We start from the raw sequence: 144179 nt of genomic DNA, 5'->3' as shown, positions 1-144179 counted from the left end.
TACATTTTTTTCAGCACCACACCACACCTATTCCAAAATTGACCACATAGTTGGAAGTAAAGCTCTCCTCAGCAAATGTAGAAGAACAGAAATTATAACAAACTTTCTCTCAGACCACAGTGCAATCAAACTAGAACTCAGGATTAAGAAACTCACTCAAAACCGCTCAACTACATGGAAACTGAACAAGCTGCTCCTGAATGACTACTGGGTACATAATGAAATGAAGGCAGAAATAAAGATGTTCTTTGAAACCAATGAGAACAAAGACACAACATACCAGAATCTCTGGGACACATTCAAAGCAGTGTGTAGAGGGAAATTGATAGCACTAAATGCCCACAAGAGAAAGCAGGAAAGATCCAAAATTGACACCCTAACATCACAAATAAAAGAACTAGAAAAGCAAGAGCAAACACATTCAAAAGCTAGCAGAAGGCTAGAAATGACTAAAATCAGAGCAGAACTGAAGGAAATAGAGACACAAAAAACCCTTCAAAAAATTAATGAATCCAGGACCTGGTTTTTTGAAAAGATCAACAAAATTGACAGACCGCTAGCAAGACTAATAAAGAAGAAAAGAGAGAAGAATCAAATAGATGCAATAAAGAATGAAAAGGGGTTATCACCACCAATCCCACAGAAATACAATCCACCATCAGAGAATACTATAAACACCTCTACGCAAATAAACTAGAAAATCTAGAACAAATGGATAAATTCCTTGACAAATACACCCTCCCAAGACTAAACCAGGAAGAAGTTGAATCTCTGAATAGACCAATAACAGGCTCTGAAATTGTGGCAATAATCAATAGCTTACCAACCAAAAAGAGTCCAGAACCTGATGGATTCACAGCCGAATTCTACCAGAGGTACAAGGAGGAACTGGTACCATTCCTTCTGAAACTATTCCAATTGATAGAAAAAGAGGGAATACTCCCTAACACATTTTATGAGGCCAGCATCGTCCTGATACCAAAGCCTGGCAGAGACATAACCAAAAAAGAGAATTTCAGACCAATATCCTTTATGAACATTGATGCAAAAATCCTCAATAAAATACTGGCAAACCGAAACCAGCAGTACATCAAAAAGCTTATACACCATGATCAAGTGGGCTTCATCCCTGGGATGCAAGGCTGGTTCAACATATGCAAATCAATAAATGTAATCCAACATATAAACAGAACCAAAGACAAAAACCATATGATTATCTCAATAGATGCAGAAAAGGCCTTTGACAAAATTCAACAACCCTTCATGCTAAAAATTCTCAGTAAATTAAGTATTGATGGGACGTATCTCGAAATAATAAGAGCTATCTATGACAAACCCACAGCCAATATCGTACTGAATGGGCAAAAACTGGAAGCCTTCCCTTTGAAAACTGGCACAAGACAGGGATGCCCTCTCTCACTACTCCTATTCAACATAGTGCTGGAAGTTCTGGCCAGGGCAATCAGGCAGGAGAAGGAAATAAAGGGTATTCAATTAGGAAAAGAGGAAGTCAAATTGTCCCTGTTTGCAGATGACATGATGGTATATCTAGAAAACCCCATTGTCTCAGCCCAAAATCTCCTTAAGCTGATAAGCAACTTCAGCAAAGTCTCAGGATACAAAATCAATGTACAAAAATCACAAGCATTCTTGTACACCAATCATAGACAAACAGAGAGCCAAATCATGAGTGAACTCCCATTCACAATTGCTTCAAAGAGAATAAAATACCCAGGAATCCAACTTACAAGGGATGTGAAGGACCTCTTCAAGGAGAACTACAAACCACTGTTCAATGAAATAAAGAGGATACAAACAAATGGAAGAACATTCCATGCTCATGGGTTGGAAGAATCAATATCGTGAAAATGGCCATACTGCCCAAGGTCATTTATAGATTCAATGCCATCCCCATCAAGCTACCAATGACTTTCATCACAGAATTGGAAAAAACTACTTTAAAGTTCATATGGAACCAAAAAAGAGCCCCCAATGCCAAGTCAATCCTAAGCCAAAAGAACAAAGCTGGAGGCATCACACTACCTGACTTCAAACTATACTACAAGGCTACAGTAACCAAAACAGCATGGTACTGATACCACAACAGAGACATAGATCAATGGAACAGAACAGAGCCCTGAGAAATGATGCCGCATATCTACAACTATCTGATCTTTGACAAACCTGACAAAAACAAGCAATGGGGAAAGGATTCCCTATTTAATAAATGGTGCTGGGAAAACTGGCTAGCCATATGTAGAAAGCTGAAACTGGATCCCTTCCTTACACCTTATACAAAAATTAATTCAAGATGGATTAAAGACTTACATGTTAGACCTAAAACCATAAAAACCCTAGAAGAAAGCCTAGGCAATACCATTCAGGACATAGGCGTGGGCAAGGACTTCATGTCTAAAACACCAAAAGCAATGGCAACAAAAGCCAAAATTGACAAATGGGATCTAATTAAACTAAAGATCTTCTGCACAGAAAAAGAAACTACCGTCAGAGTGAACAGGCAACCTACAGAATGGGAGAAAATTTTTGCAACCTACTCATCTGACAAAGGGCTAATATCCAGATTCTACAATGAACTCAAACAAATTTACAAGAAAAAAACAAACAACCCCATCAAAAAGTGGGCAAAGGACATGAACAGATACTTCTCAAAAGAAGACATTTATGCAGCCAAAAAACACATGAAAAAATGCTCATCATCACTGGCCATCAGAGAAATGCAAATCAAAACCACAATGAGATACCATCTCACACCAGTTAGAATGGCCATCATTAAAAAGTCAGGAAACAACAGGTGCTGGAGAGGATGTGGAGAAATAGGAACACTTTTACACTGTTGGTGGGACTGTAAACTAGTTCAACCATTGTGGAAGTCAATGTGGTGATTCCTCAGGGATCTGGAAGTAGAAATACCATTTGACCCAGCCATCCCATTACTGGGTATATACCCAAAGGACTATAAATCATGCTGCTATAAAGACACATGCACACGTATGTTTGTTGCGGCACTATTCACAATAGCAAAGACTTGGAACCAACCCAAATGTCCAACAATGATAGACTGGATTAAGAAAATGTGGCACATATACACCATGGAATACTATGCAGCCATAAAAAATGATGAGTTCATGTCCTTTGTAGGGACATGGATGAAATTGGAAAACATCATTCTCAGTAAACTATCGCAAGGACAAAAAACCAAACACCGCATGTTCTCACTCATAGGTGGGAATTGAACAATGAGAACTCATGGACACAGGAAGGGGAACATCACACTCCGGGGACTGTTGTGGGGTGGGGGGAGGGGGGAGGGACAGCATTAGGAGATATACCTAATGCTAAATGACGAGTTAATGGGTGCAGCAAACCAACACGGCACATGGATACATATGTAACAAACCTGCACATTGTGCACATGTACCCTAAAACCTAAAGCATAATAATAAAAATAAATAAATAAATAAAATAGCTTTTACTGGGAAGTTCTCTCTTTTTAGGTTGCAGGAAACAAAATATGTTTTTTTAAAAGAAATCAAGTCCAAGTCAATCACCTTTGCCATTTCGCCGTCCCTGGGATTGGCTCAGAAATAGGCACGTGTCTAAGTCAGGCCAATGAGACCTCAGGGGATATTTTGTTAGGGCTTCTGAGGAAGAAACTGTTTTGCTCCTAAGGAAGAGCTCCTGAAAGAGATGCTCTCTGGTCCCCTGGGGTTATTGTGTGTGGATTGAAGCAGTCATCTTTTTCCTAGCTGGACCCCAGAGGAGGACAAAGCCCAGTGAATTGCAAATAAATGACCCAAGATCACATTGGGTCTTGTGATATGACCTCTTCCCCCACTCAAGTTTCACTCACAGCTGTTTGGCATAGTATGCCTGGCACAGAGTCTGGCACTGTGAAAGTAACTCAGCCCAGGAACAAGAGGATGAGCAAATAGATGCCAGTTGAACCTGAAGATTTCTCAATGATTTTAGTTTGAACTGGTTTAACCTGGTGCAGGTAACATGCTTCCCAGACTAAAGTTAAGGGAAATATAAATCAAATTTTTGATGAAGAGACTTCGGTAGCATGTTGGAGAGAAGAGTGGCAAGAGAGAATGGAGGGAATGAGTGCAACAGGCCCTGGTTTGGTACAGTGCCCAGCCAGAATCACGTGTGTGAGGCTGTCCAGGCCACGGACACAGCGTTCTCCTCCAGGTTTACGTACACTGAGCCAGTGAGGCGCTTGCAGGGAGTCTGGAGGAAGCGTTAGACCTTTACTAGTTTAACTACTTTACCAGGGCCTAGATTGCATCCAAACCTGGAAGTTTTCAACAGCAAGCTTGCAGTGGCTTTCCAAAGGCTTGAGGCTTGCCTTTCCTTCAGTCAGAAGGCAAACTGTGCCAGGTACAGCTGAGGACCAGAAAACAACCATGTAGATTTTGAAACTTGCATTGGTTGAGAATTTTCATGCCTTTCTGCTATATAGACATTCAGCCGCACTGTAGAGATAGGTTCAATCCAACCTGCAGGAAGCCTGGCTCTATCTGAATTAGTGGCTGCCTTACCTTAAGGGAACTTCAAAGTCCAATTGAGAAATGCTGGTCTAGATTGAACTTGAGCACTAATTTAGCTTGGACTAAGTTGCTTGGCCTTTCTGGGCCTATAGCCCCCTCATCTACAAAGCGAAGGAAAGAAAAAAACCAACACTGAGATTCTTTGTGTTGAGAAATGTCATTACCTGAAATGAAAATCCCAGTAGCCTTTAGAGAACAAAGAGCATGGGATCCAGGGACAGCCTGGGGTCTGAGTCCCAGCTCTGCCACTCACTAAATGTATGACCACAGTTAACTCACTATCCAGCTCTGAATCTGTTTCATTATCTATAAAATAGAGATCATAAAACCTATGTTAAAATTTTGGAAGGATTAAAAAAGATGATATAGGCACAGGCACAAAGTAGTTCATCAATAATAATTCTATAAATATTTATTGAGCATATCCTATATGCCATGTACTATGCTAACCTCCAGAAAGGGAGTGATGAGTCAATGAGGCATCACCCCTAATGTCATGGGAGTAGACAGACAAAACCTTAGAGTCGCATTTATGAGTGTCTGTCATATGAGATAAGATCTACCATGGACAGTCATCAGATGCTTCAGTACAGGCATAACAAAGGCTAGTTCCTAACACAACTCCTCACTCAACAGTGTCACCAAAGTCACCACTCACCAAATGCCTCCCTCATTGTCCTTCTCATGACTCACAAGGGAGAATTCATTGATCCAAACTATAGTTCCCATTAGGTTAATTTTCTAACATCAGAAGTCTTCGGGAGATGAGCTGATTTCACTTGCAAACCATGCATAAAATAATTGAAGACTATTCCTGAGAGTGGGAGGTAAGTCTTTGAACTGATATTGCAACCTTGTGATTGCTCATCTCTGCTAAAGGTAAATTTGATTAATCAACACATCCTGCTACAGTCATCTTCCCCAAAGCTAACTGCAAAGAAGGAGGGCTTCCTGCCCAGTCTGACACCCACCTGGCGCCAGGTAGATGCGGGGGCCCCCAGAGAGTAAGCCAACTGGTGTTGAACGTGTGAAAGAGCCAAAGAACAGGGGAAATCTCACTCTACTAGCATGGGAGGTTAGCTTTGTCAGGAAGGTAATGTTTGGCAGCTGAGGGAAACTTGAACATGCCACCTCTAATGTTTGTGCACTTATTTTCTCATTCACAAATGGAAACAACCACAGCTTGATCTGTGCATGGTGCAGAGTTTTCATTCAGATCACATGATATAAACATCCTATCACTTCTTTCAGATCCATCACTTCATTTACACTTCTATAATCATAGTCCTAGTTCAAATCTTGTCATCCCATATTTGGATTATTGCAGTAACCTACTAATGAATCCCTCTTCTTTCAGTCTTATTTCCAAGTCCCTTCTATTTCAGTTATCATATTGCTTTCAAGTTTAAAATATCAGTGAGAGTCTATCACCTTCTGCTTAAAAATATTTGAGGACAGCCCACTGCTTTCAGGATGAAGCCTAAAATCTTTACCATGGCTTTTGTGGCACACACTGTGAGCTGCCCACATGTAAGTGATGCTTCTCCTCTTCCATATCAGTGGAATCCAATACGACCAAACCAAGAGGATAAACTGTGATTGTTTTAAGCCAACTACAATGATCTCTTTCCTCTTTGGACTAAGGGTGGGCCTGTGACACAGTTCTGGTCAATGAGATACAAGAGAAAGTCTACTGGGACTTCAGGGAAAGACTTTTTTCTTCTTGATAAGACAGAAGTGTTTGAAAAGAAGACCAGTTCTCTGTATGTTTGGGGCTATAGAAGCCCTCTTGTGATTTTAAGGGGAAGCATTAGGGTAACTAACTTTTCCCAGTTTGCCTGGGACTTCCCCACTTTTAGCACTAAATGGCCCACATCCTAGGGAACCTTCAGTCTCAGGACAACCAGGACAGTTGGTCATCCTAGGAGACATCACTGACATACTGAGCATGATAAAGCAAGATGGCATGAAAAATCTTCATGACCATCATTGAGCTGCTATATAAACTCTAAGGTTGCCTTTCTCAAGTTTTCTTGTGCAAGCTAACTAAATGCCTTCGTCATGTGCTTTGTAACCTACAGTTGATGGCATTCCTAATTAATATAGCATTCAAGGTTTTTCATCATACGTCCCAATATGTCTGACTTTCCAATCTGAGCTCCCACCATTCCTGCCCTTCTGCCATATACATTCAGTGTGGATTACTCCCTATTCTCTGGGTTTACTGTGAATCTGCACACCCCTGTGCTTTTGTTAATGCCATCTCCATTATCCAAAATTTCTTTTCTTCCTTTCATCACTGAAAACTTCCAATACATCCCTCAAGGCCAAATTTCCTCCATTCTTCAATGTGCCCATGGTTTTAGAAAGCAGAGAAGCTTCTAATATATATTTCTCTCTCCTTATACTTTGAGTACTGTGAGGGGAAGGGATTATATCTTAGCCATTATTTATCTAAAACCCTTACTCCAGTCCCTGCCACCTTTACCATACTCAATGAATGTTTATGGAATGAATAATAGCATTTATGGATGAATAATTATACAGAAAACGTCTATGTGTTTTGAAAAAGCAGAGACTCATGGAAAGCACAAGGCATAGTCCTTCTCTTTTTAAGTCTCTGTTCAAGAAACCTTCTTGGACTCTTTTATTCTTATTGAGATTTTCCTTCCCTTGAATTCACTCAACACCCATACTGTTACTGAGTTCACCCTAGATGCCACATGCTTCTCAAAGCATTGCTGGCAATTATAGATGACTTGTTCTTGTATGCCTCTTTTCTCCCTAATAAAACAGTAAGGAAAGAATGGATAATACCTACTATTTGATAGCACAACAGGGTGATTATAGTCAATAATAGCTTAATTGTACGTTTTAAAATAACTAAATGAGTATAATTGGATTGTTTGTAAACACAAAGGATAAATGCTTGAGGAGATGGATAACCCATTCTCCTTGATGTGATTATTTTACATTGCATGCCTGAATCAAAACATCTGATGGACCCCATAAATATATACACCTACTATATACCCACAAAAATCAAAAATTTAAAACAAAACAATAAGGAAAGTGGCTTCCACTTACTACAAAGGCCATCTGATTTCAAGTCCAGTATTCTGAATGAAGTTTGGGCACCAGAAATGTTGTCTGAGCATAGTCAACAAATGCTGTGTTCTGCTTTTAAATCAAGAATGCCTTTGGCTGCAAGTAATGGAAAAACTACTAAGAGTGACGATGGCAGAGGGAGCTAGCTAACCATTAGAGATTTGGGCTCCCCTTCCATGGTATGGAGTTGTTTAGGGCTTCCTAGGCAGGGATTTCACTTCTCAGCCTTCCTGCATTAACGGCGAGCTATACATCTAATTAGAAGCCACTGGAATATGAACTGAAATGAACTATCACTTCCCAACTAAGAAGATTAAGGGGGCTTTCCCCACACTCTTATCGTCTTCAGGGGTGACCTTGGAGGCCACAAATTGAAGATGGCAGCAATCCCAAGTTGGAAGAAGCATGAATCCCTGAGGAACCAGTTGGAGAACAGCCTCCTAGGAAAGCACTCGACTCAGAAAAGCCTCACTGGATTTTGTTTGAGCAAGAAATCAACAATTATTATGTTAAAGACTGAAATTTGGGTTTTTTTTCTTTGTCTTTCCTTTTTTTTTTTACAGCATTTAGTCTAAGTACAGTGGCCAAAACAAATAGGATATTATTTTCTCACACAGTAGAATACTTAAAGGTGGATAGTGGCTGGCATTGTTATTTACTGAAGACTTTTAAGTCTCAAACGCTTCTTATGCTTTCACTTGACCACCTTTAGTTCTTTGCTTTTCATCTTGTGGCTGTTGCCTCATGATCACAAGATGGCTACTGCTGCTCCAGGCTTTATATCATCACACCAGCAGGGGAAGGGTCAAAAGGCTAGACTTTATCATTTTAATTTGAGTGGGAACTCCTAGCCAAGTTCCCTTCCTGGAATATTTACCAGGGCTACGTCATGTTGTCAACCCTAACTGCAATAGATGTTGGTAAAGGGACTATTCATCTCTTGTGGATTCTCTAGATGAAGGCAATATCTTCTAGGGAAGATGGTGGTAGAGAAGGGCTTTTTGGACCAGACAACCAACACTGTCTGCCACGGATTTTATTCCAGTTTCCAACCATTTTATTTATAAAATGACCAACTCAGGTTAGAATTTCTCCTAACAAGATAGGTGACACTCAGGCTCCCATTTCCCTCTTGCTTTTTCCTGGTCTTCTTTCTCCAGAATTCTTCAGAATCGTTCTCAACACACCACTCCCAGGAATCCTTGTCTATCCATTTAAGTTGGCTCTCCATGTGAAATTGATTTGTCACCGTTGGGCTAATTAGATGATACCCAGTTTTCTTTCAGTTCTAATATTCTCTAATTTTCTCTCTCGCTCTCTTTTTTTTTTTAAATCAGTTGCTCTACTGATGTTGCTACAATGCTATAAATGACAAGCAAATCAGCAATATGTGCGTAGGTAGAGGTGCTCTCCTTACCAAAATATCCAGAATGAGTAATTTAAGGCTAATAAATGAACTAATCTTACAATCTGAATCTGATCTTTAGCAAGAGTCACTTTTCATAAAGGTAACAGTTATCTCTTGCAAATATGGACATAAGCAGTGACTCCTTTGCTTCTAATAGTCTAGTTTGAAGGGTCTTGGGCCGAGCAGATAGTGACCTGGATGGAAGTTCTGACAAAGATAGAAGTAAAAATTTGCTAATTATTTGTACCCTGTTGATGAAAATACCCAGAGAGGATGCAGAAATGTCCTCAAATCTCTGAAGGTTCTTCGTATACAGAAGGGCATGGAATGTTTCCATTTGCCTCTGAGAGTAGAACTAAGACTGAGGTTGGCAGCACTCTGACAGCAGAGATTGAAAATTGATGGTGTGGGGGCCACGTTCACCTCCCAGAGAATATTTAGAATGTTTTGTTTGGCCTGTACAGTCTTTAACACACGTTTAAGATAAAGCTAACATCAAAACTTTAAAATTGTACATAAAAATAAAGATTTCCATTGTCTCTTAAAAATTAAGCAGATTGGAAATCCCATCCTTTGGAAGAGCAACTGTGGCTGCCACCCTAGGTTCTGTACTTGGGATTGGAAAGAGGCACTCCATCAACGGAGGTGGTTGCACCTTACTCCTCTTTTCAGAATACCATTAAAATCCAGTTTTTAATTTTAGTATTTAACAATACCCCAAATAGCCTCCTTTCAAGTGTGATTCTTCTGTGTACTCCACACAAGTTAAACTACCCTAGGTCCAAGCAAAGCACTGGATCTGTTAACTCTGGGCCCATATTTTGCAGGGCAATAATCTATTGGTGTGAATAGCAGATGCCTGCTTTGGAAAGGCATCTCTTTAGAAGTTAACCACCCTCCTCCATGACGCCTTGTCTTTACCAGGCCTAGGTCATTCACTTATGTTACCTCTCTCTGTATGTGCCTCAGTTTTTGACCTCTGCTACAGGGAAATAGATTTGGGCTTCATATAAGGGAAAATGAATTGTTAACGATCTGAAATTTCAAACAATGCGAAAGCTTTAACATGAGATAGTGAGTTTTCCTAATACCAGAGGCATTCAAAGAGAAGTGGGATCACCACTCATAAAAGGAGAATCAATGTGGATTGGGTGCTGGCTTAGAAGATATTCTTTGGAGGCCCCGTTCCTTTCATGCCTAAATGGCACCATTCTATGAATAACTGGTAGCAAAAGCAAAGCAGGACTTGTTCAAGGAGGCGCATGCAGGAAGAGGTCTGAGAGCTCAAAGAAAGTAATTGGCATGTTATTCCAAGGTTGGATCCAAAGCAAGCTGGTAGCTTTATCCAAAGCAGGAAGAAAAATGTTAGTGCACACTAGACTTGAAAAATAATCAGCACTTATTCCAGGAAAAAATAGTTTCTTTCAGTTGCTCAGGGCTGTGTGGTTTGAAGTGCACTTTTACAACATTATCTTGGTCCATCTTCATAACTCTATGATTGAAGAGCCACACGGGTAACAGTAATCCAATTACATAGATTGGAAAACTGAGGTCCAGGGAAATCATCACTTATACTCAGTAGCCAGGGCCTCTATTTAGGTGTCATCTTTCTTTGGCGTTTCCTCTTCCAGCTTTATCTCAAATCACAAATCCTAGTCATAAAATCAAAGAAGAGCCTTTAGGGAATCATCTGCCACAAGCCCCCTTCCTAACGCTGTCACATCTGGGGGATCCACTGATAATCTGCCAAGAAGAGCAGCCAGTGCACACAGGTCATTCCATCTGTCTCACTTAGATCTTTCCTCAACAAAAGCCTGATTCTTCTTCCGTTTTTGAGAGGACAGACAGGTGGTCGCCATCTTCCCCAGGATGGCCCCTCATAGACCTGAAGCCTGTTACGAAGCTGGCTCTTCATCTTTTTCATCTCCAGACAAAATAATTGAATTAACCTTTCCCCCAAATGACAAACACCATCTTGAATATCAAACACCCTTTTCATATAAATGGAGAATTCCAGAGTGGCTCACTGAACAAATGCCTCTTCTTTAAAAGCTCCTGTTCCCCAAAGCAGGAAGGCTATTAGCAAGCTAGCTCTTCAAGTAGCCCATTAGTGGCCTGAAGGAATCTGCAAGAAATACAATTAGACCTCTGACCCCAGATCTGAGTGAGTGCTTTGAAGAGAAGAGAACCATCAAGCCTCAAAGCTGGTCAGTCTATGCCGCCCACTCTGGACCATGGGCGTGGGCCCCAGTTGCTCCCCTAGAAGAGTAAAGAGCCAGGGTCCCGGATTCCCTTGGGAACATCCTTCTGTTCTCTGGCCTCATCCCATTTCACATACCAAAGTCTTTTGCTGGCAGCACCCTGAGGACATTACATTTGCTTGACTATAATTCTCGTAGCACAAATACATTGCTTCTTTTTCTCCATGGGAAGGGCTTGAGCATTTAAACTACTGTGACCCAAACTATTTTTCAACTGGCCTATACTAGTTCAACAATTACGCTTCTGAGCTTCAATTTCCTTTAATATAAAAGAGAACAATCATTACTACATATTCAAATGGGTATTGTGAGACTCACAGGAAATGAAGTCTATGGAAAGCTTTTGTAAACTGTGATGTGTTGGTAAATATACAGGAATATTAACATTGCCATTTTAGCCACTCTTTTTGTTGTTGTTGTTCCAAGACGGAGTTTTGCTCATTTTGCCCAGGCTGGAGTGCAATGGCACGATCTTGGCTCACTGCAACCTCTGCCTCCTGGGTTCAAGCAATTCCCCTGCCTCAGCCTCCCAAGTAGCTGGGATTGCAGGCGTGCGTGACCACACCTGGCTAATTTTTGTATTTTCAGCAGAGATGGAGTTTCACCATGTTGGCCAGGCTGGTCTCAAACTCCAGACCTTAGGTGATCCACCCACCTTGGCATCCCAAAGTGCTGGGATTACAGGTGTGAGCCACCGCACCCACCCTAGCCACTCTTACTAAATGTCTCCTAGCCCAGCAGCTTCTCCAGGGGAAGAAAGAGACAACGTCTTGTTAAATTTGGCCCAATCTAGGCTGCTAGTGAAAAGGCCAGGCTGAGCAGCTCAGTCGGGAGCTTCTTGTATAGCTCTCTTTTGTTCTGGCACACCTGCTAGTCTGACATCTGACATCAGTGTAAATAAGCCTCCCATAGGAATTGCTTTTATCATTGCACCTGTCTGTTCCAACTTACTTGCTGTGATCACAGCCCCACAGCTCTTGATGGCTGTGCACAGTCAGAAGGCACAAAAGAAAGCCTTTCCCTGGGGCCCATTTATTTCTGCACTGTGCCCCAGTGGCTGCTTATCTATAAGTGGGCATTTTGACATTCTCAACCTGCCTATCCATCTCATGCCTCCTCCGAGTTACTCGGAGTCTGATGTCTGAACCAGAGGTTAATTTATTATTTTTTTCTTTCATTGCCTGGTCTGGAAGTGGGTGTTTCCCTCCATGAAATATTCAGGCAAGGTCCTATATCAATTTATAATAGACCTTTGTAATTAAAAAGATAATTTTTTTATTGATAAGTCAAGCCAGGCATAGATACATATCTCTTTCTAAATGCAAGTAAACAGAGAAAAATCTACTGGTGGCTGTGATAAACTGATAGATTCCCATTCTTCACCTTAATTCTTTAGACTTCCTTCATGTGGTTTTGGGGTTTCCGCTATAAAGGCAGGGCATACTTCCCTACCCCATGCAACTTGCTTTGGCCAAAACATTGAGGCAAAAGTGAGGGTATGTCTAGGCCTCAAGAGGCCTTGTGTGTTTACGTTGGACCTCTTTGGGCTTCTACCATTGCCAGGTAAAGGACAGTCTGGGCTAATTGGTGGGTTAGGAGGGGCATGAGAGATACCTAAAGCACAGCTGTTGTAGTCCAGCAGCCCCAAACAGACCCCGCTCTGCTGAGTCCACTAGTCACCTGCAGACATCTGAGAGCTTGCCAAGATCAGCGAATCTCCAGATAACCCACAGACACATAATAATAAGTGACTGTCATTTTAAGCTATTGGGTTTTGGGGTTATTTGTCACATGGCAATTGCTCATTGAAACACTGCCAATGACAGATACCTGGAGGAGTCAAAGGATTCATCTCTCTCTGGAATAAACTGGATGTTAAAAGAAGAAATTTTTAAAAATGACTTATACTTTGTTCTTATTACAGAAAATTAATTATTAATAGAACACTTAGAAAATATAAATAAGAAAAAAGAGAAGAAAATAAAAATCAGACAACATCTTTTTCCCAAGAAAATTGACATCCATGAATGTTTTGGTTTTTCATATTATCTTAAAAACAAATGGATTCATAACTTCCATGTTTAAAAATAATATCAATTAATCAAAAAGTAAAACATTAGTAAATTTGAGCAAACAAAAATATAATATGTCTGCATGTTTGAAGGAAATACTAGAAATCAAAAAGCAAGAAAAGTGCAGGCATATTTGTAACACATATGATAAAGTGTTACTGTCTTTGGAGCCTGAAGAGTTCCTATGCATTGATGAGAAGAATGTCTGATCCTAAAGCTAGATAGTGAAGGACCCATGCAAAACTGACTGAAAGAGAAATACAACCAAGAAACATCATGTGAGAAAATGTTCAGCCTTATCATCAAACAAGGAATGCAAATTAAAGTGACATTAAAATACTACTTCTGACATTACAAAACAACATTTAAATCATGCTTGGGGGAAAGGTGGTTGAGTACAATAAATATAAACACGATTGGTGAAATGGTACATATGCAACCCATTCAGGAAATAAATATGGCAATTTGGTTTTTACATTTAAGTAAAAAAAAGTACCACTAAATTATCCACATAAAGTAGCTTATGTACAGTAAAAATCTTGAAATAAATAACACCAAAATGCTTATAAAAGTTTGTTTAGTTTTGCATGATTGCAACTATGAACTGCTTTATATTTTGTTTTTGTCTTTTTCTTAAGCCCAAATTTTCTTAAGAAAAATGCTCAAGAAATATTATCTTTAAGCCATGAAACCTCTAAGCATATACTTCATATTGACCTTTTGAGCGTGGACCTGGGTAGCATGGCTCTTAATGCTATGGTCAGTAAAAGTCAAGGTTTGCTGGCAAACCCCTCCCTAGACAGTGCTTGCATCATGTCACACAATGGTACCTGGCAATTAAATTACTTTCCTAAAATGTATTCTCCCACTCTGCCCCCTGGATTTGGTCCTCAGCTGTTTGCTCCTTGTCCTGGCAAGGGTTCAGCAGAGCCTAAGACAGGGATTCTTGTGAAAAACATTTATTGAGGAACTGCTCTTGTGAGGAAGGGATGAGGGAAGCAAGGCAAGGCAGGGGAAGGAAGCTAAGGGAAGACGGGTCCTGACTGAAGATTGGCTTCAGGCTGGTCCGTTGGGAGCTTGGAAGCATGATCTCCAGCACTGCAACTCTGGGCCCAGCTTGCATTATTCTGGCAGTCCTTCAGTGGTAGGCATCCCCTATCTGACCAAGGTCCAGTCTCTGGAGAAGGAGATAGCTGAGGTGTGCTAGAGCCTCATGCACACCCACAGAAGGGAAGGGAAAGGGGACCTGGGGGAACACCAGCCTCAACACTGCAGCACCTCCCTCCAATATTCCCTGTGGCCTAGGCATCACTGACCTTGGCCTTCTTGGATCTGGGCCACATTCAGGGATGAACTTTTTTTCTTTCTTTCTTGGCTCTTCATCATCTTCTGCCACTTCCCTCTGACCCAATGTATGATAGTGAGGACATCTTACAAGAATGCAGGCATGGACAAAACCAGGACTACATGGTTCAGCAATTGAACACATGCAATTCGTCTGAAGATGTGGACTGTGTTCACCACAGAGAGGCCCAGACCAGAAGGATGTGGTGGGATGGGTCATGAGCCTTAACCCAGTCTGAGTGTCCTCACTAACACTTGAGCTCAGTGCAAGGATCTTCTAAAGGCTGCCATCCCCAAACCTGCCACCATCTCACCAGGAAAGTGACAGCAGCTACACTGGCTAAATAGAATAGGGAAATGTTATTTGCAAAAGCATGCAAAGACTAGAAAAGAGCTGGTGAGTCAGATAACTGAGTTCTCTAGCCATCTATCATCTCTCCCAAGAGCCACCATCTAATGATCTGAATATTTACTGAGGACAGAAAGAAGAGGGGAAAGGAGAATTGTCTAAGTCAATCAGTCGTGAATGAAGATGAAGCCATGGATGCACACTGTGTGTTCTACAAACTTTGCCTGGGGGCAAGGAGCATCCAGTCAACAGGAGATATCATTTTTGGAATCTCCTTAGAGTTTAGAATTTATCCTGCAGTTAACTGGGAACTTCTGATGATGTGGACAGGACCATGTGAGACACAGCACTAGAAGCCACAGTACAGGTATGTTCCTGGGGATGTGTTTGCCAAATTTAAAAAATTCAAACATTTTAAACTTATGCCTTAGCCTGTCAATAGAGGCCCTTCAGTATCTGATGCCAGATTACCTTTCTAGCTCCTTACCCATCATGTTCTGCTCCCTGACTCTCTAACTCCAGGTATACTGTTTCTTCTGCCCTGAAAGAGTTCCCTATTCATCATAAATTCCTTCTCATCTGAAGACCCTGATAAAAAGCACATCTACAAAAATCAAACGCCCCATTTCTTGATCCTTTAACTGCAGTAGTATAACTCATTTTACATTTTATTCGTTGATCTTGTTAGGAAAATATCTCCCCCATTAGATTGGAAGCTATGAGAGTTGTCTTATTTATCTTTGGGTTCTCAACTGGCGGTATATATTTATTAAATAAATGAATGAATACATGAAATGAAAAATTGTTTTCCTTCTATAACACTTCTTCCAGAAAATTCTTTCGTTCTGTTTTATACCTTGCCCTGCCACATGCACACGTCGTGTGCCCTTTCGCTGTTGTGTCTTCCTTTCTCTGTGTTCCAATGTGCTGAATCTACGTGATATTTTTAGTCTTGAGTTCTAAAAGTCTAGCTACTGCTTGACTTGCCAGGTGAGCCCAGTGGGAATGCTATTCACGAGGGTTTTTGCTGGGCTATAGGGCACTATACCTGCAGTTCTCCAGGCAGAGTTTCTGTAATCATGGCAATGATGCAATTACTGATATCATTAATAATATTCATAATGTTTGCTGAATCCTTTATCACTAGCATTGTGCTAGGTGCTCCACATGTATTTTCTCATTTAATAACTCTAGATAACACTCTAGAAGTAGTGTTATCATTATCCCTATTTTCCAGGTAGGTTTTGATAGGTTTGGTAACTTGCCCAAGGTCAAAAGCCTAGGCCAAAAAAAGCAGAAGCTAGTCGAATAATAGAGCAAAACTTTGAATCCAAATCCAAATGACAGTAGCACTCAAGTCTTTAACCACTTCCAGTCCCTATAACCATCACTGACATGTTCAAAAAGCTTCCCAGATATCACCATGATGATGGTGCTTAACATAAGTTATTGCATTTAACCCTTCGAGGAAGCACAATAGGAGAGAGAGGCTGAATTGTGGTGCAGGTGGCAGCCAAAGGGGGAAGCTGGAGAAATGGAGTTGAGTGTCAGGTACAGGGGGACACCTTGGACCGCCAGAGGATGGTATAACTGCAGGACCAGAGGCTAAGAAGCTTGGAACAGGCTGGGATGTGAGACATAGGATGAGTTGGGGTGAGTAGTTTGGGATTAGGATCAAGACAACTCCAAGAGTGTTGGAACCCACCTTCATGTATTATTGGGTGTGTGTGGAAGGAAGATGGATAAATTCAAAGAGCCAGGCTGCACCAGCACTACAGGAACATCTCTTGCCAAATCCACTTGTCATGTTCTTTCCTTTCCAGGCTTGATGCATACTACACACCCTCACTGTAAATTCTTCACTTACACAAGACCTGCATGGAAGGGGCGTGGGGGTAGAGCAGATCCAACACTGACGTGGGGTTCAGAAGGCCCTAAGTTCCTTTCCTGGCTCAGTGCCCTGCCAGCTGTGGCATCTTTGAAAATAAACTCTCTGAACCCTGATTCCTTCTGTTGTCAGTGGAGAAAATGATACCTACTGCATAGGCTGGTTAACGGACTGAATGAGGTACCTTATAGGAAGCATTTAGCAAAATCTGCACACAGTAGGCATTAATAAATGTTAACCCCCTTCTCCAACTATCCTTCTATAACTCCCTTCTTAATTTTATCATCCAGTTGTTTCATGTACTGGGTTTTATGTCTCCACCTAAGTAGTGAATTCCTTCAGGGCAAGGGTTATGTCTTTTACTGTCTTGGTTTCTTCATTCAGTCATTCAACATGTACAGTTGACTTGCAGTTGATATTATGGCTTTGAGCACTTGGGAGAAAAATGAATACAAATGGTTGTTTTTCTTTAAAAAAAAAGATCCTGCACAGGCAATCTATGTGTGAGGCTATGTCAAATTCAGTTTATACATCAGAAAAATGTTGCCTGGTAAAGGCCAATAAGCATGTGACATTGTCAGACGCTGGGTCAGCACACTGAATAGTTTAAAGTTGTTATTCCCAGAAGATTTCTCACTTCCTTCCCTCAGTTATTGAATACATTGCCTTAACCTCTACCCTTAGCATCAATCATCTTTGCTTTTTAAACATTTTAGAGTAATAAATAGTTCAATCAGTTTCATATATTGGCTTGTCATGTTTTAAAATTTTAAAAATGTTTTCCAGTTACAAAGGCAATTCATGTTCACTTATGAAAATATTTTAATAAAAAATGAGAAAAAAAGAAGATGTGTTGAAAATCATTTCTAATTTCACCATCTAGGGGTACCCATTGCTAATATTTTGATAGAAATCCTTCAGATTTTTGTAATATGTGTGGAGGTATATCACAAATGCTTAATAGAATTACTATATGTAATGTCAGTCTTTCATCATTCTAATTTCCACTTTGGATTTCATCCATCTCTATTTGTTTATTTGAAAACAAAGAGAAGAAGAATGTTTCTATTAAAGTGAAGCCCAGGATGGCAGTGTTTATGTGACTTGAGTTCTTGGCTAAAGCTGTGTTAGCAAGTGTACATCCTGTGTACAGACAGGAAGGTGTGTCAGGACTTTAAACCATTCCCCAGGTATGGTTCCGTGGCTTTTCCAGCCTAGCTCGTTCTTATTTCTTTCTCCCTCTTGTCATCACTCTTGGCAGTTTCTTCTCTTGTGGCCTGCTAAGAGTTACAAGTTCGTTAGCAGCATCAACTCAAAGAGAGATCAAATCTATGAAGACCCTTGCTCTTTGAGCACCTTGCCTGCAGCCCTTAAGCTGACATGCACTGCAGATGGCCCGAGCTGGGTGGAGGGCATACTGTACAGAAGGAGGATACAAACCAAGGACATTGTGTTCTGTCTCTAATCAAATCCCATTAAGTGGCAAATTCCTCAATTCAAAAGTTTGCATAGGATGGTACTTTCAAAAGAACTCCAGTTGGTTAAATTTAGGGCCTGAAATAAATCCAGTCTAATAATTCGATCTGGCTCTGGGCCTGCCACATCCTTTCGATGGAAGAACTCGATGCATTTTCATTCACTAGGGGCCTCCTCTCAATGTTGACTCAGAGGTAGGCCACAAAATTCTTTGCTTGTGTTGGCCTTGAGAGGACTGGGTCACTTAATGAAACAAGTAGCTTCCAGTGTGTCCCTGGCTGTTAATGCAACCTCCTCATGCTTGCTGGTGCATTTTCAGAGCTTGATTGTGCAAGAAATATTGCTATTTTTGTAAATGGTTTGGCCTCTGCAGTCACTAACCTGGCATTTCTCCCCCATGGAGAGAAACATCATGTGTCCATTGATTCCTTCTTTTGTTTATAAGCTGTTTGCAAAAGAAAGCCCTCAAAAAAAGACCTTTCTCCCTGCATCTTGTCATTAGTACCAACATGGAATTTCTTCTAGTTACGTTTATCAACTTACTAAGTAATATTTTTCAGAATATTTAGCAGTATTTTCCTACTTTCAAGTCTCTTGGCTGCCTGGAGTACATGGCTAGTCCTTGATCCTTTTATTGCTTAGTTCCATTCACAATTACAAGTCAGCAAATGTTTCAGAAATGCCTTCAGTGGGCAGAGACTCTGCCAGGTACCTGGGGTGAAGGGAGGTAGGAAGAAATTTCCAATTTCACAGATTAAAAAGTTGACCACACCAAGCCCTTCCTCCACCCCTCCGGGCTGAATCCTTGGCCCCCTCCTACGCTTGTACCTTGATTATGATCCTTAGTGATCTCCTTCTAGGAGCTGGGCGTGGCAGGCTTTCCATGTAGTAATCTCAAGCCTTCCAATTTAACAGCAAAATAGTACATTTTGATGCCATGATTACATACAGAGGGCCCAGACTCAAAATGCATAGGTTCAAATCCAAGCTCTACAACGTTTCCCAGTTACCTAAATTTGTTGTGCCGCAGTTAACCCCTTTGGAAACTATAATAGCACCTTCCTCATAGGGGCGTTGTGAGGATTAAATGACATAAGGAATGTCAGGCCTCAGTGCACTTGGGACACCTAGAAGACTCATCATCAATTTTACTATTTATTGTTGTTGTCGTTAATGATATGTTAAAACAGGAAAATTTAGTGAATGTTTGGGATTGCAGAGCAGGAAGGTGGCTGGCCACTCCCCCAGCCCCAGAAGGCCCTGGAAGCTGGCCGGGGATAGGATTAAGAACACAGCTGAAATTAAAACCAACAGTCCCTTTTCTGCCCTCATGTCCCCCGGCTTTCTCTCAGTTTCTTGTCATTTTCCTGAAATCTCATGGCCTGGATAATGAAAGCATGAAGGAGATCAGGGTGAGGAAGAGGGAGAGGCCACAAGGACCCCAAGTCGAAGGGAGAATGTTAATAGAAATGGTCTCTGCAGGTTGAGTCCGTCAAGCTGGGTGTGTTTGTATTAACTCCATGAATGCTTCTAAGTCAGCTTGCCATACAATTGCTAGCCTGCTCTGTTAGAAGGGGGCTTTCCTGATGTTGACTCGAATTCTCTAGGCCATAGAAGTCAGGAAAGCTAAAAATGGAAACTGGCCAATCATTCATCCCCCAGGGCTGGGCCCTCAGCGCTTTCTCATCGGCTCTTCCTCTTTCACAGGGAACCGCAAGGAGAAAAATCTAATCAGATTGCTGCATTCCAAAATTTGCTCAGGAGCGATAAAAATAAACTCCAAGCATCCACATATTTGATCAATTTACTTTTATCCTTTAATCGAATAAGCCTCAGCCCTGCAATCAGGAAGAAAAACATTTTGCTAAGCATTTCATTTCTCCAATGATTCATCTAGCAGTGGTCTCAAAGCTGACAGGATGAGAATAAGGTATTTAATGCTGAAATAATTTTTATGACCACATCACAAGAGGCTGGAATGGCTTTTAAGGTACATCATATTTTAATCACAAGCACACATACAGCATACATTGCTCAAAAACTTTGGAAAAGATTGAATTGGAATACCAGAATCATAATATCATTATCAAGAAAATGAGGGCTGGCTTTTTTTTTTTTTTTTTCAGTCCATAATTCCTTCTGTGTTTTTGGTTGGCCTGACAGACTTGGAAGAAAAGTGTTTTAGGAAGAAAGTAACAAAAAGTACATCCAAAAGGAAGTTTCATATCAGCAGATGCCCACACATGTTAAAATTGGCAATCTCGCTATTTTGTGTACTCATGAGCTGGAGGGAAGGCCTCCTTCGAACCGTCAGAAAAATACCCAGAAGGCAGAGACATCTGCAGAAGGCTGGGACATTTTAGGGACCAGACACATAGCCACTGTCTCCCGCTAGCCTGTTCCAAGCTCCGTACCCCTATTTTCAGTGGAAGGAGGGAAATAAAACTGTCACTGTGGCATCTACTGCTAGGGCTCAGGTCACTCTCTTTTTAAAAGCTGCCACTTAGGTCCAGGGACCCAGGAAGTACAAGGCAAAAAGAAGTGGGTAAGAGAAGAAGGAAAGGTAGCAAGAGTGGGAAGGCTAGTAAGAGTTGTTGGTAGTGGGTTTTTTTGTTTTTGTTTGTTTTGTTTTTTGAGACGGTCTTGCTCTGATCAGGCACCATGATCTGGGCTCACTGCAACCTCTGCCTTCTGGTTTCAAGCAATTGTCATGCCTCAGCCTCCTGAGTAGCTGGGACTACAGGCGCACGCCACCACACCCAGCTAATTTTTGTATTTTTAGTAGAGACAGAGTTTTACCATGTTCGCCAGGCGGATGGATTGCTTGAGGCTATTAAGAGTTTTGGAGACAGGATGATGTGGTGGTAAAACCAAATCACAAGAGCGAAAGAGAGAGAAGAGGGAGGTCCCAAGCTTTGGAGCTAGAGAAACTTGGGCCCAGATCCTAAATCTGCTATTTCTCTTGGTGTGATCTTGAATCAGTTATTTAACCTGTCTGAATTTCTGCTTCACAACTGAATAACAAGGGAATCATATCTAATGTACTGGCTTATCGTGAGCATTAGTGAAAGCTCTTAGGACAGTGCTTGAAATATAATAAGTACATAATAGTTTTCATATTGCCTCTTGCCCTTCAACCCCTTCAAAGGTAAGGAAATAGAATAAAGTAGAGTGTGTCACTCAATTAAAATATTGTCCCTCATCTCTGACCCCTCCGTGGTTCACCACTGTCTACAAAATGGAGCGCCAACTTCCTGGCAAAGCCTGCCAGCTGCGCAATCTGGCTCCAGGCTGGCATAATTAGATACCTCCCCTCCTGCACGCATCTGGGTACCTTACACCCCATCACCACCAGACCATTTTGTTCTCTCACTTCTTCGCTCTTACTTATGTTGGTTTCAGCGTGGGATTCCAATCTCTACTTATTTGCTCATGGAACTCCTACATTCTGTCTGCCTTCCCTTCTCCTTTATTGGGCAACCATAATATGCCAGCACTGTGCTGGGAGGCAGAAACGAAGAGAAACAACACTGGGCTTGATCTGAGATAGACTTTTCAAAGACTAGTTTTAATATGATCAAGGGAACAATGAAATCTGCTGGAAGAATGTGGAGGGTATGGAGAATGGCCACAGAAAGGAGGCAGCAATTGAGCTGGGCTATGAAGGTTTCACAGAAGTCTTTTCAGAAGGGAGAAGGCAGAGGGGCAGTGGTAGTAAAGACAATGAAAATGACAATTTTTTGAGGGAGTGAAATCCTAAATTATTCTCTGTAGCTGGAGGAAAATCGAGTAGGGAAGAACCAACAGGAGGGAATGGCTGGGAGGTGGTACGGGTGGTGTGTGTTAGACCATTTTTGCATTGCCTTAAAGGAATAGCTGAGGCTGGGTAATTTATAAAGAAAAGAGGCTTAATTGGCTCAGGGTTCTGCAGGCTTTTGAAAACGTGTGGTGCCAGCATCTGCTTGGCTTCTGGGGAGGCCTCAGTAAGGACATTTCCAATCATGGCAGAAGCCAAAGTGGGAGCAGGCAGGTCATATGGGGAGAGCTGGAGCAAGAGAGAAGGAGTAAGAGAGAGAAGGGGAAGGTTCCCAGACTCCTTTAAACAACCAGATCTTCCATGAACTAAAGGAGCAAGAACTAAATTGTGATCAGGGGAATGATGCTAGACCACTCATGAGGGATTTGCTTCCATGATCGAATCACCTACCCCCAGGCGCCACCTCCCAACATTGGGAAGCACATTCCAACAGGAAATTTGGAGGGGCCAAACATCCAAACCATATTGTGATGTACACAACCCCAAGCTGGTGACATGCGCTATCTTATGACATGCACCACGAGCTCTGCCCACCACTTCACAGCTGTTTATCCCTGGGCAGTTCCTTCGCCTCTTTATGCTTCAGTTTGTTCTTCTATAAAGTGTAGGTAAAACTAGCTCCTAGCCATGAGAACATGTGAGGATAAGATGAGGTGATCCCTGCAATATTCCTTCCCACAGAAACTGACAACACAGGAAGTGCTGAGCACGCGTTAGTGATTCAGTTTTTTAAAAGTCTAACTAAAATGCCAGCTCTTCTGTTCAACTTTCCCTGACATCTTGAGTTAATACTCACTCCTTTGTCCTTTGTGCTTTCGTGGCACTTTTGTAAACCTCTGGTTAGCACTTGTTTTACAGCCTTTTGCATCACAGCGTATTTGTTTTTCTACTTCTGTATCTGACAAATGAAACCCTGTGTCTTATTCATTCATCTGTGGCATCCCCTACGTTGAAAGCACAATACTTTCACTATGGTGGTTAATTACTCAACTATTGTTGAAGGAATGAATAAACCCCTTATTAAACAGTTTATGATGATTTAATTTTAAGAAATATTAGAGCTAACAAAATATCCTCCAATCCAGTATCTTTCAAACTGTTTTATCAACCCCCAGTAAGATATGCATTTTACATCAAGACCAGGTGTGTGTGTGTATATATATTTATGTAAATACATATATATATATATATATACACACACATAAATGTTTGTAGTTAAACCACTGCTCAGTGAAACAAAAGAGGATACAAACAAATAGAAGAACATTCCATGATCATGAGTAGGAAGAATCAATATCATGAAAATGGCCATACTGCCCAAGGTAATTTATAGATTCAATGCCATCCCCATCAAGCTACCAATGACTTTCTTCACAGAATTGGAAAAAACTACTTTAAAGTTCATATGGAACCAAAAAAGAGCCCGCATTGCCAGGTCAATCCTAAGCCAAAAGAACAAAGCTGGAGGCATCACGCTACCTGACTTCAAACTATACTACAAGGTTACAGTAACCAAAACAGCATGGTACTGGTACCAAAACAGAGATGTAGACCAATGGAACAGAACAGAGCCCTCAGAAATAATGCCACATATCTACAACTATCTGATTTTTGACAAACCTGACAAAAACAAGCAATGGGGAAAGGATTCCCTATTTAATAAATGGTGCTGGGAAAACTGGCTAGCCATATGTAGAAAGCTGAAGCTGGATCCCTTCCTTACACCTTATACAAAATTAATTCAAGATGGATTAAAGACTTACATGTTAGACCAAAAACCATAAAAACCCTAGAAGAAAACCTAGGCAATACCATTCAGAATATAGGCGTGGGCACAGACTTCATGTCTAAAACACCAAAAGCAATGGCAACAAAAGCCAAAATTGACAAATGGGATCTAATTAAACTAAAGAGCTTCTGCACAGCAAAAGAAACTACCATCAGAGTGAACAGGCAACCTACAGAATAGGAGAAAATTTTTGCAATCTACTCATCTGACAAAGGGCTAATATCCAGAATCTACAAAGAACTCAAACAAATTTACAAGAAAAAAACAAACAACCACATCAACAAGTGGGCAAAGGATATGAACAGACAATTCTCAAAAGAAAACATTTATGCAGCCAAAAGACATATGAAACGATGCTCATCATCACTGGCCATCAGAGAAATGCAAATCAAAACTACAATGAGATACCATCTCACACCAGTTAGAGTGACAATCATTAAAAAGTCAGGAAACAACAGGTACTGGAGAGGATGTGGAGAAATAGGAACACTTTTACACTGTTGGTGGGACGTAAACTAGTTCAACCATTGTGGAAGACAGTGTGGTGATTCCTCAGAGATCTAGAACTAGAAATACCATTTGACCCAGCCATCCCATTACTGGGTATATACCCAAAGGATTATAAATCATGCTGCTATAAAAACACATGCACACGTGGTGTGTTTATTGCGGCACTATTCACAATAGCAAAGACTTGGAACCAACCCAAATGTCCAACAATGATAGACTGGATTAAGAAAATGTGGCACATATACACCATGGAATACTATGCAGCCATAAAAAATGATGAGTTCATGTCCTTTGTAGGGACATTGACGAACCTGGAAACCATCATTCTCAGCAAACTATTGCAAGGACAAAAAACCAAACACCACATGTTCTCACTCATAGGTGGGAATTGAACAATGAGAACACATAGACACAGGAAGGGTAACATCACACACTGGGGCCTGTTGTGGGGTTGGGGGAGGAGGGAGGGATAGCATTAGGAGATATATCTAATGTTAAATGATGAGTTAATAGGTGCAGCACACCCACATGGCACTGTATATATATGTAACAAACCTGCACGTTTGTGCACATGTACCCTAAAACTTAAAGTATAATAATAACAAAAAAAAGAATCTAATTCGACCCCAAACTTTTGGCCAAGAGGTGTCCTGCCATAGCATCTTTAAGAGAAAGAAAGTTGGGGAAGAATTTCTCAATGAACAAGACACACCAAGGTCCTAGTTGCAGAGCTGAAATTAACTTAAATGCCTTTGAAATGCTCATCCTTGGGTTCGTGTCCTTTGCAGGGACATGGATGAAGCTGGAAACCATCATTCTCAGCAAACTATCACAAGGACAGAAAACGAAACAGCGCATGTTCTCACTCATAGGTGGGAACTGAACAATGAGATCACTTGGACACGGAGCAGGGAAAATCACAAACCAGGGCCTGTCAGGGAGTGGGGGGCTGGGGGAGGGATAGCATTAGGAGAAATACCTAATGTAAATGATGAGTTGATGGGTGCAGCAAACCAACATGGCACATGTATACCTATGTATCAAACCTGCACGTTGTACACATGTACCCTAGAACTTAAAGAATAATTTAAATAAATAAGTAAATAAATGTAGTTAAGTGAAACAAAACAAAAATTTCATGATATATTAAACTTACTACTACAATACATTCTGATATGTTCTAATCTAATCTTTTTAACAAACTTTTATTTTAGAAGAGTTTCACATTTAAAAATTACTATGAAGATACTACAGAAATTTGCTATATGCCTCATACCAGTTTTTGCTATTAACATCTTACATCAGTATATTTTTCGCAACTAATGAACCAATATGTCTACACTGCGAACTAATGGCCATACATCATTCAGATTTCCTCATTTTTTCCCCTAATGTACTATTTCAATACCAGGAAAACCTGATATTGAAATAACTCAGAACTACAAATTTACCCTCTTTGAGATTGCTCCAGTAACTTCTTTTAAAATAGTAGGCTATTAGAACTGAATGAGACTTTTGAGATAATTTCATCAAGTTTTTCATTTTATTTATTTTTTAATAAGTTATATAATTTATTATTATTTTAAATCATGTGAGTTTTTTCCCATATGGATAGATTTATTATTTTCAATAAGTATATGCATGCAATTTTAAAATCAACTATACCACTATCCATTTTATAAAAAAAAAAATAGATTGAGGAGGTTCAAGTGCAGTTTTGTACATGGATATAGTACATAGTGGTTAAATCTGGGCTTTTAGTATAACCATCGCCCAAACAGTATACATTGTGACCATTAGGTAATTTCTCATTCCTCACCCCTTTCCCACCCTCCCACCTTTCTGAGTTTCCAATACCTATTATTCCACTCTCTATGTCCATGTGTACATATTATTTAGCTCCCACTTACAAGTGAGAACATTCGATGTTTGACTTTCCATTTCTGAATTATTTTAGCTAAGCAGTGGTCTCCAGTTTCATCCTGTTGCTGCAAAATGACATGATTTCATTTCTTTTTATGGCTGAGTAATATTCCTTTATGGCTGAATAATAATAATAATATTATTATAAAATCTACTTATTAAAAATAAAATGTTTTGAGAGTTTAAGATAATGTATGCATTTATTTAAGATATAAGTATGGGAAAATGAATAATTTAGAAGACTAGGTTGAATGTCCTTGGATTTCCACACAATCAAAGACTACATGTTTTTTTCGGAAGATGTGATAGGATACAAAGAGCAAGAATGAGTTCTAAACCCTCTCTAAGAAAAATAATGTACATATATACATACCATGCCATAGAGAATAGCAAAGACTATGGCATGGTAGTATACCTATAAATATACTACATTTTCTTTCTTCATTCATCTGTTGATGGACACTTAGGTTGAGTCTATATACTAGCTATTGTGAGTAGTGCCGCATTCAGAATATGAGTGCACATATCTCTCATCTTAGACCTGGGGAAGATACATCTCAGCGAGGTTAGGCAACTGGTACCAGAGCTAGTGAGTTTTTGAGCCAAGAGTCAAACTCAGGAACTCCTGAGAAACTGTCCTCATCTATATTTAGTAAAAATACTAGTTAAGGAATTCCACTTCTGCTTAGAATGTTAGAAGCCTCAAGAGAACCTTGATTCCACCCTGAGAGAAAAAAAAAACAGATTATTTATAAAATCATCACTTTTCTTGAGACCATCAGACAGCTGAGATTGCCAAGCTACCCAATAAACAGCAATCCAGAGACAGGCAAGTCCCTCAGGAACAGCTGACTCACCTTTAGCAGAACATGGGAGAAAGAGGCGGCCACTGACCCAGTGGATAGGAAGAAATCAGCTCAGATGTTAACAATTCTGAAAGGCTGGTGGGGCTGGCATGTCAGCTTGGGATGGCTAGGAACCCAGGGGGCAAAGGTGCTCGTTCACAGGCTTCATTCCAGACACCTCCACTGTATGTCCACAGGAAAGATCAGAGGCAGGTAGGGGAATGGGGAGCCCCAGATGTGGCCCAGATGCGCAACAGGGGACAGACATGAGGCCTCACTGCTTCCCAGACCCTCCGCCTAGAAAGCGAACTCTTGGACTCTTTCCTGCTGAAGGGGAGCAGTGAATCCTCTGGATGAAATGGGGACAAGAAGACACTTCAGCAACTCCATATGCCCCTCTGTGACTCTCTACTTAGGGAGAATTTCTTTTTTCGACAGCAGTGCCAGCTTTGATGACTCCCTTCTTAGTTGCTCCTCAATCACACTTTATGAGTTGAGTAAAAACCAGGGATCAGTGGACCAATGGTAATTGGGGGAAAACATAGCCAAGCACATGGATTTTTTTTTCAGCATTTTTGATGTATCTCCAATTTACTCAAATCTCTTTAGACTTACAGTTTTAGACATTCGGCTTAATGGGAACCATTCAACACAGCCCTGCATGAAATACTGTTAATTTATTGAGATCGCTTTGAGAATCTCAAGTGCAGACACTGCTGAGATTGCCATGGCCTAAGGTCCTGCGAAAGCTTTTTGATGAATCCAGATTGCAAAGGGCCCATTAATCCAATGATGTTCGCTTCTCTGTTTTCTTTTTCTAGTGATTTTCCTAGAAAAGGCCTAAGGTGGATGGAGGCTTGCTGTTTGCAGCAAGGCTGTGCACATGCGCCTTCTGCCTTGTTCAGCAGGACTCTTCTCCTGCTCATTCCTAAGGAGATGAGGAGTCAAGCAGAAATTCTGCACTATTTTTGGATGGTTGACACATTTTGGTGCCTACCCTTACCTGGTTCCAAAGGATGCATGTCCCCTAACTTCTACCTCTCAAGAGGTTGTACAACAGTGTGGGTTCTCTTGTTAGACTGTGCCAGGTTCAAATCCCAGCCCTGTCACTTACTAACTTTGGATAAGTTACTTAAGCTCTCTATGCCTGATGGATTTATAGATAGACAGGCATAGAAGCAGATCACTTAGAACAGTGCTTGGTCCTCAATATGCCCTACGAACTATTAACTACTATTACCACCTAAACTTGAATCTCCTTCAAGACCTGTTTCTTTCCACCATGGCTCTCTGAATCAGTCTCATGATTGAGGTGCACTTTAACCCAGAAGCAGCATCCTTACTCTTTCCTCTGTGCCTCCCATAGTGCCCACGGAATACCCTGCTGTGTTGCTTCATCTGCCTCTTCCTCAAAACTGGGAGCTTCCTCAGGTCAGTGCAATGACTTGACTTTGATCAATTCACATGTCTGGCACCTCCTCAGCACAGGGTCTGACTCATATAGGGTACTCATAAATGTTCCAAAATAGGTGAAAAATAATCTCCCTAACGCATAGAGGTGGGGGAAGTGGGGAACCAACATTCACCAGATGCCTAACAAATACTAGGCATTTAGCTGATTTTATTTATTAGTCATGGAGTAATATTGTTAGTGCCTTACTTATTAATGGTTCACTTATTAGCAGGTCTTTATTAGTAGGTCAAATATAAGCAATTTTTTTCATTATTGTATATAACAAAACCCAATGAGAAAGCAGTGAAGAACATGGGCAGACTCTGCAGGCAGACTGTCTTGGTTCAAAGCCAAGCTCCACACGGGCTGTGTGACCTAGGGCAAGTTACTCTCTGTGCCTCTATTTTCTCATCTGTTTTATGGGGATGATAATAGGACAGTGAGGATTAAATTACATGTATAGTTAATACACATAAAACACTAACAACAGTGGCTGGTACATGGTAAAAGCTCCATAAATGTTAGCATTACTATTACATAGTGTTTAATATTTTAATGCAGTAATGTATGTATTACAATCAAATTTTAATAAATAAAATGTTGGCTGACTGTATTTTGTAGGCCAGGAAGAGTATGTACTGGAAATAGTCACCCTTCGAGGAGAGAAATAAGTAACAGAATAATCTGATGGTGCATAGAACATTGAAGTTAGAGTAAGAAAACCTCATTTCCAGTCGTCATCTTATCACCCACTGGCTATGCCACCCTGGCATGTTCTCAACCTCTCTAAGCCTCCATCCTCCCCTTGCCTAGGGATTGGAAATGATGAGGACACCCTCTCAGGAGACCAGGAAAATTAGCAGAGATCACATTGATGAAAGGACTTACCACAGCACCTGAGACATTGGGGCACCCAAGGAACCTAAGATGATGGCATCTATCACGTTTTTGTTGTACTCATTTATATTTTTCCAAAGATACATTCACTCTCTGACATGTAAACTATGGAAAGTGCCTAAAAATAAACACCTGTCATTTGGAATTGGCAACGGCTCCCTGAAAAACTGGCTGTTTGACTTGTCAGAACAGCAGAAAGGGACTGAGTGTGGAGAGTGGACTGAGGCCAACATCCTTCAATACTGAAGAAACAGCTTCTTGGTCAAGACGGTAGAAGGAACTCACTTTCTTAGCCTCCAGGGATTTCACTGAATTAGCCGATAGTAAAGAGAGGGAGTCTCTGTGAACAAGACTTTCCAATTGATTTGAAGAAGGAGATGTGTTGGTGGGTGAAGCCAAGAAAGAAGTAGTCACTGCCCAGAATATGCCATGAATGGAACGGGGATGGTGTGGGCCATCTTCCAGCTGAAATGCACGAGAGACCTCAGAGTTGGAGACAGCAGGTATCATGGATGGTGGGAGCAAGGAGTAGGGCTTGGGGATACGTCAAAGATGTTGAACAGTTGTTCCAGTGGGTTCCACTGCCTTCCTTTCCCACTTCCAACTCACAGAAGGCTGGATTTTACTGCAGCAGAAGTCTGGTAAGCACTGATGTACCTAGTGTGGGAGCTGGCAGCTGAGAATAATGTCCTCCTCGTGCTGGTACTGGGCATTTCACGCTGCCAGCTTGATCCCTCCCCAACCCTGCAAGTATTAACTCCTACTAGTTCAAGTACAAGGAGTTCCCAGTCCAGAAAAAGGCTCATTGAAAACAATTCCATGGCTGAAGGCACATGTGCTAGGTTTCTAGAACACTCAATCCAGTCTTTCATGGAATGTCTGGGTGACTGTGGCTGTTACACTTGGAAGATAGAGGGCTGCAGAGGACATCAGTACATTGCAAATAGTGTATGTTATCAAACTCTGTAAATTAACGTTACAGGTAGCATCGGGCTAAGATAAAGTCAGAAAATATCGTTGCATTGTGTTTTTCAAAAATTCTAGTTTGAAAATCTTTGGAGAAGTTCAAATTCAAACTTCATCCAAAGACATGCCAGACAAATGAGAGGTCTTTTGTTATAGAGCAAATCTTGTCCCTAAATTGACAAACAAGACGTACATTCTCTATTATACTTTAATAGTTTGTAGAATGTTTCCACTGAAAATGTATCCCCTCTTCTGCCTGTATCAGTGAGCTATCACCAAGTAATGCCATGTAACGATTCCCCATGAAACTCAGCAGCTTTATTATTCATGAGTCTCTGCATCAGCTGAACAGTTCTGGTCTTGGCTAAAGTCACTTATGCATTTGTACTCCTCTGTGGGTCACTTCTGCTGATCTTGGCAGGGCCCTCTCATGTTTGGATGTTGACTGGCCACAGGCTGGTCTAGGATGGCCTTGGCTAGGATGAATGGAATCTCCACGTACCTCTCAATTTTCTCAATTAGGCTAGCCCATACTTGTTCACATGGCAGTGGTATGGTTTCAAGAGAGTGAGCAAAGTTGCTCAAGGTCCCCTGAGACCTAGGCTTGGAACTGAATCACTGTCACTTCCACTCATTCTATTAGCTAAAACAAGTTCCATGGCTAGCTCCAATTCAAGGCTCCATCTCATGATGGGAGAAGCTGAAAAGCCACATTGCAAAAGCATGGCTACAGGAAGGGTGGACAACTGGGGCCATTCTTGCAATCAATCTGTCACATCCTCCATTCTTCTTGTTCAGTTTTACCACTTCCTTCTCTCTTAAGTCAAATGTCATGCTCAAGATTGGTGCAATCTCATCATGCATCTGCCTCCCTTCTCCATGAAGTCATCCTGTGTCAGGTTATGTCCCAAGGCTCTCTTAGTCTAGAGAGAGTTATGATCTTTAGAGTGAAATAAAGAATAAATGCTTCTGTATTTGCAAAAGTAAAATATTTCTTTTCTTGTAAGCCCCTCAATCATTGAAAGAAACATCAGCAGTCCATGTGGTCTCCAGTAAACATTTGCTGGTGATATGGTCATATGTCCCATGGGGACAGAAGAAGGACTAGGGGAAAGAAGACCAGTCACACAAACTGCCCACCCACACCCCAGCCCTGTGAGGTGCCCCTCATCTGCCCAGCTTGTCACCACGTTCATCACACTGCACTACGAGGTCTGTTAACTCGTCTGTCTCCCCATGGGCTTGTCTGCTGTTGAAGGCACTGCATGTTTCTTATTTGCTGTTGTACCTCCAAGGACCTAGAAAAGTGCCTTATTCAAAGTAGACATTTGTGTAACTAAATGAATGAATGAATACAAGAATGAATAAGTAAATGATGACTGAGTCTGATCTGGAAGAGCGACAAAGCATTGGCCAGGGGGAAGAGGGAAGAGCACTTCAGACAGAAGAAACACCTTGTAAAAGGCCACAGGTTTCAAAGTACACGATATGTTAAGAGGGTGATAAGCTGGTAGGGTGTTGTATACAGCACAAGGACTACAGGGAGCAGCAGGGTTTGGAGCTGGAAAGATGAGTCATGTTAAGGAACTGGACTTTATTTTGTAGAAAATGATGAATTAACAAAGATTTTATATAAAGAAAGTGGCATGTTAAACAGAATTTTTATTTAAAATATAGTTTTTACAGAATAAGCTTGGGCAGAGTAAATTAATTTCTCTGAGCCTCTATTTTAACATATTTAAAATAGGGATAATAATAGTTAGGCCAGGCTCCAGCCTAAGTGCCTGGACCTCATATGTAGTAACTATTTTAACCCTCCCAATAAAGTAGGAACTATTATTATTATTATTATCGTTATCATCATCCTCATTTTATAGATTAGGAAACTGGTGCTCAGAAGGGTTAAGGAATTTGCCCGAGGTCACACAGAAACCAAGTGGCAGAATTTAGATTTGAACTCAGGTATCTGACTCCAGGGCTTATGCTCTTAATTAGTATGTTCTTTAACTATGTTTCATTAAGTCGTACCTACCTCAAAGAGTTATTGTAAAAATTTAGGCAAAAAAAAATACAAAGCTCTTAGAACAGTGTCTGACATATAGTGAGAGCTTAACAACATGTTTGCTATTGTTACTGCTTGCCATTCTTGTTATTGGCTGTAAAAATAGGTGTATTCATTAAGATACCTATTTATATGAATTATACATTTATTTAAGTATGCACATGAATATAATTTTTACTTAATGTATTTATATATTACACGTATAATTATTTTCAGGATTATAATGAAACATAAATGAGTTAACACATGCAAGATACCTAGCACCTTACATTCTAATGCCTGGAACTTTGAAACAATTCCAATTGAAACTCCTTCTTCTCCACGTCCAGCATTTTTTTAAAATTAACTTCCGCATTAGTTTGGTAAATTACCAACAGCCTCTTCAAGGCAACCTAAGCTTTTGCTAACATGTACCTCAAAACTCTTCCAGCCTCTACCCTTTCCCCAGATCCAAGATCATGTCCACATTTTTAGGCATTTGTTCCAGCATATCCCCACTTCTCAATGCCAAAATCTGCCATAACAAAGTGCCACAGACTGAGTGGCTTAAAGAAATTTATTTTCTCACAGTTCTGGAGGCTGGAAGTCCAAGATTAAGGTGTTGGCAGTGTTGATTTCTCCCAAGCCTGTCTCCTTGGCTTATGGAAGGCTGTCTTCTCCCTGCATCCTGGCATGGTCTTTCCTCTATAACTGTCTGCATTCAAATCTCATCTTATAAGGACACTAGTCAGATTGGATTAGGGCCCAGCCATGTGGCCTTTCTTTACATTAATTACCTCTTTGAAGGCCCCATCTTCAAGTATAGGCATATTCTGAGGTACTGGGGGCTAAGACTTCCATATGTGAATTTGGGGGAACAGGGAGGGACCCAATTCAATGCACAATAACCTCTGATCAAAATCATCTAAAAGAGAGATGATGAGGCCGGGCGCTGTGGCTCATGCCTGATCCCAGCACTTTGGGAGGCCGAGGTAGGTGGATCACCTAAGGTCAGGAGTGCGAGATCATCCTGGGCAACATGGTGAAACCCTGTCTCTGCTAAAAATATGAAAATTAGCTGGCCATGGTGACATACACCTGTAGTCCTAGCTACTCGGGAGGCTGAGACAGGAGGATCGCTTGAATCCAGGAGACGGAGGTTGCAGTGAGCCGAGATCGCACCACTGCACTCCAGCTTGGGCAACGTAACAAGGCTCTGTCGCTAAATAAATAAATAAATAAAATAAAGAGAGAGAGAGAGAGAAATGATGAAAGCCTAAAGTAAGAGAAAAGAGGAGAGAAATTTGTTAATATACACATCATCTTTTCCTAAACACTTCTAGTAGCCTGAGAACCTGCCTTCCCAAGGTATCTAAGTAACTTTTTTTATTTGGGGAGGGGAAAAAGCTGAGTGCTGTCAGTTCTTTGGTTCTGTGTCTAGAAATGAACAACCCTGGGGTTTTCTGGGGGCATTATTTATTTTTCATTTGGTAGTGTTGGCATCATGAAGACAGAAGCTGAGAGAATCATCAGCTTGGAGCAAAGCGAAAAACAAAAGCAGAAAAGACAAAAGGAAAAACACCACATTTTTGCCCCCGAGAGCACCAGTGGAACCAAGAACTTCCAGCCTGGGCCTGATCCTCTCTGTCCCAGCGAAGGACAATCCCAGGCTCTTGGCAGGACAGCAAATGACAGCAGAGAAGATTCTGGAGAAATGTGTCCATCTGTGTTCATGGTGGAAACTGATGGAGAAATCCTCTTCCAAAGGTACTTTTCATGGGAAAATCGCGTATGGTCTTGACAGAGCTGCTAGTCCCTCAGAAGGAACTCAAGTTGCTTTGCAGGTTGTAAATGGCCAGGAGGGGGATGATACTCATCTGGGGGTCCCATCAGAAATCAGGAGTGAAATAGGGGAGGCAGGGACAAGGCTGTGCAATATATCCCTCTAGAGCAGACCTCTCCTGTACCTGTCTGGGCTGGCTACTTCTAGCAGAAAACACAGGACGTTTTACCAGCATGAGTGTCACCTGAGACAGAGGGGCCTGAAGACGAGAATTTAAGGAGTGAGGTGAGGAGAGGGTGGTGAGGTATCTGCCACATGATCATCAGTTTGGGTGCAATTTCAGGGGCTTCTCAAAAGATCTCTGATGTAGCTGGAAGAGCATTGGAATGGGAGTCAGAAGGCCTGCGAAAGGGTTTTGAATCTTCTCTCTACTGCCTTAGTCACTTTGGACATACTATTTTTCTGAGTCTCACCGTCCGCATTTAGAAAATGTACAAGGATTCTAAAATCAAATGGTGTACATAAAAGCATTTTGCTAGTTTCTGAAATGATGAGGAGGAAACCACTTGGTTTTTGGAGTCAGACAGACCTGGGTTCAAATGCAGTTTTCAACATGGACAAGATAATCCTGAGCCAACTCATTCAGCCTCAGTTTCCCCAACCATTTATTCATTCATTCAATAAATATGTTATAGAGACCCAACTATGGGTCAGGTACTAAAGAAAGATGCATGCTTGTCCTCACAAAACTTCCTCATCTGTTAAAAGGAGAAAAATGGATTACCTATCTTACAGCATTGCTAGAAGAATTAATAAGACTGGGTATTTGTAACACTCGGCCTAGCAGCGGTCTAAAAGGAATGCGCAATAAACATTTATCCCACTTTTTCCCCCAACAAAAGCATTATCATCTTTAATATGGGAAATTTTTTTGATAAGGACTTTTAGGGAAAAAAATGAAAATGATTACAAAGAAAGGCCAGTTACTTTCACATATTAAAAGTTGGTTTGGGCAAAAACATATTCTGCTGTAGCAGCATATTTCATTCGATGGACTAGAAGATAAATGATTTGGACAGTTCTTTTAACTGAACTTAAAATTAGTCAGAAAATTAGCCTGAGTCCACTTCATATAATGTAATTCTATTCGGGGATTGAGACGGTATCTTCATTAATAAGCCTCTGGAAGCCATGTACACGAGCATCCAAGCCAAACATTCACCCCGTCCCTGTCTTGCTCCCTCTCCCTTTATCCTCTCTTAACACACACACATAGGCATATACACGTGTGTGCACGCAGACACATGTATATGTGCATACATGGACACACATGTGTTCACAGAGAAATACAAACACACATAATCCTGGAGAGACTAGTATGGCGTCTTCATAAAGATAGCATGTCATTTGAGAAATACTCCTTATTTTTGCTATTCTAATAAATGTTTATTTAATAATGAAACGCATAAATGAATGAATTAGCTCTTACGGGCCAAGCACCAGTCCTGAAACATGTTTTTTTGGGGAAAAAAATAAACCAGAGTGTCCCACAGTCAAATAAATTTAGGAACACTGTATTCTATAATTCCTGGAAATTCACAATGTATAAGAACTCATATAGGTTCTGAGAAGTTTTCTAGTAAGTAAACCAGTTTGATGTTGCTAATCCATTGATCCATACTTATTTGATCAACACATATATATTTCTTAATTTTTTTGTCTGTCTGTGTGGCAACACCCATTAATTTCACAAAACTCATGCTTCTGAGAAGCTCCACTTTGGAAAGACTGCACTAGCTAGTGAATTGGGGGCAGAGCTGCTATCTTTGGGCTCCAGCTGGGACTTTGGAAGACACAATGTTGCTCTGATGATAAAGCTTGTCCTACTCATCTCTGCAGACAACTGAGGCCAGTTTCAGCTAGGCAAGCGTTAAAAATTCTATTACAGGAGCGACACAGAAGACAGGTGATTTCTGCATTTCTGTTTGAGGTACCGGGTTCATCTCACTAGGGAGTGTCAAACAGTGGGTGCAGGACAGTTGGTGCAGCACACTCTGCGCGAGCCGAAGCAGGGCGAGGCATTGCCTCATTCAGGAAGCGCAAGGGGTCAGGGAGTTCCCTTTCCTAGTCAAAGTAAGGGGTAACAGATGGCACCTGGAATATCGGGTCTGTCCCACCCTAATACTGCGCTTTTCCAACGGGCCTGGAAAACGGCACACCAGGAGATTGTATCCCGCACCTGGCTCGGAGGGTCCTATGCCCACGGAGTCTCGCTGATTGCTAGCACAGCAGTCTGAGATCAAACTGCACGGCAGCAGCAAGGCTCGGGGAGGGGCGCCCGCCGTTGCCCAGGCTTGCTTAGGTAAACAAGGCAGCCAGGAAGCTGGAACTACGTGGAGCCCACCACAGCTCAAGGAGGCCTGCCTGCCTCTGTAGGCTCCACCTCTGGGGGCAGGGCACAGACAAACAAAAATTCAGCAGGAACCTCTGCAGACTTAAATGTCCCTGTCTGACAGCTTTGAAGAGAGTAGTGGTTCTCCAGGCATGCAGCTGGAGATCTGAGAACGGACAGACTGCCTCCTAAAGTGGGTCCCTCACCCCCGAGCAGCCTAACTGGGAGGCACCCCCCAGTAGGCACAGACTGACACCTCACTTGGCCAGGTACTCCTCTGAGACAAAACTTCCAGAGGAACTATCAGACAGCTGAATTTGAGGTCTCATGAAAATCTGCTGTTCTGCAGCCACAGCTGCTGACACCCAGCCAAACAGGGTCTGGAGTGGACCTCTAGCAAACTCCAACAGACCTGCAGCTGAGGGTCCTGTCTGGTAGAAGGAAAACTAACAAACAGAAAGGACATCCACACCAAAAACCCACCTGTACATCACCATCATCAAAGACCAAAAGTAGATAAAACCACAAAGATGGGGAAAAAACAGAGCAGAAAAACTGGAAACTCTAAAAAGCAGAGCACCTCTCCTCCTCCAAAGGGACGCAGTTCCTCACCAGCAACGGAACAAAGCTGGACGGAGAATGACTTTGACGAGTTGAGAGAAGAAGGCTTCAGATGATCAAACTACTCTGAGCTACGGGAGGAAATTCAAAACAATAGCAAAGAAGTTAAAAACTTTGAAAAAAAATTAGACGAATGGATAACTAGAATAACCAATGGAGAGAAGGGCTTGAAGGAGCTGATGGAGCTGAAAGCCAAGTTTTGAGAACTACGCGAAGATTGCAGAAGCCTCGGTAGCCGATGTGATCAACTGGAAGAAAGGGCATCGCTGATGGAAGATGAAATGAATGAAAGGAAGTGAGAAGGGAAGTTTAGAGAAAAAAGAATAAAAAGAAATGAACAAAGCCTCCAAGAAATTTGGGACTATGTGAAAAGACCAAACCTACATCTGATTGGTGTACCTGAAAATGACAGGGAGAATGGAACCAAGTTGGAAAACACTCTGCAAGATATTATCCAGGAGAACTTCCCCAATCTAGCAAGGCAGGCCAACATTCAGATTCAGGAAATACAGAGAATGCCACAAAGATACTCCTCGAGAAGAGCAACTCCAAGACACGTGATTGTCAGATTCAACAAAGTTGAAATGAAGGAAAAAATGTTAAGGGCGGCCAGAGAGAAAGGTCGGGTTACCCACAAAGGGAAGCCCATCAGACTAACAGCTGATCTCTCGGCAGAAACTCTAGAAGCCAGAAGAGAGTGGGGGCCGATATTCAACATTCTTAAAGAAAAGAATTTTCAACCCAGAATTTCATATCCAGCCAAAATAAGCTTCATAAGTCAAGGAGAAATAAAATACTTTACAGGCAAGCAAATGCTGAGTGATTTTGTCACCACCAGGCATGCCCTAAAAGAGCTCCTGAAGGAAGCACTAAACATGGAAAGGAACAACCAGTACTAGCCACTGCAAAAACATGCCAAATTGTAAAGACCATCGAGGCTAGGAAGAAACTGCATCAACTAATGAGAAAAATAACCAACTAACATCATAATGACAGGATCAAGTTCCCACATAACAATATTAACTTTAAATGTAAATTGGCTAAATGCTCCAATTAAAAGACACAGACAGGCAAACTGGATAAGGAGTCAAGACCCATCAGTGTGCTGTATTCAGGAAACCCATCTCACGTGCAGAGACACACATAGACTCAAAATAAAGGGATGGAGGAAGATCTATCAAGGAAATGGAAAACAAAAAAAAAGGCAGGGGTTGCAATCCCAGTCTCTGATAAAATAGACTTTAAACCAACAAAGATCAAAAGAGACAAAGAAGGCCATTACATAATGGTAAAGGGATCAATTCAACAAGAAGAGCTAACTATCCTAAATATATATGCACCCAACACAGGAGCACTGAGATTCATAAAGCAAGTCCTGAGTGACCTACAAAGGGACTTAAACTCCCACACAATAATAATGGGAGATTTTAACACCCCACTGTCAACATTAAACAGATCAACGAGACAGAAAGTTAACAAGGACATCCAGGAATTGAACTCAGCTCTGCACAAAGTGGACCTAATAGACATCTACAGAACTCTCCACCCCAAATCAACAGAATATACATTTTTTTCAGCACCACACCACACCTATTCCAAAATTGACCACATACTTGGAAGTAAAGCTCTCCTCAGCAAATGTAAAAGAACAGAAATTATAAGAAACTGTCTCTCAGACCACAGTGCAATCAAATTAGAACTCAGGATTAAGAAACTCACTCAAAACCGCACAACTACATGGAAACCGAACAACCTGCTCCTGAATGACTACTGGGTACATAACGAAATGAAGGCAGAAATAAAGATGTTCTTTGAAACCAATGAGAACAAAGACACAACATACCAGAATCTCTGGGACACATTCAAAGCAGTGTGTAGAGGGAAATTGATAGCACTAAATGCCCACAAGAGAAAGCAGGAAAGATCCAAAATTGACACCCTAACATCACAATTAAAAGAACTAGAAAAGCAAGAGCAAACACATTCAAAAGCTAGCAGAAGGCTAGAAATAACTAAAATCAGAGCAGAACTGAAGGAAATAGAGACACAAAAAACTCTTCAAAAAATTAATGAAACCAGGAGCTGGTTTTTTGAAAAGATCAACAAAATTGATAGAGACTGCTAGCAAGACTAACAAAGAAGAAAAGAGAGAAGAATCAAACAGATGCAATAAAAAATGAAAAAGGGGATATCACCACCGATCCCACAGAAATACAATCCACCATCAGAGAATACTATAAACACCTCTATGCAAATAAACTAGAAAATCTAGAAGAAATGGATAAATTCCTCAACAAATACACCCTCCCAAGACTAAACCAAGAAGAAGTTGAATCTCTGAATAGACCAATAACAGGCTCGGAAATTGTGGCAATAATCAATAGCTTACCAATCAAAAAGAGTCCAGAACCTAATGGATTCACAGCCGAATTCTACCAGAGGTACAAGGAGGAACTGGTACCATTCCTTCTGAAACTATTCCAATCAATAGAAAAAGAGGGAATCCTCCCTAACACATTTTATGAGGCCAGCATCGTCCTGATACCAAAGCCTGGCAGAGACATAACCAAAAAAGAGAATTTCAGACCAATATCTTTGATGAACATTGATGCAAAAATCCTCAATAAAATACTGGCAAACCGAATCCAGCAGCACATCAAAAAGCTTATACACCATGATCAAGTGGGCTTCATCCCTGGGATGCAAGGCTGGGTCAACATACACAAATCAATAAATGTAATCCAGCATATAAACAGAACCAAAGACAAAAACCACATGATTATCTCAATAGATGCAGAAAAGGCCTTTGACAAAATTCAACAACCCTTCATGCTAAAAACTCTCAATAAATTAGGTATTGATGGGACGTATCTCAAAATAATAAGAGCTATCTATGACAAACCCACAGCCAATATCATACTGAATGGGCAAAAACTAGAAGCATTCCTTTTGAAAACTGGCACAAGACAGGGATGCCCTCTCTCACCACTCCTATTCAACATACTGCTGGAAGTTCTGGCCAGGGCAATCAGGCAGGAGAAGGAAATAAAGGGTATTCAATTAGGAAAAGAGGAAGTCAAATTGTCCCTGTTTGCAGATGACATGATTGTATATCTAGAAAACCCCACTGTCTCAGCCCAAAATCCCCTTAAGCTGATTAGCAACTTCAGCAAAGTCTCAGGATACAAAATCAATGTACAAAAATCACAAGCATTCTTGTACATCAATCACAGACAAACAGAGAGCCAAATCATGAGTGAACTCCCATTCACAATTGCTTCAAAGAGAATAAAATACCTAGGAATCCAACTTACAAGGGATGTGAAGGACCTCTTCAAGGAGAACTACAAACCACTGCTCAATGAAATAAAAGAGGATACAAACAAATGGAAAAACATTCCATGCTCATGGGTTGGAAGAATTAATATCGTGAAAATGGCCATACTGCTCAAGGTAATTTATAGATTCAATGCCATCCCCATCAAGCTACCAATGACTTTCTTCACAGAATTGGAAAAAACTACTTTAAAGTTCATATGGAACCAAAAAAGAGCCCGCATTGCCAAGTCAATCCTAAGCCAAAAGAACAAAGCTGGAGGCATCACGCTACCTGACTTCAAACTATACTACAAGGCTACAGTAACCAAAACAGCATGGTACTGGTACCACAACAGAGACATAGATCAATGGAACAGAACAGAGCCCTCAGAAATAATGCTGCATATCTACAACTATCTGATCTTTGACAAACCTGACAAAAACAAGAAATGGGGAAAGGATTCCCTATTTAATAAATGGTGCTGGGAAAACTGGCTAGCCATATGTAGAAAGCTAAAACTGGATCCCTTCCTTACACCTTATACAAAAATTAATTCGAGATGGATTAAAGACTTACATGTTAGACCAAAAACCATAAAAACCCTAGAAGAAAACCTAGGCAATACCTTTCAGGACATAGGCATGGGCAAGGACTTCATGTCTAAAACACCAAAAGCAATGGCAACAAAAGCCAAAATTGACAAATGGGATCTAATTAAACTAAAGAGCTTCTGCACAGCAAAAGAAACTACCATCAGAGTGAACAGGCAACCTACAGAATGGGAGAAAATTTTTGCAACCTACTCATCTGACAAAGGGCTAATATCCAGAATCTACAATGAACTCAAACAAATTTACAAGAATAAAACAAACAACCCCATCAAAAAGTGGGCAAAGGACATGAACAGACACTTCTCAAAAGAAGACATTTATGCAGCCAAAAAACATGAAAAAATGCTCATCATCACTGGCCATCAGAGAAATGCAAATCAAAACCACAATGAGATACCATCTCACACCAGTTAGAATGGCCATCATTAAAAAGTCAGGAAACAACAGGTGCTGGAGAGGATGTGGAGAAATAGGAACACTTTTACACTGTTGGTGGGACTGTAAACTAGTTCAACCATTGTGGAAGTCAGTGTGGCGATTCCTCAGGGATCTCGAACTAGAAATACCATTTGACCCAGCCATCCCATTACTGGGTATATACCCAAAGGACTATAAATCATGCTGCTATACAGACACATGCACACATATGTTTATTGCTGCACTATTCACAATAGCAAAGACTTGGAACCAACCCAAATGTCCAACAACGATAGACTGGATTAAGAAAATGTGGCACATATACACCATGGAATACTATGCAGCCATAAAAAATGATGAGTTCATGTCCTTTTTAGGGACATGGATGAAACTGGAAAACATCATTCTCAGTAAACTTTCATAAGGACAAAAAACCAAACACCGCATGTTCTCAATCATAGGTGGGAATTGAACAATGAGAACTCATGGACACAGGAAGGGGAACATCACACTCCGGGGACTGTTGTGGGGTGGGGGGGAAGGGGGAGGGACAGCATTAGGAGATATACCTAATGCTAAATGACGAGTTAATGGTTGCAGCAAACCAACACGGCACATGGATACATATGTAACAAACCTGCACATTGTGCACATGTACCCTAAAACCTAAAGTATAATAAAAAAAAAATAAAATAAAATAAAATAAAATAAAATAAAATAAAATAAAATAAAATAAAAATTCTATTACAAGGACAGTGGAGGTCTCAGTGCACTCAGGGGCAGGGATGCAGTGGAACCTCAGAAAATACTGAAACCAGGGATTCAAAGGTGGCAGGACCCTCTGTTTCCGATCCCTTCTCTTCTTACCTTGGCTTCCTTCCCTCTGTCTCTGCTTTTTTCATCACTCTTTACTACTCCAGATCACAGAGCAGGTCTTCCGCCTACCCACTCTGAAGCTGGCAACTACATCTCAGCATCCCTGCTCAAACGTATGTGGTCACAGGGCAGGGTCATCTCCTACAAAGTGGTTGCTGGGCCCCTTCTCTCTCAGAGGAAGGAGTCAGCTGGAGATTTCTGGGCAGCCACTCCACCAGGGTCCACCGTACTTTCTTCAACACTTTGTCCACATGGCTTCTAAGCCCTGGCCATGCCTAGAATCACTTGGAAGCGTTTTCAAAATATTTGTCTTGGGTACCCTAGCAGAGATGCTAATCAGGAGATACGGGGAGGGACACAGAAATTTATACATTGTGAAAGTTCCTCTGATGTTGCCAATGGACTGCTCTACAATCACCCATCTATTGTTGTGCCCTGGATAGTTCATGACCTTGAAGGCTCTAAATCTTTTGTTTTCATTATTTTATCGTCTGGTTTCTCCTCTGCCATTTCTCAACCAGGAGAAAAGTATTTCTCATCTCTGAAGGCCCAGTTTAAATGACACCTCCTCCAAGAAGTTTCCCTGATTCCACCTGCCAGTTGCAATCAAAGGAGTAACTCTCAGAGGAATGAGTTATTCCTTTCTTCTTCCATGGACTTTTGCTATAACCAGTTAGAAATTAACATTTCTCCCCTACTAGATTATAAGCTACAGAAAGCAAAAGACTAGTTTTGTAAAATAATGTTTTCTTATGAAAGCAGTCTATGCTCCTGTAAAATTTGGAAAATACAAATAACTGAAAAAAGAAGTAAATCCCAAATCCCCCAGATCAGGATAGCCATAGTTAAAGTTTGGACATGTGTCCTCCGGTCTCTTTTTCCAATGGGTCATGTGTGTATATTTTATTTTCATAATTGGAGTCATATATAATTGTCTCCCCTACTTTTCTTCAGTTGACATTCTATTGAAAACATGTTTCTGTGTTATTGTCTCTTCAAAAGCATGATTTTAAATGGCTGCATAACATCCCACTGCAGAACGTACCATACTTTATTGGCTTATTTCCCAGTTGTTGGCCATTTGTATTATCTTCCATTTTTATTTTTGCTCTTAAAAATAACAAAGTGTGCTGGATATTTTTCATTTGTCTCTCCAGAGCCATTGTCCACCCTGAGCCCATATGGACTCTGTCAAAGGGCTCCCTGGATCCTGGCTTTAGTTAGGCTCAGTGAGCGGGAGGTGCCGGCAAGAGACCAGGAGCTGGGAGGAGGGTGAGAATGGAGCATTTCTTCCCACGGGATGGTCACATGGTAAGTCAGGGAGTTGGGAGTCCCTCTCCAAGTTTTGGAAACTACTCACTCCCTGCCCTTTCAGGCCTTGAGGTGGTACCGGCTCCTTTCTGCTGCTGGTCCCAGAATCCTGCACCACCTCTTGCTCTCTCCACATCTTGTCCGTACTTTGTAAGTCACTGGGTTTTTTGTTTGTTTGTTTTGTTTTAATTAAACTCTCTTCAAATTACTCAGTTTGAGTGTGCTGTTTCCTGACCGGACCCTAACAGATAGAGGCACGTGGCAGTTGACATTTTGTGCTTAAATCTGTGACTATCCTCAATTTGCCTCTAGAAGTTTCAGATAAATTCTTAAAAGTGGATCAACAGATAAACATATGTTTGCGCCACTTCATTCCTATTTGCCACATTACTTTCCAAAGATCAGTGATGCCAAATTATGCTCTGACTAGTACTCGTTGATAACGTTAACAATTACCACTTTGAATCTTTAAAATGTTGGTAAGCAAGAAGTATTTCATGTTTTAATTTGCATTTCATTGATTACTAGTGAAGAAGAATGCTTTTCGCAAATTTTAATTTCTCTTTTATGAATGACCATGTCCTCTTTTACCCTCTATCTCTTATGATATCTACCTACCTATAATAATTATCATAAAAATTATAACTAGTATTATCATTATTACCGATGTGGGCAACCAGGTGGATGGTGGAACTCTTAAAACAAGCCAGAGGCTAAAGCCATGCTACAAAACAGACAACATTGTCAGTGTCGCTTAAATGAGAATGCTATGGTGCCACATATGTTTTCAGTCAATGCTGTAATAATTGTATTATAGAAGTAATAGCTAATAGTTATTGAATTTCTATTATTTGCCAAGTGCTGTGTTAAATGAGCTCCATTTTTTTCTCATCAAATCCTCAACTTACGTTCTGTTTGTTCAATATGTTTAATAACCATTGAACCATTTCTAGTTATCCTTTCTGAAGCCCAATGCCATCCCAGGTTTGTAAGCAGAAGAAGCCCAATCTTTTGCTGCAAATAGCTTTTATCCAATGAGGCATGAGCGCCAACATGATCCTGCCTTATTGGTGCTGTAGCATCTCTGACATTTGGTTCCAAAATTAAGCAAATATGGAAAAGTTGAAATTCCACTAGACAGACAAACTGTTCTTGAATACTCCCAATTCACTTCTATAAACACTGGGGGCTTGGAAGGTTACTGAATGTTATAAACAATCCAATAACATTTGAACCTTTTGCTGCTTAGAGCAAAGTGTTTGAGATTCATCTGTTGGAGAAAAAAGACTTTTGGAAAACAACCACATAAAAGTTACTTCCAATTTCTTTTTACAAGGTCTATTTTAGAGTGAAGTGAAGAATTTCTGGAGCAAAATATAGCCAGTTTTGAGGCCTGGAGGCAAGTGTCTCCTGAGATAAGCCATATTGCCAAGCAAGCCTGGTGCCATGATTGTTTTGACAGTGTTCACCCTCCTGAATTCCTCGCTTCTAAATACAACATTCCTCTTCAAATTTTTAACCTTTGCATTTTCCATTCTTAGAACATTATTCTCACTTTCCTAATTTTACTGCCCCCTTCTTTTTCCATTTGCAAGGACAGTAGCAAGAATGCCGTAAGTTCTCTCTGGGGTTTGATCTGGCAGAAGAAAAAAAAAAAAGCAGTAGTTTTGCAGAACCAAATGCTATTTCTGAGCTCTGTGGCTTTGCAGAGATTTTTATTTCTGTAAGAGGTTGTGTTTTCAGTATTATAGTCTTAGATTTCTGCTTGTTGCAGTGGACAGCCAAGCCTCAGTTTTAATTTCATATTACTTTGGCTGGTAATGATGAGTCTGGAAGATGGAACAGGAATCAGCAACAATTCTCCCGTTCCATCTCTGCTAAAATTGTCCCTTGTTCATTTTCAGAAAGAGCTAAAATTTAACAAGTAAAATGAAAGGAGTAGGAAGAAAAGAAATGACCCAACGCCCCAGTCCTAGCCAATGACAGCATCTCATTCCATGGGTGCGGCTGTCCAGATGTTAGCTCCTCCAGATGTGCAGCCCCATCAGTCCCAAGGCAGACCCACCTGTGCTGGGAGGCACTGATGTATATCTGAGGTCACGCTGCTCACCTTCAAGTCACACAGTTAAATGAAAGATGTCCTGTCTTTAGGCACTGGGTGTTCTAAGCCCTGCTCTCCTCTACCGGGTCTGCAGATCATTCAGGCTTTGTGTTCCCAGAGGAAGGAGAAGAGACCATTTGTCCAAGGAAATATCTGTAATACATGTTAAGTGGCTTGTGAGAGAGCCCTCTCATTTATTGGCTGAAACATGAAACGGAAAACATGTGCAGTGAGCACAGGGCCCCCACTGGCTCTCACTCCTTCCCAGGAAACAGAGTGATGAAGGATGGAACAAACACGTGAATTCAGGCAGCCCACATGCCTGGGTGTTTCACAATGCTTTTTGCATCTGTTGGGTGGAAGTCCTGGGCATTGGGTTTGGAATTTATAGAGACAGATTGACTTCTAGTCTCTAGCAGGGATTCCATTCCCGCTGCTATGGGAATAGGTTTTTCCATTTAGCAAGCAGGAAGCAATCCTTATTCAACTATGTGTTTATTTATGTATTTGATGCACATTTACCGAATGCCAATGTCTGCATTAGGGACTGAGGAATAAGGCATAGACCTTACACTCAAGGAACTCATTCTCTAATGAGGAAAGAAAGAAAGAGAAACAAACATTTACAATAGAGTGGAGCCAGTGAGACTAGAGAAATGTACAAAATAATTTGGGAGGAAATCCGGGGAGTGTAGAGATCTGTAAATCTAGAGTACTGGATATTTGCTGCTTTTGGCCATAAAAGATCCATTTCCCTTCCTCTTGGTAACATTACTTCAAATTTTATTTGAATATTCATTTCACTCATACCCCGCTGGCTGCATCCCCAGCATCCCCTGATTGGTTGAAGCCAAGCAATACATCCCATGTCCCTCTGATCAGAATCATTGGCTCAGGGCATATAACCCAATTCAGTGTAATTCAGAAGGGAGCTGCTGGAGGCTTCTGGAACAGAAACTCATTTGCTCTTCTAAAAGAACTACTGAGAAACTCAGCCCGCATCCCTGCTGGATGGCTATGGCCTCCTGGAATCCTGTGTTTGATGAGAGGGGCCATTCTTGGAATGGAAAAGACACGGCAGAAGGTAGAAAGTAGGAATGAAAGGTAATGGAGTTTTAGTGCTTGTGCTGAACCACTGTAGCAAGCATTGTCTAAACCCATCTATCACCTGTGATTCATCTTCAGTGAGATGAATTCATAATCTCTCATTATTATTTAAACCACTTTAAGATTTCTAATCCAGTTGACCCTTGAGCAACACGGATTTGAACTGTGTGGGTCCACTTATACACGATTTTCTTCTGCCTCTGCCACTCCCGAGACCGCAAGACTAACCCCTCCTTCTCCTCCTTCACCTCAGCCTCATCCTCCTCCTCTTCCTCAGCCTACTCAAAATGAAGATGACAAGGATAAAGATCTTTATGATGATCCACTTCCACTTAATGAATAGTAAACGTATTTTTTCTTATGATTTTCTTAACAACTTTTTTTCTCTGGCTTACTTTTTTGTAAGAATACAGTACATAATACATAACATACAAAATATGTGTTAATCAACTGTTTATGTTATAGGTAAGGTCAACAGTAGGCTATTTGTAGTTAAGTTTTGGGAGAGCCAAAAGTTATATAAAGATGTTTTAACTGTGTGGGAGGTCGGTGCCACCAATCCCCACATTGTTCAAGATCAACTGTACTTACACCAAAGACAGAGAATGTTTCAAAAAGGAGAGAAGGATGTATACTAATAAGTGACAGTTCAACATGCTGCCAGGCACGCTGCTCAGCACTCTATGTGTGTAACTTTCTTAAATCCTCACAATGCTCCTAGGAAGTGGATTATTTTTAACTCCATTTTGTGGATTAGGGAACAAGGCTGAGAAAGGTTAACTTGCTCAAGGGTACATAGAGCAAATGTTGAATATTTTTAGGAGGTCTAATAAAATGGCAACTGAAAAATGTCCATGAGAGTGAGCAATGCAAGGTGCACCAGAGAAATCTTAGAGAACTTAGAGAAAACATTTTGGGCGAGTGCTGAGAGAAAAGAGCTGGAATGAGGTGGACTGAGGTATGAATATGCAACAAGGAAATATAGACAACTGTGTGGACATTTTGAAGCAGTTCGACATTAATCATGGCCGTTAGATCAGTTAGGATGCTTTTGGATGCAAGTAATAGAAAACTATAATTCAAATGTTCTTAACAATAAAAACATTTATTTTTTTCACATAACAGGAAGCCCAGAGGGATGGGAGGCTAAAATGTTGGTAGCTTAAGTAGTTCAACAATGTCATTAAGGACCTGGTTTCTCCAAGATCTTGTCTCAGTCTTTGGTGTCCCAAAATTTTAGCACCATATATTTAGGTGTGGGCTTATTTATATGTATGTATCTTGATTAATATGTATTAAGCTTAGTGAATCTAAATCTTCATGTCTATCATCAATTCTGGAAAATTATTACCCAATACCATAAGAAGCATAGAAAATGCCTGTGCAATGTAAGACAGCCATTGCATTTTTATATGAGTAAGGCTAGCCTCGCAAGGGCTCAATTTTCTTACTTGGAAAATAAAGAGTTAGGAAAATCAGGTGAACTGAATTCAAATCTCAGCTCTTCAAAGCTCAATTTTATCGTTTGTATCACAGAAGATATCAATACAGCCTTACCTTATTTGGGTGGTGACAATTTAATCAGATAACATTTAAGGTACCTAGCAGGGACAGTGATCTTATTGTCCATATTTTCCAGTTCCAGTTAGAAGCTGTGACCACAGGGCTAGAGCCTAGGGCAGATCTATATCTAAAGCTTCCCAAATGAAGCAGCTGAACCATGTTTTATTCCATTTGCTACATATGCTGCATGATTTAGGGCAAAGAAGGCCTGATTGGATTGATTTGAGCTTTGAGATAGAACTCCTCTGACCATACATCAAATAGGCCACCTTGTCTCCTGCCTGGAGACAGTTAAGATGGGAGTGGAACCCTGGCTTGGTACCCTAACCCATCAGGATGAGTTGCATCCTTGAGCAGCAGAAAACAGCAGGTCAACACTGAGCACATTCAATGTGTCAGACAGCCTGCCGTGTATAGCTATAAAAAAGACACAGTCGACTGCAGTATAGTGAAATAAGCAGACACCAAAACAGCTCATTTTATATGACATAGTAAGTGATAAGATGAAAAGATTCATATAGTGTACCAAGACAGGCTACAGGAAGGGCATTCTATGCACTCTGAGGTTTTGAGAAAGTCTTGGGAGGAGGAGATGCCACATTTAGGTCTTCAAGACTGGCTAAGAGTTAGCCAGGCTCATAAGAAAGAATTTTAAGAACATTACACTGGAAAAAGAGGACTACCTGAGCCAAGGCACAGAGGTGCAAAAATGACCTGGTATGTAACTATATGCAGTTTAGTATTACCAGAAAATACAGCAAGTGTCAAGAAAATAAGGATGAGGAGGCAACCGAGAGTCATGTCTTGAAAGACCTTATGGTGCATTTGGGCACCTGTGCATTATTCATTAGATCCATAATTCCCAAAACTTTGCATGTATCAAAATCATTAAAAGAGCACAGATTTCTGATTCTAAAGGCCTGGGGAGAAGCTTGAGAATTTTCATTTTTTAACAATCCCCAGGAGGTGCTGAAGCTATTGGTCCCTGGGCCACACTTTAGGAAGCTCTGCTATAGAGGACGGGGGGTTATTGAAGGATTTCAGACAGGAAGTGACATGGCAAATTTTGCTTTTTTGCTCAAGCTGCCAGGCCCAAGGAACTCTATCTCATATGGTTGCACCATAGGTTTTACCTAGCCTGCTTCTCAGAGGCATCAATGCTTTAAATAAGAAGATATTGTAGCCCTTCTTAACCTTCAGTGGAACAAAGTTTTTCTGTTGGATTGTTCCTGACCTCCTGTTGACTATGAAAATTAGGTCTAACACTATACAGTCTATGTAAACTGATTAAAAGACCAGCAGAAATCAGAACACCACCTTTATTGACTTTGCTTTCTACCCTGATCTTATGTTATCCCTGATGGCTTCTTTCTGCATTAGAGCTCAAGAGCATTTCCAAAGAGTTTCTGAGTCTGACAAAGGGACAAAGCTATTCTTGAATGAGACACCTCACAGTCTGACACTTGGTTTTGTTTGAAAAGGGGGCATGAAAGTCATCTCAGCAGGCCTGTGGTGGGTGTCTAATGAGATGACAGATGTGAAAGCTCTCTGGGAATATCAAGCACAATGAGGGTGTCACTTTCTAGCTTTAGGGATACATTTTTAGAGGAGGTTGAAGGAGGTGAGCCTGCTGGGTGCTAAGTGTTCCTGATGACCTCTCCTGTTGTTTTGCGATAAGCCCTAGATGCTGGCTTTTGATAGGTATTAGTTGGTTTCTGAGCATACCCAAAAGATACCAAAGACAAAGAGAAATTTTCAAGGCATTCAGTTTAGAATCCTGAGACTCCACCAGTTGTTCATCCGTGCTTCCTGCCTGATGTGGGAATCCTCTCTATGACATCCCCTTCAGGGTCATGTTCCTGCAGCACCTCTGGAGTGTGTTAAGTGTCACCTACCCATTACACATTTTATTATGTTGCTTAACATGTCAAGAATCCAATTTACAAAATTCTCCTTCAAATCTGTCTTTTATTCCACTGTGTTCTATCTCAGAAAATGGGCAGTAACATCCCAATCCTCCTTCATTCACTCACAAAATATTTATTACACACCACATCCTTTCCCATGACCCCACATCCATTTTACTTGCTAACTAGCTCTTCATTCACTTCTCTGTAAATTAACCACCAACACCACTACATTTTAAGCTACCAGTTCCTGTCACCTGCAGGCCTGCAGTGGTAGCCCATGAGATTCCCCAGGTGTACTCTGCCTCTATTCATTTGTAGCCACAGTGACTTTTAAAATACAAATCTAAATATCACACCTGAAGAAATATTTCAGTATCTTGCCATCACTCTTAGAATAAAACCAAAATACCTCAGCATGGCCTACCAGGCTCAGATAACTTGACCCATCTGTATCCCACCAACTTTGTATTGTACAACTGGTACCTGTGTAATACCAGGCTTCCTTTTGCTTTTTGCATTCTAGCCATGTTAACTCTGACCAGAACCAGCCTCTTCCCCCCATCCCTACTCTTTATTGTCTCTTGCCCTTGAGATCATTCATTCATTCATTCAATCATACTCCTCAGTTCATCATTCATACCTCATACACTTAGTGTCATCTAGCTAATCATCTTGCCCATCTGATTAGTACGAAATAGGCATTGTTGTTTCAATTTGCATAATCCAATATCTAGTCAACCTGAGCACCTCTTTGTATTATCATTCACCTTTTGGGTTTCCTCTTCTGATTCTTCTTTGTATCTTTTGCCCATTTTTAAAAACTTAGGGTTCCTGACCTTTTCTTTTTGATTGTTAAGACATCCTTAAATATTCTGTATATTCATCTTTTGTCAGCTTTTTATATTGCAAAGACTTTCTCCCAATCTGTTTGATCTCCTTCACGCTCTCTTTGAGGAAGGCAAGCACTAGGAGATGAGGCTGGCTATCTAGGTAGGGGCAGCTACTAGGAAAATCAGACAGATATCAAGTGGCAGTGCCAAGTTGAGAACCTTAGAACTCTGATGATTCCTAACAGCTCTGTACTTTTATTCATCAGTAATTCATGAGGTTTCTAATACAAGATGCAGTCTAGCTAGCAGAGCTTGATATAGCTTCAAATAGCTTCCTACTAAAATGTATATGAAGTTAAAAAAAGAAAAAAGATAAAAATTCATACCACCACCAATGAGCAGAATTTACATTAACCATAAGATCAATGGAACTGGATTAAAACAACTAATCAGTAGCATCCCAAACACGCTGTCTATCTGAAAGTGAATATGAAGACCTTTTTCTGTCCCACAATTTTGTATTCATGACTGGAAAGGCAAGGTCTGAGTTAGATATGGCAAATATACGTATGAGTGCCATTACACCTCCCTCCCAAATTCACGGCAGGCATCACTTATCTATCACAGTATTCCTTCCTACTGAGCTCAGATATGGATTCTGAGTCCTTGCCAGCAGTGTTGCAGTTGCCACATGAAGTAAATGATTGGTCTCTAAACTGAAATTTACCTGTTATCCACAGTCATTCTAACCAGAACACGGGCAGTGATCCCTCCTCATGCTGCCTGCTGTTAAGAGATGCACTGTCACTCTCATTATGCTCCTCCTCTTTCCTTCTGATGTGATTAGGCTTTGTGTCCCCACCCAAATCTCATCTTGAATTCTAATCCCCATAATTCCCACGTGTCAAGGGAGAGACCAGGTGGAGGTAATTGAATCATAGGGGCGGTTTCCCCCATGCTGTTCTTATGTAAGTGAGTGAGTTCTCATGAGATCTGATGGTTTTATGATGGGCTCTTCCCCTTCCTGCTACCCTGTGAGGAAGGTGTCTTGTTTACCCTTCACCTTCCGCCATGATTGTTAAGTTTCCTGAGGCCTCTCCAGCCATGCTGAACTGTGAGACAATTTCCTTTATAAATTACCCAGTCTCAGGCAGTTCTTACTAATAGCAGTCTGAAAATGGATTAATACACCCTCTCACTAAATTCAAATCACTTTTTTTTCTATATTCAGTCATAGACTGAAACTCTTACAAAAATGTTGGGCAAGGAGTACCAGAGGGAGTGGCATGATACTTGCCTTCTGGAAGGTATATACACCACATCAAGCAGGCAAGATGGATATGGGAACAGTGGTAAGAACTGCAATCAGAGTGAATCACAAAGAAAAAAAGATGAAAACTATAGGCTGAAGAATATGAACCAGGGGACATAGTGAAAAGGTCAAACATGTTTAATTGAAGTCCCATAAGGAGAAAAGGAATGCAATAAGACAGAAGAAATACTTGAAACACTTATGATTGAGGCTCATGTGAAATGATGAGATATTAATACACATATTCATTCAAGAGGGCTCCCCGGATTCCAAGCATGATTTAAAAAAAAAGAAATCTAGACATATCAGTGAAATGTCAGGCAAACAAACATACGAAGATGATGTTCAAAGAATCAACAGTTAGACTGACAAGTAACTTTTTAGTAGCAACAACATAAGCTGGAACACAACAGAATGATAACCTCAGCGGAACTGCATCACCTCAACTGGAAATGAAAGAAAACAATGGGCATCTAAGAATTCTCTGCATGGAAAAATCACCCACACAGCCATTTGCACACTGAAACTGAAGGAGTTTGAACCAACAGACATGCTACTAAAAATATTCTGAAGTATGTTATTCAAACAGGGGAATGATTCCATAAGGAAAACTGAAGATGCAGGAAAAATGAAGAGACACAAAAGTGGTAAAAAAAAAAAAAAAAAAAAAAGAGAGAAATTAGTAAATCTGAGCATATGCATATTCATGACTAAAGAAATATAAGGAAAAATAATAACATTTTGGAGTCAGGTTTAAAATATATTTTTGGAGACAATTAAAATTCAAAATGACAGTAGCATATACATTAAGAAGAGGTAAATGGAATTTAAAAGTTCTTAGTCCATTACATTGTTCAGGAAAAAAGTAACGTGTATATTATTATCAGTTTTATTTATCGAGAACACAACCTACATTGAAAAGACAAAGTTTATTTGTAAAACTGTTAACCATGCTTATCTCTAGATTGTAGGATTATAGGTATTTTTTTCTGCTTCTTGATAATGTTTTATATTTTCCCACCTTTTTTTTTTTTTTTTTTTTTTGAGACGGGGTCTCTCTTTGTCACCTAGGCTGGAGTGCAGAGGTGCAATCTTGGCTCACTGCCACCTCCGCCTTCTGGGTTCAAATGATTCTCATATGTCAGCCTCCCAAGTAGCTGGGATTACAGGCGTGTGCCACCATGCTCAGCTAGTGTTTTGGTATTTTTAGTAGAAATAGTGTTTTGCCATGTTGGCCAGGCTGGTCTCAAACTCCTGGCCTCAAGTGATCCATTTGCCTCAGCCTCCCAAAGTGCTGGGATTACAGGCATGAGCCACTGTGCCTGGCCCACTTTCCAATTTTCTACAATGAGTATACAATACTTTTATAAATAGAAAGTAATAAAATATTAAAAATATAAAAAGTCATCTGTAGTGTAAGAAAATAATATAATTTTGCCACTTGTTAAGGACATAGTAAAAGACTTTCCTACGCTAGGAGAAATGTCAGCATCAATGACTTCAAGACCATAGCTAATGCTAAAATTCCAAGTATTTGATGTATCTTTTTGGCCATTCAAATTTCACTCTTTCGAGGAGTAAGAACAGCAAAGCAATCTCCAGATAGCGTATGTGATTAACAGACTTACTCAGATAATCATTGCAACTCTCATCCGAAAACAAAACCTGAACTCAGATACTATCTGTTTCACATTCCTTCCTAACTTGATGTAGTCAAGGAGACTAGAAGCTTCAATCCTGCAACAGGAGTAAAATAATGTTTTAGCCTAGAGGCTTTCAGTTTGTTTCTGCCCACTTCTGGATCCACTTGGGAATATGTGTGATACTGCGGCCAGATTTCCCCTGGGATATCTTGAGTTTGGATCCCTGACTCTGAAGCCAATACGCCGTGTAATTTTAGAGAAGTTCACAAACCAGTGCCTTAGTTTCTGGCTATGTAGGGAATAGGAAGAAGGGCAGGGCTGCAAGTGATAACTTCCCCGAAGAATGTTGGAAAACTCCCTAACACTTTCCACAGCTCTGAGATAGTGTGAGCAGGGATCAGACTCCACCAAAGGTCAAATGGACACATGCCCAGTGACCTGGGGATACCAGGGATGGGGCGCAGAGGGGTGGCCTCAACTTAGTGCACTTTCCACAAAGACGGATGGAAGCAGATGTGGCTCTCTGGCTCTCAGGAAAGGAAGTCTATTCTAGTATACTCACATCCTGATGATTTGCCCAGCCTACTCAGCAGAGGCCATTGGAACTTGGGTGTGATGTTAAGAGCCAAATCCTAAATACCTTGAGCCTTCTCCAATTCTACAGTAGTGGGAAAACATCTTGTGTTGGTTGACCATGAGATAGCCTGCCAAGAGGCAGAAGGGAAGGCTCTGCTGTTTGCAGCATCTTTCCACGTGGGTGTGGGTGTGACACATGCCCCTAGCACAGCACAGGCACCACAGCATCTGATGTCCCCTGAGAATTTTGGACACTTATTCAGAAGGGACCTCCAGTGTTCACCAGATGCTTGACTTCTTTTCCATTATCTTCAACAAATAGCCATGTGCCGGCTGTTTTAACAACTCCAGAAACAGGAAACTCACTCCCTAACTTGGCGGCCTGATTTCATTTTTTTTTTTTTTCCATGTCTCTTAGAAATTCTTTCCTTGTAAAGAACAGAAACTTATCTCCTTGTAGGTCTTCTCTTTCTGGTCTTACATGGAATGACCATATTATTTATTGTCCAAATACAGGCTCATGCTTGAAACTAAATAGGGAAACTATTAATAATTGCATCCGGAAAATAGGGGTAACCTGGAACCCTCTCCTGGCAAAATAAGACATACAGACCATCCCAGCCCTAGGTTTACCCCAGGGATAACTAGAACAAGCTTGTCCCCCTCCCTCAGAGTCACTGATATTCAAAGGTACTTAAATTGCCCCGAGTCTTCTCTTCTCTAGAATAAACAAGAGAGGCTGATTTCTTTAGTAGAAAGAGAATCAGACTGAGAGCAAGAAATAGCTGTGTAACTTTTGGGGGCTTCGTCAGAGAGAGTCAGTTGCCTCCCAAGATCCAGTGTTATATCCTGGTATCCAAGAAAAGAAAGCAATTTGTAACATTCTGAAATGTGAAAAGTCTGTCAGAAGGACATGAGATGAGCTATACAAATTGTGAAGCATAAATTGTGGTTTTATTTGTTCTGCAGAAGCATTAAAAAGTTGCAAATTTTTCAAGAGGCAGGATAGTGTGGCGGCTGTGGATGCCAAATTTTGGTCTGCAGGCCTGAGGCTGAGCTGGTTGCATCAGAATCTGCTGGGAAATTGTTTAAAAATCAGATTCCTGGGCCTCACCTCAGAATCTCCAGAGGGGCCTCTAGCATTTGTATTCTGAAAAGTTGTGGAAGCAATTCCAATGATGAGCCAAGTCTGAGACCCACCAGCAAAATGACCAAGAGCACCAACTTTGGTGCCATTCACTCATTCACTTCACACATATTTATCGATCACTTACTATGTGCCAGACATTTTCTAGGCACAGGAGAGCCAGCAGTAGACATACACACACACACACAGACACACACACTCACACACTCTCAGTATAAATTTCAAAAGATTTGTGGTCAAGGGCCAGTCTGATATCACTAGCTATGTGGTTCAACTTTCCAACGCCTTAGTTTCCAACTCTATGAAATGAGGACGATGATACCTACCCCATAGGGTTGTTGTGATGTTTAAATAAGGTAATGTATGTAAAGTGCTTACCCCAGTGGCTAGTCCACAGTGAGCACTCAATAGTTATGTAGACCATATCATGCTGATGGTGATGTCAAAAGCACTGACAGTGAAAAAGCTAGAAACAGAAAGCAAAGAAAGTTTACTAGTTTCATCCCATGGATACATTGAAAGACAACCTACGATCACATCCAAGTTTTCTGTGAACCATGCAGCCACTTTTTCACTGTGATTTTGCATGGTCTTTCCTCAGAGATTCCATCCAACATTAATGTTCTATAAACCCCAAACCACTCAAATGTGCCAAAACAAAACAAAACAAAACAAAAAAAACCCTTCCAGCATTTGGCCATACTGCTGGCTTTCTTCTAGACCATTCCAGCTCCTGGTGCTTGCCTTGACATGGGATCCGGGAGTCAAATGCATCATTCCAGGCATGATCTGAATTTAAAAATATATAGTAAGAGAAATGACAAGGATTATAGTAAGGAGTTGGGTTATCACTTCTATCTTATCGTTCTAGTTACTGTACATGGGCAGGTCTCAGGCCAGGTTCAGGTCTCATCACCAGTTGAGATAAGGCAGAAAGAAGATGGACAGAGATAGAAAGGGTATGTGGAATAAGACCACCAGGGAGTGAGGCAGGGCTATGGAGGAGGAGGCTGAGAAGCTGCCTATTTTGCAGGCAATAGCTTTTACCCCTCCAAGGAGGTCAGCAGAGATTTTAATGAGAACATCTTGGCCAAGGCCATGATTCACTGTCCAAAACTGGGCTGGGCCCCTCACACTGGGAAAATTTCACAGTTTTTCACATTATTCCCAAACCCCACTCCTCTGTTTAAGGATGTCACTCAGAGTTTATTACAAAAAGGGTCCAAATGCCTCCATTCATTTGTCCTAAGGGGCCAGAGGCTTGGGAAGAGTAGCAGTGGCGACGAGGGCAGCCAGGACCGGGGAAAAAGGGCAGTTCTGGGACACGTTAGGAGGACAGCTCGTAAGAGGGAAAGCTCAACTCTCTTTGTTCACACAACCTGGGTTCAGAGCCCTAAAGAGAAGCAAACACTGAAACGCAATGGAAGAACAGGAAGTTGGAAGGAAGAGCAGCTTCCAAGAGGCAACTGGCCAGCTATAGTGCTGCCATGTGCACTACACAGCCTGGGCATTGCACAGTTCCAGAGGGTACCATCCATACAGGGCAGAAATAAGCAGATATTTTCTGCAAAGGACCAAATAATAAATATTTTTGGTTTTGCAAGTCATACAGTCTCTGTCACAACTATTCAATTCTGCCATTGTAATAAGGGTTGTTGAATAACACAGAGGACACCATGTATTTTTATTTGCTAAATATGGCAACCCTATTTGTACACAAAAGCAGCCATATACTATACATAAACAAATGGGCATGGCTGTGTTCCAGTAAAATTTTCTTTATAAAAGCAGGCAGTAGAGCAGATTTGATGATGATATGAATGGACAATTCCTGGAGTTTTGCAATGCAGCAGTGCTTTCCAGCCAAGAGTGCCAACAGGGCACCCAGTTTCCAAATGGCATGGTGGGTAAAACAATGATTTTCAAACGTGTTTGACTATAAGCCCTACAGTAAGATACACATTTTAAACCACGATTAAGCTTCACAAAAACATACTTAACCTACACTAAGTGTGATATACTACATCTTATTATATTCTGTTCAATTTTTTAACTGTTAGTGGCAACTGATGCAATTAACTTTACCATCTTCTAATGGATTTTCTGGACTTTCAGCCAGAAGATCTGAGTTTCAGTCTTAAATTCTAACTCTTGTCAACAATGTATCCTTAGAAGAATTACCTCATTTGAGAATTTACATTTGGAAATGGGGTTCATAATCATTTCAGAGTGACTTTATGCAACAAACATGATATAGTTCAGTTTCTCAAACTGTGGTGTAATTACCATTGGTGGTACCTGAGATGGTTTTAGGTGCACAGGTGAACATTGTAGGCACCTATTTTAATTCTTTATGAAAACATACAACTTAGGTCAAATGTATAATGTTACCTGTAATATAAAGCTTCCTTTTAAAATAAACTTATTTTAAAAATAGGATAATTTACCTAAAGACAAATATTAAGCAAATGACATTACAAGTTATAGGTAAAAGTTGTGAATTTGTACAAGTGGTAAGTAAGTGAAGTTTAGGAAGCTTGGAGATGATGTATGAGCAAGTACAACCTAAAAGATGCTAGGAGTGACACGGTGGCCCCTTGTAGACTTGAGCTAAGTGCCTGATTCACTGTGAATTCTCCAGCACTGAGAATTGGATTGGCTCACAGTCAGTGCTCAATATGTGGTTATGACAAATGGATGAATGGATGTTGGACTTATGGATGGATGGATGGATGGATGATGGTTGGGTGGATGGATGGATGATGGGTAATAAGTGGAAGGGTAGATGAGTGATGGATGGGTGGATGAGTGAATTGGTAGATGAATGATGGGGATGGATGGATGGTGGATGATGAGTAGATGGATGATGGACTAATGGATGGATGAATGAATGATGAATGATGGATGATGGACGGATAGGTGGATGGATTCATGGATGAATGGGGAAATGAACGAAATAATTAAACACCGACCTTTTGGAGTCAGAAGAACTTAGTTTAGAGTTACAAAGGATGAAGCATGGTGTCAAAGGTGTCAGTGACTTCAGGGCCTGGGGGTGGGAGGGTGGGGGCAGATATTCTTGCTCTGAGGTGTCATCTGGATGCTAAAACCCTCTATACTGCCACAATTAATACTGAGCCATGGAAACATCAGGCTGAAACAGGAAACACTAAGCTGATGTCAGCTCTGTTGCCCACATAGAAATGTCATTCCTGGACACAGGCACTTGCAGTAAATATCTAGTGAAGACAGTAGGAATAGAAATGCCTTCAACTATAAATCCTTGGAAATGTTGACTCATGTAAGTTTGAACTTCTAGCCATTTGCTGATGAGAATGGCATCTTCTAGGTGCAGCCCACGGGCACAGAGGGCACCAGGGACCAGCAACAATCGCATGTCAAAAGGATAAGGAAACTCAAGTGCATCAGGCTGCCCCACTCAAGAAGAAGCTCCCACAACAGGTCAAATTCCAACAGGAGATTTTTGCATTGGCAGAGAGGGAATGATATCTCACATAACAAATGTAAGACAGCCCTTATAATTCAAACAGTCTCTACTTCTTTTATTAAGAAATATTTCGAAAAACATGAGGTGCTCAACTTATTTTTTCAATCCCAAGACATACCCATCTGCTTTTACCTTCCAGTTTCATGCTGAAAAATTTAAAGTGATACTATTTTCATCTCTTCCCTCATTTCAATGCAGAAGAACCCTGATGAACTGACGCATAGAGAGAGCAATTTTTTACGGACAGAGGGGAACTGTGGAAAGGTAGTGACAGTCCAGCCTCTGCAGAAAAATTCTGAATCCCCATTTGCTGGTATGTTCTGCCACCTCTCTGTGCCTCAGTTTCCATTTCTGTAAAGCAGGGAAACATCTATGGAGCTGTTGTGAGGATTAAATGAGTTAGCAAAGGCAAAGCATCTCGAAGTTTCTGGCACATAGTAAGCACCAAATAAATGTGACTTAATTTTATTCTGTGTACTTACTTTGTATCAGAAACTTTCACTTCAAGAATGTTATTTAATCCTTAAAAATTAAAAATTATTCCTAGTTTCCAGATCAAAGGTTAAGTGACTTAACAAAGTCTAGCAAATAGTAAAAGTAGGATACAATCCAAATTCCTTATCTTCTTGTCTTTCCTGCCATCTTATGCTACTGTGCTAATCTGATTCACCAATTAAAAGCCATTTCCATAAAGCATGAATTCAATTAGGTTTATATTTTTAAATTTTTGATCTAACAATAGAATGGATCCCCTTTCTGCCCATCTTTATTTTTTTGTCATGTTGTGTGTGTGTGTGTGTGTGTGTGTGTGTGTGTGTGTGTGTGTGTGTTTCGAGGTTGAGATACTTAACTGATATTTAAATGTGACTCTAAACCCCTTGAAGGAAAACTTCATTTCATCTGTACCATATGACTTGGCGGAAAGGCACATACAGAGGAAGGATTTGGTGACAAGAGATGGCTTATGGTAGCCCCCACCTGGAGTGGGCCCCTACTTTCCCACCAAGGCTAATTTAGAAGGCAGAGGGTGCTAAAGGCAGTTGGAAATATTAGAGGTTGTCCTTTGCTTACCAGCTTCTTCCAGGACCCACATGTCTTCCAGACCCCTTCCCAGACCTAGTTCTACCCTCAGTACAAGACATCTCAGCCTCTGAGAGACTATAAGTAGGAAAGATATGGACATAAATGAAGATGGGAAGGAGAAAGGAGTGAGAACATGGAGAGAAGTTTTCTCAGTGGCTTGTGATTTTCCCTAAAGAAGGAAACAAGGGTATGGCATGAATGAGGGATGGTGGGTGGGAGCCTAGAATGAGATGGGAGAGAGCTGACTCGACAGGAAAAAGCAATGCCAGAAGACTGTGAGGGCCATTGACTAAGAAAGCCAAGAATGCGACTTCATTATTTCACACTAACTGTGCCTTTCTTAGAAAAAATAGCTTGGACTCTTGAAACATCACGCTGTGGTCTCTAGGTTCCTTTGAGGATGGATGGTGGTATGGTTTGGCTATGTCTCTATCCAAATCTCATCTTGAATTGTAGATCCCATAATTCCCACATGTTGTGGGAGGAACCCGGTGGGAGATCCTTGAATCATGGGGCAGTTTCCTCCATACTGTCCTTAGTGAATAAGTCTCACAAGATCTGATGGTTTTATAAGGGGAAATCCCTTTTGCTTGGTTTGTCTCATCCTCTCTTGCCACTGCCATGTAAGAACTTGCCACTGCCATGTAAGTTCTCTTGCCACTGCCATGTACGAACTGTTTTTCACCTTCTGCTATGATTGTGAGGCCTCCCTAGCCACGTGGAACCTCTTTTTCTTTATAAATTACCCAGTCTTAGGTATGTCTTTATCAGCAGCATGCAAACAGACTAATACAGGTGGTGAGTTCATTCAGCTCTGTGTGGATTCATTCAGCCACCACATAAACCTGTATTGAACACATACTATGTGCCAGGAAGTCCACCAGGCTCTGAGGACACAATGGTAATAGAAATAAAAAATGCCTCTGCTTTCATGGAACTTCCAGTCTGATGTGGGAGATGATCAATAAGCAAAAGACAACCATGTTCATAAACAAGAAAACAGGGTATAAGGAGGGAGAATAATGGGGAACACCTTCTGGACTCCGGGGGTGGTTCAGAGATGGCCTTACAGAAAGCGGGAGAAGAGCATCGAGGCTGAGGAAACAGCATGTGTGGAAGGGGCCAGAGGAGAAAGGAGCTCATCAGGGCAGGAGCCTAAAGTACAGGGAGCAAGGGGCAGTGAGGCCAGAGGGACTGATAGAATGGCAGGCAGGTCAAGTGGGGCCTGTCAGGGTTTGGATTTTAATTTTAATTTGATTTAATATTAACTGGGACATCCATCTTTGTACCTGATGAGGCTCTCTTCCCAGCAATGTCCAAGTTGAACATTCTAAAAGTTTTAGGTTAAGGTAGTATCTTTGCATCATCTACACTGTCCCCAAGCTCTCAGGACCAGACAGCATATTTGGGAAATGCTTGGGGAGTAGGGTCACACTAAACACAAATATTTTTGTCTTAAGAGGGCTCACCACCTTGGACCACATCCCTCCAAACCACTGGGAAGCTTTGTAAACATACAGATGGATGCCTGGGTTCCACCTCAGGCCCTCTGCATCAGAACCTTGGGGGGTTGGGGGTGGGTAAATTCAAGCCCTAGATGTGACTTTACTGTCTTACAAAGTTCCAACTTGCCTCTTCAGACTCATAAAATCTCCATCATACCAAACATGGAGCCCAAAGAGAACAGCTTTCCCTTTGTTGATAATGACTCAACCAAAGCATTCCTCCCCTGCTTCGTTTACCTGCCGTGGGCCTCTTAGCAAAGCACACCTGTCCATCTGTCAATATTTACTCTGTCTGCTGCCCTCAACAAAAGAAGGGAAAATTGTTTTCACTGTCAAGCTAGTGTTTATACAAAGGATTTGTAGACTTTCTCAGAGCTATGGAAAATCCATCACCCTCAGTTAACCTGTGCCCTTAATGAGGTGGTAGCTTTTCTCCCACCATCCCATCCATCAGGGATGACAGTACGTAGCTTGTCAACCAGTAAGCATTCAGGTTGAAAATGATTTCACCAGAAACCTGGGGAGACAGATGCTTGATGTGTAACCCAATCTCACAGGGTGAAGCCTGCCCTGCTGATTACAGAGGACAGCCCCAGTGGGGCTTCATCTAGGACCCAATGAGAGGAGATCCACAAATGCCAACACTTATAAGAAGCCAATATTCTTCAGCACTCAGAAAGCTTATCAGCCCATTACATCTGCTCCAATCAATACCTCACCCAGTGTAACTTCCAAGGGGGTGCTCTACTGCTGTTGAGTCAAAAGAAATTGAGATTCACGTTGCTGGAACCAAGCAATGCTCAGAGACATGCACTCCTGAGAGGTGGCTGGGCTCATTCCCAAGGAGAACAATACTCACCAATGAAACGACTGCCTGGCTCCAATGGGCTTTTGACATCCAAGCCACCTGGGACAGACACACTGAAAAGCCACTGGCAGGATACAAGAGGAAAAACAAATCTCATCACTGCCTTTGTCATTCAGAAGAGCCCTTGAGGTTTATGAACCAATCCACGGGGCAAAAAACCAACCATATCTGTGAAAGAGCTTCAGGGCCCATATACACTCTGCTGGAAGTGCAGCCCAGACCTGCTGCCCCAGCTCCTACTGTGTGCCCAGTGCTAAGCTGTAAGAAGTAAACCAAGTGATCTGTGTGATTCACAGAGTATCTGTAGCAGCCTTCAGAGGGGCTCAAACTCATCTCAAAATGCATGGAAGAATCTGGGGGATCCTGGCTCTCCATGGGGGGAAAAATAAATAATATTAACAGATATGTCATTTACTGTGTACCTTACCATACGCCAGGAAAAGATTGATAAATTTTAACTCAGTGAATTACAACTCAATCTAACTCTCTGGGATAAGTCCTGTTATCTTTAGAAAGGGGACAAAACTAGGACCCACCCCAGCAGAGTGTTCTGAGATGGAATCTCAATAAAATAGTATCTAGAATGTGCTTAGAATAGTCCTAGCATGTTTAGGCCCTCAGGAAGTGTTAGATACTTTTTATTATGATGATTATTACTGCTACTACTACTTTTATTAGTCTCATTTTACAGCTGAGAAAACTGAGGCTTGGAGAGGTTATGGGATTAGCTGCAGGTCACATGGGCAGTGAGCAAGAGCCAGCATCAAAAGCCAGGTCTTCCAGCTCTGGAGAGTGACGTCTTCTCTGTCAGGCTGTAAAAGACCTGCTCTGCTCTAGCTGTGGGTGGGGTGTGAGGACCTCACTTCCTTCAGAAAGAATCTGGGGCCAGCACAGGATCTATTCCTGGGTATCTCGGTCGTGGTGTACTGCCGCCTTCGTACTGTTTGCATCCACCTCCCACATGGACTGGGCCGCGCTTCGTAAGCTGCCCCAGCTCTCCTGCTTCCTGGAAACAGGCAGCCCTGCTCTGGGCACTGGTGCATCCCAGGACCTGTTCTCCAGGCCACTCCCGGGGTGGCTGCAGTGTAAGACCCCACACCTCCTCCCCTGGAGGCCCTTTGCCAGGGACGCAGGGGAAACAGGACTCCTCACCTCTGAACCTTCGCTCGCTCCCTTCCTAAGCCTCTTGAGCTGGCTGGGCCCCCCAGAGAGGAACAAAGTTCCTTTGTGAGGGGAACTGACTCAGGTCTCTCATCGCCAACTCCCCAGAGAGTATGAGGCTGGTATATTGTTTTTCTTCTTGCTGCCATAACAAATTCCCATGTACTTTGTGGCTTAGAAGGACAAAAATTACTGTTAACATTTCTGGATGCCAGGAGTCAAAAATGAATCATACAGGGCTAAAGTCAAGGTGTTGGCAGAGCTGGTTCCTTCTGGATGCTCCAGGGGAGAATCCATTCCTTGCCTCTTTTAGCTTCTAGAGGCCACCTGCATTCTGTGGCTTGTGGTCACATCACTCCAATCTCTGCTTCCTGTCCCACCTCCTCTGACTCAATCCTCCTACCTTCCTTTTCTAGGGACCTTGTGATTGCAATAGACCCATACAGATAACACAGAATGATCTCCCCATCTCAGGATGCCTCACTTTATCACATTTGCAAAGCCTCTTTTACCATGTGAGGGAACATGTTTGCAGGTTTTGAGGATTATAATGTGGACATCTTTGAGGGCCAAGATTCAGACTAGCACGACTGGGTTTCTTCAACAAGCTTTGACTGCACTCCAGCCAGACCCAGGCACTGTGCTGGGCACTAGGCACTCTGTTCAAGGCCTCCAAAACAGCTAGATGTGTTGATGTGAGTGCCCGCATGTTCATAGCTTCTTGGAGGTACAAATTACTTCTTGTTTGACTCCCTCCTTTGTGCCAAGCACATCCTAATAGCTAATACTTATTATATGCCAGGCTCCATCCAGACCACCACAAATCTATGACAAGCATTGATGCTCACAAGAACACTATGAGTAGGTACTATTATCCCTCCACAGATGGGGAAATCAGGGATCTGGGGCATCTTAACTTTCCTAAGTCCTGCAGCTAGTGAGGAAGGGCCATGACTGAAGCCTGGTCAGTCTTACCCCTGAGTCTCTGCCTATAACCACTGTTCCGCCTGGCGTCTCAAATAGCAGCTCTCAAAAAGCACCTATGGAAAGGAGGAAATGGAAGACATAGGAAGCTAGAACTACACATTCAGGGGCTGAGCTCTTGAGTGTCATAAATGAGTGGCCTTTTCATGAAAGGGAGGCTAGAAAGAGCCTAGAAAGGAGGGGGTCCCAGAGCTTCTAGGTAGGCTCTGCCAGGTGCACACCCCATGGGCTTAGAGGAGGGCTGGAATCTCAGGAGGCTCCACATGAAGTCATACATATTTGGTTAAAGGTGGCCCCCAACTCCTGGGTGCAACCTGGGGAAAGGAGCATATCTGCTTTTCCTGACCATCTTCTATTTCAGGACTAGCACAGTCCCTGCTCACAGGAGGGGTTTGATTAATAAATTTTGATTCCATGAAATGACTTAGAAGTCACTGAATACACATTCTGACCCAATCCTGAATAGGTAAATGTTAAAAGACAAGAATCAACCAAAGCCAAGGTCAGAGCAGACCATGAGCATCACAGAGGAAATCTGGGATGATCCTAGTCTGTTTCCCCAGAAAGTAGGGCCTGAGTCAGAGGACTGATGAGAATTATATCACTCCATAGGGACCATCCCTGGGTACAGGGGTGAAGACAAGGGCAAGGAGGTAAGGAAGGAGGGGGCATTAGCTTTCCATTGCTGTGTAACAAATTACCCCCAAACTCAGTGGCTTAAAACAACAAGCATTTAACCAAACTCAGTGGCTTAAAAAAACAAGGTTCTGAGGGGCAGGAACCCGGGTGGCTGGGTTGGGGGGCTCTGCTTCGGGATCTCTCTTGAAGAGTCAGGCTGTGGGCTGAAGCTCCCACATTTCCAAGCCCCTAATGGGACTGCTGTCAGGAAGCTTCTGTCCCCTGCTTGCATGGGCCTCACATGACATAGCAGCTGGCCTCCCCCAGAGCAAGTGACGGGAAAGAGGAATTCGAGAGAGTGTGTATTAGTGTGCTTGGGCTGCCATAACAAAGTACTACAGACTGTGTGGTTTAAACAACAGAAGTCTGTTTTCTCACCATTCTGGAGGCTACAAGTCCGAGAATAAGGTGGCGGCCAAGCCACTTTCTCTTGAGACCTCTCTCCTTGGCTTGCAGACAGCCGCCTTCTCACCCCGTCCTCACATGGCCTTTCCTCCGTGCATGGGTATCCCTGCTGTCTCTCTGGGTGTCCAGATATCCTCTTCTGACAAACACAACCGTCTCATTGGAGTAGAGGCCTTCCTTGTGGCCTCATTTTAACTTAATCACCTCGATCATGACCTTATCTCCAAATACAGTCCCATTCTGAGGCACAAGGACTAGGGCTTCAACATGTGAATTTTGAGGGGACACAATTCACCCCTTAAAAGAGAGAGAGACCACAAGAAAGAAGCCAGAGTGGTTTCATAACCTAACCTTGGATGTGACATCTCATCCCTTCTGCCAAAATCTATTCTCTACAAGGGAGGCAATAAATCCAGCCCACACTCAAAGGGAGAAAAGTGGAACTCCATCTGTTGAGTGGATGAATATTAAAGAATTTGTGGACATATTTTTAAATCCACCACAGAGGGAGAGCCAAGAGGAGGATGCATTACCGAAGCGGCCACAGCTATGTGTACGGACTGTTGGATCCTGTGGGACTAGTCCCTGATAAATACATGAACCGTGTCTCAGGGCTATGTATGGTCAGTGGAAAGGGGAAGAACTTATTATCCAGCTCCCATCATCAGTTGGTTGCTGCCCCCACAGCAGGTACTAACTCCCCTGGACTCCAGGCTGCTCAAGCAGGGCATGTGGTGAGTTCCCTTGGAGTCAACGGGGAAGCCCAGGTGGATGTGAGAGGCTCATGCGTGGGCCTGAGGCCAGGTGCTGATGTCAGCACCTACGTGAAGCTCGTCAGGGCCATGCAGAGCTAGTGACCACAGCAGTTTTGGAACAAGGTGGGTGAGGCCTGAAAGATCTCAAATTCCATCAGTGATTGACTTATTATTACAGTTGTATTATTAAAAATATTAATAGGCTGGGCATGGTGGCTTACACCTGTAATCCCAATATTTTGGAAGGTCGAGGCAGGAAAATTGTTTGAGCTCAGGAGTTCAAGACCAGCCTGGGCAATACAGTGAGAGCCCCTTTTCTACAAAAAAAAAAAAAAAAAAAATTAAAAACTAGCCAGAGCCTGGGCAACACAATGATATCTTGTCCCTACAAAAAAAGGTTAAAATTAGCCAGGCGTGGGGGCGCTTGCTCATAGTTCCTGCTACTCAGGAGGATAGGGGAAGAGGATCGCTTTAGTCCACTTCAAGGAGTTTGAGGTTACAATGCCACTGCACTCCAGCTTGGATGACAGAACGAGACCCTGTCTCTTAAAAAAAAGAAAACAAAGGAAAGAAAATGAATAGTTGAATTTCAAATCTTTGATGTCAGAGTGCTGCCCAGTGATGTTCCATTGCATTCCACTGCAGCAGTCACTATGGTGACTATTCGAGACACTTGCACTGAGGAATGGAGGAGCAGGGCGCTTTCTGGCCAGCGGTGCCATAGCAACCACTGGCTCGGATGCAGCCACCATCTCCGGGCTTGTTCTTCCTCTCTGAAAGGGACTAAGCAGAATGAGGCCTCTGCTGCCCCAGGGCTGAAATGGGTTTCTGTGAGGTCTGTTTCCTACAGTTTGATCCACCAGAATAAAACACAGTTTGAGTATCATACCATTCTCCTACACGCTGTTATTTTCTTCTTATTATGTATCTCTTTTACGTCTGAGGACTTAGCATAGATGGTGCTTCACATGATTTGGGAGGTTTTTCCCCTTTGAAGATGGAAACTTGGCATTTTAATTTTTTAAATTCATCCTCACAAGAGGTGGTGCCTTCCAAATAAAACATTTTCTCCAAAGACTCATGGCCTAAATGGAAAATAAATATCGTAAGTTCTTTAAGGTTATTTAAGAAGTGTGACAAATAATTCTACAAGCATGAGCATTCTAATCTAAATTATTCTCTGTTATCCTGTCATGTATTATTATTCAAACTTTTTAAAGATTTGTTGGCTCAAAGAGGCTATTAGTTTTTAAAGTTATCTAGCTAGCCTACTCCTTTTAAAATATCTATAATAGTATCATGCTATCTCTGCATTTATTAACTATTCGAAAGATATGGGAATTATTTTGTATTTGAAATTAACAATTTTTTATTGCTATCATTAGTTATCATAGCATTTGCCGTAACAATTGCAGACATGCCTTGTTTTAATGTGCTTCATTTTATTTTGTTTCGCAGATACTGTGTTTTTTACAAAATGAAGGTTTGTAGCAACCCTGCATCGAGCAAGTCTAATGGTATCATTTTTCCAACAGGATGGACTCACTTTGTGTCTCTATGCCACATTTTGGAAATTCTTGAAATACTGCAAGCTTTTTCACTATTACATCTGTTATAGTGATCAGTGAGCCGTGATCATTGATGTCACTATTGTAATTGTTTTCAGGAGCCATGAACTGTGCCCATAGAAGATGGCAAGCTTAAATGATACATGTTGTGTGTTCTGACTACTCCATCGACTGTTGCTTTCCTGTCTTTCTCCCTCTCCTTGGGCCTCTTCTTTCCCTGAGACACAATAATATTGAAATGAAAACTATTAATAACACTACAATGGCCTCTAAGTGTTCAAGTGAAAGGAAGGGTCACACACCTCTCACTTTAAATTGAAATGATTAAGCTTAGTAAAGAAGGCACATCAAAAGCCAAGATAGGCTGAAAGCTATGCCTCTTGCACTAAACCGTTAGCAAAGTTGTGAATGCAAAGGGAAAGTTCTTGAGGGAAATTGAAAGTGCTACTCCAGTGAACACATGAATAATAAGACAACAAAACAACCTTCTTGCTGATATGCAGAAAGTTTCAGTGAAAAGTTCCAGATAGATCAAACTAGCCATAACATTTTCTTAAGCCAAAGCCTGATCCAGAGAAAGGCCCTAATCTCTTCAATTCTATCAAGACTGAAGGAGGTGAGAAAATTGCAGAAGAGTTGGAAGCTAGCAGAGGTTGGTTCATGAGGTTTAAGGAAAGAAGCCAGTGAAAGGCAAAGCGGCAAGTACAAATATAGAAGCTGCAGCAAGTTATCCAGAAAATCTAGCTGGGATAACTGATGAAGGTGACTACACTAGATAACAGATTTTCAACATAGATGAAACAGCTTTCTAATGGAAGAAGATGCCATCTAGGACTTTTATAGCTAGAGAGAATTCAATGCCTGGCTTCAAAGCTTCAAAGGACAGGCTGACTCTCTTGTCACATAGGGGCTAATGCAGCTGGTAATTTTAAGTTAAAGCCCATGCTCACTGATCATTCTGAAAACCCTAGGACCCTTAAGAATTCAGCTTAATCTACTTTACCTGTGTTCTATAAATGAAACTACAAAGCCTAGATGACAGCACATCTGTTTTACTGAAAATTTTAAGCCCACTGTGCAGACCTACTTCTCACAATAAAAGGTTCCTTTCAAAATATTACTGTTTCTTGACAATGTACCTTGTCACCCAAGAGCTTTGATGGAGATGTACAAGCAGATTAATGTTGTTTTCATGCCTGCTAACACAGCATCCATTCTGCAGCTCATGGATCAAGGAGTGATTCTGCCTTTCAAGTCTTATTATTTAAGAACTACATTTTGTAAGGCTATATCTGCCATAGACAGTGCTTCCTCTGACGGATCTGGGCAAAGTAAATCGAAAACTTTCTGGAAAAGATCCACCATGCTAGATGCCATTAAGAACATTCATTATTCATGTGGAGAGGTCAAAATATTAACATTAACAAGAATCTGGATCCCAACCTTCATAGATGACTTTGAGGGGTTCAAGACTTCAGTGGAGGAAGTAGCTGCAGATGTGGTTAAAACAACAAAAGAACTAGAATTAAAAATAGAGCCTGAATAAGTGACTGAATTGCTGTGTCTCATGATAAAACTTGAATGGATGAGGCATTGCCTTTTGTAGTTGAGAAAAGAAAGTGGTTCCTTGAGATGGACTCTACTTCTAGCGAAGATGCTGTAAACATTGTTGAAATGACAACAAAAGATTTAGAATCTTACATAAACTTAGTTAATAAAGCATCAGCAGGGTTTGAGAGGAGTGATTCCAATTTTGAAAGAAGTTCTACTAAGGGTAAAATGCTAACAAATAGCATCATATGCTACAGAGAAATCTTTCATGAAAGAAAGAGTCACAATGAGGCATATTTCATTGTCATCTTATTTTAAGAAATTGCGACAGACACCCCAACCTTCAGCAGCCACCAACCTGATCAGTCAGCAGCCATCAACATTGAGGCAAGATCCTCCACCCACAAAAAACTTGCGACTCACTGAAGGTTCAGATGATTGTTAGCATTTTCAGCAATAAAGTATTTTATATTAAGGTATGTACATTGGTTTTTCCAATATAATGCTATTGCACACTTAATACACTAAGGTATGATATAAACATAACTTTTACATGCACTGGGAAAGCAAAAAATTTGTGCCACCTGCTTTATTTTGGTGGTCTGAAACTGAACCTGCAATATTTCCACAGTATGCCTATATACATTTTGCTCCAGCAGAGACTGACAGAACCTCGACATATGAAGCACATAAGAAGAATCTTCATTCCAAGTTATATCTATTATAACTTTCTGTCCTTTATTTGTAAATGCATATTCAGAAATGAACAATGCATCTAAGTGTCATGCTTTGATCATGTGACTGACCATTCCACTCATTAGGCATGCTATAACCGCAGGGTCATGGCATCATAGATCATGTTGACACACCCAGGTCCCAGAGTCCACACTGAAGCAGGCACTGGGTGATCGGTCCTTCCAAAAGCCTTCTCAGAAGACAGTCAAATATATGGAGGCTGAATATAGCTGAATGAATCATGGCACTTATAAAGTTATATTTAAATTATCTCTTTGCCCATCTGTGCAGACAAATTGCGAGCCCAGTGAGGACCAGGTTTGTGTTTGATTCACTTTGGTATCTCTGGTCCCTAGCACAAGGCCTATCTGGCACACAGTTGGTGAAACCAAACTGACCTGTCCACCAGAGGCTTCTGTGGGGTTGTCTGTATTCTCCAAATAGCACCAGCTTGACATGACTTCTTTACCTAGATCCTCAGGCTCAGGCTTCAGCTTCCAGAACTTGCCTTTGCCTTGGATTGAGCCCAGCTGGCCAAACCATGGCATGGCCCTGTCCACCATGTTCAACCCATAGGGCCCAGACTTGTGACTTGTCATGCTGGAGACCCCAGCACAGCAAGTATCCCTTTAGCAATCAGCAAGAAGCCAGGACCAAGGTTTATGCCTCATCAAAAGCAAACAAAGGCTCTTTTCCATGAGTTCAGAAAGGAGTCAAGCTGCCTATGTAGATCTTTTCTTCTGGGGAGGTTGGAAATTCTATAAAATCCTGAGATTTTATAGAAATTCTATAAAATCCTGAGCAGCATGAGAATAACATGAATTTTGTTACCAGTCAAGACTGAGTTTGAACCCCACTCTATCACTTAAGAACTGTGTGTCCAAGGACAAATTACTTAACCTCTCTGAGCCTCAGATTTTTTTCATCTGTAAAATGGAAGTAATCCCACTGATCTTGCGTGGCTAATTTGAGGAGTCATTGAAGTAGTGCCTTGCTCAGCATCTGGCACATATAAAGGGTATCAGTAAATGTCAGTTTCCCTCTCCCTCTCCCTCTTCCCTGAATACATTTTCTCACCAGCTCCTTCTTCAACCTCTTTGTCCATGCCTGGTGAATATTCCTGCTCACCTCCAGATTCCACATGCCATTAAGCTCCTCATCTCTCAGGAGACCTGTCCAAGAGCTCTAGTCCCTTTTTGAACCCTAATAGCATTCCATCAGTAACACAAAGAAAGCTCAGTGCACTTCTGTGTCTCAGTGTCATTTTTGTTTGCCCAATCAGATTATAAGTTATTCAAAGTAGGAAGGTGTATCTTAGACAAACTCTTTTCTCTCTCCCTTGCCCCAAAGCAGACCCATAACACAGGGCTGTGTACACTGAAGTCTCTTAGTGAAGACTGAACTGAATTTGAATATATAACTTATAATTGGAAAATAATTATTTCTTTTAACGAACAAGAACCGCTTCATCCTTAATCTCAACTTGCTCAGGAATCCACACATCTCAAGAGTCTGAGCACCAGAGAGTGAGAAACCAGGTAAGTCATACACCAGAGGGCCAAGTCATGTGGGCTGTCCAAAGACCACATGGCAGCCAAGAAGAACCATGATATCTTACAGACATCATGACAGTGCACTGGGAAATCTTAGGGACAAAAAGTTTCCTATTTAAATCCCCACTCTGTCATTTTCTATGTCATTTTGGTAAGTCAGTTAAACTCTCTACACTTACTTCATTTATAATATGGAGGTAATAATGCCCATCTCACAGGGTTGTGAGGATTTAAGAAAATATGCAACTAGAAGCCTCATGGTAACCTCAAATCAAAAAAACATACAATGGATACACAAGAAATAAAAAGCAAGAATTAAGACATATCACCAGTGAAAGTCACCTTAAATAAAAGAAAGACAAATAGGAAGTAAAGAAGGAAGAGAAAATTACAAACAACCAGAAAAAAGTAACAAAATGGCAGGAGGAAATCCTTACTTAATAATAACATTGAATGTAAATGGACTAAACTCTCCAATCAAAAGACATAGAGTGGTTAAATAGAAAAAAAAAAAAAAGACCTGATGATCTGTTGCCTACAAGAAACACACTTCAACTATAAAGACACACAAAGACTGAAAATAAAGGGATGGAAAAGATATTCCATGCAAATGGAAACCAAAAAGAGCAGGAATAGCTGTACTGATATCAGACAAAATAGATTTCAAGACAAAAACTATAAAAAGAGACAGAGAAGGTCATTATCTAATGATACAAGGGCCAATTCAGCAAGAGAATATAATAATTGTAAATATATATATCCCAAACTGGAGCACTCAGATATATAAGGCAAATATTGTTAGAGTTAAAGAGAGAGATAGTGCCCCAATACAATATTAGCTGGAGACTTCACCATGCCACTTTCAGCATTGAACCGAGCATCCAGACAGAAAATCAACAAAGGAACATTGGGTTTAATCTGTACTATAGACCAAATGGATCTAACGGATATTTACAGAACATTTCACCCAACAGCTGCAGAATATACATTCTTCTCCTCAGCACATGGATCATTCTCAAGGATAGACCATGTGTTAGGGCACAACACAAGTCTTAAAACCTAAAACATTCAAAAAATTAAAATAATATCAAATATCTTCTGAGACCACAATGGAATAGAACTAGAAATCAATAACAAGAATTTTGGCAACTATACAAACACATAGAAATTAGATAGTATGCTCCTGAATGACCAGTGGGTTAATGAAGAAATTAAGAAAGAAATTTAAAAATGGCTTGAAATAAATGACAATGGAAACATAATATATAAAAATCTATGGGATACAGCAAAAGCAGTCCTAACAAGGAAGTTGAAGCTGCAAGCACCTACATCAGAAAAGGAGAAAAACTTCAAATAAACAAGCTAATGATGCATCTTAAAGAATTAGAAAAGCAAGCACAAAGCAAACCCAAAATTAGTAGAAGAAAATTAATAATAAAGATTAGAGCCAAAATAAATGGAATCAAACAGGACAAAAGATCACTGAAACAAAAAGTTGGTTTTTTGAAAAGATACACAAAATCAACAAACCTTTAGCCAGACTAACTACAAAAAAGAGAGAAGACTCAAATAAGTAAAATAAGAGCTGAAAAAGGAAACATTATGACCAATACCACAGAAATTCAAAGAATCATTAGAGGCCTCTATGAGCAACTATATGCCAATAAATTGGAAAACCTAGAAGAAATGGATACATTTCAAGATACATGCAATCTACCAAGATTGAACTATGAAGAAATTCAAAAGAACAGACCAATAACAAGTAACAAGTTGGAAGCTGTAATAAAACATCTCCCAGCAAAGAAAAGCCCAGGACCTGATGGCTACACTGCTTAATCTTACCAAACATTTAAAGAAGAACTAATACCAATCCTACTCAAAGTATTCCAAAAAATAAAGCAGGAAATACTTCCAAACTCATTCTACAAGGCCAGTATTACCCTGACACCAAAATCAGACAAAGACACGTTAAAAAAAGAAAACTACCGGTCAACATCTCTGATGAACATTAATGCAAAAATCCTCAAGAAAATCTTAGCAAACCAAATTAAACAACAAATTAAAAATATCATTCATCATGACCAAGTGGGATTTATCCTAGGGATGCAAGGATGGTTCAACATATGAAAATCAATGTGATACATCATATCAACAGAATGAAGGATAATATGATAATTTCATTTGATGCTGAAAAAGCATTTGATAAAATTCAACATTCCTTCATCATTAAAACCCTCAAAAAACTGTGTATAGAAGGAACATACCTCAACATAATAAAAGCCACATATGACAGACCCACAGACCCACACTGCATGGGAAAAATGGAAAGCCTTTTTTCTAAGATCTGGAACAGGACAAAGATGCCACATTCACCACTGATATTCAATATAGTACTGGAAGTCCTAGCTAGAACAATTGGACAAGAGAAAAAAATAAAGGTATCCAAATTAGAAAGAAAGAAGTCAAATATCCTTGTTTGCAGATGATATGATCTTATATTTGGAAAAACCTAAAGACTCCACCCAAAAACTATTAGATCTGATACACAAATTCAGTAAAGTTGCAGGATACAAAATCAACATACAAAAATTAGTAGCATTTCTATATGCCAACAGCAAACAATCTGAAAAAGAAATCAAGAAAGTAATCCCATTTACAATAGCTACAAATGAAATTAAATACCTAGGAATTAACCAAAGAAGTGAAAGATCTGTACAATAAAAACTATAAAACACTAGTGAAAGAAATTGAAGAGGAAACAAAAAACTGGAAAGAGATTCCAAGTTCATGGACTGGAAAAATCAATATTGTTAAAATGCTCATATTTTAAATAAATGTCCATAAAGACAGTCTTTTCAATAAATTGTGCTGGTAAAACTGGATATCTATATGCAGAAGAATGGTATTAGACCCTATCTCTTCCCATATACAAAAGTCAAATCAAAATGGATTAAAGACTTAAATCTAATACCTCAAACTACTAAACTACTGCAAAAAAAAATGGGAAAACAATCTAGGACATTGGTCTAGGCAAAAATTTCTTGAGTCATAGCCCACAAGCACAGGTAAGCAAAGCCAAAATGGACAAATGGGATCACATCAAGTTAAAAAGCTTCTGCACAGTAAAGGAAACAATTAACAAATTGAAGAGACAACCCATAGAATAGGAGAAAATATTTCCAAACTATCCATCTGACAAGGGATTAACAACCAGGATATATAAAGAGCTCAAACAACTCTATAGGAAAAAATCTAAATCTGAGTAGACATTTTTCAAAAGAAGACATACAAATGGCAAAGAGGTATATGAAAAGGTACTCAACGTCATTGATCATAGGAGAAATTAAAATCAAAACTACAATGTGATATCATCTCACCCCAGTTAAAATGGCTTGTATCCAAAAGACAAGCAGTTACAAACGCTGGCAGAAACATTGAGAAAAGGAAACCCTCAAACACTGTTGGTGGGAATGTAAATTACTACAGCCACTATGGAGAACAGTTTGGAGGTTCCTCAAAATACTAAAAATAGAGCTACCATATGATCCAACAATCCCACTGCTGAGTATATACCCAAAAGAAAGAAAATCAGTATATTGAAGAGATATATGGACTACCATGTATATTACAGCACTATTCACAATAGCCAAGATTTGGAAGCAACCTAAGGGTCCATCAACAGACGAATGGATGTTGTGGCACATATACACAATGTTGTGCATATACACAATGGAGTACTATGCAGCTATAAAAAAGAATGAGATTCTGTCATTTGCAACGACATGGATGGAACTGGAGGTCATTATATTAAGTAAAATAAGCCAATCACAGAAAGACAAACTTTGCCTGTTGTCACTTGTTTATAGGAGTTAAAAATTAAAACAATTGAAATCACGGAGATAAGCGAGAAGAAGGATGGTTACCAGAGGCTGGGAAGGGTAGTGGGGGTTAGGGAGGAAGTGGGGATGGTTAGTGGGTACAAAAATATAATTAGAAAGAAAAAAGATATAGTGATATAGTGTTTGATAGCATAACAGGGTGACTATAGTCAATAATAATTTAATTGTACATTTTAAAATAACTAAGATTATGATTAGATTGTTTGTAACACAAAGGATAAATGCTTGAGATGACAGATACCCCTTGTACCCTGATGTGATTATTATGCGTTGCATTTCCCATAAATATATATACCTACTATGTACCCACAAAAATACAAAATAAAAATTATTTTAGAAAAGAAAGAAAATATGCAACTGCAGTTGGAACAGCACAGCATAGCATGGTTGGGACTCTGGAGTCAGGTTCAAATCCCGGCTCCTCTGCTTATCTGCTGTGTGATATCAAGCAAGTTGCTTACCTTTTTGTGCCTCAGTTTCTTCCTGTGTAAATGGGGATTATAATAGTATCTACCTTTCAGGTTATTGTAAGATTGAATGGGATAATATGAAGACTGCTTAGAACAGGAAAGCCTGGAATAAAGTTCAATAAATATTAGCTATTATTGTATAATGCACCTACCTCTGTCCCTGGCATTCAGTGAATGTCAGCTACTGTTAGTTAAATGGGTGGGCAATTGTGGAAAACAGAAAGCCCATTAAGAACAGAAGCAACAAGGGCTGGACCCGGAGCAAAAGCTGAACTTGGTGACCAAGGAAATTTTGCAAAGCAAAACTGACACCGTGGCCTGTCCACATGACTAGCAAACATGCACAACACATACTGTAATCGAGGGGAAAAAAAAACATACAGGCAAATTTTGAACCCTGAAATTAATAAAAATAATAGGTGCTCTATCTGTCTCTGGTCCCCAAAATAAATGAAATTTGCATTTCTCATAAGCATGGACCCCTAGCAAAGACAATTCTTTTCCTGATTTTTGCAATGCCTATAACTGAAGTATGTCACAACCTTTCTCTTATAATAATCATGTAAAAATGCTGTTTTTTTCCTTACCATGAACAGACTAGCACGCCCTTGGTAGCCTTGGTGAGCTTGTGGTTTTGTTCTTTAAAAACTTTTTGTGTTTTTTTGTGTGGCAAGTCAGTCTTTTTGAAGTCTGACTCCTTTGCACTTGTTGCAAGTTAACTTTTCTAAGTGCTTTCATCTCTGAGTCTTTTCATTGACAGTTATGATGTCAATTACAAACAGTTTAATATTCATCTTCCCCAGTTCTAAGGGTGCTGGCCAAGATGCCACCCACAGATGAAGCTTTCATTAAGAGTTGGTGGCCAGAATGTGAGTGTTGGGAGGAGCATAATGAGGAAAAAGTAAAAAAAAAAAAAAAAAAAAGATTTCAGCTTGATACATCTGCCCCACAACAAATATAGATCATCTTCCACATCTGGTAAATACTGTGGGCCAGCATTTGAGTTCTTAAGCAAGGAGCTGCAGTCACATGGTGTGGAGCTACACAAAAGCTGTGTTAATCAGAACTGTGTGAATTAGCTCCATCTGGATTTCTAAATCAGGGAACATGCTCATTTATAAATCAATATAAATATTTATAAAGAAATATATGTGTAAATATTTATAATTAAAGCTAAATATATAAATATATTAAAATCAATCTTCATATTAAGTATTAACATATAATATAGGAATACATTTTCTATTAATATAATATAGAGATACAATATATTTGTAATTAAATATGTATTTATAAACATATATTTATAAGGAAAGAAACCTATTTTTGTAATTTTAAGATAAGCTAGGTTAATAAAGTTTATTTAAAACATTTCCAACTATAGTTTGGAACAATCCTTAGAGGTTTTACTTTCATGGTTACATAGAAGGATTTTCAACAAAAGTAGAGATAATTGGAACACCAACAACACACCTTGGAGGTACTTGGGAGTATTTAAAAATAGTTTCTTCTCTTTATAGCTTAAATATTCTCCATAGCATTATTCACTTTTTACCAAACCTAAAGAAATGGTTTTCTACACAAAGTTGAAGTTTAACCAAGGTCCTCTTTGAATTATCACAGGGATCAAATTTGTAGAGCAAAAATAGTATGAACTGACATTTATTGAGACATTACTCTGTGCCCAGCCCTGTGATAATTTATCTGCATTATTGCATTGAATTTTCACATTTCTCTATGAGATAGTATAACTGGAACCCCCCAACTGTAGTTGAGGAAAGTAATTTTTCCAAGGCTGAACAAGAAGGATGTGGTTAAGTAAGTACTTGAGCCCAAATCATTCTGACTCTTGAAGCTGAGCATTTTTTTTTTAATACTTTAAGTTCTGGGATACATGTGCAGAACATGCAGGTTTGTTACATAGGTATACACATGCCATGGTGGTTTGTGGCACCCGTCAACCCATCATCTACATTAGGTATTTATCCTAATGCTATCCCTCCCCTAGCCCCCCACCCCCAATAGGCCCCAGTGTGTGATGTTCCCCTCCCTGTGTCCATGTGTTCTCATTGTTCAACTCCCACATATGAGTGAGAACATGCAGTGTTTGGTTTTCTGTTGCTGTGTTAGTTTGCTGAGAATGATGGTTTCCAGCTTCACCCATGTCTTAACCACTCCGCTCCACCACTCCTCATGGACAGTTTTACTCTATTCATTCTTTCCTTCAGTGAACGTATAGTCTTTGAGCATACACTGTGATTAGACGCCTTTCTAAGTGCCAGGGACATGACAGAGAATGAGACAGAGAAGCTACTCTCATGGAATTTACATTTCTGGGACAGGAGTTAGTAGACAGAAATATATGTAAATACAGTCATGCATCGCTTAATGACAGGGGTTCCTTCTGAGAAATGTGTCCTTAGGCGATTTCGTCCTTGTGTGAACATCATACAGTGTACTTACTCAAACAAACCTAGATGATAAAGCCTACTGCTCCTAGGCTACAAACCTGCATAGCATATTAATGTACTGGATACTGTCAATTATAACACAATGGTAAGTATTTGTATATCTAAACATAGAAAGGGAACAATAAAAATACACAGTATCAAGATAAAAAATGGTACACCTCTATAGTACACTTCCCATAAATGGAGCTTTCAGGACTGGAAGTTTCTCTGAGTCAGTGGGTAAGTGGTAAGTGAATGTGAAGGCCTAGGACATTACTGTACACTACTATAGTCTTTATAAACACTGTATGCTTAGGATACACTACATTTATTTAAAGTTTTTTCTTTATTTAATAATAAATCAACTTTACCCTTTCGTAATGTTTTTACTTTATATACTTCTAATTTTTTAAATATTTTTATTGTTTTGTAATAATACTGAGCTTAAAACACAGACACATTGCACAGTTGCACAAAACTATTTTCTTTATATCCTTATTCTACAAGATCGCTTCTATTTTTAATTTTTTTCATTTTTTTTTTTTTTTTACTTTTTAAACTACTTTGTTAAAAACTAAGACACAAACACAAAGGGTCTACAAAGGGTCAAAATCATCCCTATCACTGTCTTCCACCTCCACATGTTGTCCCACTGGAAGGTCTTCAGGGGCAGTAATACGAATGGAGCTATCATCTCCTATGATAACAATGCTTTCTTCTAGAAAACCCCCTGAAGGGCCTGCTTGGGGCTGTTTTACAGTTAACTTTTTTTTTTTTATCAGTAGAAGTACACTATAAAATAATGATAAAAGGTATAGTATCGTGAATATGTGCACCAGTAACATAGTCATGTATTATCATGATCAAGTGTATTATCATGCACATTAATTGTATGTGCTAGACTTCTATACGACTGGCAGCACAGTAGGTTTGTTTACACCAGCATTTCCGCAAACACGTGAGTAACGCATTGCTACTATATTAGGATGACTACGAAGTCACTAAGCGATAGGAATTGTTCAGTTCCGTCATAATCTTATGGGATCACTGTTGTATATTCAGTCCCTCATTGACTATATCACAGCTATGCAGTGCGTGACTGTACAGAGTGTGTACATGGAGAAAAAAATAATGCAGGAAAGATGGACATGGGAGACTGTGAGGAACAGGGTAGGCACTTTGAACAAGGTGAACATGCTTCCCTGTGGAGGAGAGACCTGCAGGTGGTAAGGGAATGAGCTTTGCACACCTTGGTCTCAAGGGAATTGCATTTTAGGCAAGTGCGGATGCTCTGAGGTAGGAGCCTGCTGAGCTGTTCCAGGAGGACAAAGGTTGTCCTGGCTGGGGCAGAGTGACCCAGGGCTGTGGTTCTCCAAACAGGGTCCTAGGACAAACAGCATCAGTTTCATCTGTAGACTAGTTAGAAGTGCCAATTCTCAGCCCCCATTCCACACCTGCAGGTATGGGAACTCTGGAGTGGGGCCCAGAAGTGTGTATGTGCATGTATATGTGTGTGTGTGTGTGTGTGTGTGTGTGTTAACTTTTTTATATTGAAATAATTTCAGATTGACAGAAGAGTTGTAAAGACAGTACAAAGATTTTCCTTACACCCATCTTCCCTTGATGTCAACCTCTTACTCCATCATGGCACGTTTTTCAATACTAAGACATTAACAGTTATATGGCACTAATAACTAAACTGCAAACTCTATTTGGATGTCTCTAGTGTTAGTGATCTGTGGTTTAACAAGTTCTCCAGATGACTGAATACTACCAAAGTTTGAAGACCACTTAGCCAGAGGGATAGTAATAGGGGATGAAGTCAGGGAAGTCAGGGTGTGGGGGTGTCTAGATCTTGTAGGGTCTTACAGGCGATTGCAAGGCCTTTAGGTTTTTCTCTGAGGTGGGAAACCATTTGAGGGTTCTGAGCTCAAATGACTTTCTCAATGTGCTCTAACGTGACCATTCTATCTTAAAATTTGAATGGCTCTCCCTCAACCCTATCCCCAATCTTTGCGTGATTCCTTCCCTTGCTTTATTTTTCTTCCTAGTCTTTCTCCTTTCCTTTTTATTGGTGATCTTTATTATTTTCTGCCTCCTCTGCCAACTCCACAAGGGCTAGAATCTTTGCTTGACTCATTGATATATCCTCAGCACCTAGAACAGCACCTGACATAATAAGGGCTCAGCAAACATTTGTTGAATGAAGACATAGGAAAAAAGAAAAAGAGTAGAGAAAGAGTAAACTGTTTTGACATTCATTTTAGAAGGTTCATTCTGGGTCCTGGGTGAAGAAAAGATCAGTAAATTGTGAGGGTGGAAAAGAATGAGCAAAGGTAGAGAGACCAGTTAAGAGGCTCCTGGGGTGACCCAACAGAAAGAAGATGGTAGCTTGAATGTTGCCTGGGTGACTATGGAGTTTCATGTCTTACACATGCCGCTTGAACAGACATTAACATTACAGTCGGCTGAAAAATACTCTGTATAAGAAGAGCTCTGGAGAGTAATTTTTGAAGATAAATCAATTTCTTATTTTAAGAATAAAAATAAACTCCTAATATTTGGTTATTTTAAAGGAATTTCCTGTGCACGTGCAAAATGCCCAGCTTTTATTCTCTATTAAGACACGCAGAGTCTATTATTACAGCCTTGATGTTTAACTTACCATCAAAGGGAGCAGGCCAAGATGGCCAAGCCTCAAGTTCAGGAATGTTAAACACTATTCACAATATGCCTCAGACTTAAAATGCTTTCTTTAATACTGAATAGGATGGTTCACAAAGGATACACTCTTTCTTCCAGAAACAGGGTGAGGACTCGGGGGTCATTAAGATAACATCTCAAAGGTAACATGACACTTAAGAGGCAAAGAAATGCCATAGGGTCTGGAGTTCACAGCCTGGTTTCTAAACCTAGTTCTGCCTTGTACTAGCTGGGTGACCTTGGACAAGTTACTCAACTACTCTGGGCCTGAATGTCTTCATTTTATTATCACTAATAATAGTGCTTGGCATTTTGCATGTATATCAGAGTACAGAACTTTACAATTTTCTTTTTAGCAAAGGCAGTAGCTAGCTGGTTGCCAACAGTGTCTGTCTTTAAAGAGGGAAGATAGCAAGTCATGTTCCAGGAAATCGTTCTGTTTTTGGAAGGAGTTTTCAAAGGTCCCTTTTGGTTATATAGATATAGAATGAGAAGAGCCCATCCATCTGGAAGAAATGCTCAAAAGGATATTTTCTTGACATAGAAAAGGTCACTAATCCCAGCCTCTTCCAATTTTGCACAAGGGCAAAGGAAACACTTGAGAGACCACTGGAGGGTGGACCCCTTCTTCTTGTAGGTTCTGCAGTGCTGGAACCTCTCCAATAGATGGAGGTGGACTTGACTGAGGTCAGTAGGTAGGAAAAGATTTTTTCCAGGGACCCAGGAAGGGGAAACAATACACATTTTTATTATTATCACAGAATAAACAGCAATAATCACCAACAATTGAACTGCTTTACAGCTTACCCGACATTGTCACATATATTAGTATCATCCTCACCATACCATGGCTTGATCTGATTTTTCAGCATGAGGAATCCCTGTCCCCACCCTCAGCACACCTAGGAAGAGTCTCCTGCGATCCCATCCCAGAAATGACCTAGAGAATGTCCAGTATCCCTAGATTCAGATACTAGACTACCAGCTTCTTCTGCCACATCTTGCCCTTAATTCCTTTTTCTCATCTTTTTTCGTGAGCAACCACTTGCTCTCTCCCCTCCATTGTAATTCTGCCTGGGTCCCATCGGTTCAACTTTTGGCTCACTTTTCTCTTAGCTTTTGATACCCTGGTCTACTTCCTGGCTACTCCATTCATCTCTCCTCTTTAGTGTAATGATTGCACATTCATATTCTTCTAGGTACCTCCCTGCCAACTTACACTGGCCCTCAAAACCTTCCTTCAGGTACATTGGCCTCCTAAGCAGACTCCCACAATCTCCATGGACAGAATTGGACAGTTAACTCAATTTGACAGAGAATGAACCTACCAGAATCATACAACCAACCAAACTGTGTTGCTTCAAGTGTAAAGCTCAGCTCTTAGAACCCTCCTACACTGATATCTTCAATCTTTTCCCTACATCACTTCACCATTGTCATATGTAAATATATTAGTGACATTCCAGCCATGAAATACATTTATCAAGACATGGAGGGAAAAAACATGGGTTATTTATTTGGTACAACAGGATTTCATTACATTCTTGTCTTCTGGGATGACACATCACTCCACTGCACAATTGTGTTCAGAGTGGGTCTTTTAAGGGTGATCAGGAGAGCAGCAATAATAAGGTCATTCAACCTAAGCCAGATCAGAACCATCAGACCAAGGGGATGTGGCTGCACAAAAGGTTGGTGAGTAGCCTAAGCAAAAAGAAATGGCCTCAGGGGCCCAGAGTCTGCCAAACAGCTGACCAGTGAAATCTAAATTGGCAGCAAGGCCCTGTCCCCATCTCAAAGGAAAAATTAAAACCAGGCTTTCTGGGAGGGCAGGCCCGAATCAGAAGGGAGGTGATGCCTGTAACCAAGGCAACATGCAAACACTAACTTTTCCTTTCTCCTCTCCTCCTCCCCAGTGGCCTACTTCCAAACAGCACTCCTACACTCATCCATCTCAGGGAAAAGTGTCAAGAGAGGATGAAGACATCTTATCATTCCTCAAGAAAAGCCAAAAGCACTGAGATGCTCCCACCAAAGGAAAGGAAAAAAAAAATCTGAAGAAAAATTACTAGCTGCTTATATCAGCAGAGATTTATATAATAAATATAGGAAGCCATTTAAGTCTTTCCAGACTAAGGCCATGAATATCCTTTTAGAAAGATTAAAAATTCAGAGTAAAGTTATGTAAAAATAGGTAGTTAACAATATCTTACTTTTATGTAGAGGGCTGCACTTTATAGAGTGGTTTTCCTTACATTATCGTGAGGCAGATACCACTGTCTCCATTTGTCAGGGGAGGAAAATAAGGCCCAGGCAGTTCAAGTGATTTGTCTAGGATTTGAGGCATGGAACAGAGAGCCTCCAACATATTCGGTTTTACCTTAATACCTGTTAAGTGAATGAACACAGCTTATGTCAAGAGAGATGTTGAATTTATTTATTATTATTATTTTTTTGAGACAGGGTCTCACTCTGTTACCCAGACTGGAGTGCAATGGCATAACCATGGCTCACTGTAACCTCGAACTCCTGGGCTCAGCCAATCCTCCTGCCTCAGCCTCTCAAGTTGCTGGGAATACACGTAGAAGACACTACACTCAGCTAATTTTTTTTTTTTTTTTTTTTTTTTGTAGAGACAAGGTCTCACTATGTTGCCTGGTCTTGAACTCCTAGGCTCCTGCCTCGGCCTCCCTAAGTGCTGGGATTATAGCTGTGAGCCACTGTGCCTGGCCCAGAATGAATGTTTAATTTAAAGTTTCTGAATCCAAGCTCAGTTTCTGGCTGTCCTGCTTCATCCTAGAGGTACTGAATTTTTGTAGGAGTTTCATTCTTTTATCTATCGATTCACTGAATCCATAGTGAGGCCCCACTAGGTGCCTGGCCCCGCATGAAGCTCTAGAGCCAGTAATGAGGATGATCTGGGCCTTCAAAGAGCTACACACAAATGGTAGGGTTCAGGATAACAAGAAGAAAGAGGTAAGTAGGTTAAGAAGATAATTTCCAATTGTGATAAATGCTCTGAGAATATACACAGGGAGACATGTCCGGAAGTTACTATATGAAGGTGTTGGGGGGCTATTTTGAGGGGTGTCTGAAGAGTAGCTATTAAGTATCACGGCCATAGATACAGCAGTGTCCTATTAACCAATATTTCTGATTATAATAAGCTTTCATTTAAGAACACCTTTAGAGAAATAAGATTACTGTTAAAATACTACCTGATTGGATGGAAATTGTTAATACATAATGTGTACTTTCCTTTTTCATTAAGCACTTCAGTGAGACAAAGAGGGCTATCAACTCCACTCTTAATGGTCACATTCGATCATGATTCAGTTATTTCCTTTTTTCTGTCAACTCTTTTCTCTTTACGAAACAGCCTCAGTAGAGCCACCCTCATATTTCTAACCCATTCTGAGCTATGACCTCGAAGGAACTGACTGCTGATACATTAAAGTCTTTGGAAAAACTGTTCTTAATTACTCCTGCAAAGAGGAAGGAGGATGAGGAGGAGAAATAGTAGTAAGTCCTTTATTTCTTGAGCAAATTACTTAAGCGAGCATACTAGTTAATAACAAAACCAAGACTACAATACAGTATCCCAACCTAGTTTAGGCCTCTTTCTAATATAGACCACAGGACTCTGTTTAGCCTCAGAGCTTTCATCCATGAAAAGAAGAATTTCTCTAAATAATTTGAGGTTCTTTCTGGCTTTAAAAGTCTATGATGTGGGACTTTCACCTGTAGCCAATATGGAGAACAGGAACCAATTCACTCTCCGGTCAGAAACATCCAAGGTCACCAGACAAAATATATGGAACCATGCTTTTCAAGACACTAGGGCAGCAAGCAGGGAAGGATAGATGGAAAACCAAGAAGGTAAGCCAATGATTTCCCAAGCTTACACATTGATATGGCTTGGCTGTGTCCCTACCCAAATCTCATCTTGAATGTAACTCCCACAATTCCCATATGTTGTGGGAGGAACCTGGTGGGAGGTAATTGAATCGTCTTTTTCATACTGTTCTAGTAATAGTGAATAAGTCTCATGAGATCTGATGGTTTTAAACATGGGAGTTTCCTTACACAAGCTCTCTTTTTGCCTGCCACCATCCATCTAAGATGTGACTTGCTCCTCCTTGCCTCCCGCCATGATTGTGAGGTCTTCTTAGCCATGTGGAACTGTAAGTCCATTAAACCTCTTTTCCTTCCCAGTCTTGGGTATGTCTTTATCAGCAGCATGAAAATGGACTAATGCACATGTCCAGCCATGTACAGAGATGGGGAGCCCAGCCAGAGCCCAGCAGATTTCCTCAGCTGAAGAGACAGAGCTGAGAATCCTGGGATACCATGGACGCTAGAGCTCCCAGCATAGGTTATTGGAGAAGAGAGAGTTACACAGAAAGAGAACTCTAGGGATCTGCAGACAGCTCTCCTTAAGTATCCATCAGTATACTGGTCAGTGTGGGCATGTAAGAACACTACCTGAGGCCAAAAAAGGAAACACACCAAGGATTAGACAGAACACAGCACTGACACAAGGCAGGAAATAGTGTCTATTCCTGAGAGTCAAGACTGGAAAATTTCATAAAATACAGGGCACTGGATAGAGTTGTTTTTAGAAGGGTCTTGCCTCAGGACTAGAGAACAGTTCACTCTAGAATAAATGTTTCCCTGGTCCCACATAATAAGTCTTAAAAGTAAGATCTAAAGGGACCAGACTATTTACAAGTAACTTAACCATGTCCCAGAACAAAGCTCAAGAATATTTATAGGAATACAAAAATACCCAGCAACCAACCAGGTAAAACTATCCAAAATGAAACACACAGATAAAAAATTAAATAAAAGAGCATCGGTGATCTGTGGGACAACTTTAAATGCATATATATACATATACATACATACATGTGTGTATATAAAATTGGTTGGGGACAGGAAATGATATTTGAAGAAATAAAAGCCAAAAATGTTCCACATTTGATGAAATTTATAAATCCACAGATCCAAGAAGTTTAATGTACTCTGAACACAAGGAATGTGAAAAAAATACATCAAGACACATCATAATCAAATTGCTAAAAACAGGTTAAAAAGATAAAATATTAAAAATAACCAGAGAAAAAGACATGTTGTAAACAGGGGAACAAAGAAAAGGATGACAGCAGATTTATTTTCAGAAACAATGCAAGTGAGAGGACAGCAGAGCAACGTATTCAAAGCTTTAGGAAAAAAAGGATCAACCTGGAATTCTTTTCCCACCATAAGTTTTTTGTTTTTTTTTTAATAAAGATAAGTAAAATGGAATATTATTTGGCAATAAGAAGAAATAAAGTACTGACACATGCTGCAACATGGATGAACCTTGAAAATATTAAGTGAAAGTTACAAAAGATCATATATTGTATCATTTCATTTAATTTTTAATGACAATTTATTTCATTTTTAAAAAATCAAATGTTTTTATCATATTATTTTACAAGAAAGAAAGAAAATCATTCCGTTTATATGAAATGTCCAAAATAGGCAAATCTACTAAAACAAAAAATAAATTTAGTGGTTGCCTAGGGCTTGAAGAGTCACAGGGGAGAGAGGAATTGAGAGTGACTGCTAATGGGTACAGACTCACTGGGATGATAAAAATATGTTCTAAAGTTAGATTGTGGTGGTAGCTGCACAACTCTGTGAATGTATTAAAAACCATTGAATTTTACACTCTAAATGAGTGAAGTGTATGATATGTAAATAATAACTCAATAAGGCTTTCTTTTAAAAAGGCAAAATCAACACTTTTGAAGATACACAAAAGATGAAAGAATTGATCACTGACAGAGCTACATTATAAGAAATGTTAAAGGAAGTCCTTTTCAGATGGCAGGAAAATGATACCAGATAGAAATATCTATGTACACAAAGGCATGGAAAGCCTTGGAAATGGTAGCAACTACATGGGAATATATTATGAACACTTTCCCATGTCAATAGTCTTCTACGAATGAGTATTTACCAGCTGCAGCATTTTCCATCCTGAGGCTCCACCATCATTACTGAAACCTGATGAGGTGGGAGGGGCTGGGATTCAACATGCAGGTGAGGGATTGACCTTACTAGAAGGAGAGACATTTCTTCCACTGAACAGAAAAAAAGGATATTTACAGACACCAGGGGACTGCAAAGGAAATATTTTTACTCTTCTTTTTCTTGGATTGTGAGGTAAGAGAAAAGGAGGGGTGGCAAGGAAAGAACATAGTCAGATCTTCTTTTCTAGGTTTAAATTCAAAGAAGAAATGGCAACAGCTGGCAAAGATTTTTGTGGGAAAACTAACCTGGAGACTTAGAATTAGGAATAAACTAAGATAAATTTGAATTTGATGTAAGTAGTTGTTTAGAGCTGTTTTAGTAGGTAAAGCATCTAATTGTGTTTAGGTGTTTGCATATCTTTCAGTGTTGCTGTTTGTGAGGCAGCCTGGAAGATATTACCTTAACCAGGTGATCAAGGTAAGCATCGCCAGTAATGAGACAGATTAACGTCATGGACCCCCTAATGTGATGCAGGGAGAAAAGCACATTCCCTCTGTGGTATTCTCACGAAAATAAGTAACTTCAAACTAATTGTGAGAAAGCACCAGACAACCCAGATTGAGAGACAGTCTAAAAACTAACTGACCTGTAGTGTTCAAAACTGGAAGGTCATGATGGACAAGAAAAAATTGAGGACCTGTCACAGGCCAGAGGAGATTAAGGAGAGATGACAACTAAACGCAATGTGGTTTCTGAAGCTGAGACTAAAAGAGGAACAGAGCATTCTGGAAAAACTGGTCAAATTTAAATTTGATCTGTATTTTAGTTAATAGTTTTGTTGCACTGTTAATTTCTTGGTTTTGATCATTAAAGTACGGATATAAGATATTAACATTAGGAGAAGTTAGATGAAGAGTATATAGAAACTCTGAACTAGTTTTGCAACTTCTGTGTAAATCAAAAATATTTTTATAAGATGTTTTAAAAACTGTATTATTTATCAAGCAATCAGATGGTCAGTACCTCAGCCATCAGGAACAGAGCTGGAGTCCTGAGATGAAATGCAAAAGCCTCTGAACAGGAGAAAATTCGTCATCGCCAAGCCCATGCAATGATAATACCTACATGTTAGGTTGCTGTGGGGCCTAAACGAAATCATGAATCAGATGGTCTAAGGTAAGTTCTCATAAATGGTACATCACCTTCTCTTACACATGTGGCCCTTGCCCAAAAGGTACTAGTATCACAGTGCATCTGGAAGTAAAAACTTAAATTTTTGGCTTTCTTTCTTTCTCATTCATTCTTTCAGCAAGTGTTCATTGAGCACCTTCTAACAACTGTACTCTCCTTGGCCCTTTTTATGAGAGTTTACAAGAGGTTTTAATTCTAGTTCTTCCAAACCAAGAGTAGGCAAACTTTTTCTGCAAAGGGCCAGAGAGTAAATATTTTAGGCTTTGCAGACCATGTAGTCTCTGCTTGTCTATGCAACTCTGCCATTGTAGCCCAGAAACAGCCACGGAAAACACAGAAACAAATGGGTGTGATTGTGATCTGCTCACGTTTCATGTTTAAAAAAAAAATGGTAAGCCAAATTTGACTCATGGGTTGTCGTTTGCCAACTCCTGTCCTAAACTATCAGGAGATACCTGACTATTTCTATCTGTCTAGTATGGAGGATCGATGATCCAAAACTTTAAAATGAACTTTTCCAAAATAAAATAAAACTCCAAAATTATTTTATTTTCAAACTAGGTCAAACTTTACCATGGACATGTGCTTCAGAATTTCACATTTTTAGATGACCATTTGCTTTTAGTAGTTTCTTTTTACACATAAAAATATTCGAGATAACTCAAACCATCAAGCAACGGCATGCATGCAACCAGAAGTTGGCCTCAGAAGGCCTCTCTGACCCCTGACCCTCTTTTGGATTGCAATTCAGCATCCAAGCAACTGGTCTTTGCTCTTAGATACCGTGCCTCAAATGCAGTTCAGGAAAGCCACAATTACAGATTTCAAATGAGCCTTATCATCATTGCTTTTGAAAGGGGTTGTTTTAGGGAGTGTGGAATGGCTCTGGAAATGAACATAGAAGGCAAGAAATAGCAATCTGGTGTCTAAGCTGCCTTTGCTGGGGGGAGGAGAGCAATTTCTGAAGTCTGCTCCAATGCCTCGATGACACAACTTGACCTGAGTCATCTATACGGAAAGGCTGAAATGTTCTTGTGTCTGGAAACAGTGGGCCACCTTCTCGCTGCCCAAACCATGATGCTCAAGGTGAAAGCTTGGCTCTGGTGCAATTTCTGCTGGGTAGCAATAGCTTCTCTGAACTTCAACTTCCCCCTTTTTAAAAGGAAATAATATCCTTTCTAACAATGTTTCCTAAACCTTAGTTTTTTGCATGTCACCTTCGCAATTTTTGCCACAGTTTATTAGTCAAGGTAGAGTAGCCACTACACTAAAAGGCTATGTGTGAAAATAAGAGCAAAAAAGCTCTGAGGCCAGGCGCAGGGGCTCACGCCTGTAATCCCAGCACTCTGGGAGGCCGAGACGGGCAGATCACCTGAGGTCAATTGGAGACCAGCCTGGCCAACATGGTGAAACCCTGTCTCTACTAAAAATACAAAAATTAACTGGGCGTGGGGACGGGCACCTGTAATTCCAGCTACTCAGAAGGCCGAGGTAGAAGAATCACTTGAACTCTGGAGGAGGAGTTTGCAGTGAGCCGAGATCGAGCCATTGCACTCTAGCCTGGGTGACAAAAGCAAAACTCCGTCACACACACACACACAAGCTCCGAGTGTGAGCCCATGATCCTTTCCTTTGATTGCATTATTAGCAATTTAGAGAATAGAGCTTTTGGCATTTATTAACACTTTGCAGTCTTTTTATGCTGAACCTCTACTTCTAGATTGTGTTTTAGGTATCTGAGTTTTCCAGATAAACAGTTCTTTGATGAGCAAGTAATTTATCATGAATTTATCCAAACTTCACTTTGGATGCCATTCATTTAATAGGAGAAGCAACTTACACTATATTAATGTAAACAGTGTGGAAAAGTGATATAATTTTCATAAGTATCTACTCCCAAGGTGTATTCTAAATTTTAAGGTCCCATGTCATTTGCAGATTTAAAACTAGAACCTTTGCAAATGCAAAGGAAGCTTTATACTGGGCTAAAGGCACAACATTAAACAGACATCTACTTTATAGTATTCAAAAGCAAAGAACTCCTACCCACACACTGAATATGAAGTTTAGATCTGGACATTGCACGTGAAGGACACTTTAGACCAGAGTTTTCCAACATGAGCTATTTTGCAAGCTTTTAATAATTCCATGAACTATCTGTTAGTGATGTTTTTGGCTGCATTTCACAAACAGCCAAGTATCAGTAGCTTAAACAAACAGAGTTTTGTTTTTATTTCATGTAACAAGAATTCCAGGGTCGCTGGCAGTCTAGGGCAATGTGCCTCAGTTTAGTGGTGTCACCATAGATCCAGATCCTTCCTTCCTCTCAGCCAGACTTGGCCTGTTGGCTTCCCACCTCAAGGTGACAATTCAGCTGCAATAGCTCCAGGCCTCACATCCATATTACAAGTAAGAAGAAGAGACAGGCCAAGAGAAATTTCCTGAAATGGCTTTCTCCTTTTTTCAGGAAAAACTATCCTGGAGGCCTCCCAACACCCCTGACACACCCATGCGAACTCCCTTTTTCATTCCACTGGACATTTTTTGAGTCACATGGTTATCCGATCATTAGCAGTAAAGAAATGGTCAAGTGCGTGTGTTAGCTTTTCAACCACTATAATAGAGACCAGAAAGGAAGTGTGGGTGAACGGGTATGAGGTTAGCTGACTCAAATTATCTACCACAGTAAGTTATACATATTTTCTTATTGCTATTTTTTGTTCTCCTATTTGTCAATAATAAAAATAGAATCAAGCATGGTGGCTTGCACCTACAACCCCAGCTACTTGGGAGGCTGAGGCAGGAGGATCACTTGAGGCCAGGAGTCAGAGACAAGCCTGGGCAACATAGTGAAATCCCATCTCTAAAATAACTCATAAATAAAAATAATAAAAGTATGTCTTCTTTATAAAAAAAAGTAATTTTAAAAAGTTCATTGTTGTAATAACTTGTTATTGAAGTCATTGTTTCTAACCCAATAAAAATGGAGGTGTTTAAAAAAATGTCATTGGTTTATCATCTTCTTTCCATTCTACCCTCTATAGGAGGGGCTGGCAAACTACGGCCACGGGTCAAATCAGCCCACCACCTGTTGTTGGAGATTAAAGTTTTTCTTTTTCTTTTTTTTCTAAACGGAGCTTCACTCTGTCCCCCAGGCTGGAGTGCAGTGGTGTAATCTTGAGGCTCGCTGCAACCTCTGCCTCCCAGGTTCATGCGATTCTCCTGCCTCAGCCTCCCAAGTAGCTGGGACTACAGGCATGTGCCACCATGCCTGGCTAATTTTTGTAATTTTAATAGAGACGGGCTTTCACCACATTGGCCAGGCTGGTCTTGAACTTCTAACCTCATGACCCACCCGCCTCGGCGGCCTCCCAAAGTGCTGGGATTATAGGCGTGAGCCACCACACCCAGCTAGAGATTAAAGTTTTATTGGAACACAACCACACATTCATTTGCTATTGTGTATGGCCGCTTTTGAGCTACTACAGTAAAGGTGAGTAGTTGCTACAGAGATCATGTGACCCGCACAACGAAAATATTTTCTTCCTGGCTCTTTACGGAACACTTTGCCAACCCCTGATAGACAGGATATGCCCTAGGAGAAGCTAGATCATCCTGCGGAACCTCAGCCTCCTCTTGAAGAATCTTTAGGACCAATTGAAATATTTTTAATGAAGACCACATTTTTATTATGGTCTTAGCATTGCCAGCTGTAGAGACTGGTCTGGCTCCAGTGTCTTCTGCACTAGGGCCCCAGGTTTTCCTTGGTTTTAAATAAATTCTTTCTAGTTTCCCACTAAAAAGAAGATATTATGTGCAAATCACCTATGTGGAAAGGATGTAAAATGCCCAGCAACCAACCAGGTAAAACTATCCAAAATGGAACACATGCAAAATAGTGGTTCTTTTGTATCTGATTTTTCGAAATACCAAGCCAATTCATTCATTGGCTCAGGAGTCATCATCCCAGCTGAACCAATAATGAATCATTCTGCTTTTATAGATTTTACAAATAAAACACTTAAAAATAAATAAATAAAAAACAGAGTCTCGCTCTCTAACCCAGTCTGGAGTGCAGTGGGGTGATCTCGTCTCACTGAAACCTCTGCCTCCCAGGTTCAAGAAATTCTCCTGCCTCAGCCTCTCAAGTAGCTGGGATTTCAGGTGTGTGCCGCTACACCTGGCTAATTTTTGTATTTTTAGTAGAGACGGGCTTTCACCATGTTGGCCAGGCTGGTTTCAAACTCCTGACCTCAAGTGATCTACCTGCCACAGCCTCCCAAAGTGCTGGGATTTCAGGCATGAGCCACCACACCTGGCCAAAAAGCTGTTTTTAAAAAATAAATCTCTTCTAAATCGAGGCACATAGGACCCATCCAATAAAGCTACAGAGAGCCCATTGAAATCCGATTCCCATCTCCTTTAAGAGCAGGACTCATCCACCCTTCTTGCTGGAACATAATTCATTCCGACTGCCTTTGAGGCTTAATTAATGGTCACCCTTCCCTAATGGAACAGTTAATCTCTCAAATATTGACTATGGCTTATCTCGAATTCTGGCTTTGGAAAAAAATCTTGGATATCAATCTCCAGAGGGCTGAAGCTGCCTTTGTCAATTATACAAGGTAAAAGCCCAGAGAAGCCCAGACTCCTCTTGCCCATCTGTGGTGTTTTCTGCCTGCCCTAGTTTCTGAGCTTTGACCACATGGCAGGCTTTGCGATGGGTCAGCACTTGTGGACAGCTTGGCCTATAGTGCTACTAATTATATAAGCTATACTTACCTAGAAAGTACGGGTGGTTTCTTATGAATCTGGCTACTATGATTATAAATTTAATTCCTAAAAGTAACCCAAAATGTGCATTTTTTTTCTTTTTTTGATCCTAGTCCCTGCCCTCCCCTTAAAGCAAAGCACGTATGCAAAACAACAACAACAATAAACATATAGATGAAAGAGGAAAACAAATCTTTTTTTTTTTTTTGGCTTGCATAGTTTGTGCTCTACATACAGGAACTCAGTCTTCTCCCCAGCAGCCCTGTCAGGCTGTTTCTCATTTATTTTACTGATGAGGAAACTGAGAAGGTAAGTGACTCGTCCAAAGTTCCAGAGAGAAGTAGCTGAACCAAGCTGAAGTGCAGGCTTGTCTTCTCCAAAGGCCACATTGGGATCATTAGATAACAAACACAAGAACAAAGAGCCAACCTATTTAAGGTTGATGGAGCAGAAAGAGATGGAGAGAATCTTGGTCCGTGGTGGAAAATTGAATAGTACAACCATTTGCCTACCCTCACACTTTGTGCTATAGAAGAAAAACAATGCCTTATTTTGAAACCATTTTCAGTTGTGTGTTCTGTTGCTTATAGCTGAAGGCATCCTTCCTTGATACACTACCTCTATAAAGGAGCAAACAGTTCCATCCACTTGGAATGTCCCTGGCTTGGCCTATAGCACTACTAATTACGTAAGCTATTCTTACCTAGAAAGTATGAGTGATTTCTCATGAATCTGGCTACTATTATTATGAATTTAATTCCTAAAAGTAACCCAAAATGTTCATATTTTATTTTTATTTTTGACCCTAGTCTCTGCCGTCACCCCTCCCTTAACATTCTTGGCAAGCTTCCAGACAACACACATCCTTAAGATGCAGCTTAAAAGTCACTCTATTCTTCAACTTTCCTAAAACCACTTCACCCACAATTAGGGTTCCCTGTCTTATGCTCCTGCAGTGTCTGTCTGTTTTGTCTGTTCTGTTGCACCTTTCCTATTATACTGCAAATACTGATTTATATGTCTGCCTTGCCACCAGTCTATGAACTCGCTAAGGGCACAGGTCATTCTATATCCCTAGTGCCTGGCAGTGTAGTCAGCATTCAAGAAATGTGGAAGAAAGGGAGGGAGGAAAAAAGGGGGGCAAAAAGGCAGGGAGGGAGAGAGGGAGGGAAGGAGGAAGGAAACAAGGAAAGGAGTGGAGGGAGAGAGGGAAGGAAAAAGGGAGGTAGCAAGGAAGGGAACAAATAAGAAGGTAGGCAGGCAGGATGGAAGCAAGGAAGCAAAAAAGGCAGGAAAGGAGACAATCCTTTTGAAGCAGGTGTGTCTAGATATTACACAGTTTGATGATTAAGAACATGGTTCATAGAATCTGACTTCCCAGGCTTAAAGATCTATTCTACCACCTAACAGTTCTGGGATTTTGACAAAATATTTAACTTAAGTATAACATACACTATAATTACTACACATAATATAATAACCAAACCAGGGCATTTTTGATCATGAAAGGTGATAGAAAAATGTTAAGCCAGATGAGAGGCAGGGATGACAGGTGTAAGTGGGGACAACCTCAGGCAACCCAGAACAAGTGGTCCCCGTCTATCTAACCTCCCTTAGGCCTCAATATCTTCACCTATAAAATGGAGATATTAATAGTACCTACTTTTTTATGTATTTATTTTTTTGAGATGGAGTCTCACTCTGTCACCCAGGCTGGAGTGGAGTGGTGCCATCTTAGCTCACTGCAACCTCTGACTCCAGGGTTCAAGTGATTCTCCCACCCGAGCCTCCCAAGTAGCTGAGACTACAGGTGCGTGCCACCATGTGTGGCTAATTTTGTATCTTTAGTAGAGATGGGATTCACTATGGCGGCCAGGCTGGTCTCCAACTCCTGACCTCAAGTGATCTGCCTGCCTTGGCCTCCCAAAGTGCTGGGGTTACAGGCATGAGCCACTGCACCCAGCCAATAGCACCTACTTTATAGGGTTGTTATGAGGATTCCGTTAAATATAGCATTGGAAGCTCTTGGAGCAATTGCCTGAGCCTTAGTAAATACTGCATAAATGTTAGCCACCATATTATGATTACAGATTGGAACACTGAGGACCAGAAAAGTTAAATGACTTGCCCAAGGACACTCAGTTGGCAAGTGACAAGTCAGCATGCCACCCCAATGCACCAGATTTTAAACCCAGTGCTCTTCCCATGACATCTCAGTGACTTCTAGACCAGTCCAGGCACTCTCTCAGTTTAGTCTACAGCCATATCAACTAAAGCCGAGGGTAGGGGACTGTCCCTGCCCTGGCTTCAAGGCAAGGAGACAAGCCAGGGACCCTGGGAGGCTACACTACCCATTCAACAACCCCAGCATTCCTTTTACCCCAGGCCAGATGCTCTTTGTTCTCTACCCACCCCCGAACCCTACCCACAGAAGCCAGTACAAGAAGGGAAAAAGGAGCTAGTTCTCAAATTCCCTTCCAGCCCAAGTGGCTGAGCTCAGTCCTCATCTACTCCCTGTCCTCTCTAGCCCCCCATTGCCCATGCCCCATCACATGACTGCTGAGGCATTTGGCTTGTTTAGATTTTGCTGCTGCATGTTGCTGATAAGACACTGTATTAGTCCGTTTTCACACTGCTGATAAAGACATACCCAAGACTGGGCAATTTACAAAAGAAAGAGGTTTATTGGACTTACAGTTCCACATGGCTGGGGAGGCCTCACAATCATGGGGGAAGGCAAGGAGGAGCAAGTCACATCTTACATGGTTGCCAGTGGGCAAAGAGAGAGCTTGTGCAGAGAAAATTCCATTTTAAAAACCATCAGATCTCATGAGACCCATTCATTATCATGAAAAGAGCACAGGAATGACCCACCCCCATGATTCAATCATCTCCCACCAGGTCCCTCTCATAACATGTGGGAACTATGGGAGATACAAGATGAGATTAGGGTGGGAACACAAAGCCAAACCATACTAGGCAAAAACTAAAAGAGCTTCTAGGCATCCAGCACCATTATATGGGTCTGATGACACATGCCTGAGCCCTCATTTATTGTACAAACATGTTGGCTCTCAAGTAATTGGAGTTTGTCTGTCCCCTTCCCCCTACTGGATCACAGTCCCTGCAAGCACCATGAGAATATTAAGAAGGTCTCCATAAATGCTTAATGACAACTGGAAGGTGTTGAAATCTTAAGGATTAAGACAAAGAACTTTGGAATCAGATCTAAATTCAAGTCTGACTCTGTCATTCACAAGCAATATAACCTGGGGAAAGGTAAGCTGCCTCTTTCAGGTTTGATTTCTAATCTATAACATGATGAGGGTAATAAGAACTGCCTTGCAGACTCATGATGAAGGAAGGAGTTCATACAAATTGAGCCCGTAGTATGCTACCTGATATGTAGGAAGTGTTCCAATAAATTGTAGTTGTTATTGTTATTCTCATCATTCTCACAGGGCCAGTGGAAATCGTTTCCTAACATCAAACTGACCATCTACCTTTGTGGGCCCAGGGCCTTTCAGCCAGCATGGTGTGCCCATGCCTGGGGCCCAGGCAGGCAGTTGTCCTAGATTCATAAGAAAGAGCCAGAAGTCCACAAGTGCATAGCTATGAGAGCCTGAGGTTGCAGCAAAGGAGGAATAGCTTAGGGAACTCAAGAGCCAAGTCTCACCACCTCCAAAGCCGTGATTTACATCTCAATTCTGCCTTCCATACCAGCCCTGGTACATGCAATTCTTTTGTTCTCAACAGCTCCACAACTGCCTATAAGGCTATTAATTAGATTTATTAAGGAGCAACTCAATTTGGCCCTGAACACCTGGAGCAAACACTGGCAGTACCACACCCAGACCTGTTCAGATCTGTATTGTATTGGCTGTGTACATCTATCACCCAGCATCTGTGTGCTTTACTTCTAACTGCTTTTATCTACAACCTTCTTTAGGGAAATACTCTTGGGCCACTGAGCCAATTTACTCACATATGCAGAGAACTAGAAGTTCCAGTAGTTTAAATTTTCCCAGAGCAGCCGATTGCCAATGGCTGACTGGTGTAGGGGCAGGGAAGCTCAGCTCCCTTGCCTCGAGGTGAACAAACTCTTGAGATATGATTCACACTCCAGAGTTCCCTGTAGGATCAGATTGAGCCTGGAACTTTGCCTGAAATTGCGGACTTGTTCAACTTCTTCCCCTTCCCTGATCTCCTTTCCTTTCTCCTCTACTGTTTCTCCCGAGAGCACACCCTTAATAAATTACTGTGCACAGATTTTCATCTAAAGGCCTGCTTTTGGAGACCTGTCCTAAGACAGCACCAGCTCAAAGATTACTTCATGCACTTCTGCATCTCTTAGCAGCACAGCACCCTCACCTTGTGACCGCCAGAGGGGTTCTTCCTACTCACTGCATAAACTTCACCGCATTGTAGTAGAGAAATAGCTAAATAGACAAGAGGCTGGCCACGCCACATGGGAGATGGAGTTCCTACACAAATCATCTCCTTCAAAGCTCATAGGTTAGGGGTTTTTTCAAGAGCAGTTTGGAGAAAGGGTTGGGGCGGGGGGGTGGCCAAGTAACAAGTGCTTGCTGATTGGTTGGGGCAGAGATGAAATCATAGGCGGTTGAAGCGGTCCTCCTGCAGGCTGATTCACTTCTGGGCGGGGCCACAGGAGCCTGATTGTCAGTCCAGGTAGAGCCATGAGTGTCAGACATGCAAAAAACCTGGAAAGATATCTCAAAGGCCAATCTACAATAGTGATGTCATTTGCAGGAGTCATTGCAGAAGTGCATATTTTATAACCTCTGGAATAATATCTGCACCTTAGCAGGACTCAGGATCTTCTCCTCCCCTGAACCTGATGGCCTCCTATTAGCTTTACAAAAGCAAATGAGTTAGGGCAAGGCCTATTGTCATTTAAACTGTAGCCTAAATGTCTCCCAAAGTTAGCTTGGCCCAATAGCCCAGGAACAATTAAGGGAAAGGCAAGATGGGGGTTGGGTTAGCTTCGTTTGCTGATACAACTTTTGCAAAGGTGGTTTCAACCTCTCCTTCCCCTGTTAATCTCAAACAGACAATTATTCTTGATCTCCTCTTCTGTTCCTGACTTGCTCCAGCTCCACTCTTACTTTCTTCTGATTCTCTACCTTTGTACTTATCTCTTCATGATTAGAAAAAGAGTGATGATCACATACTTACCAATCAAAAAGCCAGAATCCAAACCAGGTTTGGATTAGAAGTTCACACTCTTAACCAGTAGGATGCCTACTCCTTAAGTCTTGACTTTGTAGCTGACGTCTGGGATCCTGATTCTAGAATCTCTCTCAAAGACTCTCACTTGGATTCACCCCATGAAACTTCCTCAGTTGAAACTCTATTAAGTCTTCTAATTCTACCTTCTGTTATAAATAAAGTTTCGGTGCTGCAAAAGAAATAGCACTCGAATATAAAATTTTCTTTTTAATTCTCAGCAAGGCAAGTTACTTCTACAGAAGGGTGTGCCCTTACAGATGGAGCAATGGTGAGCGCACACTTGGACAAGGGAAGGGAAGGGGTTCTTATCCCTGATGCACGTGACCCCTGCTGCTGTGTCGTTCCCCTATTGGCTAGGGTTAGACCGCACAGGCTAAACTAATTCTGACTGGCTAATTTAAAGAGAGTGACGGGGTGAGTGGTTTGGCAGGAAAAATGGTTATGCAGGATGGAGAATGAGTCAGGGCAGAGCAGGTAGCAGGTAATTGGAATGAGTCAGGGTGGAGCAGGTAATTCAAAAAGGTTGCTTTATGAGGAAGTTAAGTTTAAAAGTAGAAGGCAAGTAATTGAACATACTGACATATTGATTCTTTGAAAAGAAATTTAGAACTTATATCTAACACTTCTGACCCTTTGGAAACTAATGCATGGCCCTGTCTCTCCCATCCAATGTCTCAAAATAGAAATGTGATAACTTTGAACTTCATTCATTCATGCACAGTCTGGAAGATATATATTGTATGCATTCTCTATATTGTATGCATTCTCTATACTGGGCTCTGTTTGAAATACTGGAGATTCATGATTGTTGGATTGGGGAAGAAAGGGAGGGACACTAAGGCCTCTTACTCTCTTTTATTAATAATTTTCCTTTCCTTAATGCCTTTCCCCAAGTTCCACCAAAAGTTAAAAACAGTGTAACATAAAAACAATGGGCTTTGGAGGGTGGAAAAAAACCTGAGCTTAAAAATGCTCTAAGCAAAATATAGCCGTGTGAGATGGAATAGATTTATGTAAGATGACTCCACAACAGTGGTTCCGAACCTGGATGCATGCAGAAAACATTTGACAATGTCTAGAGACATGTTTTAGTTGTCACAACTGGGGGATGTGGCTCTGATCTAGTGAGTAGAGGCCAGAGATGCTGCCAAACATCCTACATTGCACAAGACAGCTGCCCATTGCACAGAACTGTTTGGCCCAAAATTTCACTAATGCTGAGGTTGAGAAACTGTGCCTTATAATAATAATTCCAAACTCACAAGGCTGATGTTGAAAAAAAAAAAAAGGAGGCAAGTTTGAAAACCCTTAGAACAACCCAGTCCCACTAAGCCTGCATCTCCTTTTCCCTTCCTCCCCTATAGTACAAGATACCAACACATTCTCAGATCTGGGATCTTTGCTGGGAAACATGAGGCCTGGTTTAACTCTCCTCCACCCTCCCAAAGGAATTGTCTAAATTCACAAAGCAACTTTCCTCACTTCAAAGGAAATATTCTGTTCTCTTTGCAGTGACAGAGATTAAATAGGTGCTTATCATTCTAACATATGTTGGGAGTCTGAGGCCTTTTTTCTTGTTTTAAGAAGATGGAAGCCACAAAAAGATCATATAGCAAGCATAATGGCAACCAGATTTCATCCTGTGCGTTACTGTAAAAACCAAGCAGCAGGCATTTGCTTACATGTAAAGCACCCACAGGATTGAGCCCAGGTATGCTGGACTTGAGGGTCTCTGGGACTGATTTTACTTTATGTATTCCTGAAGCTGGTGCATTCTTAGCAAATTTCACTTCCTGTTTCACAATTAGTCAGAACCTGCCTGGAAACGATGGCATGGAACCGGCCATTCTTGATTAGAATCTTGGTTCAGCCACTCACTCCTGTGCTATTCACTGGGGTAGCCACAAAGGGTGGCTATTTAAACTTAAGTGAATTAAAATGTTTTTAAAATTAAAATTCTAACTCCTCAATCACACTAATCACATCTCGAGTGCTCAGTAGCCATGTGGCTAGGGACTACCATATTGGACAAGGTAAATATAGAATATTCCTGTCATTTCAGAAAGTTCTATTGGGTAGCACTGCACAAAAGATTTTGGGCTAAACAATTTCTTTGAATACTAGTTTCTTCAATGTTAAATGGGGACCATATTTCTTGACTTGTTTCTTTCCTAGAACTATTGGGAAGGTGAACCAAAGTGGTGCTTTGTAAAAATTATAAAATAGTATGCACATGTAAGGATTGCGAAAAGAACCTTAAATCGTTTCCTTTACCAAAGATGATCAACTTTGCTTTATTGCCAAGAAACACAGGGATCTGTCTATCTAGACCCTTTCTTTCTGGATTGATTAATTACTGCTCAGGGTAAATAATTTTAAGAGGAAGTTTTATAGATACCCACTCCCTCTTCATAACTAAAATCTCTGCTGTGTACACAGTAAATCCAGTGGTCCATTAAAAGAGATTTGCAGGTCACGAATTTTCCCTTTGCCCAACTTAGGAGCTTCTCGCTATTATTTTGCATTTTTTCCTTCTAAAGTATCAGCCCGGCTCCTCTATTCCTAATGGGGCATTAGAGAAAAAATCTCTGTGCTTGACAGAGTCTTTGAATTTTTCTTAGTTGGGGTCAACAAAGTCTTCCAAATCAAATAGAAGGAATGGTTCCCATTAAGCCCCAAGTAGTCTTTGGTGTTTGCTCTGCTGTCAACTTGGACACACTCCACCAAAGGAGCAAATCTCTGTTTTTACTTAGGCTTGTGCTGATCTGTTGTTAAGTCGTAACTCGATGAAAGCATTATAAGGCAATAAGAGGATGCATGTCAGGAAATTGGCTGAATTATATCTAAGAGGGCTCAAAGCATGCCAGTGGGGCAGCTCAGGAGATCCAGAAGGTGACATTGGAGACTGGAAGACTGAGCCTTTCCCAGGCCTCTCAGAGGCCCTTGTGTGTTTCCAGTGGGAATAACAAGCTTTGGCATTTACATGACACTCTTCCTGCTCTTCAGGGCAAAGAGCAGGAAGAGTGTCAACTCTATCAACATTCACTGCTGAGCCATGCCATGAATGACTCTTTATGCAAGGAGACGCTACAGACCAGAAGATGCAGTCCTGGGACTGGGCAGGCCAAGAGGAAAGCTTAGGTGTTGCCTTGTCACTCTGTCTCCAAATCAGGACTATTACTATGAACAAAGCAGAAAAAATCCTGCCCTCTTGGAACTTATATTCTAGTGAGGAGGGGAACAGAGGAGGGGACAGGGGACTCTCCTCTCCATCTCTAACATTCCTTTCACATTTCCTATATTTTATTTTTTATTGTTTATATTGTTTATGATAAAAAATAAAATATAGGAAATGTGAAAGGAACGCTAGAAATGGAGAGGAGAGTCGATTCACAAGGAACAGTCAGGAAAAAGTTTCACAAAGTGACATTTCAGCAGGAACCCCAAAGAAATGAGGATGCAAGCCCTGAAGGAATGCTCATCATGCAGAGGAACTTGGAAAGTGCAAAGGCCCTGGGGCAGAGGTAAGCCTGCCTCTTTGAGAAAGAGCAGCAGATGACAGCAGTTGAGGCAGAGTGAATGAGGAGAAAAATAGAGGGAGATAAGGTCACAGAGGTGGTATGGGACCAGATACTGCAAGGCTTCCTTCACTGTTCCACTCTGTAAGACATGGGAACTCTTTGGAGGGTTTTGAGCAGAGGAGTAACAATCTGACTGAAGTTATTAAAGAATCTCTCTGAACACTCTGTTGAGAGACTAGGTGAGTAGAAGAAAGGCAATGATGGAGGCAGGCTATGATTAATATAGTCTGGCTGTGTCCCCACCCACATTTCATCTTGAATTGTAGTTCCCATAATTCCCAAGTGTTGTGGGAGGGGCCAGGTGGAGATAATTGAATCATGGGGGTGGTTTCCCCTATCCTATTCTAGTGATAGTGGGTTAGTTCTCATGAGATCTGATGGTTTTATAAGGGGCTTCTCCCTTCACTGGGCACTCATTCTTCTCCTTCCTGCTGCCACGTGAAGAAGGACATGTTTGCTTCCCCTTCTGCCATGAATGCAAGTTTCCTGAGGCCTCCCCAGCCATGCTGAACTGTGAGTCAATTAAATCTCTTTCCTTTATAAATTACCCAGTCTCAGGTATGTCTTTATTAGCAGCCTGAGAACAGATGAATACAATAATCAACCAACCTCATGGGCTTTTCCCTGACCTCCACTCTCCATCAGCACTTCCATACACCTTGTCTCTGGAGCCTGTGAACACTCGTGCCAAACCTGTGCTCTCCCTGCTAGAGCTGTCTCATAGACCGCAATGAACTGCACCATCTGACTCATTCTGTGCATCCATTTCCACTCACAACCTCATAAAATTCAAGCTCATCATTGTTCAACAGAACATGAACAATTACCTAGCTCAACCACTCATTTTAAAAAATTTTTAAATGGATCGTATATAGAGAACAGTTTAAAATATAATCATAGAGTAAGTACTCATGTGCCATTAATCAAGTTTGTAACAAGAACATTACCAGTCCCTTAGATACCACGTGTGTCCCTTCCCAATCACATGCCCCTCCCATCAGTCCTTCATCCCCACCCAGAAGTAGCTTTCATCCCACCTGCTGTGTTGATCCTTGTCCAGCTTTTCTTTATTGGGTCTCCCTCCTATGCATGAGGAAACAAATAATGTTTAGTTTTGGAAAATGGGTAGCAGCAGAAACCGACATGTTTTCCTGCTAGATAGAGGCCCATGGGGGAAGAACAGGCTGAGCCTCTAGGCCATGACCTAACTTTAGATTCCATCAGAGTATCCAGGAGTCCTTTCTGGGGAAGCCACAGGGCAAGGTCACAAATGAGGCCTCAGAGATGTGGAGTTGACTTCAGAAATCCTACAGCTTGTCTGGCAAGGCTGTAGTGTGGGCCAAGAACTAGACGTATGGAGAGAATCCTGTCCAGGAGAGTGGGCTGCTTCAGAATCCAGTGGCCTGAGTCCTGCTCTCAAGATTAGGTCAAAGCAGGACATTTCTGTGGGTGAAGTAAGTGTCCTCAGCTTACCTAGGCAGCAGCGCATGGAGGAGAGAGCAGGAACTTTCTCAGCCTCTGGTCAAGACAAGCCAGGTATCATTCAGAATCCAGACCAGGCTTTCCTGGACACCCCGTCCTCAGGTTAGCTAGGAACTTAGTGTGGACAGCCCATGGTGGTGCCTCTGTCTTTACTCAGATCTGGGGTTGCCTTCCATGTGTGGACACAGCTTCACTATCTTCCCAAAACACCCATCACCCTCTCCTCTGTCAGCTCTGCCACATGCTGCAGCCTGTGTCTTCCTCATTCTTGGCTGATTCTTTCAGTTTCTTGAAGTACATCCTCCAATGGATTCTTGAGACAATTTTAAGAACTCAAATATCTGAAAATGCTATTATTCTAGCCTCAATTATGATTAACAATTTGGCTAGGTATATAATTGTTAGTTGGATATTACTGACCTATAGAATTTTTGGAGATGTTGCTGTTCAAAAATCTGAAGCCATTCTGATAGCTGAACCTTTGTATGTAACCTGTTTCCTTTTTCTCTTTCCAGAAACTCATAGACTCTTTTCTTATCACAAATACTCAGAAATTTTATGACAGTCTCTATTGTGGATCCTTTTTCCCATCCACTGTGCATAAGGAGACAACTCCCTTTTGATCAGTCAACCCTGTCCTTCAGTCCTGGAAAATCTTCAGTTATTTCATAGATTGTTTTCCACCCTTCCCCTTGGCCTTCTCTGATCTTTGTTTTCTGGATGTCCTTTTGGACCAGTCTTCTAATATTGTTATAATTCTTTCCTATTTTATTTGTGTTTTTGCTCAACTTTTGGTAACATTTCTTCAAATGTATCTTCCAAATTTATTGAGATTTTTGTTTCTGTCCTCATGTTTTTAATTACCAAAACTTGTTTTCCTCTCTGTTTATTTTAGAGCATCCTTTTCTCGTTTCATTCATGTACTATCTTATCTGTCTTAAGAGCATTAATGAAAGATGTTTCCACAATTCTCTCCCTTGTGCCTCTGCTTCCTCTAAGTTGCATTCCTTCTGTTTGTTTGTTGTGGTCTCTCTATTTCATATCAGAACCTTTCCTAATGTCTGATAATCCTTGTTGCTTGTATGAATAAAAGTGAGGAACGAGGAAACTCACTAGAAGCTCTCAACCAAGCCATGCAGTCCATTAGCATTGACTTGATCAGACCATGTGTTAGAAAACTCCCATTATCAGAATCTTTGAATCTGTCTTCTTGGCTGGAGATTAGAGTCGCTAGAGAAGCCTCTTCCCACTTCAGGCTTGGAACACAGAGATCCTGACAGCATTCTGTGGTCAAAGTAGGGGAAGAGGACTGGAGGTTTTAGTGTATAGCATGCATTATGCACACAGCCACTTAAGTCCCTTGTTTTTGATATGGTATCTATACTTTATGCCTGGCATCCCTTAGTTCAATGACCCACAGTTTTTCCCCTCCATAAAATAAGCCTTCAGACTTGCCAGCTATATTTCCATATAAGGCAAGTAATGTTAGCTGCAATGAAACAAATTCCCAAATCCCAATGGCTTAACAAAACATACTTTTCACTACTTCAAGGCCTAATGTAGATATTCCTACTTAGCAGACGGCTTCCCATGTGGTCATTCAGGGATTTAGTTTCCTTCCATCTTGTGGCTCCACCAGGACTCAGAAATTTTTCTATTAAACTCCAAAACTCCATACGGAGAAAAAGGATTACGCATGTGAGGTTTCTATGGGCCAAGCCTGAAAGTGGCACATATCGTCGTTGCCTTGTAGACTCAGAATTCAGCCACATGGCCATTCCTAACTGCAAAGAAGACAGGGAAATGTCTCGAGCTGTGTCCCCAGAACAAAAAGGAAATGGGTTCTGGTGAACACAGAAATCACCACTCTAAGGACCCTGCCATATTGCTCTACCCCCATGGGTCTCAATTTTTTAACCTATAAAATGGTAAAATCGAAACAATACTGCCTGTCTCGCAAAATTTTGGTGGGGATTATATTTGTAAAATGCTTACCAGGCACACAATAAACCCTCAAGGAATAATTGTTGGTTTTGTTGTTATTTTTAATCTTTCATTAGTTTATTTTATTAAAACTTGATATCCACTGAAACATCAAATCTTTCATTGTTAAGGAAGGAATTTAAAAAGCATATACAGAAGAATAAGGATAAAGAAGAGGAAGAAACTTATATACTGAATATCACATTCACTTCACTTATAAAACAAATATTTTCTGAATATCTACTGTATACCAGGTAATGTATTAGAAGTCCAGAGATATTAAAATAAATAAGGTCCCTGCACTTGAGATTACCGCAGTCTGGCTGAGAATCACAACACTAAACATTGTCACTCCTTTGGAAACTTTGGGCCAGTTTCCAAAGGAAAGCTGGGAGTTATCCTAGAGGATAAAATGATCTGAAATGAATTTCCATTTTAGTGGTCAAAACTCAGATTCATCAAGGTTATCAAGTCACCTCCATATTGCTGAACCCAGTAGTTAATTCTGGGTTTTTATGCTACTTGACTTGTATCTGATCATGATCTCATTCTTGAAACAGTGTCTTGACATGGCTTCCAGAACAACACACATCCTTGGTTTTGCTTTTACTTCACTGGTTGCTACCACTCAGTCTCTTATATTGCTTCTTGTTCATTCCCCATTCCTGTTAATGTTGAAGTGCATCAGAGCTCCATCAATTGTTCCTTTTCTCTTCTCTATGTACTCCTCCCTTAATGGTTTCATCCAGGGCAATAGCTCTCAATACCATCTATGAACTGAAGACTCCCAAAATTATATATCCTACTCATGCTTCTCCTGAACTCCAGATTCATATGTCTAATTGCCTACTCAACTTTGGCATTCAAATACCTATTTGCTGAACTCCTGATCCTCTAACCTTTAACTCTTCTTTTTCATACCTCATTCAACCTATCAGTTAATCATGTTGGCTCCGCTTTCAAAATATATCCAGAACCCAAGTACTTCTTACCATATTTACTACCATTGCCCTGTCCAACTCAGCATCATATCTCACCTAGATTGATCCACTGGCCTCCTAATCTCTTCCTGCTTTTTACCATAGCACTTATCACCATGTGTCATAATCATAAGCACACACACACATGATCTCTATAACTAGAATGTAAGTTGCAAGATGATTGTATGCTATGTCCTCTGTTGTGTCCCCACTAGGTAGAACAGTGTCTAGCACTTAGTAGGTATTGAGAAAGGCTGTCTTGTGCATGCAGCCTCTCAACCCCCACTAAACCATGCAAGAATGGGCCTGAGACCTGTAACACTCTCTTACCAAGAGTTACAGAGTCCTCACAGCCTGTGCTGAACTTATCACCTTGTGTGGAAATATCTTTCCTTGGTTAAAACTCCATGTGCACTCCTTTGTTCTGCTTAAATGTGTGTGCCATATGACACCTGCTCAGCCCCACTGCTACATCTGTGCCCTGTAGGGAGAAGAGACCGTCCTTCTGCTGCAGCACAAAAAAGGTGCCTGGGTGCCTGTAGGCCAACTGCCCTGCAGCAGTGGCTAGGAGGGACCCACTGGCCGTGGAGAACCAATGCCCACTATTGAGGCTGATCGTGTTCTGTCTCATCTCTGTGCCAGTAAAATGTTGTTCCTTGCAGTGCTTATCTGCATTGTTTTCCTTGGCAACTCAGATACCAAGATGCGGTGAATAGAAATTCTTGAAATTCTGCTTCTGATAATAGGCAACAGATGCCTCTTGCTCAACAGTAGGTGTTCATTATTTGAATGAATGAAGAAAGGAAGGTGGGCGCTATCTGCAATATACATGATGCAATTTAGAAGAGTCCTTCCATCCCAAAAGAAATCAAAGAGCAGGTTTAATAAGATGTGAGCATTTTTGTAGCCTTCATTTCTTTTGGAGGATGGTCATATTTGCTGGAGCAAGAGCTGGGGCTGGTCCCAAGCAGGAGGAAGGATCTCAGGAGAAGCAGCTCTCTGTGCTCAGTAGCAAAGGTACAGTCTGCTGCTTTTAGGAAAGCACATGTCAGCACAATGATTCCTCCTCCTTATTTCTTCTCCAAAAGAAAGTTAGCAGCCATCCCTTCTAGAAATCCCTGACACTTCATTTGTTGAATGTAGCAGATTTTATGATTCTTGCCACAGACAATGCTGTTACTTCCCTTAATATTCACAGCATCCTGTTAGAGCAACTAATTCATCCAGATTTGCCTGGGACTGTCATAGTTTGAAATTGAGAGTTTCAAAACTTCTACATCCAATAAACCCCCTCAGTCCTGGGCAAACCAAGACGGTTGGTCACCCTATACCTAGCACAGCACCTGTCACCTTAAATAAATGTTGGGTGCAGCTAATTGTGTTAGTTATTTGTTTACATCCCTATTTTCACTCTAGTGCCTGCAATATGGCATATTTTTTAAAATGTGTTTCAGGGAACCCTAGTTCCATATGATATCAATAAAGGTTATTGTTTATTGTAGGTGCTGTTTGATGCCCCACCCAGAAATCCTTTCCTGGGCCAGTGCATTATCCCCGAGCTGCTCATACTGGTGGCTACTAACAACTCACAGCTATGCTCTTTTCAAAAAGGCTTGTCCTTAGCTTACAGGAGTCTGATTTCTCAAGGATTTCAGAGAAATTTTGTCCACCTTCCCAAAGGGCCACTTAGAGCCAATAAGTGTCTTATGTTGACATAAAGCTCACCCCACCTTCTTCCAGATGGGAAAACTGTAGCATCATTTACTCCCTAGGACTCTCCATGGCATTCAGTTGAGGCTAAACTTCAGCCAAACCCATCAAAAACTCTATTGCATACAGGAGGCAATGGCATGTCTCCATTTAATTCATCAGTCTGGCTCTTGGAAAAACTGAATGATACATAACATTAGACTACCATGAACTTAACCAAGTAATAGTCCCAGTCACAGCTGCTGTGCCAGATGTGGTATCCTTGCTACATCAAATTAATATAATCTCTGGCATGGTTTATGACTACTGAGCTAGCAAATGCATGCTTTTCCACACTCACCAAGTAGATTCTAAAGTGGTTCTTATTTACATGGAATACTTCCATGTCCTTAATAGTGTACTTCCATGGCCTTCCTCCAGAGATTATTAATCTTCTAAACCCTGTCACAATATACTGTGAACCATCTGGACTTCTGCAGAATTCATTTTGGTTCAATGTATTGATAACATCATGTTAATTGTATGTAATGGACAAGAAATGGCAAGTGCTCTGAGTGCCTTAGTAAGATGCATGCAGTCCAGAAAATAAGAAATAAAACCTAAGAAACATTATTAATGTTTTTAGGAATCCAGTGTTTTGAAGCATACTGTGACATCCTCTCAAAGTAAAAGACAATTTTTTGTACCTTGTACTATCTACCACTAAGGAAAAATCACAGCACTTGATTCGTTTCTTTGGGTTTTAACGGCAGCATAGTCCAATCTTGTGAATATTACTCTGACATTTTATTGGATGATGTGCCTCAAGAAAGGTCTCTGCAGCAGATTCAGGCTTTAATACAAACAGGCTTGATGATTTGGCCATATGATCAGTAAATTCCCTGACACAAAAAGTATCTTGGTAGATAAAGAGGTCATAAAGAGTCTCCAGCAAGGCCCAATAGAAAAAACTACAGCACAAATTGCCAAGTTCTGGAGAAAGGTTGTGCAGCAGAGCACTCTACACCACTCAGAAGTAGTTCCTGGCACAATACTGGGCCCCAACAAAGACTGAGCTTTGGACCCTCAGATATCAAGTGACCATGTGGTCAAAATTACTTGTTATGAGCATGGTGCTGTCAAATCTACCAATTTATAAGGTCAAGGGGACCCAGGTACTATCCATCATTAAGATGGAAGTGGTACATTTAATACTGGACTAAAGCAAGTCCAGAGGGCAGAAGTAAACTGCAAAACAGGTATTCCAGCCATTGTGTCCCTGGTGCTTCCCCCTTAGCTCACACTTCTGGCCTCACGGAACTTCTCTATAAACCATCTAATACCAGAGATTAAAAAAAAAAAAACCCAAACTGGATTTATGAAGATCAGCTCAGTATATTGATGCAATAACAAATTTCTACTCCTGCACTACAGCCCCAATCAGGGATGACCCTGAAAGGCAATGGTGTGAGGTGAATTCATTTATTTTATCATTCATTTTGTGTATAGAGAGAAGTGGCCCCAAATTAGTATATACACCCACTCATGCACAGTAGCAAATGTCCTAGCTACGGGGTCAGGTGCCTGGAAACAGAAAGATTGTAAGGCTGGGGACAAGGAAGTCTACAGAATATTAGGATGTACCTATGGGTGTAGGCACAAACTGTGAGGGTCTTTGTATCACAACGTGTATCAGAGAACTTCCACCATTAAAGAGGCTCTAACAAACAAGTGGACAGAATGACTCAGCTAGTAGATGTCAGCCAGCCTCTGTCCTCAGACACTGCAGAGATAGGCACATGTTAAGAGTAATCTTAGTGGCAGAGATGAAGGCTATGCAAGGGTTCAACAGCATAGGTTGAACAAATGTTCATAGGATTCTCACAAAGGCTGATCTAGCTATTACCATGCTGAATGTCCAAGTTGCCAGCAAAAGAGTATAGAAGGACAGGTCGCTGATGGCATGGCCAGTCAGCTCTCCCCTCTCCCACCTGTAATTCTCAAGATAATCTGCAGAATGTACTGTGAATGCAATGTCCTGGAATATGGAGGAACTGCCTGGAACAGCCAAGGCTATATCCTCATTCTTCTTGAATAGGATGTTCTGCAGCACTTGTGCTCAGTGGTCCCAGGGGCAACCAGGGTATAAAACCCATAGCAGAATGCTTTCAGGATCTCTCAGTTGTGATACAAAATGGGGTATATGCAGCTCAGACTCCACCTTCCCTGGGAAGCTCTTCTGTTCCTTGCTGGACCAGCTCATGGTGGCTCCTAGGCTTCTGTTTATCCTTGCTGCCTATCTTGGAGTCATAAAACTGCTTTCGCCCAACTTTTGTGTGTGTTCTGTCTCATCATACTCATGCACATGGTAGAGAACCATTGCACAGAGATCAACACTAAGACTTAGACATATCACCATCCTTGGAGGAAATCAACCAGCTACTTAGTGGTAAGATAATTACATCATAATTCATCTACCAAAAGGGCAACCATTCATCCTGACTGGGATTGACACATATTCTAGGTATGGGTTTGCCTTGCCTGCCAGCAAAGCCAGCTAAAAAAACAAACAACAGTGATGTTAGACAACATTACTATGCAAGGACTTAAAGATTATCTAATATAACTGACATGGGATCCCATTTTAACATTGCTTCAGACCAAAGGTCTTTTTCACAGTAAAAGAGGTGTGATAGTGGGCATATAGCCATGGATCCACTGATTCTACCACGTACCACACAGTGCAAAAATTGCTGGCCTTGTAAAGCCATGAAACAAACTCTTAAAGACAAAGTTGAAAATATGATGGCCAGGCACGGTGGCTCACGTCTGTAATCTCAGCACTTTGGGAGGCCGAGGCAGGCGGATCACCAGAGGTCAGGAGTTCGAGACCAGCCTGACCAACGTGGAGAAACACTGTCTCTATTAAAAATACAAAATTAGTCAGGCACAGTGGTGCATGCCTGTAGTCCCAGCTACTTGGGAGGCTGAGGCAGGAGAATCGCTTGAACCCTGGAGGCGGAGGTTGCGGTGAGCCGCGATAGCACCATTGCACTCCAGCCTGGGCAACAAGAGCGAAACTCTGTCTCAAAAGAAAAAAAGAAAATATGAAGCTCTACCCTTCAGCTGGTATGCAATTTAGACCAACAGCCATTATATTGTACAGTGTCCTTGGTAGTTAAATACGTAGGTCCTAGAAATATGAGGCAGAATAAGAGTGGCTCCCTTTACAATCACTTGTAGTAACCAACCTGGGAATTTGTGCTTCCCATTCCTTCTACTCTAGGCTCTACAGACCTAGAGGTTCTAGCTCCCCTGGGGGACACAGTAAAACTTTCATTAAACTTAAATCTATGGCTACCACCTGGGAACTTCAGGCTCCTCATGTCAGTAGACCAGCAGGCCTAGAAAGTAGTTACCATACTAGCAGAAGTAAGTGATTCTGATCATAATGAGAAGACAGGGTTGCTGCCACAGAATGGAAGTAGGGAGGAATATGTTTTGTGCTCAGATAATCCACTGGGCGAGTCCTTTGCTACTCCCATGTTCAGTTTTAGCTGTTAATAGTAAAGAAATCTTGCCCTGATAAAAGCAAGTTAATCATACACTGAGATGGCTCAGAGATGAGGAGCTTGGTCATTCCAATAAGCAACCCATCTAAACTAACAAAGTGACAATGGAAGAGGAGGGAAGTTTATATTGGGTGGTAGAGGAAGCAGTTTATGAGTATTAATTATCACTTTCTTTTCCCTCTATTATCCCTCTTGTGAATATTCCCAAAATTGTGACCAAACAGAATACTGGAGAAGCTGTGCTTGGATAAAGCCATGTGGAAATCATGAAGATTTGAACAGTGCAGGGATGTATTATGGTATACACCATCAGTACCCTGCCCAGACCCCTTTTATCAGGCTAGCACACCCATCTTCCAGCTGCAGTAAGTGTTGGCTACTAAGAACTCACATCTGTGTCCTTCTCCAGAGAATTTTACATAAATAAAAGAAGCCACCTCACCTCTCACCCTCTGAGAGGTGGCTTAAAGCCAAAAACTGATCAGCGTGGGCATGTGGAAGCCCAAATCCCTTGCCTCAAGAAAGGACAACATTGTGATGCCATGGTACTCCAGCTCTCCATGGGACTAGGCTGAGGCTAGATTTCAGGTGAAACCACATATTTGCTTTTATCTTTTATCTTGTCCTATCGTTTTCCCCTTTCTCCTTTACAGGTTTCTCTCTTGTGAGCTGTCCCTCAATAAGACACCTGATCAGGAATCCCTATTTTAGTCCCTGCTTCTAGGAAATCTGACCTAAAGCTATTGGAAACAAAGTTCTGTTCCCAACTATGTATTCCCTCCAGTAAGAGTATTAAACCTTCTTACTCATATTCATGTGACTCGGCCATGCATCATTTGGGAGGAGTATTTATCCTCACCTCGTTAACTCTGGGCTTGGCCAGGTGACATGCTTTGGCCAATGGATCTGAACAAATGTGTTATTTGCAACATCTGAGCAAAAGCTTTAAATGGGAGTGTGAGGTTTAGCTCAAGCTCTCTCATATTCCTAGCATTTGACATGAGCACAGCATATTCCAGTTACGGACTTTTCCTTCAGCCTGGACTCAGAATGAGTAGACCCCCCAGAACACAGCAGACTACAGCTGAGCCAAGGAGAACCTTGCACAATCCACCCCTGACAAACAGACCTATGAATAAGAAAAAATATATATATTTAGTGTTCTAAACTAAGATTTTGGAGGGTTATTTGTTACTGTAGCAAAAATCTGACTAATACACATGGTCAAAGTTTGGGGAAAGCTTTAAAGAAATATAAAAGTATTTCCTTGTGAGATTACTCAAATCCTACAAAGGCTCAGGTGTGTTGTGACCCTCTAAGACAGGTGTCCCAAACTCATTTGGAAAATCCTCATGGGAATGGTATTTGATAGCATAGCAATGCTACATAGTTTGTTGTCCAAAAGATTTCTGGAGTGAATGCACATATGTATGTATGAATGATTCCTTAGTACAACTTCATATAATCATTGGACATATCCAGTGGTCCAAAGACTAATTCTGATGCCTACAACCTGGGGAGAAAATGAGGAAAATATTGATCTAGTAATGAAAGAACAAATTTGCTAATGGACCAGCCAAACCACAAACTCAAACAGCCCAGGAGCAGTCAGCACTTAATATGTCAGCAGCTCATTCACCCTTCCTCCACTCCAACACAGCTTACAAAGGCAGGACATCAAGAAAAATGACTTTGGGGAAACTAATGGAACAATGTATAAAGAAGGGAAGAAAGTCAATAATGAAATTGGTCCAATTTAAACAGCCTGGGCCAAGACCATGAGGTAAAAAACTTATTTCAAGTCACATTCAACCCTGCAAATAAGTCCCTATGATTTGTTTAGCATTCCAGAAGATAAAGAGCAATAAACAAATGCTTCAAGTGCATTACATTATTGTCAGAGTTATGTGCTTCGGTGAGTCAAAGCTGGGCACAATACAATTCAACAGCACACAATAAGCTTTGTTCCTTCCATCCAACTACCTACATGCTTCTACCGTTGCATCAACAGAAAGGCTCCAGCCATCGTAGTAGGTAATTTCTCTTCAGTCAATAGGCAAATTATAAGGGAAATAAATCCAACATTAGCATTAGTTCCAAGAGAAAGACATCTATTTTTCAATAGCATATGTTTGCTGCCTTGGGCTTGTGTCGTCCAAACTCTTCAGAAACAATCTCTACCGTGTTTCCTTGAAGACATCTCTTTCAATACACTTCCAAACCTTGATTGTAGAACACCGTGACTCACACTTGGCAATGCCAGTTGCTCACTCTCCAGTCCCACTGTTACCCAAATGCAGACTTTTCATCTCATGCTCAGACTTCTGCAATAGACTCTTAAGTAGGCGCCCAACCTAACTCACTTGTCACTTGACACTCCTCTTTATACCTTTCCTGGCATTTTGGTTGTTACTGAAGACACATGAGAAAGGACAGGACCCATGATGTGTGAGAATACTATCAACTTTGGAGTCAGACAGACCTCAGTTCTAATCTCAGGATGCCATTTTCTGCTGAGTCTTCTTGGGAAAGTGACTTGACCTCCATGGGCCTTTGCTATCTCATCTTAAAATGAGACTAAGCCACGATCCTCTAGGACTTTGTGTGCATCCTATGAGAATGTATGTAGGGTGCCTGGAACCATGTAATGTGTAGACACTCTATAACTGGCAGCTGTTTAATATATACTATTCCTCCCTCTTACCTTTTCCTATCTTGTCTACTACCAACCCCCTACATGAACCCAACTTTCTAGCCAGATTGGGGTACCTAGAGAACATAGAATATTTGGAGCTGAAAATAACTTTATCTAGTCCAAAGATAGGTTTATTTCTCCAAGTCAGCTTCACTAATTGGTAGTGGCCACTTAGAACTCTGAATTCAGAATCATCCCAATGTACTTTTGTAAATGCTGTAATTGACTGGCCCATGTCATGGGAGAAGGGAGTGGTAGTAAATAAGGCAAATATATCTCACATCTGATCAAGACATTCATTCACACACACCCAGATATATCACCACTATCATCATCTAATTAGAATAGGAGTTTGGGAAACTTGTTTTGAAGCCACGTTTGCATAAATATTACCTTGATTTTGCTTAGATTACAGGGATTTTTTCACATAATTTAGAGGAATGATGCTGATGTTGAAGATTTAATTCTCCCACCACTACCTACCCTTCGGAGTTGAAATGTTATGCAGCAGTAAGAAGCAATGGACTCAGTATACATACAGCAATGTAATTTATCCTAAAACACAGTGTCTAATGAGGAAAAGAAACAAAGTGAGACATACAACACGTCTTTTACAAAAATAAAAAATGTGTGCACAAAAGAACAATGAGATACCACTACACACCCATTAGAATGACTTAAATCCAAAAAACAAAAAAATGTCAATACTAACTGCTGGTGACAATAGAGAGCAACAGGAATTCACGTTGTGTTGGTGGGAATTCAAAATAGTACTTTGAAAGATGATTTGGAAGGTTTTTTTAAATTGAAAAATAAATTTTTTTATTTTAGATTGAATTTTTTTAATTGAAAAATAAAATTGCATATATTCATAGTGTACAGCATAATGTTTCCATATATGTATATACTGTGGAATGACTAAATCAAGCTAACTAACATATCCATTATCTCACATACTTATTATTTTTGTGGTGAGAATATTTTAAACCTACTCTTCATGTTTTCAAATATACAATACATTGTCATTAACTATAATCACTGTGTTGTAGAATAGGTCTCCTGAATTTATTCCTCCTGTCTAACTGAAACTTTGTTTCCTTTGACTAACATCTCCCTAATCCCCTCACCTTCAAGACCTTGGTAACCACCATTCTACTCTCTGGGTTTGACTTTTTTTGATTCCACACATAAGTAAGACAATGTAGTATTTCTATTTCTGTGCCTGGCTTATTTTATTTAACATGCTCTAGGTTCATCCATGAGACAATTTCCTTGTTTTTTAGGCTCAATAATATTCCATTGTGCATAGATACCACATTTGCTTTATCCATTCATCTGTTGATAGACACTTAGGTTGACTCAATACCTTCGCTATTATAAGGAATGCTGCAATGGACATGGGAGCGCAGATATCTCTTCAACATATTGATTTCATTTCTTTGAATATATACCCAGAAGTGGAATTGATGGATTAAATGGTGGTTCTATTTTTAATTTTTTGAGGAACTTCCACAGTGTTTTTGAGGAACTTCCATAGTGTTTGCCATAAGGGCTACACTAATTTACATTCCCACCAAGAGCATACAAGAGTTCCCTTTTCTCCATATTCCTCATCAATGCTTGTTGATTCTTGTCTTTTTGATAATAGTCATCCTAACAAGTGTGAGTTCTAATTTATATTTCCGTGATGATTAATGATAATGAGCATTTTTATATACCTGTTATCCATTTGTATGTCCTCTTTCGAGAAGTGTCTTTTCAGATCCTTTGCCCATTTTTTAATCAGGTTATTTGTTTTCTTGCTAAGTTGTTTGAGTTCTTAGATATTTTGGATGTGAACCTCTTATCACATGTATGATTTGCAAATGTTTTCTCCCACTCTGTAGGTTGTCTCTTCACTCTGTTGATTGTTTGTTGTGCATAAGCTTTTTAGTTAGGTATCATCCTTTTTGTCTATTTTTGCTTTTGTTGTCTATGCTTTTGGAGTCATAGCTAAAATATCTTTGCCAAAACCAATATCAAGAAGCTTTTAACCTGTGTTTGATTATAGTAGTTTTACAGTTTCAGGTCGTGCATTTAAGTATTTAATCTTATTTTGAGTAGATTTTATATATGGTATGAGATAAGGGTCTAAGTTCATTCTTCTGCATTAGATACCCAGTTTTCCCAACACCATTTATTGAAGTGACTGCACAAATGCTAAACACAATCTTACCATAAGATCCACCAGGCATACTTTTAGGTATTTACCCAACAGATATGAAAACTTACATCCACACAAAGATACGTATATGAATGTGTATAGGGACATTAATTATAATCACCAAAAACTGGAAGCAACTAAGATGTACTCCAATAGGTGAATGGATAAAAAAACTATGGTGCATCCATATAATGGAATAATGTTGAACAATAAAAAGGAATGAGTTATCAAGTCACACAAAGACATTAATAAATCTGAACCACATATTTCTACATGAAAGTAGTTAGTCTGAATGGCTACATACCATAAGATTCTCTTATCTGACATTCTGTAAAAGGCAAAACCATAGAAACAGTAAATCAGTAAGTGGTTGCCAGAGGCTCGGGAGTGGAGAAAGTTGACTAAGTGAAGCACAGAGTTCTTTAGGGTGGTGAATCTACCTTATATGACGCTCTAATGGTAGAAACATGGCACTATGCATTTGTCAAAATCCACAGAACTTTATAGCACACAGAATAAACCTTAACATATAATTTTGTTTTAATTATTTAGGAGGTTGGAATGGAATGCAAAATGTGACAAAGGAATCTAAATGTATTACAAATGTATGAAACAACCTCACTGAAGGGGAATGAAAAGAATTAGATCTGGCCAAAGTAAGTTTGAAAATGAGTGGAGTCCATGAGGCTAAAGGCAAAATGAACTCTACATGGACACTGTACTCTAGTTAATAAAGTAGTTTTCCATGGGGTTACAGGTAGTAATTTTGAAACCATTATCCATTACACTAGAACTTAATAGTTAGGCAAATGGATGGCAGATGGCGGGAGCCAGGTTTCTCACTACTGGAGTTGGAGAACACAGATAACCAGTGGGAGTAGCCTAGAATGTGGCAATGGATTACAGTTGAAGACATCAGTATTAACTCATGTTCAGCTTAATATAGACACAGATTGTGTTACATGTAGAAATATTTATAGGTTGTGTAAATACACAGGTTGGTACATGCACATATTTTTTCTTACTCTGTCAGCTAAAGAGGCACAGAAGCAATAACATCCATATAGCAATGAGCATATCTAGTGCCCAGATCTTGAGTTCTAATACTATTCCCCCCAGAAAAGCAACTAGTAACTTTTGGAGAAAAGGCTTATTCTAGGACTGAAGGATGAAGTATACAAGATGAGCCTGGAGTATATTTTAGTGCCAGAAGGTAAGGAGGTGCTCAAAACAACAAAATCCACAATGATGAGGATTTGTCAAAAGGACACAGAAGCCAAATAAAATAGTTCAAAAATAAATGTTTGTGAGTTCATATGCTATTGAATAAATCAATGAAGAGTAGAATTTCATTTAGAATTACAAATAATTTATATAGAGGCTCTGCCCTCAGAGCCTCACCACTTCAAAAGTGGAGGCTATGCATAGTGACTTCCTTCCAAAGAATACAGCATGGAAAGGGGGGAAGGTGTAGAAGGCTGAGAAACACTATCTCAGCAAGGTGGTTAAAATTGACATCAATAGCAATCAGTCATGTCAACAGTAGGTATCCTTAATATGATGTGATGAGAGGGGTACTTTACCTCCCCAAAACACATTACTTTAGACTAATCATGACAAAAACATCAGACAAGTTACAATTGAGGCACATTCTATAAAATATCTGACCAATACTCTTCAAAGCTGTCAAGGTCATCAAAAGCAAAGAAAGTCTGAGAAACTTGTCACAGACAAGTGGAGCCTGAGGAAAGTAAGTTTCTACTTAGTTATGGTATCCTGAATGGGATCTTGGAACAGAAAAAGAATATTAGGTAAAAATAAAGGAAATCCTAATAATGGGTTTTAGTTAATAATACCATATCAATATTGGCTCATTAATTGTAACAAATGTTCTAAGATAATGTAAAAGATTAATAATAGAGAAACAAGGATTAGTGTGAAGTATATGGGAAGTCTCTATACCACCTTTGCAATTATTCTGTAAATCTAAAACTATCATAAAATTGTGTAAACCTACAACTAGTCTAAAATAAAATCAAATTTAAAAACAAAGCCAAAAAAATGCATGCAGACAAATAAAAAATTATATAATAATACATACAAAAAAAGATACACAATAGATGAGAGCAAAGAATGTAGACAAAAATGAACGAATCAGTAATGGAATGACAAGACTTACATGAGCCAATGAAGATAACATTTCTGATCTGAGGTCCAGAAAGGAGAGAAAGTAATACACTCCTCCACAAATCCCCGGCTATCAATGCTTCTTTCATGAATTGGGACCTACATTGTATTCTATCTACCTGTGCTTCCTTCTTTTGAAAGAATCACTTTTTGAGCTAAGGCTTACCGCACTCTCTTTCTGCACTGAAGCCAACAGTGTGATTTATATCAAGTAGAAAACTGGATAAATTATCTTTATCCCTGCATATCAAGAGCACTGTTAATGAGGTGCTTTAACAGAACAATTTGTAAGTATGTTGATGGATATTTAAGCACTGTCTTTATTGCTCTTAAATTCCTCTAATTTGTTATCGTTTTTGTGGTCTTTATGGTATTTGGAAAAAATATATTTATGAAAAGGAAAGAAGTTGCCACTTTTGAATCAATGAGATCTGGGTTCAAATCCAATGCGGACATTAGACCTAAGCAAGTGACTTAATTTTTTGGTGTTTCAGTCCGTTATCTGTAAAAATTTTGATAATAACACTTGAGATAATATATGTATTGTAACCCAAAATGGTGCTTCATCCATGCTAGTGCTTAATTTTCCTTGACTCTTACATTGTTACCTTTAGATACTGAGATAAGTGATGCTATCCTACAGGGAAATGGGAAAATTCTTGACTGAAAACACCTGCTTTGCTAGTTTCATGGATGTGGTCTGTGGTATTTGATTATCCTAGGTAAAGATTCTCTTCCACAGGGGCAATTTAGGAGACTGTGCTCACACTTTGTGAACCAGGAGATGAGGATACTAATCCTGGTTCTGCCACTCACTGTCTTTGTGACCTAAGAACACTCACTTCCTTTCTCTATGCCTCAGTTTCCCTATCTCTTAAATGTCATCCTGGTTGATCTCCAAGATGCCTTGTGAGGAAGCCATCTCAAGAACTTAAAATCAAAATTGTTCTTTACGTTTTCCTGAATGCTCATTTGTGGGTGGGGGACTGTGCCCTTTGTTGAGATTTGGCTTCATGTTGATAGAAGTTGGGGTAGACATTTATACCTCTTAAATCTGTGCCCTTCCATCAAATGATCAGAAACCCAAACACATTATTGAGCTTATTCAAGCTAAAAGCATAGCTTCAAAGTTCCTTTCCAGTTCTAACATTCCATTTCTTATTGGAGTATAAAATAATTTTTTTCAGAAGACCCCCAACATCACTGAACACAAAATTATAGGTAAAAGAGTCTTCTAACATAAGAAAAAGGACTTGAGATGAGTATGAAGGTGCAAACTAGAAGAGGAATGAAGTCCTCAGGACAAAGCCATTCTTAACGAGTTCTCAGAATGAATATTCCGTTGGCTTAAAATGAAGATTCAACTCTACTTAACTCCAGAAACTTCTATTGAACATCCACCATGAGCCAGAACTTATCCTCGGTCTTGGAGATACCAGGGAAGCATTTAAAGGGTTGAAGCAAGAGACTCACAAAATCAGATTTGCATTTTAGAAAGCTCACTTGGGGGAGTGAATTTCAGTGGGGAAAGAGGGAAGGCAGGGAGACCAGAGAGAAAGTTTAGGGGTTTTACTGAAGAAGTTCAAGCAAAATACTGTGGTGGTCTACATGCGGGCAGTGCTGATGGAAGTGAAATGGATAGTTTGAAGAGATTTCCAAGAGGACGACACACCCAAACTTCATGACTGGTTAGAAAAGATATGTGCAATGGGTTTACACTCATACATGTGTGTGTGAGCTCCCATGATTGAAAGGGTCAGGGGATGGACCGGAATGCAAACCATGAGATGCCTCCTAGAAGCTAGCCTTGTCCCTAGCTGAGGTTCAGGGGGTTTCCGTGAATCCTCCTCATAAATCTGTACAGGAGAAAAACAAGAGGCCAGACAAGAAGAAGCATGTCTGAGGTAAAAGGAAAAACATGTTTGGTCCTAATAGGATTGTGGTGGGGGAAGAAAGGGAGGGGAACCGCTCTGCAGCAATCTGCCCTGAGGTAGGGACTGATCTGTGAGGCTGCCAGCATTTGCAGCGAGATGTTAATGGGGGTTATCAGCTGTTGCTGGAGCCCAGGCAGGGAATATGTTGGCAGCTGAAAGCTCTAGCACAGCCAAAATGTGTGTGTGTATGTGTGTGTGTGTGTGTGTGTGTGTACATGTCCCAGAAGAAACACCAGCCTTATTGTCTCTAGACATCCTCAGAGAACAAATGGTCTTGGCAAGGCAAGCTCTGAATACCAGTTACACAAGACAGACACCTTTAATAGAGATCTGGCACTTCTCAGTGGGGACCATTTACATAAAACCATTTCATTCTGTCATCTCTGGCAGGAAGAGGTCTCTTTTATCTCAAAGAGAAGCTCTCTCCACAAATGAGATGACCCCACCCCAACCAGACACACACAGTCATGCACGCAGTCAGTCTCAGAGGTCTTCTCTGTCTTGAAGGCCTGTCCAGCTTCATTTTTTTCCTTCCCCATCCACTTGCCAATTCATATTTACACACCAGCACTTATATTTAAGCACATTTCTCTTAAGTGAAGATTCCCATAAATGTTACTTTGTAAATGTGTCCAGGGCCAGATATCAAATGGTGGAGGCCCAGTGACATCTTTCAAAATGTACTTTGGCATTTTACTCTGTTTGACACCATTGTAAGGGGGTCCAGGAATCAACTTGGTGTTCTGATGGCCTGGAAAATAATCCAACTTCTTCTAGAGGAAGATAGTAAGAGTATTCACTTTGCAGGTAGGTAGACTTGGGCTGAGCCTCAGGTTGGCCACTGACCATAAACCTGTGACTTAATATTTCTGCTTCAGTTTTCTCACCTGTAACATGGGAATAATAACTATGAGCAGGCACTACTATTATTCCCATTTCACAGATTGGGACCACTGAGACACAAAGAGTTAAACAATTGTTCCTAGATGAAGCAGCTAGCAACTAGCACAGCTTACATTTGAACCCATGCAGTCTGGGTCTTCCTGTTCATAACCATTATGCTACATTGCCTGCCATATTACACATAATTTCTTCTTTAATCCTCAAACAATTTCTGTTAATGGGATCTTGGACAAGTTACTTAACTCTCTAAGCCTCAGTTGCCTCAACAGAAAATAGGATTTCGATACTGTAGACCTGAAAAGGATGTCATGGGGAATAACTGGGACACCACGCCTGAGCAGTTGTGGGCATCGTAATAGAGCCTGTAGTCACTGCAGTGATAACACTGATCATGTTGTTAGCATCAAAACATCCATGGTACTTACAGTTATTTAATATTTGTAATTTCCTTTAACTACATGTTCCCTGAGGACAGAAACTGTCCCTTATTTACCCTGTACCCACAGCACTTGACAACCTAACACAAATGGAACATACTCCAAGACATACTCTATTTTCAATGCTGTTTATTGATGAATCAGTAAATGACTTTAATACGTCTCTCTCTTGGATTGCTATAAGGATTAAATGAGATAATGCATGTAAAAGAGCTAGTACAATGTTAGGCTTGAGAATTCCATCCAATTAATGTTAGCTCTTTCCCTTTTGCAACAGAACACATTATTTGAGATAAACACACTGGAATCACATGGCCCAGAGAGTAAAAAACAGGACACCTGGACTCCTCGAGGAACAAAAACATCCCAGCTAGAACCAAGTGCCATGAGACACAGGCACGTGAGCTGATGAGGAGCATAAGCTGGAACCCACCTTGGTGGGAGCACCACCAGGCATCACAGGCAACCATGCTGCAGGCACATTTGGAAATCTTGAGAGCAGGAAAGGGAAGGCACTCTTTGTACTGGTTGATTAAAGCTACTAATTAGGTCCATGCATGGTACAAACACTGGCAGTCCTTTCTTACTGAGACAACAGGGAAGAGGTTGGCAGAGGTGAGCAAAACTACAGCCAATTCCTCTGTGAGCCAATGAGCATCTATAAAGAGAGGATTCGACTGAGTACATTTGGAAATAGAAATTGCCAACAATGTTCAGAAACTCTAAGTAAAAATACAATGGTCAGGTGGGCAAAAAAATTTCCTTCTTCCTGCTTGAAGCTGCTCAGAAAATAGTCAAAGTTGGGGAAACAGACAGTTGGAAAACATGGGCTTGGGCATCAGAGAGACTTCCCTTCCAGCCTTGGCTGATGCAAGTCAGCTATGACCTGATGCAAGTCGGCTAACACTTTGGAGATCTTTTTTCTGATATGCAAAATAGAAAATACCCACTTCGTAGAGGCATGAGAAGCTCAAATAAACAGACTCTACAAAGGGACCAGAAAATAATAGACTAGATCCCCTATCATCATCACCACCACCTAAAGGTAGATGTCTTGATTATACCACCCAGACCACCTGGAATCAGTGCATTCATATCATCCCTCTTAAGCGGCTCTGGTGGTTATATTATTGTGCTATGCTGTGAGTCACTGTCTACTAATATAACTTACCCAGAGCTTGTAACAGGACAACTGGCAAATAAGGATTCATAGATGGAAGGAACCTGGGTCATCCTCAAATAAGATGAGCCACTCCATAAATAAACAACAGGGCACTGGCTGGGTTGGCTGGGGACTAGGGGAGACGAGGGGATGGTATGGACTCAGGAAGCTGGGAAAGCACAAAGTCTGAGAAGAGGGAATGGGAAGAGTGGGGCGAGCTGAAGACCAGCACTATCTGAGAATGCGTGAGAAATAACTGAATCATAGTGCATCACCCAACTTAGTGGTTCTCTCCCAGGGCTGCCCACCCAGACTGAATTATGGAAGGCCAAGCCATGGCAGAGGCAGCAGCCAATGGGAGGTAAGCTAATTCATAACTGACAGCCTTGGAATATCTCAGGAAGTGGAGCAGCAGATACCACAGGAGGTGGGAGGTGAGCCTAGGCTGAAAACAGGGGGCTGGCGGAGCACCTGTATCATGGGAGCCTCAATGCCATAGTCCCCCACATCACTTGGATTCCCTGGATCCAGGAGAAGATAAGTGGGTCTCCTGTGAAACTGAACCCGGAGAATCTCTAGACTAGCCTTTCCAACCCTTGAAATAATCTTAAGGTCTCGAGGAACCTAAATATTATATCTACAGCTCCTGGTATATTAGCATAACCAGTAACTTGTAGATATCATAGTCCAGTAATAATTTGTCAGTGCTCTTTTGAGCAGAGAATATCATCTGTCACTCTATTTTGCTTACCAATTAGCCTAATCTTTTTCTGTGGTTTCCCGCTCCCTATAAAGAATATCAACCCTAATGCAGGCCAAGTATGCAGGTAGAATAAACTTTCACCCCCCACATTCCTTTTTTTTTAACCTTCCTATTTAATTTTTTTAAAAAAAACTTCTTTAACTAGGATTAAAGTCTTAAATATCTGCTATACAAGAGGTGAATGTTATATAATACATAGCCTGTGCAAGAGTAGGTTTTTACCCCTTATTTAAAACCTTTTTTAAGCCAAGCTTTACAGAGCAAAAGAAGCAACTGTACTTAACTTACATGTTTTGAAATTCCTCATTCTTTCCTTTCTATACATCTTTAAAATTCGTAAAGATAATGCAATACATTTCTGTTAAATAATTGGCTTAAGACAAAATGGAACTTAATTTCTCTAAAGGTAGCTTGATATATTTTAAATAAAGGTTGTGCATTATATTGTGACATGTGTATTTACAACCTGAAAATGTATTGACACTTTGTTGAATAGTAAAGCTATTGAAATCACAAACTAAAGCAACGTGAATAAAAATATGGCCTAGGACAATTTATGTAATTCTCAAAAAAAAAAAAAAATTTTCTTATTAACAAAATTAGGCTTAACTTTAGGCCTGGCTGTCTCAAAGTAATTACAGACATGTGTTAGTTTCCTGATTTCATATAGGCTTGTGTGTGTATTAACAATGTTATTCTGACATAAAAACTAACATTTACTTTTTTAATGTGAGATCTGTGCTTTTTTTTTTTTTCAGCACAATTACTCAATTCTTGGTCAAACTTGAAATAAGCGCATACAGATTTTATTTCCATCTTAAGTGAGAGAAGTTCTGTTCCTTGCTCTTGGTGCATGTTAAACAAGGAAAGGCTTAATCACACATGTAGGAAACTGAAAACTGCAGCAAAAATGCCCTTGCTTTTCTTGCAAGAGTATCTTTGGAAGGCAAGATACTCTTCTTCACAGAACCCAGAACTTGAGGAGGGGCAGATCAGTAAACCTCATCTCCAGCGTACAATCTGACTGTGCCTCACCAAACTCTTCCTCTTCTCTCACCTTTGAGTTCTCACGCTGAGCAGAAGATGGAGAAAGAGGATCCCTCACTCCATCATCCACGTGTGTCAAAAGGGAGGGAAAATACTCTTCACTTTGGTACTGCAGATCTTCTAGGTGGTTTATAATAAGACTTGAGGCTTGTAGATATCCTTCCTCTCTCCCAAGCCCAAGCAGTAATAAAAATATGTCAAGATTTCCTTTTGCAACATCATTTTTTCCAAGAATCTTGTCACTTGAAGTCAAAACATTCTTTCTAATCCTTTGCACGGACTTGTCTCCCTGGTGCACATGATGAAAAATGTCTTCTAGGTAGGCTAATCTCTGCGGTCATTCTTCACCTTCAAAAGTCTCAGCAATTCTTGCTATTTTCTTGAAAGTACCCCTTCAGTTCACCTGTCAGCTTTACTACCTGTTAATAACCCTCCCTCTTCTAAGCCACTAAATTTCTTTATGTAGCAGGAGACTGTACGTGATCTTTGTTCAGGTTTCCATAATGTTTTAAACATTCTTGAGTAAATTGGTCTTTGCTTTTTAAGCTAACCATTTTTGTACCATTATCTGGATTCATATCATCTCCAGGAGTTTTTGCCATTAGCATCTCTCTGAAAAAAGGAGTGTGTTGTGATAGTGGCAGGGTTTGTTTTTGTTTTTTTTTTTTTCCTTACAAGAGAGGTTAAACTTTTCATGGAGCCAACCACCAAAGAGCCACCAGCAATACACAGTTCCTCAGAGACAGACTTTGTGTCTCTAGATATAAAGATAAGGACTCGCTATAGATGGCTTTTACTTGTTTGGGGCAAATTTTTTTGGTAACAGAAAAGGTTTCTTTAATAACACCATCATTTACAAATCGTACAAATACCAAATGCCACATCACGGCATTTATTGATGAAATCCGTTGATTCATCAGACAAAATAGAGAAGCGATTGTCTTTCAGCTGATTACACAAACCTCGTCATCATCACCTGCCACATCATCAATATGTTGATATAATCAAACGGCTTCAAAGTGGAAACTTTTCAATTTCTCCTCCTACATTTTGTTCTATCATTTTATTCATTTTAATTTTACTAGCATTATTAGGTTTTCACTCATTGTGTGACTTATTTTGGGGGGGAGCAATAAGTTACCCTGCTAAGTAACTTGCTTCCTGATCCTGAATGTTATGTTTTAGCTAAGTGTTTACCCTGTTTGCTTTCATATTCCAGTAGCCATTTAAAATCCTCAGCCCTGTCCTTGTCTGATGGCTGTCATTTGTAGTTCAAAGTCACATTTTGCTGAAGCTATTGCTGCAGTTGTGAGTTGTTTACCACAGACACTGCAGAGTGGGATAGGCCAGCCTGGATTCCCCAGCCATGTAAACCCATTGATGAGTAGCTTTCATCAAAAAGAAGAGCTTTTATTGTATGCCACTTGCAGCAGTGATACAGAGAAATGACTCCAAAGATTGTAATTCTTTGCTACCAACCTTAACAGAATTGTCCATACACATAGGACTAGAAAAGTTCACATGGAAAAACAGTCAGGGAAATAGTAAAGAAGGAACACTTCAAGGGAAACTAATCCTATCAGACATTGAAATATAAGTAAAACAATGTACTACTAACACGTGAATTGCCAAATAGACCAACAGATGAGAAGTGAAAATCAAAAATTAGACTCAAGTACCGATGGAAAATGAGTACATGATAAATGTAGCCTCTCAAATTGCTGGTGCAAAAATAGGCTTTTTAGTAAATAGTGCTGGACAACTAAGTCAACAAGAAGTTGGACTTACAGAAGCAAGAGACCTTCGGAAGAAGACCTCCACGGAGCTAGCAAAAGAGATTGCCACTTGGCTGGTGCTGATACCTCTGAAACACTGGTGCCAAAGGAAGTTGGAGGCTTAAACCAACTGCTGGTGTGATTCTGGTAGGAACAGCAAGAAAGAGAAAGAAGTCCTTTTCCCCTTCCTTCTACTTTCCATCTCCTTCCACGAAGCCAGCTGATAAGAAAGAAAACGTAGTTTGCAGAGTCCCAGCACAACATCACAGAGCAGAGTATAAAAAGGTGGGTTTGGAGCTGAGCTTAATGGCTGGCATAAGTGTAAAACATTGAGTATTTCCTTAGTTAGCATGCATTCTCCCATAACTATGCTGAGAGAAAGGAGTCAGAGCAAATGAAGACATAGGCTTAAGACAAGAGCACTAAATCTTCATCTTCCTTAATAGAAAGTCCAGATAATACCCAAAAGAGATCAGTCAAGAACAGCAGTGTAAACATAATACTTAGAAAAACAAGGTGAAACAGCTAAAAATTTTAAAAAGTTTAGGGAAAGAGGCTCGAGCAGAGAAGAGTGGAGAAAAGATTTGCTTTGATTCATTAAGAGACTTGTAACGTTACTTAGCTTTTTAAATTACGAATGTATGTTTGACTTACATTTCTGAAAGTTAAAATTTAAATAAGAACATTTTGGTGAAGAGAAAAAGACTATAGCTCTAGGGTGGCATTTGTCGCTTGGAAAAATAAATTCAATATTATAAGGTAACTTTACCATTGGAAAATGAAAGAAGAAACTATCATTTTGATAATATAAACTCCCAAAAGTAAAAATGGAAAATTATTTTAGTTATTGAATTATATGAGAGATGGAAAAGTAATTAGAATTTAAATTGTGGGCTCCATGAGGGCAGGCTGAGTGTTCGAGCCATCCATTATACCCATATTTTATGAACTACTCAATGAAAAAAGATTGAACAGAAGAGTTCACAACAGACATAGCAGCCTGTATTAGTTCCTTCTCACGCTGCTAATAAAGAAATACCTAAGACCAGGTAATTTATAAAGAAAAAGAGGTTTAATGGACTCACAGTTCCACATAGCTGGGGAGGACTCAAAATCATGCTGAAAGGCAAAGGAGGAGCAAAAGCACATCTTACATGGTGGCAGGCAAGAGAGCATGTGCAGGGCAACTGCCCTTTATAAAACCATCAGATCTCCTCAGGTTTATTCACTGTCATGAGAACAGCATGGGAAAACCCACCCCCACGATTCAGCTACTTCCCACTGGGTCCATCCCACGACATGTGGGGATTATGGGAGCTACAATTCCAGATGAGATTTGAATGGGGACACAGCCAAACCATATCACAGATGGCACAGCTGCACAAATCTCAAAGAATCCTGAGGGCTTACTACATATGAATAACATCCATCCTGTGCTCAAGTTGCTAGTTTCAGACAGGTGACCAGATAATTATAGTGTCATGTGGTTAGGACTATTTCAATAATGAGAAGTAAAAAATATATGGATATTAGAAGGTGGATACTATCACTCTGCCTGACAGTAGCTGAAGTTGACCTTGAGGGTTGAGGCACCATGGTTGTTCTGAGTCTTGAAGGGTAAGTAAGAGTTTACCAGGTAAAGAACACAGTGGGAAGAGAGTGGAAAAGGACACAGAGAGGTGACAGGCCTTGATGTGTCCACAGGAGAGCCAAACATCCCGTGGGGATGGAACAGAAGGTGTTGGGAGGTATGTGGTGGGTGGTGAGACTAGGGAGAGAGGAGGACTTCCAGGCTGTGCTCACTGGAGCTTAACCTTTAGACACTGGGGAGCAATCAGAAAGAAAGAGTCTCTTAGACTTGATATTTTTTTTTTTTTTTTTTTTGAGACGGAGTCTCGCTCTGTCGCCAATCTCGGCTCACTGCAAGCTCCGCCTCCTGGGTTCACGCCATTCTCCTGCCTCAGCTTCTCCGAGTAGCTGGGACTACAGGCGCCCGCCACCACGCCCAGCTAATTTTTTTTGTATTTTTAGTAGAGACGGGGTTTCACTGTGGTCTCGATCTCCCGACCTCATGATCCGCCCACCTTGGCCTCCCAAAGTGCTGGGATTACAAGCATGAGCCACCGCGCCCGGCCAGACTTGATTTTTAAGCAAGGTCATTCTGGTGGCACTGTGGAGGAGGAATCCAAATAGCAAAAGAGAATAAACACAAGGCTCCAGGTAAAAACAACAGGAATACCAACAACAGTAAGAGAAGCTAATGTGTGTTCAATAACTTACGAAGTGCTCTGCTCTATGCTAAGGCTTGGCCTACATTGTCTCATTTCATCCTGAATATTACTCTGTGAAGTGGGAATTTTTTATCCCAGTGGCACAGACAGGGATGCTGAGAAATGAGAGACTGGGCTTTTATGTAAGAAGAAAAGTATTCCTTAACCAGGAAGCTTCCGATATGTTTTCTGCCTGGGCAGGAACCATCAGCATGTGGAGCTGGCCTGACGCCAGCAGGTGTGATCACCTGGCAGAACAGGAAGTGTTTGGTCAGGAACGAGGGCAGTTCCTGACAAGTGCAGAATGACATATCTTGAGAAAAAAGTAGGGTTAATGCCTAAATATGGTTATTAAAGACAAGTTCAGGAACATGATGTCAAAAGACATCCTACCAGTCTCCTGACATCCAGGCCTCCCAAAGTCCAGTCCACTCTAACTCTGGGTGACTTCCTGTCTCCACGAAGAGTTCCTAATCATGCCTCACTGACAGTAAGTTACCATTACTCGAAGCTGATACATAGCATACGACATGTTCCGTAAATGTTATTTTCTTTTGCCTACTCTTCACTGGAATTTCCTCCACATAACCACACTCTTATTTAATAAACCCACCATTTCTTTCCAAACAGGTGCCTCCTTCCAATTTCAATAACGTCTTCGTCCATCCACACATTGGCTAAGTGAGAAGTCTCGGTGTCATTGTTAACTCTTCCTCTTCTCCTTCTCCACACATAGTCCCTAAGTTCTATCATGACTCTAATTCCCAAGGCTTTTCCTATCATTCTCTCCTCTCATCTAACCACCTCTCAATTATCCAAAAAGCCTCTTTATGGTCATCCAACCACTAGTTTTGTGCATGCTGAGATAGCCCCTCACAGCCTCTATTAGGGGTCGAATTGTGTCTCCCAAAATATGTTGAAGTCCTAACCCCTAGTACCTTTGAATGTGACCTTATTTGGAAATCAGATTTTTGCAGGTGATCAAGTTAAGATGAGGTCATTAGGGTGGATCCTAATCCAGTATGACCGAATCCTTATGCAAAGGGGCTGTTTGGACATAGATAGACATGCACAAAGGAAGAATCTGTGTGAACATGAAGGCTAAGATTGGGTGATTTGCCTACAAGCCAAAGATTACCATAAAAGTACCAAAAGTTCCAGGAGAGGCATGGAATAGATTCACAGCCCTCAGAAGAAACCAACTCTGACAACACCTCGATCTCAGACTTCTGGCCTCCGGGACTCTGAGGCCGGGACTCCGTTGTTTAAGCCACCAGTTCATGGTGCTGGGTTACAGTAGCCCTAGCACACAAACACAGCTTCCAAGGTTTTCTTTTTTTTTTTTTCCTAAAATGCACATCTGATCACTCCAAACTCTGCTTAAAAATACCTCCACAATAATGAAAAGAATAGGCTCTATTTATTGAGTACCTCCTGAGGAGCAGGTGATCCAACTCTATCATACTTAATCCCTATGACATCCCTTAAAAGAATACATTATTATTCCCGATTTTGCAGTTGAAGAATATGATCTTTGAAAAGGCTAAGTCACTGGCCCAAGCTCACATAAGTGGTAAGCAGAAAAGCTGAATTTTGACTCTCAGGCTCTTTGATTTTTAAAGTTAAACTAGCGTTGCGTGTTCCAGTATAACAGGATTCCAAAAACTTCTTTTGTAAATAAGAGAATAAATATTCAAGGTTTTGCAGGGCATACAGTCTCTGTCATGACCATTCAACTCTGCCATTATAGTACAAAAGCAGCCACAGACAATATGTAAAAGAATAGGCATGAATGTGTTCAAATAAATATTTATTTACAAATACAGATTGCAAGTCAGATCTGGCCCTTTGATTGTAGTTTACCAACCCCACTTTATAACATTATATTTAGCATATAATCTATGTTCCCTGATATAATAATCGCTCATATGCTCACTTCATGCTAGGATCTTTTCATATGTTAATTTATTTAAATTGTCACTCCCATTATCTGTATTTTTGAGGTCACCAACTTGCCAGTATCACAGGAATCATGACAGAGCCAGGATTCAAGCCCCAAAGCCTATGATCTCAGCCATTGTCTGCAAGGACCTTCACGCCTTTGCCAACCATATACTCCACTGTGTTCCTTCATGCCCTACTTCATCTCCTCCCCCAGCACCCTGCACTTGCACAGCTGAGAGGGGAAATGAAGGAAGGAGACTGGGCTAGCCCCACCTGCCTGCCCTGTAACATGCACAAGGCCAAGGCCAAAGCCCTGGGTTTCCCAGAGAACCTGCCGCCAGTGGGAATGAGAAGCGTGAGAAATGGAGCGTGGGGAGGGGAGTACCTACCTCCCTCATGTGGTTGTTGTGAGAATCTAGGGAGCTTAAACCCAGTAACTGAAGTGAAAGTACAAACAATGCTTGGCAAATTGCCAAGGCTTGCTTTAAAGACACTTATTATTCAACAGAATCTGAGCTGGTGCTGTACTACTCGCAACAACTATGCTCTCCTTTCTTTACCAAAAGAACCTTGATGTTGTTGATGGCAGCTAGAGGTGACCGTGTGATATAATTCTGGCCAGCGATACATAAGCAGGAGTATGTTGGGGATATCTTGGAATGTTTCTTTCTTCTGACATAAATAAGCATGTCTTCTTTCCTGGTTCCTTTCTTCTTTCTTCCTGGAGTGTGGCCAAAGAACTGGAAGTGGAACAGCATGTCTGATAGCCACAAGTGACCATGAGGATGAAAGCTCTTCATCAAAGCTGGAGCAGCAGAAGGATAAAGGTGGCTGGGGCTCAGATGGAATCATGGAGGCACTACAGCCAGCTTCAAACTCCCTGACTCCAAACTTCTGACCATGGTGGAAAAATAACCTTCTTTGGTAAAACTACTGTAGTTGGGTTTCTGGTAAGTGTAGACTTACGCAATCCTAACTGAAAGTCCTGGTCAGCAAACAGGACACATCCTCAGCAATCTCTAGAATGTAATAGGTGCTCAGTAAATGCATGATGAATAAATCAAAGAGTAAATGAATGGATTAGCAACAGAATATACAAGTACTAGATCATACAGAGAAGTTGCCCTTAGGAAAATGTAATACTTACAGCTGCATTTACGTGCTCAGCACCTACCATATGCCCTACATTCTCTCAGTAATCTTCACAACTCTTGGAGGTTACTGTTGTCATTTTTATTTCACAGCTCAGGAACTGAGAGGCTCGAGGAGGCTGAGCTAAGTTGCCCAGCAACTCATAGCTGGGATGTGGTGGAGCTAGGGTTTGAATCCCAATCTAGGTAACTTTGAAGCCTGTGCTCCTTCTCTTAGGCCAAGCTGCTGCCATAATTAACTGCTTACTGGGCACTTGAGCCAATGCTAGTAGATAGTTAGAGAAATTTAGGCTGGAACTCCAGCCCTACAACCCCCAAGCTAGATGAGCATGGACAATTCTTTCCTGCTTCTCAGTTTCCTCATTTGTAAGAAAGATAAAAATGGCACCTTCTTCTTCCTAGGCTTGCTATACTAAATGTGACATGTTTATATCAAATGTTTAGCAGAGTGCTAGTAAAGGCTCAAGAAATATTGCCTGTCAGCATTATTTTTATCATCATCTTGAAAAACCCCTGCAAGAATCTATTAAAAGAAAGAGGGCTGGCCCCAAACAAAAGGCTCCAGAGGAGGCTTTGGGGTGGGCCGGGGCCTTGCAGCTGTCGAAGCCTGTGTGTTTTTTAACTTTGGGGACTTTGCGCTAACTTCTCCACTGGCAACCCCTTTAGAGCACAGATCATCACAGGTCTCAGAAATGCCTGTGGGATTTCTCTTCCGTACTTGAAGTTCTAACAATTCGCTGAATTCGTTGTCATTCCATGCTGAGGGAGTGTCCCTTGGAGCCTGGAGGCTCACCCCGTAATCCCACGCAGGTGTCAGACAATGTCTGATGGGCAGAGAACATTGTGCTCCTGTCTGGCTCCCTGCCGGTCCCACCTTAGCACCAGGAGCAGCCTGGGAGTTGGACGTGTCTGAAGCGAGATGTGGGGCCTGATTTGAGTCTGAGATGCTAATCTGCCCAACTGAAGGTTTCACATCTGTCTTGGCATACACAGGCACACGAAATCTAAAGAGTCAGTTACAGCTCTGAGTAGGCGGGGTGGGGTTCCCGGGCATTGAATACAGGTAGGGCTAGATGCCTACCCTGACAAAGCAGGCATGGCAAATCCCACAGGGACCTGGACCACTCAAGAGATTGAGTGTGGGAAAGAATGGGGCAGGAAATTGTTATATAATGCTGGGTCTTTGGAATCAGGGCTCTGTTTGAATGCCAGATCTTATGCTTATTATACTTCAATGGCTTGAAGTATATTACTCAACCTCTCTTAGAAGCAATTTTCTCATGTCAAAGTGGGAAAAATAATAGCACCTACAGTTGTCCTGAGTATTAAAGGAGATTTTTAAAAATTTTTTTACTTTATGTTCTGAGATACATGTGGCGAACTTGCAGGTTTGTTACATAGGTATACATGTGTCATGGTGGTTTGCTGCACATATCAACCCATCATCTATGTTTTAAGCCCTGCATGCCTTAGGTATTTGTCCTAATGCTCTCCCTCCCCTTGCCCCCCACCCCCTGAAAGGCCCCGGTGTGTGAAGAGATAATTTAATAAAGCTTTCAGCATAGTGTTTGGAAAATTGTTAGTGCTCAATACATACTATAATCATATTAGCAGCTACAAAAGCTCTGAACAACTAGTGAGAAACTGTTGTGTGCTCTGGGAGGGATACTGGACTGTATTTTATATTTTTATTGCTGCTTACATATCCCCTAATGGTGTTAGGACTGAGCAGAAATGGTGTTGTAATTCTTAAACATATCTAATTCTTTTTTTTTTATTTTTTTGAAATGGATTTTCGCTCATCGGCCAGGCTGGAGTGCAATGGCGCAATCTCAGCTCACTGCAACCTCTGCCTCCTAGGTTCAAGACACTTCTCCCACCGCAGCCTCTCGAGTAGCCGGGATTACAGGTGCCCACCAACACGCCCAGCTAATTTTTGTATTCTTAGTAGAGACGGGGTTTTACCATGTTGGCCAGGCTGGTCTCGAACTCCTGACCTCAGGTGCTCCACCCACACAAAGTGCTGGGATTACAGGTGTGAGCCACCGCATCCGGCCCTCTAATTCTTAAAGTACAAGTTTTGTCAGTGCCTGCTGTCTACTCAGCACTGTTTGTTGTTCTGAATAAATAAAATTATGTGACATAATCCCTGCTTTCAAAGGATGTTCAATGTAAAGGTAGAAACAACACAAGCAAAGATAAAAATTATATAAAAATGTAAAGAGCCTAAGATAAGTTCTATCACCAAACACTAATCTGGGTGGCAGTGACCATAGTCCCTGAGATAATTCCAAAAATACAGAATTCCGGGAGGAGTGGAAGGAATGCCTCTGCTCTCACTGGCTCCCAGGTGTCCAGCAGGTAGCCTTTTGTACAGTGATTCAGAGGCCCAGGCTTTTCCCATCTGTTACTCCACAATTCCCCTAGGGCCGCAGAGACTTCTGGATCTCTCCTGGAGGACTACACAGGGGGCTTTCAAGGCCCGGCCCAGAAGTGGACACTTCTTTCCACTAGCACTCAATGTTCAGTCACACAGCCATTCCTAACTGCAGGGGAGGCTGAGGAATGCAGTCTAGCCAGGTATCCAGGAAGACCATGGACATCCATGAGCTCTCACAGTCTGTGCCACCCAAAGCAAGACTCAAAACACTCATCCAAGAACAAAAGGGATTGAGACACTTAGCTCTAAAGGCTGACCATATGGAGAGCTGTAGGGTCCAACATCGACAGAGATACAACAGCCTTGGTCGTAATTTTAGAAGTAGGTACCTGAATGGCCAGTTGTACAGATGGAAAACAGCAGTCAAGCAGAGAACTCCAGGCTGTGACTAAGTCATTAGGAGCACCGTAACCGGAGGCTCTTCCTTCCGCCCCACTCCAACCCCCCTGAAAAAAACAAACTGATCCTATGCAGCAAGATCTTTGCCAGTGAGTCACGGAGCGGAGGCACCAGACTGGAGCTTGAAGGATGCTGCCAAGATGCTTTGACCGTAAAAATGTTTACAACATGGCTGGATTCAGCCCAGACAGGAAAGGGATAAAAAGAGAAAACAAAAGAAGTGTCACCCGGTGGCTGCAGCTGCACACAGACAGATCGCCCCTGGCAAATTGCTGGTCCTGAGCAAACAGCCTTGAGAAGCAGGCAGGGGAGGGAGGTTAAGAGGACTGGACCACAGACACCTTGAACTCAGAAGATCCAAAACCACCCTGTATTCCATGTTCTGATAAACTGCACCCCCATCTAGTAAGCTGCCTGATTCTCCACTCAATCACCAAGCCCCATGGATCTGAATCATCTCTCATATCCCTTCCAATCTACCCACCCCTATATCCCTGCCTTAGCTCAGGGTCCCCCACTTCCTCACCTGGGCTAACAGATCTACAACTTGACTCCAGATTTCCCTCCTTCCATAATTCATTTAGTCCTCTAACAGATATTTATTGAGCATTCGGACACTGGGATGGTCACAGATACAAGGATACTAGGATACCTGCCTTCCCAATGTCCCTTATCACCTTCTTCCTTACCAACTGAATCCCAGTTTGGTCAGGAAAGTAACATGCACCATCAAAAAAATATCACCTTCACAGCCTTCTTTGCAAGTAGAGGCTACCTAGGCAGATATCTCTAGAAATGGCATCTTTCCTTGAATGTAAAAAAAAGAGGTGGTGGGGAGGCCTCTAAGGAAAAAGCCTTAGCCCTTTTCTCCTTTAGGCATGGAGTGTGGACGTGACGCCCCGAGATGTAGCACCCACCTTATAATCATGAGGAAGAATGCCACGTGTGGAGGATGGTGCCGCAGGAATCTGGAAAAGCTGGATCCTGGACGACTTGCTCAAGCAGCTGCACGTTCCTCCTGCCACCTACTTCTGGATATTGTGTTAGGTGGGTGTCTTCATTTCCTGCTGCTGCTGTAACAAATGACCACAAACTTAGTTGCTTAAAACAACATATATTTATCTCTTCCAGTTCTAGAGGTCAGAAGTGCAAAATCAGTTTTTTGGGGTTAAACCTAGGTATTGGCAGAGCTGGTTCCTTCTGTTTCCTCTGAGGGAAGAATCCTTTTCCTTGGTTCTTTTGATTTCTAGTGGCCACGTTTGTGCCTCAGCTTGTGGCCTCTCCCTTTATTTTCCGAGTACATCCCTGCAATCTCTGCTTTCATCATCATGCCTCTTCTCCTCTCTGGCTCCTGCTGCATCCTTGTTTTAAGGACCCTTGTGAGAACATCAGGACAATCAGGATACAGCAGGGACATGAAGATAATCTTCCCATTTCAAGATCCTTAATTTAATCACATCTGAAAAGTCCCTTTTGCCATGTAAGGAATCATATTCCCAGGTTGCAAAAATTAGGACAAGGACATCTTTGAGGGCCATTATTCAGTCTACCACAGGAGGAAAAAACAAACGGTTTACTTGTGTCAACCACTATTTTAGGATTGCCTATGGCTCCCAACTCAGAGTTGAAGGCGACCAGAGCTGATACCACTGCCTGCTGTGTCCCAGACACTGGCACTGTGCTCAGTGCTGGAGATGTTCCAACCAGGCTGAGGACCTTTAGCACAGAGTCTGCCATCTGTGTTTGCAGCTATGTACTTGCTTTTGACTGCCTTCTGTGAACTCCACAGGGCAGGAGATGGGTAACTTACTCTTTTCTGTGGTCTCACACCAACCTAGGGCCTGACAATTGCAGTGCTCAAATAATGTTGGTTAAGCAATGAACACAAAAGCTCAGCAATGAACGCAAAAACTCAGCAATGAACGCAAAAACTCAGCAATGAACGCATGACTCAGCTACCAACTCCTAAAGACAGAAGCCTGAGTTAATTCTAAACATCACTGAATAGAAGTGTGGAGGCTATTGATTAAACACTCTGTCCCAGCAATCCCCAAAAAGAATTCCATGGAACAGATGCTGGATAAAGCAAAGGTGGAAGGTTCCCTGAAACAAATATGTTTCGAAAATCCACACATGCCTACCTCTTAAGGTTTCAACTCTGAGATGTTCCATAATGAAGAAATCTGCTTAACTTCAACTCACCATTTCCCAAGCTTACTTGGTACAATATCCATTTTTACCTTGAACACACATTAATCTCCTATGGAAACAGGGTTCCTTGGCACACATTTTGTGGAACACTGCTCCACCCTTCTCAGGACTGGTCTGGGAACTAGGTCAGTCCAAGGCCTGCAGGTGGACTCAGCAGGTGATCAGGCTAGAAGTGGACTAAAGCTGCCAAACATAGGAGCGGCCATTGTCAGGAAGGGCTTTGGGGTGGAGCTGGACTTCCAAGGCTGGGTGGCACTTGTCCTGGCATAGGGGAAGGGGGATACAGTCCGCATTTACCCCAAAGCCTGTTTGGCTTATTCCAAATGGCCCAGGTACAGATTCAATGAACCCAGAGGAACAGTGTCAAGCAAGGGCACCCAAAGGCATTTTTCTTGAATGCCCTGATCCCAAGCCAGCTGACCATTTCCCGGCTACCTCCAGCCAAATGGCAGCCAAAGCATGAGGACCTGATACCCTCCTCCACAACAGCCTTCCTGGATGGGTACTTCCTTTGCTCTGCTGTAAGAATCCATGTGACTCTGTGGCCCCTCTGCATTCAGATCTATCTGTGTTAAGAGAATGACTGCTCTCTGCTTTCACTTAGCAGCCAGCATTGACCAGGCTCCAGGGAAGTCCCCCACCCCTCCCACCTCATGCACAAACATTTTCTGGTCTGCCTCGGGGTTCTGTATTCATTATGGGACATTTGTCTATGAAATAACAAAGGTGATGGGACATTTGTCTATGAAATAACAAAGCTGAACATGATGTTGAAGATCCTCTTCTGTGATTTTCATATTGATATCTGCAGAGCCCTGGGGGCTCATCAGGCACACCCTAGGGTCCACTAATACAGACATGTGGCAGCTGCTGGAGGCTCCACTTTAACCATTTTTGTATTGAACTCCATGAATGTTCATATCAGTGAAAGAATTCATTTGTATCCCATATAAATAACTTTTTAAAAATTTTCAATCCACATTCCCTTGGTCAAGGTCTTTATATTGCAGATAGGAAAACTGAGTACAAGAGAAGGAAAGTAAGCACCCAAGGCTGCAGAGCAAATTAAAGGCACAGTTAGAAGAGACTCCAGGTCTCTTGACTCCCAGTTTCCATCATACTATGCAGTTCCCAGCATGGGTGGCACCAGACCAGAATAGAGCATTTGATGCAAAATCTTTAAGAGACATACTTTTTTCCCAGTTCCCCAAATTCACTACATTGATAAGGAGGAATTTTAACTTTTGTAGGATATAAAAGGTGGCATAAAATAGACTTTCACAAATAAATTTGGATTAGAATAAGGAGCATACTTCCTAAAGGAACTCCCCAGGCACCCCGTCTGGTAAGTTAACTACTTTACCTTCCCTCTATTGGAAGGTTCTACTGGCTATAAAATGAATTTTCATATAAGGATCTCCTTCCATCCTCCAACCCTCCCAAACCCTATCCACATCTCTTCTCACCAGCTTCTTGGTCATTTTTTAGCAACATTACCCTAGCCAAGGAAAGAAAAGTATTTTTAATCCTGAGAAGGCTTAAAACATGGAATATGTCCTGTGTGTACATATTCCAAAATAGTTAAGCACTTTCCATCCCACAAAGAGTAGGTACTAGTCCAATCTACTTCCTGATCCAACCCTTCTCCTCCACCCACCATCTCCAACTCAGGATAAATCAATAAAAAGGACTCTCTTTACTTTTCAGAACACATGGTAAAGAGAATATACATCTATAGGAAATTTAAGACACAGTAATCCTCAATTTGTCAACTTCAGGACTTTTGTCAGGAAAGGCTTTGTGAAATCTCAGTAGGGTCACGGGACCCACCATTTGTTTCAATCGAGCATGCACTCTCTCCTGCTCCTTTCCTGCACCCTTCTCCCTTTGACAACTCTCTTATTTGGGTACAAATTAACCATTTGTTTTCAGGTAAGTTCACTCTCTGAGAGACTGGAATTGTGGCCGTAAAACAAAATGAGGATCTGAAGCTCAAAATGGGTAGGTAACCTACTCAGGGTCACACAGCAAGTAAGGGGTGAAGCCCAAATTCAGATCTGGGTTTCAGACTCCAATGCTCATATTTTCTCCACTTGGGCCTTAGCCTCCAAGACACGTAATATTAACAACATGGTCTAACATTCTTGGAGGTCTTGCTATGTGCTAGGCACTGTGCAAAACTGCTGTCCTTGAAGAAGTATAAAAATAAACATATCTCAGCAAGGAAAAGGAGGACCTTTTGGATTTTCTATCTCTCTCTGTCCTTCAGTTGAGACATGCAAAAAACAATCATCCAACTCTGGAACTTACAATTGAATGGTATAAGATCCACAGACACAGGCAACCAATTGAATAGCCATCTTTACAATCTGACCTCCTGCATTTGAAAGAAAGAAACACGATCCTTTTAACTCTTCAGATGTCTCCCAGCATATCACATCCTGTGCTCTTGCCAGATCACAGAAATAAATGGCAACATCACTTTCACAGTACCTGTCTGAATATTGGATGTGGACTGCCTCCTAGATATTACCACCCCCATGACAATCAAGCATACCAGACATTTTAGGAGAGTTCCAGATTCAGCATCTGTCCTGTTATCCACATAAGTGGCTTGTTGAACCATGCAGTTACCATATAAAAACCCCACAGATCTGCTCAAATAGTTAACGTGAACCTCATGTCACCAAAACCTATAGTTTCAGTATGGGCTTGAACTTGCCCCTGGAATTGCTTGAATTTATGACTGTTTCAGAGGGGTCGGTTTTCAAGTTGCAGTTCAGGATCTCAGAGGCTGGCATGAACCTTTTCTCTCTTTAACAGGTTGGCTTCAGAAATCAAAGATTCCAAAGATTGAAGTGTCATCTGTGTTTTGTAGGCAAGTATCTACTTAATCACTACTTCGTTGCCTGAGGAGAGACTCATAATGTGTGCATGTATTCAAAAAGAATTTGGTTTCCCAGTTGGCAATAAATATCATAAGTTTCCAAACTGGGCATGTTGAGGCATTTGACATATCACGCTGCAGATCTAAGAACAAGACAAAGGGTGTTTGTATGCCAGAACAGAATGGTGGGGAAGCTAAGGACACCCAAAGTTCTCTCATCTAAAGATATTTCACTGCCACCATTTCCATTTTACTACCTTAGTCACCAAAAATTCTACCCACCATGAATGTCCAGGCCCTCCCTTCCCTTCGGTTAAAGCAATCCTAGTGTGTACATCAGTGATGAAGATTCACTAGGCTTCAGGACCCAGGAAAGCCAGCCAGAGGGAAAAGTATTTATACAAAGGCTAAGGCATAGTCAATCAAAAATGAAAGAGTTAGTTTATAGGGATCAGAAGAGAAGAAGCAACTGCACCATCAGTGTTTCTCTAGCTCCAATCCTACTAGAGAAATTGTTCCAATCGTACTAGAAAAAATGCTAGAACTTGTTCTCCCTACACTGTCCTTTAACCCCTTTGGAGTCACTAGACAATATCAGATGTGCATAGGAACAAGTCTTCTATTGCTCTTTGACTTCTGCCTCATCAGGAATATTTGCTGTCCCCACTTCTGCTGTCCCCAAAGCCACCTGTAGCTACCTTGTCATTATCACTGCTAGCCTCAGTCTCCTAGCCTTGCCAGAAAGACCTCCTTCCACTCTATTCTCAGCACTCATTTCATGAAAACCCAATCAAGAGCCTCTCAGTGTCGGGTTGGAGAAGTGATACATATCTGATGTATTGAACATCACTCACCCTCTTATGACTGTCTCATGCCCCCGAAACAAATCTATGCACCTCTACTCTTTATATAGGGTAAATTCTAATACAGAGTTTTTCTTGATTCCTCCTATAACCCACCCCACTGTCCTTCCAAGCTCATCTGAATAATGTTTCCATTATCCCATTTAATCACCACCGCAACAACACAGGGTGGATTATCTCTATGTAGGTCATCCCTTACATCCCTGGTGTTTCTCTAAGACACACCACCATCCTGGGAGTAAAATGAGGCAAGTTAAAAGGATTAAACTGCATGTCTCTGATTCTAGCCACCCCTCCCCTCTTTCAAGATCTCAGGTACTCCTGAGAGTTCCCTCTTCCAAGGGGGCCACTTCTCCCATGCTTACAAACTAGCTTCACCATCCTCCAGTTACCAGACTTCTGCTGCCTTTAAACCAATTTAAAGGACCAGATTTATTGAACAGAATAATGTCAGAGAGGGTGCTGTATTGGCTTACCACTACCACCTCCAATGCTATCTTTCACTTCTGCCCCCTGAATCCTCCCAAGCTCTTAGTGCCTGCAATGGCCATCAAATTTGTCAACATGCCACAATGTCAGCCATCAGGAAATCATGATCAAACTAGCCAGGATTCTTAGGGTGGCAAGTGACAGACACCCAAGTCAAGGTGAATAAACAGAGAAGGGATGTTTTTAGGTCACATCACTGAAGAAACTCGGGGTAGTGCAGTATTCAGGAATCTCAGTGTCCTCTCCCTATCTCCTCTCTGCTCTGCTTTATTCCCAAACTCCCTCCTTATGGTGGCAACACTGGTCAGTGTGACTGTCAGCTCCAAATTTATTTCTATGCATAGCAGGAAAAGGGAGAAAATAGTTCTGGAATAATAGTCATGGCAAGGTCTCTGATTGCCTCAGTTTGTGTAACATACTCATCCTTCAACCAATCACTGTGACCAGAAGAAGATAAACTTTAGGTCATCTGCCCACCCCTGGGAACACACATGATTACAGCAGAGTGTTGGTTTCACCTAAACTAAATAGAATAGTTTCCATAGAGGAAAGAAAGATTCTGTCACTAAAATAAGAGGGAGAAGAATGCCAGGAAAGCAAAAGCAAGATATTCCCAAATAGACTTCATTCCAAGCTCTTACATCTCTCATTACTCCTTTAGGCTTGCTGAGAAACTGGGGTAAAACAAGATTTGTAAGTATGGGAGTGAGGACATCAGTGGATGCTGTGTGAAGAGTGGGACCTGGAATATCAAGAGAAAAAGTAGGGACAGCTGTTGATTCCAATTCAAACTGGCCTTGGACAAGTTTCTCTACCTGGGCCTCTGATCCTCATTCATGAGCAGATTGGTCTAAATCATTGCCTTAACCCATGGCCCTTGATCTCGCCAAAGCTTCATAATTGCACTATGATCAAACCTGGGCATTGAAATATTAAAACCTATTTCCATGCTGCTCTTCTTAACTATGCCCAGATATGAACATTTTAGCAGCTCAAAAGCAATGCCAATAGTCTTGCTGACAATCTTCCAGTCAAAAATTTGTCCTCTGAGTTAAAAGATGTTTATCACATCTTAGAATCAATAAAGCAGTTCTCCTTTTCAAATACGTTGATATATATAAAATATATATAAAAATATGTATATGAATATGTTCCATAGACCTTCACAATTTTTCTAAGTTGGTCATCAAGCAGAAACGTTGTTCCAACTAAACAAGATGGCCTCAAATTCCTTCCTTCTCTAAAAAATCTATGGTTTTATGGGGTTTTTTTTCAGTTGGAAAATGGTGTCACCTCTCAGTATTCTACACCTATGAGAAAACCAATTTTTATCATAGAATCATAAATGAACACCTCAATCTATCTTATGGCAGTTTAGCCAATTAAAAGTATGATGCCGTTAAAAAAGGGAAAAAGCAGGGTGCCTAAACTTCATACTTAGGAGGATGGCTATAATTTAAAAAAAGACAGATAATTTAAGTGTTGGGGAGGACTGGAACCTTCATACAGTGCAGGCAGGAATATAAAACAGTGTAGCCACTTTTGTAAACAGTCTGGCAGTTTCTGTAAATGTTAAACATAGAGTTACCATATCAGCCTGCAATTTTATTCCTAAGTATAAACCTAATAGAAATCAAAACATATGTCCACACAAAAACTTGGACATGAATGTTCAGAGCAGCATTATTCACAATAGCCAAAAAATGGAAACAATCCAAATGTCTATCAACTAGTTTATTAATAAATAAAACATAGTAATTCATACAATCAAATACTATTAGGCC

The sequence above is a fragment of the Hylobates moloch genome, unplaced genomic scaffold (genome assembly GCF_009828535.3).
Source record: "Hylobates moloch isolate HMO894 unplaced genomic scaffold, HMol_V3 SCAFFOLD_12, whole genome shotgun sequence".
In the NCBI taxonomy this organism is placed as follows: Eukaryota; Metazoa; Chordata; class Mammalia; order Primates; family Hylobatidae; genus Hylobates; species Hylobates moloch.
Note: the sequence above shows the minus strand (reverse complement) of the source record.